General features: G+C 41.4%; 6 protein-coding genes and 2 non-coding genes across 11 annotated transcripts; 5 read left to right on the forward strand and 3 right to left on the reverse strand.

Annotated features, from left to right (window-relative positions):
- The first annotated feature begins 3,271 nt into the window (after positions 1 to 3,271).
- On the forward strand, positions 3,272 to 8,844 carry LOC147857313 (receptor-like serine/threonine-protein kinase ALE2). Of its 2 annotated transcripts, none has more exons than XM_087328093.1 (8): positions 3,272 to 3,692; positions 4,647 to 5,123; positions 5,524 to 5,628; positions 5,814 to 6,191; positions 6,317 to 6,598; positions 6,774 to 7,157; positions 7,255 to 7,498; positions 7,642 to 8,844. In XM_087328093.1, exons 1-8 carry the CDS (start codon positions 3,608 to 3,610, stop codon positions 8,402 to 8,404), a joined length of 2,718 nt encoding a protein of 905 aa, XP_087184219.1. In that variant the 5' UTR covers positions 3,272 to 3,607; the 3' UTR covers positions 8,405 to 8,844. The 2 variants fall into 2 exon arrangements, with proteins under 2 accessions (XP_087184219.1, XP_087184220.1); XM_087328094.1 differs by having other exon boundaries at positions 3,274 to 3,692; positions 5,820 to 6,191.
- Positions 8,845 to 11,156: 2,312 nt separating this feature from the next.
- On the forward strand, positions 11,157 to 11,229 carry TRNAK-CUU (transfer RNA lysine (anticodon CUU)). Its single transcript has one exon. It is a non-coding gene; the product is annotated as a tRNA-Lys (tRNA).
- A 951-nt stretch (positions 11,230 to 12,180) lies between these two features.
- LOC147857315 (uncharacterized) lies at positions 12,181 to 15,122 on the reverse strand. The gene is made up of 3 exons (XM_087328489.1): positions 14,694 to 15,122; positions 13,295 to 13,636; positions 12,181 to 12,779 (listed from the first exon to the last, which is right to left on the reverse strand). Exons 1-3 carry the CDS (start codon positions 15,066 to 15,068, stop codon positions 12,279 to 12,281), a joined length of 1,218 nt encoding a protein of 405 aa, XP_087184615.1. The 5' UTR covers positions 15,069 to 15,122; the 3' UTR covers positions 12,181 to 12,278.
- Positions 15,123 to 22,531: 7,409 nt separating this feature from the next.
- TRNAK-CUU (transfer RNA lysine (anticodon CUU)) lies at positions 22,532 to 22,604 on the forward strand. The gene has a single exon. It is a non-coding gene; the product is annotated as a tRNA-Lys (tRNA).
- A 4,622-nt stretch (positions 22,605 to 27,226) lies between these two features.
- LOC147857317 (Myb domain protein) lies at positions 27,227 to 31,770 on the reverse strand. The gene is made up of 4 exons (XM_087328908.1): positions 31,515 to 31,770; positions 29,329 to 29,436; positions 27,613 to 27,677; positions 27,227 to 27,517 (listed from the first exon to the last, which is right to left on the reverse strand). Exons 1-4 carry the CDS (start codon positions 31,692 to 31,694, stop codon positions 27,370 to 27,372), a joined length of 501 nt encoding a protein of 166 aa, XP_087185034.1. The 5' UTR covers positions 31,695 to 31,770; the 3' UTR covers positions 27,227 to 27,369.
- Positions 31,771 to 45,075: 13,305 nt separating this feature from the next.
- LOC147857318 (uncharacterized) lies at positions 45,076 to 51,236 on the forward strand. Of its 2 annotated transcripts, XR_015530615.1 has the most exons (15): positions 45,076 to 45,483; positions 46,557 to 46,621; positions 46,732 to 46,773; positions 47,205 to 47,273; positions 47,387 to 47,471; positions 47,546 to 47,613; positions 47,704 to 47,753; positions 48,064 to 48,214; positions 48,339 to 48,488; positions 48,628 to 48,852; positions 48,938 to 48,991; positions 50,158 to 50,205; positions 50,653 to 50,709; positions 50,873 to 51,001; positions 51,108 to 51,236. XR_015530615.1 is itself a non-coding variant. In XM_087328617.1 (14 exons), exons 1-14 carry the CDS (start codon positions 45,165 to 45,167, stop codon positions 50,939 to 50,941), a joined length of 1,452 nt encoding a protein of 483 aa, XP_087184743.1. In that variant the 5' UTR covers positions 45,076 to 45,164; the 3' UTR covers positions 50,942 to 51,181. The 2 variants fall into 2 exon arrangements, 1 of the variants encoding a protein (XP_087184743.1); XM_087328617.1 differs by having other exon boundaries at positions 50,873 to 51,181.
- A 16,839-nt stretch (positions 51,237 to 68,075) lies between these two features.
- On the reverse strand, positions 68,076 to 83,866 carry LOC147857319 (uncharacterized). Of its 2 annotated transcripts, XM_087328761.1 has the most exons (15): positions 83,683 to 83,866; positions 81,390 to 81,460; positions 80,176 to 80,501; positions 79,568 to 79,755; positions 71,977 to 72,133; positions 71,711 to 71,796; positions 71,365 to 71,455; positions 71,147 to 71,266; positions 70,440 to 70,541; positions 70,245 to 70,352; positions 70,089 to 70,153; positions 69,875 to 69,992; positions 69,608 to 69,760; positions 69,439 to 69,506; positions 68,076 to 69,351 (listed from the first exon to the last, which is right to left on the reverse strand). In XM_087328761.1, exons 3-15 carry the CDS (start codon positions 80,338 to 80,340, stop codon positions 68,265 to 68,267), a joined length of 2,508 nt encoding a protein of 835 aa, XP_087184887.1. In that variant the 5' UTR covers positions 80,341 to 80,501; positions 81,390 to 81,460; positions 83,683 to 83,866; the 3' UTR covers positions 68,076 to 68,264. The 2 variants fall into 2 exon arrangements, with proteins under 2 accessions (XP_087184887.1, XP_087184888.1); XM_087328762.1 differs by lacking the exon at positions 81,390 to 81,460.
- Positions 83,867 to 113,447: 29,581 nt separating this feature from the next.
- LOC147857320 (actin-depolymerizing factor 7-like) lies at positions 113,448 to 116,233 on the forward strand. The gene is made up of 3 exons (XM_087328915.1): positions 113,448 to 113,554; positions 114,658 to 114,923; positions 115,889 to 116,233. The coding sequence occupies exons 1-3, from the start codon at positions 113,552 to 113,554 to the stop codon at positions 116,034 to 116,036; spliced, it is 417 nt and encodes a 138-aa protein (XP_087185041.1). The 5' UTR covers positions 113,448 to 113,551; the 3' UTR covers positions 116,037 to 116,233.
- Positions 116,234 to 144,179: the final 27,946 nt, after the last annotated feature.

Raw genomic sequence — 144,179 nt, forward strand, 5'->3', positions numbered from 1 at the left:
CTCTGACAAAGCATAACATTCGAACATCTTTGCTTGCACCATTTTAGAAATTGGAAATGGACATTCTCGGCTAAATGGTATTTGGAATTGATGCATACATATATATCGTAATTGGTCGCATGGATGTCTTAGTCATGCATGCGGTCGTAAAAGAATGATCGGCATTAGAAAGTAATAAAACTAAATGTATAGAGTGTGGGATAAAGTGAACATTGTGATCCAAAGAGAAACTTTATAGGAGTGCAAATCAAAACCATGATAACATGGACAACTTTGGATGTCTCTTTTGAAGCTTGCATATAGACTCTCTCTCTTTTTACCTGTGAATGTAAGACAACATTCTCCTGTTTGACTAAATTAGAAATTGATTGGTTTATCTCCTTTGGCATCTAAGGTGTGAGGGTGCCCAAATGTGATTGCATTATTTGTATTTTGATTGATCTACTCATAAAACTTCACTCCACATTTTTTGGAAAAAAAGAAAATAAACTTCACTTCAACCCTTAAGTGCACATGTAGAACATATGCTTTAAGTGTCATCTCACTCACTACACATAGCTAAATTATAAGTATTTATGCATATAGTTATTAAGTGACATTATGTTTATGATAGTAGTTGCTTATGTTAAGTAAAATTCTAGTTGGAAGCAGATTTTTGCAAAAAAAATAAAAAATCATTGCACATGTTTGCATCATATTTCTTATATTTTTGTTATTCCTTTATATTTGTTCTTCAATTCACTACTCCAGCTTGTGATAAGGGTAGACATATATCCTTAAGCTCCTTTTCGATCACTTGGCTATGTGAATTGAATTTTCTAAACATTTATTCATGTAGCTATAAAGTATTGGGATTCTTACTTATGGTGCCATAGCGTAAAATCATCATGACGTACTTTGACAATGGTAAAAGTAAAACAAAAATTAAAATAGGAATTCTTGTACGATGTTTAAGAAGGAAGAGTTGGACGGAAGTTTAGGAAGAGATCTCGAACACTTTAGGCCAAGTATGCAAAAAAACTTGAACCGTCATCATTGTAAAAAAATGCGGTCATGGAAATTGGAAATACAGGTGGGCACTGAGGAAGTTAGGATGTAGGATCATTGAATAGTGAAAACAAAAAAATATCGCCACAATGTGGGTGCGTCTGGTTCAAACAAACAATAATGTAAAAGGTATGTGGCATTAACACATGCAATCTCTAGCCCTTTTCTCGGTGGAATAAACACGTTAACAATAACAAAAGGCGTAATAATGTTCCTAGTGATCCCTTCAGACTATCCAATATTGCTTTTGTTATATAACTAATTTAAGCTTGTATAAAATGTACAAAGACATCAACTCACACAAGTTTACAAATTTACAATCCTAACACAACACACACATTCTTGTTTAGCAATGCATCGTATTAATGGTGGGGAAACTCAAAGTGAGTTGAAAACCCATGACACGCAAACATACAATTTTGTTTTAACAATACTTGATATTATTGGCAGAAACCTCAATCGAAGTGAGATGAAAGATTGCGACTTGTAGATGATCGCACGAACAGTTCACATGCATGAAGATGCAACATTTGTGTGAGGCGTTTCTCTCTTCATCTCGAGCTTTGAAGATAGTGGAAGACCTCAACTAAAGCAAGGTGAAAACCCACGCACCGCAAACACATAAACATGTGCACACAAACATAGACACAAACATTCACACACACACACACACACACACACAATGTTTTGGTATGCCATCTCTCTCCATCTCTCTCTCTCTAGCTTTGAAGGTTGGCTCAATTCTCACATAAAAGTGCAAGTGGGTAGTTGTTGCTTTAAAGGAGGTGGTAATAATTACATTATGCTACTAGTGTTACCACTTATTTATTCTCAAAGGAAATGCTCAACCTTTTCGTTTCACTATATGTACACACACACACACACACACACACTACTAGTTCATTCATTCTCTTCATATATGGGGGGCGTTCAACATGTTGTTGTGTCCCTCATAAAAGCCCTCCTACCGCCAAACCCGATGGCTAGGCTGTCACCAGCTTCTATCATCGCTTCGAATTGCACACACACACACACACACGCACATTTATTCGCTTGACAACCATAAGCACACATATCATCGTATATTTTCCGCTATTGGTTCACTCACTATTACCCATCTCAATAATCGAGCTGCCACGCGAGAGTCAAATCATGACATCCTTCATTTCAATGGGTGCGGCGTGTTGTGTGTCCTTCATCACCAGAGCCGACCACTACGCGGTCGTTCGATTGGGGTGCAATTTCCCCAAAGGTCTTTTCTTAAAAAAAAAAGTAGACGAATGAATGAACCGAATGTGTGTCATTCGCTTGACCACGGAACAAGACATATAGAAAGTAACTTCCCCTGCATTGAGATCGTATTGAAATAATATGATCGAAAGTTTTGAGTGTGTGTGTGTGTGTGTGTGTGTGAGGAGGTTTCGACAACACCGTGTGGGCCGATGGTATTTGCTCCCTCCCCTGTGCTCTCATGTGGTGATTACAGAGGCCATATGTAAGAAGAGAGGCCATGTGGTGATTACAGAGGCCATATGTAAGAAGAGAGGCCATATGTAAGAAGAGCCCAGAGCCCAGAGCCCATCCTTCATCTTCATCTGCCACTTTGGAGCCCAAAAAAAGACAAGAGAAAACAGAAAAAACAACAGAAAACAGAGTAAGTTGAAAAAGAAGAAGAAGAAGAAGAAGAAGAAAGAAGAAGAAGAAGAAGAAGAAGAAGAAGATTGGAGTAATTATGACAAAAGTGTGTCCTTCATCTACTCATTTAATACCTCCCCCCCCCCCCCCCCCCTCATCTATCTCTCTATCTCTCTCTAGACTCTCTCTCATACTCTGTTCCTCTCTCTCTCTCTCTCTCTCTCTCTCTCTCTCATACTCTGTTCCTCTCTATCTCATACTCTGTTCTTCTCTCTCATACTCTGTTCCTCTCTCTCTCTCTCTCTCTCTCTCTCATGCTCTGTTCCTCTGCCCTGTTCTAAGCTCAAAAATGCCCAAATTTTGTTGCAGGTTCCTGGAGCTAAATGCTTCGTGACACACATTATTATCGTTGTTCTCAGAGCTTCAACCATGAAGTGATGATTCCGCCCCCCCCCCCCCCCCCCCCCCCTGTATTCTCACACCTGCTGCTTCGTTTCAGCAGAGAAAAAAAGGAAAAGAAGAAGAAAACCTAGGAGTTCCAGGAAGTAGAGAGAGACAGAAAGGAATTCAGGCTGTGCATAAGTAGAAGAAGACGACCCAGAAGAAGAAGGATACATTTCGACAAACATTGAGCCCTTGCGTTCGCATACAGATTATAGTTTTTTTTTTATGGTTTTAGTTGGCAAAAAGTATGAAGAATTGAAATAACAGGGGAGGAACAGAGAGAGTTATGGCTCCAAGTTTAAAATCCTCTGTTCCTGTTCCTGTTCCTGTATCCTCATCCTCATCCTCTTCATCTAAACAATCATTATCATCAGAACTATTTGTTAGTAGGAATACAAGGAGAGGGTGGAGTAATGGAGATCTGCATTTTGCTCTGTCCTTTCAACACAAGTACCCAGAAGAGCCTTTATCATAAAAAGGAATGAATACTCTCAGGATGCTTCATTTTGTGCTCTTATTATACCTTTCCCTTGTGTTTTTACACAGCCCACAAGTTGTTGCACAAGGTATGTCGTCTATCTATACAGTCTTTTTAAGAAGTTCTCTCTCTGTCTCTCTCTTTTGATGCTGAAAAACGTTTGTGTTTAACGCCATTGTTAGTTTATAAGAAAATGTATATGAACTCATGACCTTCTTGGAAGTTAAGGAGGAAGAAGACACCATTTTAAAAATGAAATCATCACCCGTATACATTTTATGATGGCCTTATTGGCAAAGAAATTACCAATTGAGGGATACAAGAAGTCCAATCATGTAAATTTTGCAGAAAAGAGAAGACAAACTTGGACATGTTTTTACATCCCATTCCCTCTTTAGTGAAGAAGAATCATGTCTTACGGGGCATACCAATATTCAGTTTTGCCCCTTTTTCTTTGAAAGGGCGATCAATGCCGGGGAACAGTGCTTTACTAATTGGTCTAGTTTCCTTTTCACAAATGACGGAATTGGAAATCACAAAAAAATGCTGCAATGTCATAGGGGTTTAGTAAATGAATTCTTCATAATTTGTTTCAAGAATTTCCTCCCATCATCAATGTTTCCAACTTTTGATTGATATTTTAGTGAATAAGAGAACCTAATTTCCCGATGGGTATGGAAATATGGTGCTTTACGTTTTATGACACAAAAACTTGTTCCATTCTTAGTTAACGTAGCGTGAAGTTATCTTCATGTATATGGAGCTTGAAAGTATATGCATTTTTATAATGAAGACCATACTTTAACAATGTATATCCTAAAGAAGCAAAATCAATTAGCTGGAGCTCCACTTGATATTGTTGATAACATGTGCAGCTTTCTTTGAAAAATTACATGAAATTCCATTGAAGCTTGGTTCAAATCTGTGTGTGAAGCCATCTCTATGAAGTTCATTTTACAATGGAAAGATCATGACAGTATTTATTGTAGCCATTATGTGAATACAAGGAGCTTACATATCTGAGTTGTATGTTGTTATTCAGATGAGAAACATGATATTCTGAAAGAAATAGCCAAGAATGTAACGAAATCCAGTGAAAAAAGTCAACTACTTCAAGCTACTAAACATCAGCATGTTTCAAGATTCTCTCCACTTTCTCCATGTGTACCACACATAGTTCAACCTCCGACTATAACAGAATCTTCAGCTCTATCTCAAGTTATGCAATCAGTCCCAGCACCGAAAGCATCAAGCACGAGAAGTCATCGCAAGCATCACAGTCATCATCATCATCACCATCATCCGGTGGCATCACCATCAAGATCTAAAGTGATTCACACTCTGCCACCACCACCACCACATCATCCATTGAGATTTTCACCGCCTCCTCCCTCAAAGCAATCACCATCACCATTATCCCCTCCTCCATCGGATAATCGGTCTCCTCCACCTCCAGCTCTGAGAAGATTGCCACCTCCTCCACCGTCCAGATATGCAAATACTCCTACTCCAGCCCCAGGTTATCTATCTCCTAGAAAAGAGAAAATGTTGTGTCACAGTTTTCGTTTTTCTTCTTAACGTATACAACAATGTTGCATCGTAGTTGCTCTTTCCCGTCCTAACATAAGTAATAACTTTATGTCATAGATTTTTTACCTCTGAAAATGGTATGCCATTGTTTTCTTCTTGTTCGTTGAGTAGATAGCAGTGACATTTTGTATTTTCTTTCCCCTTCCTATAACATAGGTAACAATTTTGTGCCACAGTTATTTGTTCCCTTCTTATAACATTGGCAACCGTGCTACATACATTAAGTGCATATGTTCTATACAAACTTCTTGGCTATCTGTATGAGTATGATATGAACCTTATAGTTTTGTCTTTTGGAATTTTGAATCCATGTATGGTTCTCAATGCAGGGTTTTCAGTTGGTGCTTCACCACCACATCCACCACCACCAACACCACCACCACTGCTGTCGCCACCACCGCCCATAACATCATATCCACCTCCACCAAAAGAAGGTAAATTAATTATCTTTGTGCTCTATCAACAAAAAAATCTCTCCATACTGTAATTATCTTAATTAAGTACAGTTCTCTGAGTTTTTATCTATTAGTAGCAAGCCTATGGATTTTGAGTACATGAAAAAAAAGCATAGTAGGCTGTCATTTTAATAATAGGTGAGGTTCTGATGAGTGTGTTTTAGTGGCAGATTGTGATGAGATTGTGTGTTTACCACCACTAACGAAGACACCATTCATGTCACCATGTGGATGTGTGCGGCCAATTGAAGTCAAGATTGACCTAAGCGTGCCACTCTACTCTCTCTTCCCATTGATATCTGTTCTTGCAACCAACATTGCCGAGGCTACAGTGCTCTCTCCAAACCAAGTTGAAATCTCAGGAGCGAATGCAGATAGTCAAAATCCAGATACATCTATTGTAGATGTTAATTTAGTGCCTTTGGATCAAGCATTTGACAATCTTACTGCTCTTCTCATCTTTCAAAAGTTCTGGAGTCATGAACTGCTCTTGAATTCGAGCCTTTTCGGCAACTATAGTGTTATATATGTCCATTACCCAGGTACTTGCTTCACTTGGTACCTCTATTAAGATAAATACTGGGGTCTGTTTCTTTTCTCTATATGTGCTTTGGAACCCTTTGCATTCGGGAGCTTATTTCTTTTTTCTGATTAATGTGCTTAAAAGGTCTTCCTTCTTCACCCCCTAGTAACAGTGAGGTTGGTGCCCAAGGAGCACCTGGATCAAATGGAAATTTAAAGCAGAATCCTATTGGTGTCAATGTTCCCAAGCAAAGACATAGGATGAATATTTGGATCATAGCTGTGATTGCATTAACCTCAGCTATAGGTTTGGTAGGATGCATTGGATGTTTCTGGATTCTGCTTCTTAAATTTTGTCGCCGCCCTGAAGATGTCAAAATTCCTCCCCCTGAGGCTGGGCTGATATCTTCCAGGACTAAAAGATCAGGTATTACCCTAATTTGATTACCTCTTATTTTTCTTTGTGTGAAAGGAAATAAAGTGAAACTCATGTCTGCGAAAAGCCCAAAATGACATAAATGACAAAGTTACTTGTGTATGAAAGAGAGAGGGAGAGGAGAATGTGTGTGAGAGTGGTACAGAGAGAAAGTTTGAATGGATAGGTGGACGATCAGCTTTATCTAGTGATCTTGGGAGTTCAACTTCAATGTCATTTTCATCGAGTATGGCAACATATACAAGTACAGCAAAAACATTCTCACTTGCAGAGATTGAAAGGGCTACTGACAAGTTTAGACCAGAGAATGTGATAGGAGAGGGTGGTTTTGGGAGAGTATATTATGGCATTTTGGATGATGGATTAAAAGTGGCCGTTAAATTGCTCACAAGGGATGAAGGAGGCAAAGAATTCATTGCAGAAGTGGAGATGTTGAGTCGTCTCCATCACCGCAACTTAGTGAAGCTTATTGGTATCTGCACAGAAGATCATAGCCGGTGTCTGGTATATGAGTTGATCCCTAATGGAAGTGTAGAATCTCATCTGCATGGTAAGTAAGATTCAGTTCTGCATTTAAAATATACTTTCTCTCAAACAAGTATGTATAAGAAGATTGTCCAAACTTGTTTATTTATATTTATTTTCAGGTGTGGATAAAGAGACATCTCCTCTGGATTGGAAAGCTCGCATGAAAATAGCTCTTGGTTCTGCCCGAGGGCTAGCTTATCTCCACGAAGATTCAAATCCCCGTGTCATCCATCGCGATTTCAAGGCAAGCAACATTTTGCTAGAGAATGACTTCAACCCAAAGGTGTCAGATTTTGGATTGGCAAAAGCTGCCCCAGATGAGGGCAGAGGACATCTTTCTACAAGAGTCATGGGAACATTCGGGTAACTGCAGTATTGTTTTAATTTTCTCCTAGCTTCCATAAGCTCATTTGGTTGCCCACTTCCATAACTATGGCCCAATTCCAGAACTAGCACTATGTAGTACATCTTCTTGCTAATGAATATTTTTTCATATGCTAACACAGATATGTTGCTCCTGAGTATGCAATGACCGGACATTTGCTGGTGAAGAGTGATGTATACAGCTATGGAGTTGTGCTACTAGAGCTTCTAACAGGGAGAAAACCCGTGGATATGTCACAACCTCCGGGACAAGAGAATCTTGTGACTTGGGCGAGACCTCTCCTTACAAGCAAAGAAGGCTTAGGTCTACTAGTCGACCCTTCTCTAGGAAACAACTTCCCTCCCGACAACCTTGCTCGAGTTGCCGCCATAGCATCCATGTGTGTTCAACCTGAAGTTTCGCATCGTCCGTTCATGGGTGAAGTTGTACAAGCACTGAAACTTGTCTATAATGAGTGTGATGCTGCACAAAATGGGACTAATGGACACTCTAGCAACGCTAGCCAAGGAGGTGAATCCTACGCCGATAGTGAAACAAGGGGGGGTATCGAACACCCCCCACATTGGCTCAACAAGAGATCATCACAATACATTCCAGATAGTACGAATTCCTTCGTCTCAGTGGACTATGATTCGGGTCTCAGCCAGCCAGATGAATCTGATGTTGCTAGGCCATTATCAATGTCTGGAATATTTCCTAATCCAAGGTTCAATGACCGCGATTCATCACTATTAACGAGTCATAGCATGTCGGGGCCATTGAGACCGAGTCGAAGTAAACGAGCTGCAAACAATGTAAGAGATGCTAGCAAAAGGGGAAGTGTTAGTGAACATGCTACGACGACTGTATCTCGAGATAGGGATTTCTCACAGATTTTGTCATGAAAGAAGCTAAAAAAATGGATTCTTTTGTGTGGAATTGTTGGTATACATATGACGAGTCTCGTTGTGGATATGGATATACTCAAGAGTCAGAGGTTTTCAAAGATGTCATTCATGTTTCAATCTTATAGGAGGGAAAAACAACATTCTTGTTTGACTCTGCCATCGAGTGCAATTATGTGGACAGAAGAGCGCACAATGAACTGAAGCATTACTATTAAGGCAGAAAATGGTATACTTTTCAGCAATTTTGGTGTGCAGAAAAACGTTGTCTTGTGTCAAGTAATTTGTAAGGATAGAAGAGAAGACAAGACTTGGGGCTCTTTTTTTAACCTTTTTCCATTGCTGACAATAGATTATGAAGAAGAAGAAAAACGCCCAATTGTAAAATGATAATTTGTAAAATCAATCGGATAATTCAATCTTCACCAAGGATTTATGCATATATATCTCAAGATGAATGTTTTTTTGTACAATACATTGAATCCATTCATTATATTCATAGCATTTGTTTGTTATGAAACAACAATTCCTTTTTTACACACCAAAACTTGAATGCCTTTTCTTGTAATGAATTATATTGTCCTACCTTGGATTGCTTTTCTTGTAACAAATTCTATTGCTCGACACCTCATTGCTTTATAAAACTAATGATAAGACTATCAAAATAAAGTTTACCACAACAATATCATCATTGCATGTATATACATCACACATGTATGTGGATGTCTGATTTACCATAAAACATATGCTCCATTGGTATTAATAAAAAGCCCGGAGGCAGTATACAAATAGTACATAATATTGTTTCATCTCCACCAATATATCTGAACTGATTCTAGCATTTGTAAAAACTGTTGGGAAAAAAAACAGCTATAAAACACAGCATTGATTCCAGTGATCTGCTGCATTGATTTCTTATGGATATACAAAGACAATGTTGTGTGCCACTTGTGATTTCACATGGAATACCTTGTTTGGATTGTTTTTTGGTTATGATTAGGACTGCATTCCATGTATTATGTTGGAATCACAGCCCTGGACACATTGTGCTACCTCAATGGACAACATTTCAAAGTACATGATAATCTACTAAATCATGCACTTGACACTGATATTGTGTCTTCTTTTAGGCTCTTGTTTTTTTTCTTCTAAACAACATATCCTTCCATTAGTTTTAAAAAGGCATATAAACTTACAGAATACAAAAAAGGACGGAAAGGAAGCGACTACCCTTCCCAAGCCCCTCTTGTGTACAACAATGGCTAGCCATGGATCTTTCTCCATTTAAAATTGCCCATATTGCCAATATGGGTCCACAGATCACATCATTACAACACGTAAGACCAAAACTGTTGAGCCCACTTATTTTACCAAAATGAGAGATGATTGGGAGATATATAGCCTCCAATCTGTGACTTTTAGCATACTACATGCTTGACATCAGTGCATATCCTGCTATTGTATCAGGATCCAATTTGATAGCTTCATTCAAGCTCAATTTCCCCATATTTATATTACCAAAGCATCTACATGCTATCAATAAGGTCAACCAAATACACACATCTGCTGCAATTGTCATTGTTCGAAGCATCAACTCAGCCTCTTTAAGACAACCAGATTGCCCAAGTAGTTATACCATGCAATTATAATGCTCAATACAATCATACCCTTCTTCAATGTTTTCTGCATGATTGCAAGCTGACAAAATACTAGTAAATGCAGCATCAACTGGAATTAATCCCTGTTGTTCCATCTCTTTCAGGCAATGAATGCCTTGCTACTGTGTGCATACCATGTAGAGAGACGTCCATGAAACCCCGTCATGAAATGGCAGTATATTGAACATTCGGTGAGACTCTTCCAACTTTCTACATGCTGCATACATATTAATGAGAAAATTGCCTATGGCAACATATGAATCAAATCCATGCACAAGCTTTTTTAGGCTCTTGTTTCATTACCATTCTTGTTGTTAGAGGCATCAGCATTGTTTATACATGATGCACATATTCAGCTTGTAACTCTAATTTCTTATGTACATACAGTGGTGATGTTGCATCACACTGAGCTGCAACATTTGATGCTTTGTTTAACTCTTTTTGCTCTAGCAGGTGGGGATCACGACTCCAAATACAATTGCAATTATGTGATTCTGTCCATTGTGTTTTCTTACCATTTGATTGATCAAGATTCATCGCCATTAGCTTGCATGTTTAGAATTCAAGACACGTTGATTGCATTAGCTTAAAGAAAATCACTGACAAGTGTATGATTATCTAATAAAACATATGCTTGGTAATGACATCTCATGAATGTGACTTAAGAATTGTGTTATATCCTTACTCGTGACTCTCATTGCATGTGACATGGTATATATCAACAAAGGAGTACATGACTCTCTAATAATTTGATGAAAACCGCGGAAGGTAATATGCCATTCTATGGATTTACCACAATAGAGAATGCCCGAAAGATTTGAGCATCCATGGAGTAAGCAAGCATCATATCTTATTTAACAAACCTAATGTGTCATTAATGAAGTTCTAACAAGCTAGAAAGTGCATTCGATCGGTCTATCCGGACAATGAAATAGTTAGAACCACCCTAATTAAATGTGACTGAATTACACGGTCGAAATTTTGTTTCAGAAATTGCAACTTACATTATAGAGAGCTACATTTGAAGCAAGAGATAAGTAAGGCGGGAATTATAATATATATATATATATATAATGAATTAAGTATAACAATAAGCCGGCCTAGCTCAGTTGGTAGAGCGCAAGGCTCTTAACCTTGTGGTCATGGGTTCGAGCCCCATGGCCGGCGTTTTCTCGAAATAAAAGCTCTTTAAGTCTTTAATCATAAGGCAATTTCTTTGACAAATCTTCAACCATAAGGAAATTTCTTTGACAAATCTTTTAACCATAGAGCCCCAAGTAAGTCAATCAATCCTTTACTGCTCTCTCCAACTTTACATTATATTGTAACCCCTAGAAGGAGAGTTTCTACTTACAACTTACAAGGCCATTGTGGCCTCATATGCCATTTGTTTATAACACAAATATGTTCTCGGGCCAACGTTGTTTTATCTCCAAAGTATGGGGATCTACTTGTCCATGTATCCATTTATTGGCCAAACCAAGGGGAATTTTGAGGCCTCTTCGTATAACTCAATGAGGTAACTCATATATACTCACTATTTAGAGCCAACGCTTGCTATCGTGATTGCCTTTTTTTATCTTTTCAACACAATATGGTGCTATTTTTGACATCCATCCTTTTTATGTGTTTGCTTTTCACTTTTCTTTCACATTCAAAGAGAGAATTCAGCCCCTGTATAATTGTTTTCCTCGTAACACAACATGGCATGCAAAGACAGGACTTTGGTACGAAGTATCAAGCTCTTCTTATGCTTTTTTATTTTTCAAAAGAAATGTTGATAGCCCTTCAAATTTTGGTAAGGTAAAATACTTGGCTTAATAAACAATTACAAAAGCTATCTAGCAAAGAAAGCTTCACTAAGATGAGGAAATGTTGTATGTTAACTAAGGAGAACACTTGCTAGAAGATGTACTTAAACCAAACTCTTTTGGGTTCCTTAAATGCTAGCAAATCAACTCTACATATAGAAAAAAACTTGCCTAAACCCCACCTAAACATTCCTTGGAATTTTTAGCATAAAAATAAAAATAAAAATAAAAATGCAAAGCCATAGTTGTCTGAGTTTTGTATATGGTTTGTGTATATGATGGGGAAAGTATGCCCCTAATATGTATGTTACTTTCCAAGCTTTTCATTGTTTGATATATTTCTACAAATAAAGAAATAACCCATTTACATGTTCTTGTTTTGTGACAATAACAACTAGTAGTACTTCATTGGTCTAGGATCGAGATCTCTTTCCCAACTTCGGATGGGGGTAAAAAGTAGTCCATGGAAAGGCCCTCCACATTGAATGCAACTTCCTCTATGCTCCACATTTCCTCCATCTTTGTCTTCGTGTGGCTCATGGGCTCTTCGCCAAATTTGTAAAGTGTGACGATCGAGTGCCCCGAGTGTGCAATGTTGACACCATCGATTTTCTTGTAGTCTTGTACATACGAGGCAATTGTGGTCTCCCAATAGACTGCTTCTGCACCAGTCGATTGGATTCGTGTTAAATGTGTGTCCTCGATGAAAACAAGAAGTCCGGTCTTCTGACTAAAGTATCCGTATAATACATGCCTTATGATCTCGGCTGGCCCGTCATTTCTTGTGCCGGGTGTTGCTGGATCGATTGATAGTTTGAGTACGAAGCAATCTTCATCGCCGATCTTTTTCTCGCCAGTACATTGGGCATGGATGAACATGTTCGCGGTAGCTATGGGGTCTAGTCCCTGATATCAAGACAAAATACCGAAAAAGAAGCATGTTATTCAACATCATTAGGTGGCATTGTTGATCTAGAATGCATGACATTAAAAGAATGGGAGAGAACCCCAAAAGAAATACCCTAACTTTTCGGATATGTACCCCAAAAGAAATACCCCCCCGACATCTTCAAAAATTACCGAAATACCCTTGATGTGTTAAACACTACCCAAGAATTCTCGAGTTCCAAACATACACAAGAATACTCATACATGTTATTCAACATCATTAGGTGGCACTGTTGATCTAGAATGCATAACATTAAAAGAATGGGAGAGAACCCCAAAAGAAATAACCCTAACTTTTTGGATATGTACCCTAAATACCCCCCCCACGCCTTCAAAAAAGTACTTGGGTAGTTTTTGACCCTTAATGTGTCAAAAACTACCCAAGTACTCCTGGGTCCAAACATAACACAAGAATACTCATACATAATACAAAAAACCGACTACAAAATTGATTGAATGACTAGTTTGCAAACCTGGATGGCTCGACGTAATGGCCGGACAGGCCCATGGGTGGCATGGGCACCCAACCATGGTGTGTATCTCCACACAACCTTGCCATTGCTTCCGGCTTGAACCGAACTCCCCTCGATCTCGAGCTCGAGGTGCCATTTGTCGGGCATCATTTGCCATAGCACAAACCATCCATTCTCGGCCGCCTTAATGGGATGCTTGGCGATCCGGGTGGCCGTCTCGAATTCGGTCGTGAGCATCCTCACTTTGCCACGCGTGTAAGATGTTCGAATCGCGCGTAAGAGGTGGAGCCCCCCCGAGGCCGCGAGATACTGGTGGATGATGTATTGGGCACATGATGTTTCCTACATGAATCCAAATCCAAAGATCACACCACATTATGTTACATACATCCACACATTCATCTATACATACATACATCCACATATACATATACATATACCATACATACATACCATACCGTACCGTACCATACATACATCCACATATACATATACATATACCATACATACATACCGTACCGTACCGTACCATACATACATACATATCATACATATCATGCATATCATACCGTACCATACATACACACATTCATCTATACATACATACATCCACACATACTTATACTGTATACATATATACCCATACTACATAGTACACACGTTCATCTATACATGCATACACCCATACATACACAAATTCATCTATACATACATACATAAACCCATACATACACACAATCATCTATACATACATACATCCACACATACATAAATACATACATACATACACACATTCATCTATACATACACACACACACACATTAATCCACACATACATACATACACACACACACACACACACATTAATCTACACGTACATACATACATACATACATACATACATACATACATACATACATACACACACACACATTGATCTACACATACATACATACATACATACTGATACATACACACACACACACACACACACACACATACTGATACATACACACGCATACACACATTAATCTACATATAGTACATATACATACACACACACACATTGATCTACACATACATACACACCCACACATTGATCTACACATACATACACACCCACACATTAATCTACACATACATACATACATACATACATACATACATACACATACACACACACACACACATATTAATCTACACATACATACACATACACATTACACACATTAATCTACACATACATACATACATACACATACACACACACACACACACACACACATATTAATCTACACATACATACACATACACATTACACACATTAATCTACACATACATACATACATTTGGATAACATGAAGAGGATTGGGGGGGGGGGATAAAAGAAGAAAGTTACCATGGGAGAGGTTTTGGTGGGAGGATGATGAGGAAGGCCATGAAGAGATGCAGCTAAAGGTGCGAGGGGACATCCAAGGACACTAAGAAGGAGCTGTGGGTCTGAAGACCTCTTGTAATGTGAAACCAAGCTTCTCTCAACATGCCCTTTCACCCACAGCACCATGTTCTCCCAAGGCCTCTCCTTCTCTTCCATCTCTTTGTTCTTGTTCTTCATCTTCTTCTTCATCATCTTCTTCTTCTTCTTCTGGTAGGAGTGCTTGTTTACATCATGGTATGACTCAGGTGTGGGTCCTTCTGATACAGGTCCTAAGATCAATTCTCCCCCAATTGGGTTTATTGCACAAAATGAACTCCTCCTCTTGGATATTATCATTATTGCACCAAAAGCCAGAGTATCTATATCTGTCTACTATGTCTATGCATGTATGTATGTGTATCTTTATGTTGTGATTACTAGCCTTACATGTATGTGAGTGCATTACTCACTTGCTCTGTTTTCATCTTCATCTTCATCTTCATCTTCATCCTCTCCTCTCTCTCTCTCTCTCTTTCTCTCTGCTTCACACAACATATGCATTCTTATTCTTCATTCTTATTCAATGACATTGAGGTAAAAGCTACCAAAATATTCCTCTGTTCTTCCATGGAGAATTGGAAGACATTATATAAGGTGGGCTTCATTAAGAAGAAAAAGAAGAAGAAGAGGGAGAGGAAGAAGTAGGAGGGGGAGGAGAAGAAAAGTTATGGTATATCTCCCCACTAATGCTGGACTGCTGGCAAAAAGGAGAGAGAGAGAAAGAGAGAGAGTGACACAGACATGAGACCAAATTTATGATCAGAAAAAGCTGACAAAACTTGTATGCATACCATGATATATACATATATACATATATACAATTTTACAAATATACAAAAGATATATATACACACACACACACACATCCATACATATGTATACAAAAGAGATATATACAATATACACATACATATATGTATAAGTTAATGTATATACATATGCAAAAGATATATATATATATATGTATACACATATACAATACATACACAAAAGATATATATACATACATATATGAGAGAGAGAAATGTCTTCCTTTATCTTTCTCTCTTATCTTATCATTTGCATGTTCCGCGGTTCGAACCCTTGCATAGTGGCATCGAAGCTCTCCCTCCACTAGAGTGACACTCATAGAAATAGTGTCCCCCATGATTCGGTGTCGGGTCCCATGTATACCTTGTACCATCCAACTCCAATTTGTCGCCACACCATAACAACACCTAGTAGAGTAGACCTTCTTAGTTTCGTCCCTGCGGAATCCTTGAGCTCAGCGCCACCATATCGAAGATATCTTTGCTTGCCCAAACCTTCGTGGTACAAGTAGGGGTACGAGTATGATGGAGATGGATTTGATTATAATTGATCTTATGTCATCATCGAATGGCAACTAATTTAGTTAGGCCTCGAGGCATTTTGTCTTATGTTACGAAGGAACTAACACAATGGAGAAAGTCTTGAATAATTAATCGCATGTCATCAACACGTGCTTCAACAAATTATCTATCATGTTTACAATCTTATGTCATCGAGATAGCAACACCATTAAATCGATCCAAGTTACAATCAATATTAAGCCATCAATGCTTCTTGACGAAAACTTGAGAAGCTTTCTCAACCTTATGTCATGAAGGTAGTCGGTATTTGATATGCATTTCTAATCCAACGATATTTTGGATTCAATTTATATAATGGTATAAGATATTATAGGAACAATATTAACGTCATTACACGTAATCTCACATTTGTTTCCAAGATTACATCGCTCCACATTTAATCTTTTCTATTGCACAATATTTGGCCATGTGTAAAAGTGAAATTTACCAAGTTAAGGGGGTTGTTAAGCACAATCACCTAGGAAGGAAGTATGTACTCTAGCAAGTTGCTTACACTTACTATATTTGAAGAAAAACAACGTTAGACTTTATATATTTGCATCACAACATTCAAAGTATCAATCTCAAATTTTACAAAGATTAGACATATAAAAAAGATTTCTATGTACATTGATAGCTCTATTTTAATTGCATTGTTTCTATGGTAGGTGGAGTTGCTCAATTCTTCTAGCAACATTTTTAGTTCACAATGAGTGTTAGACAAATGTTGTGTTGCTTGTGCCCAAGGTGTGAGCCTATAGAATAACAATGCCATATCTTCAACTTTGCTTTTTAGCCCCATATATATAAGTTTATGGGAAACCTAAATACCATATACCTCCTTTTCTTTGGGATGGACGCTTTACAAATTGTTTTCTTTTTCTTTTTATTAGCTTCGAAAGGTCAAAGAGGGAAAACTTCGTATAGATGAATTCAATAGTCTTGGAGCCTTTTTACATGGGGATTCCCGCCACCTAATGAAAATGACCACTAAGAGGTTAGATACCCGACGCAACTGGTCTTAGAAAGGAACAAACGCATAGGCTCATGTGTAAACTTCTCGGGTAAAGGCACTAGACATTTTTATGGATGGATAAAGCTTCAGAATGTTGGTGTGGACTCTCGAGCTATTAGATGTTATGAGTCATGACTTTAAGGTATGTCACGAAATAAAGCAAGATCAAAGAAAACGAGGAACATAAATGTAAATGCAAGAAATCCAAATAAATATCTACCTATGTGAAAGGCACAACGGTAAAAAGAAGAAGATAATTTCCACCTATCCTAAAATACAAATTACAATTGACATTCCGACAATTCTTTATCAGATGTTCGACACTCATGGTGGTTATGGTTGTTTAAGGTAAGATAAGTCTATTAAAGAAATGGATTTCCATATTCAAGGATAACAATTTGCCCATTTGAATAACTTGGGTGTATCGATAATCTCAATGACGTTATGTACTAAGAATTAATTATCTAGTTGCACTTTCATAAACTTTCTCGGATTAAAGTTGAATCTATGAAAGTTACCTATCCAAGTGCAAGTGCAAGTTCAAACCTCAATCGTCACTATCATAACCAACACTCTACTATATCTAACCTAGTATACCATATCATTTTATCAACTTTTCACACATGCTCTAGTGTGACTACTATAACTTTATGCTTTTGGAGGTTTCATTCACATGGGCTTCATGACTTCCATGCCACCCAATATCTTGAACTTTGAGTTTTTTACTAGTCTTATTGGCCTACTTTCCCTTTTTCAGGTTCACATTAGAATATTTAGAAATGACTTGACTCCTTCCTTTTTGTTTTCCCAATGCCACATGCCCCTTACAGTCTCAACTCTTTGTCCCTAAACATTTGTCAGCTACCACATTGTTCGTAAGCCAATTGGCCAACAATGAACAAGTCCATATATGTGAGAATGTATAGTTCAATATTCAAGCAAGTTTACAGACATGAAGTGTCCACCCAAAAATTCGAGATGTTTATTCACACTTGGAAATTACATACTTTTTAGTGAGGTTATGATGATTGCCATGCTGAAAGCACCCACATGCACTTTCTAGGAGTAAAAGAAAAGAAGATTATCTTGTTGATTTCTCGGGAGCATATCTATATATCGTTTCCAAGGATATGGAAAGCACGATTGACTTGCCTTTACATGATGAGATTGAATCATTGGATAAAATTGTTGGATGATTCTTTTCCATCCAACGTAATCATGCATGTTTTGAGCAAATAACATGTTCCCACCAGTTCAATTCATTGTTTTGTTAACAAGAGTGTAGTGCACCTCAAAAACATAATTAAGAAAATTTCACATTGTGTGGGTCCTTTTATTGCAATTCGAGTTACATACGCATGCAATCTGACTACAATTTCTACAGAATCATTGCCTCATTTCACATAGACATGCACACTCACACACACACACACACACACACACACACACACACACACACACACACACACACACACACAAACAAACAAACACAAGCAAACAAATGAAACAAGTGTTGTCGTGCGTGTATGCATTTAAAATTAGGCTTAACTAATAAATACATAAGGCACATTAAAGTGGGGGAATGTATGTTGGTTACCAAGATAGGCCCCAATTCACATATATGAACATCAAGAGGAGGGGATGACGTCGGTGATAAAGGGACAAGAAATCTCGTTTTCCACCACAGACAATGTTTACTCAACCCCCCCATCAATGCCAAAGATCAAGTCGTGTTGGAATTGGTCAGCCCAATAACACTATGGACTCTCTGGAATGTTGGCGGGTCTTCTCCAATCAAACCGTGAACCTAACAACGTTATTGCAAGAGATATGGAGTGAAGTTGTAGCCATGCTAAAGAGCTAATACAATGACATCATGTGCGGATCCAATGGAGTTGAAAGACAACGATTAACCTTCATCCAACAATGGTCTTCCTCTCCCTTTCTTGAGTCAGTGGTCCTACACACAAGATGGAACTACCAAATCCTTTATGGGGTTTGCATATGCCATTCACAACTGTAAAATTTTATTACTAATTGAAGGAGTTTTGTTTTTAGAAAAAAGAAAAGGAAAGTTAATGCCATGTTCGAAAAAATACAAGATAAAATAGTTGCATGATTCGAAGGGGCCACAACATCAACTTACATGGAGACCTAGGGGAACTCATCTAAGTGTTTAAAATTAATTCCTCATTTTGAATTCCTCCCTGTTTCAACTAATATGAAATTTTAGATTCTAGAAATGTAAAAGATAAGCTACATCAAGAAGACATCCCATGTTCAAGTTCAAAACAATACAAAAGATAACTAGATGTTTGAACGGCCCCCATGATAAGAAAGTATCATTCCATGGAAAACTAATTGAAAGTCATTAGTGTTTGAGGATCACCGTCAAATCTTACCTATGTTGCGATTTCAAATAATATGTTATTTAGATTCTAATAATGTGAATACAAGTTATAGCCCACAAGAAGCAGCCATTCTCTTGGAGCCACATGATGTCTTTTGGAAGTCATATTCACTTCGACATTTCCAAAGAAACTATCCTAGACAATTCACATCTCCATCTCATGGAAACTTTTGTGGAAAGTCCCCATAAAATATGTTTGAGGACAACCCCAAAATTTACCAGTTCTCCTTTTTTGAGACCACACATGATATTTTGATTCTAATCGTGTCAGTAGAACCCACATGAAGCGCATATATAAATTTGTTGATATATGTTACATTTCAAAACTCGTGTCTCAACTAAGGGAAAACATAGAATATAACTAGATCTTTCAAAGGCTCCACAATAACCATTTATCCTCATTTGTTAGACTAAGTGGAAATCCTCGTCAACATGTATGAAGCTTGAATGTATTCTGACCGAATTTTCTATTTCAAGCAATTTGATATTTAGATTGTAGTAGAGTGGACACAACCCATATGAATCATATACACTTTTTGGGTAATTCCTAGAACGTAATACTACTAGACATCACAATTAGTTTCTTCAATGAGAAAAAAATGAACGATTTCCATTATTTATTAGATTATTGCTTCTCACATGTCCTAAAACAAATTCCACAATTTATTCATTTGTTCTATCTAATGACTTCTATCATTTACAAATGTTTGTCCCTCAACTCTACTGACTTCTATCTAAGTAATTGTTATTCTGAACCTCAATTCTGTGATTATTTCTATCCTTAAATGATGTGATAATTTCTCGGCTTCATCAATATACTTAAAAATAATTTATAGTTTTTTTGTATCTTTATCTCCTATACTCTTGCTAATCTTTCCTCACATGAACAAGGAATTGTGATTGGTATGATATTTCCTTCATACAATAATTACCCTTTTAAATGTTGACACTCATGGTAATTAGTATCAATCTACTTCTTTGCCTGGCTTGTTATGAAACTTATAACATCTTTTTTGGAAAAAAGAAAGAAAAAGAAACTTATAACATCATCATAATCTTTGAGTGAGTTTTTTTTCCTTTTCTTTTGAAGATTCACCTTGGTATTAATGGAAAGATGCCCAAAGGCTACAAAGAACTCATACATGAAAACACCACCACCATACCCATGCATTAACCAACATCTCAAATAGCAAAAGCCCTCACGTAATCTTTGAGTGAGTTTGATGATAAAATTTCAGGAGAAAAATGTTATCAAGCATAACATTAGGACAATTATGATCATGTTAGAAAATAACATATATAACCACTCATATATGGTGCAACACCAATTGTGTCCTAGATCAAACAAATTGATTGGTTTAATTTAACTAGGTTCCCAATTGTCTCACTTTAATAGTTTCAACAATTCACCTTACCTTTTCCCTTTTAAATTAGGTTCGAGGTTTAAGAAAAGTATCCCTTTGTCTTTTTACTACAAATATGATTGATTGTAGTGCCACATACGAGGGGTATTTATGGTAAATTTCAGTTAATGCCAACATAACATTATTACTCATTGCGCAATGTTTGAACCCACAACATGATGATATGAGCCTTACACTTACACTTATCGTTGTTCATAAGATAATACTTTTGGGGTTTTGTAGGAAATCTTAGGGGTATTTGGGTAAAAGTCCAATTGTTTAATAAGTTTTCTTTTAGATATTGGGAAAAGCCAAAAATTCGATCTAATACTTTTAACCTCATAAAAATAGAAATCCCTTGATCTGTCATCTACTTTTTTTGTACTTTTAAGATCATGACTACGAGAATATTATCCCTACTTTTGAAAAGGACAACATGTGTGTGTGTGTGTGTGCCTGCACTCGTGTGTATCATGCCGAAAACTATTATTACATACTTGGGTTTGAGCTCGACATGTCATGATTCGAGAGTAAATTGGCTATGTTGATATTTCTTCACCTTGTAGTCCTTGAAAGAGAAATGACAAGTTTCACATTCTTGTAGCCAATAAGGTTTTGCCTATGATATCTTCTAAAACCATAACATTAACAAAATGTTAGTAGATAAAAATAATAATAAAACAAGAAGGTAAATTTAGGATTTTGATGTTGGATTCACACTCATCCGCCAATCGAATGAATGCAATATGTGACAACAAACAATTGGAGAAGAAAATATGATTTTATTGTTGGGTCACAAAAGGCATCGTGTTGCCATTAGCTCAAATAGTTTGCCAACATTACCTTTTCAAGCACAATTTTATGGTTTTCAATCTTTGTATAGTGGAAATCTGACAATGTCAATGTCTTAAAGACATGTTTCTTGGAGCAAATTGATAGTGTGCATGGTGTTAAAGTGAATTCTCGCAGACTTCCGATAATGAATGCAACATCAAACTTATTGTTCAGTAATGTTGAAAAGCTCAAGATTTACAAGCACACCTCTATGTCCATATAGTTAAAAGTCCAAAATTTCAATGCACTAACATGGCAAGCCTAAGGAGACTTTTTTGGTGGAACTATTGTATCAACGTATAAAGGCAAAAGACTTTTCGTATTGGGGTTTACCATGTAATGCCTTGTTATTTAGTCCTCTAAGCGAGTGGTTGGACATTTCCTGATTCCCTACACATTTACCTGACATATGACCTTTATTCTCATCGTCTAGTCGTAAGAGGAGTTATTGCTACTTATGTCTTGAGGATGGGGCGTGTGATGTGGTGGGTTGTAAAGACTTTTTTACATACTCCATTTGAATTACCTTGTGAAAAGATGAGATATTTTGTTTTTAGGTGACTTTTTTTTTTACTTCATTGAAGATATATTTTTGCACTTCAATATGGTATTTGGACCACTCACCCACTTGACAATAGAGACCATGTACAGAGGATACTAGATAATGGTTGGGAAATATAGTATTAATGCTAGAATTAAATTTTCTTGTATGGATATTGCACCAACTGGCCGGCCTAGCTCAGCTGGTAGAGCGCAAGGCTCTTAACCTTGTGGTCATGGGTTCGAGCCCCATGGCCGGCGTTTATCTCATTTGGGTGTTCAAATTCCTACACCTAAAAGGTTTTGCTTGTCGATCAACATTTAACATACCCTTGAGCTTTGCCTTTTTTTGTTTAATGTGCATTACTTCTCCTTGGACCCTAACTCTGGAGATATTTAACATGTCACCCCACACTTTGCGGTTTGATGTCAATATTGATGCCCGATCTCCTTAACATGGCATTGAGCCCCATGGCTTACATTTCTCTTTCAATGGGCATGCTCACTACTTGTTGACCTTGTCCATCAACATTTTAACATATGTTCAATATTTTCCATTTTAATTTTAAGACTTGTTAATCAACATTAAATGTATACCCTTTTAAGTTTTGGCGTTCTCTCTATATTTCACTTCTCGCTCATTAGGGAGATGTTTAGCATGGCACCCATCTCGTGCTTCATGTTGATGCTGATGTTCAATTCATTTAACATGGCATCGAGTTCATATTGAAGTTTGCGTTTATGTTGATTTCTAGATACAAATAGATTTTATCACTCTCCAACTTGTTTTGATGTGTTTAATGTGTCATCAAGGTCGTGCTGATGTTGAAGTTCGTGGTTATGTTGATGTCAAGAGATGGATAGATTTTATTATCATTCAACATGTGCTTGATGTGTGTAATGACATCAAGGTCGTGTCAATGTCAAGAGATAGATTTTCTTACCATGCAACCCATGTTTGATGTGTATAACATGGCAACCAGGTCATGTCGATGTTGATGTCAATTGATGCATTTTATTATTGTTCTCAAAGGCCAATTATTGACCTATATGAGAGAGAGGAGCACAATGTGCAAGCATTAGTTTATTTTTATACATAAGTTAAGAAAGAAGCTTTCGACATCCACATTTACTTGATCTGATAGTAAATACACACTACAACAAATCATGTTTCATATTTCCCAAATGTGTAACAAAGTAGTTAAATGTTAGGATTAAGTGATTAAACATTATATGAAAGTAACGAATCATAAGACCAAATCAAATCAAGGATCATGATGATGTTAGCATGACTAATATGTCACAAATTGATGTTGGCAAGAGTTTTAATCATTACGATGAAGCAATCAAAGATTCAAATTAATCTACTAGGTTTTGACACAAGTACTTAAATACAACGTAAAAGTTTCAATTTTACTAGCATTCTATGTATATCATTCCATATAAACTCTTACATCGTGAATCCTCTTACATATAAGATTTCTCATGAAAAAAGTGCACCTTTATGGACTATGGACTATCTACGCTCATTTAAAATTTACCTTCACGTATAAAAATTATGTGTAAGCATTGCTTACAATTTTCTCTTGTGATGAAACATGTTATAGGCAACACATTTATTTATTTATTTATTTTTCCAAAAAATTCTACTTCCATTAGTTAAGAAAAAGTACATAGAATAATATACAACTCATATGTTACAAGCCACTTTGCAATGGCTATAAGAAAACATCATGTATAAATGAAGCAACAAAGCCTCGTCACATAATTACTCGACAGACTCCCATCAACATGAGCCTCACACAACCCACATTCAGCAAAGACACCCTCCAATCACTTCACAATTCAGCACCTACCTCTATGTTTGGTACCCTAGGAGGGAACAACCATCAGGGTGGTTGATATATCCACTTTGTTGATATAGGCAACACATTTATGCTTAATCCCTTGGGGTGAAATAGTTTTTAGCTTTGTACCACCTTAAGTTACATGTTCTTTTAGGGCATCTAACTACTTTCTTCAACATATTGGATGCAACCAATTTAACTATTGTCCCACAAGTACACACACACACACCCATGAAACTCTTCCACTTTCCATTATCACTTTCATGGAGCCAATGTCTTTTGTAGATGGAAATACATAAAGCTAGAGGTTCATGGCCCCAGTGGCCATGGTTGAATGATAGGATCTCCTTAAACTAGCAACCATGAAAGCAAAGAAAAGAAAAAAAGCATGGGAATTAAATTGATGGATATACACATAAGTGAAGTGATAAAGGAGCCAATAGTGACAACACCGACATGAGCAAGCATCAGTAAAGAGAGCACAAGTACTAGCATGCAAAGTAGAGTGTGTCCTTGGTGATATAGAGGGTTTAAAGACCTATAAAAAGGCAAGAATGGTGGAATAAAGAATAGAAATGGACTCAAAACCATGCAATCTATTGATTGCATCTTCCATAACTAAATTAAGAATGTACACACAATGAATTGTATATGTTGTTTAGTCTAATAATTACAAAACAAACCTTAATTAAGAGTGCACATTTCTAAGGGCATGACACAAGGCCTAGAACATGGAAGGTTCTCTCACTCTTATGACTTTGATGACATAGTGCAAACCACCAAGGCCGAGGATCGAACTTGGGTTGTCTCCACATAAACGGAGAGTAATGGTTGGAGCTTTACCTTCGGGGATGCATAAAACAAAAGAAACATTGTTAGAAGAATGTGTTTATCTTGTTCATGAACGTAGTACGCATCAATTTCTTTCATGCCTAATGGCTAGAATGCTTTGGAGGTGTATGAATTTTGTGTGGATGTATTTGACTAGAGCAAAACTATCTTCATTCAATTGGGGTTTTGCACATATGGAGAACAAATAGAGGTATGCCTTGTTTCCTAATTATTTTTGAGTTGTTGAGGTATTGGGGGCTTTGATTCAATTGGAATATGTAGAATGTCTTCACAAGTTGGGGTGAGAAAATATGTTTTAAAGTTAAAAGGAATTCTTTTGTGGCAATTAATGTTAGAGAAGTCATGGAACCTCAACTATGAAGAAAACCAACTCTGCAAGGTCACATGTTATTACTTTGACATCTAAATTGGTGTGTAGGGTGGGATTGAGTTCATAGTAGTATTTAGATCCCTAAAGTTCTATACTTTGTTGTAAGTTACTCATGGTGGTGTTTTTTCTTTCGTAATGAAAGGCATTATTTATGGACACACACAAAGAGAGAGAGAAAGAGAATGGAGACCAGGTGGTCATGGGTTCAACCCCTACATTCCACAGTGGCATCTAGTGAAATAGAGATATATATGAAGTATATAATAGAGAGGTGAGGAAATTGGATTTCGAACCCAAGACATAGTGCTTGTAGTGTTATCGACTTACCACTAGGGTAAGCTAATTACAATAAGAGAGAGAGAGAGAGAGAGAGAGAGAGAGAGAGAGAGAGAGAGAGAGAGAGATAGATTGATTTTTAAAGAAGATATTCTGTCATTAGTATAAAACATTTTACAAGATTTTAAACCTTTGTGATCGATGGGGGAAACAAAAAGCCAACCACTAAGCAACGCTCTTTCAATGCTTTACGTTCGTTTTCCGGGCGAAGTCTGGTTTGATCTTACAACCTTCTAAGCTAAGCATTAGATTTTACTAGCCTCTGTTCGGTCTGTAAGGTCAACTTGTGCCTGTAGCTCGAGCACCAAACTTCGAATCCGGGATAGTTCGAATCTCTCCAGGCATGGACCTATCGATGAGTCATCGAAGTCTCAAGTCAATAGTTCCAAAGGAACCGCAATGAAGACTTCATTGTGGTTCATGGCATTTCACAGTCACATTGATCACCCAAAATTTTCTTGAATCCATCAATACAATGCAATCTTGTTTTGACACACGCCTCCTACATCAAAATCAGAGAAGTCAAAATAGAGGAGAGTCCAAGACAGGACTCGCCCTCAAGCATAAGATGGTGAGGGAAATTTAATCGGAATCGTGATTGAAAGCGAGGTCGACAACTTCAAAGCTCTTGTCCAAAAGGAAGTTACAGCATTATATGCAGCAATGTTGGATGATGTGCAAGTGGAGGTGAATGATGTAGTCCAATAACAGAAACAACATGTACACAATGAGAAATGAGAAAGATGCGACTATGGTCAACCAACTGGATCCCCTGAAAAAGAAGACGGATTTATGTATGGCTGCAAAGAACAAGGAAATTGCTAATCTGAGAGCTCAGCTAGATGCACGTAATCAGGAATTCATTATATATGCATTGCTACACAACGACCCATGCATGATTATACAAAGGGAAATGGAATGCCTGAAGAAAAGGTCAAAGAGGCTAAACACAATGTGGAATCTATCAAACATGTGATGAAGGATAATGCAGAATCAATCGAGATACTCAAGAAACGTAAGGGGTTGCCCTCCATAAACAAGTAGGATTGTAAAAATGTGTCATTCATGTATTAATTACTTTTACACAGCCATTAACCAAAGGGCCCACATTGCAAAAACAAATCTACAACATCGTCCAGACAACAAAATAATCAATACGACATATCTAAGGCAAACTTAATTGTACACAACTACAAATACCTCATTACAAATAAGCACAGCAATCTTCACATTGCTGTGATGATAAACAGGCACCGATATAAAGGCATAAACACATGATGGCTCTCTTTGCATAATTACCAAGTCATTACCCTCCATAGTCGCAAAAGTGTACTTTCTGTCTGTGCTTGGAAGCTTGTGTGGCATGGTATCGCTTGTATGATGGACTCATATATATAATATAAGAATAAATATTTTTTTTAAAAGATCTAGATTGGCTGGCAACAATCCAAATGCTAATTCGATTTGTACAGTGTCAATGGATTAAAATAGAATCTAATTATTTTGATTCATACAGTGTCATCAGATTTGTATCGTTAGTCATGTTGGGATTAAATGGAATGCTACTACTCACCTGTTCATGATCAGCATTTTGTGATGCTTCTAATCAAAGGAAAGAAATTCAATTCCTCTGTGGAGGGGACCTGCTCAGATTGTGTCTTTTCAACATAGATAGGTACTGCCTCATCAATGAAAATTTGTTTGTCCCCAAATGGTAGAGATAGTCCCAAGAATAGATGCCAGTATTGTGCAGGTCATCAAATGATACCCTGAAGAATAAAATCTATAAAATCAGATACCTTTAAAACAGGCACGGATTGAGAGATTAGGAAGTAACACAAATACAGGGTCCAAACAGCATCACCTTACACCATAATTACCAATTTGTTCTACAGCCATGATACCCACATTTCTCCTTCCAGCTATAACCTTCATTTCAGTTTGAAAATGTAAGAGTGAGTATTTCTCAAGGCATATCTGCTATACTCAAAATCAGAATCCTTTTGTAGATAAAATCCTCTGGTGTTATTATAATTGGCATGTCTTACATCTCTTGCAATAGTTTGTGCTGAATCTCTTCAATGACTTTTTTTACTGTATCATGATAATGATTTGCATAACAGCTAGCTATATATGTAATAAACATCAACAGATCACCATCTTTGCCCTTTAAACTATCAAATTTATGACAAGGAAACTACATTAACAGATACAAGAGGCCCCTTTGAGGACTTCTACACATCCATATGCAATACTAAGTCATCTGACTCTAAACACGCTTGCTTGTCATGCAAGTATTGATAGAATATTGGTTTCTAGGTAGTTCGAATGATTACATGACTAGATATTCTCTCTAGGAGGATCATATACATATGTAGTGAAAAACTTGAATGTCAAGATATGGGAACTAGAAAAATTCATGCATGGGAGAATTCATAGAAAGAAGAAAGAAAGAAAGAAATGGTAATGTCTTTTGAGAGGCCCAAATGGCCGATAAGATCAAAAAAGAGATTACATCTTAAAATGTTGTCTCATCTTTGAGAGCACGAAGTAGAAAAGTGAATAGAAATAGAAGTACCACGTGACTCAAGAATTTCGTCATCTATACATGTAAGATTCTCAAGTCAGATATATTGTACTTTTCGTCTTAGCACGATCTGTAGCACAGGTCAATCCAGAATGGAGAGGCCTCCAAAGTGAGGGAAGCACCAACAAAGGCAGGAGATAATGGCCTTTATCATGAAATAAATGCAGTTCAACACCATTTATCATGAATTAAATTCCCGACCATGCTTTTTCAATAACAAACATCCCTACTCTAATGAGGTACTTTTTAGAGATTCTATACTCTATGACATCAAAGAGCAATGCACAAAACAAGAAGGTTCTTCTCAAGGTATTGATAGTTGGTCATCTCAACAAACACCCACAATTAGCAAAGAAGAGAAAACATGTCAAACATTTCAAATTTTTCAGTTTGATTGAAGAGATTAGACCAAATCTTGAGAAAGTTAAAGCTATCTTAAATGGCAGGCCACAAGAAAGCTTCAGCTGAATCGGCACAACTACCCTTTCTATGCAATGTTAACCTTCGTTATCCATATCCCCAGAGACCTGCCAAATTGGATGTTTAATTCACAGTAATCATGGTTCAGAAAGAGCAAGAAAAATTATAGGCTAACAAATCAGAACACAATTTTTAAAGGGCTCAATTTGTACAAGACAATGATTGATAACACTAGTTAGAAAGATAGGAATGGCAATACGTATTAGCTATTCTTAAGTAACTAGTCTACTCATATGTGCCAAATATCTAGACATTACTTATTTCTAAAGACATTGTGATATATATAAACATGCAGATCACATTCCACATGATAAATTTCTTGCATATAATGTTTTCAGAAAACTGGTCATAAATGTTTGAAAACTTGAGTGTACGTATGTCATTTTATGCAATGGGAGTGTGGATCATTAATCAAGATAGAAATAACAGCATTTGCACCCAATGCATATTCAAACAGCGTTTAAACAAACACAACCATGATTCTACTAGGAAAAATAAGGGCAGAAACTATGCCTTTTCCCCTGAAATCATCCTGCGTTTGCTATCAGCGGCAGGAGATTGCACCCTGAGAAACTCAGCAGAGAGGTGAAAGACTTCACCATTGTCAAATTCTACTTCAACCTACACACAGAAAACATGTCAATATTGAAAGAGCTTCAAAACATTATGCATGCAAAGCTTAACAGGTTAAGACAGTGAAGCTATATTGAAAAGAAGTGCAACCAAAATAAGCTCATTGGAGTAGAGAAAAAATCTTGATTCAACACTTTCTTAACTCTGACCAGTCACAATTATCTTTCGAGATTTAATGGACCATTGTTATTTTAACAAACTCACCCACATCAAGCAATTTCTTAAAGGAATGGCCAAGTCATTTCACATTACCTTTTCAGGTGCTTAGAATTGAATTAGATCAATTAGCCTAAGGTGACCAGAATGAGATGTACCAAATACAAGACGATAGTAGCACAAGAACCCCAATTACGAATCTCCAGTCACAAGGCTGCTAAAAAAGTTGAGGGACAAGGATTCCAATTGCAACTGAAAGAAACTGATGGGATAGAGCATAAATCTTGATTTATGCGTTTTGATAACTTTGTCAAGTTACAGATGTCTTTTGAAATTTAATGAGGTCATTGTTATTACGAACCTGAATCAAGTTGTTTCCTGAAGGGAAAGGTCAACTCATTGGCCATTCCCTCCCTTCAGATGCTTAGAATAGAATTCACTGAATTGGCCTCAGATGCCAGAACCAGGTGTACCAAACACAAGAGGGTAGAAGAATAAAGACACTTATTACAAATCTCCAATCACAAGGCTGCTCATACTCTGGCAAGGCTTGTTTTGGAAAACCTACAAAGCTCCAAACCATCCCTGAACGGGTATCTTGTGGAACTGCCTAATCATGATTCATGAGGCGTGCAGTGCAGAACCAATTCTCTAGACAGATCAAAGCACTGTGACCCAACTGCAATGTTACTTCTCTTTCAGGAACATTTGTGGAATCTTAAAAGGCTTATATCAATATTTCATGTGTATGCCAATCCATGCTAGTCTAGAAGTTGGTTGTTGGTTTCATCATTCTGGCCATGATTTCCCCCATTTTGGGGACAAAAGAATCCCATAAGCATCACTTGTTTGTGCCATAAGAGTTACATGGAATGTATTATTATGGTAGTCTATCAGCTTTGATGATAAAATGGTCACCCAGGGTTCTGTTTTATTGGCTGGCATGGACATCATGTCCAGTTTGAGCATGTTCATTTTGCTTACAAAGAGAAGTTATTTTCGAGGTTCCTTTGATATGCTACACTTCTATAATTAGCCTAGTTTGAATCTACATGTTTGTGTTCACAAATTAAAGATTGGTTCCAAGCACATAGCATCTATATGGATACAATCCCACCTTTTCAGAATGCCTGATCACTTTCGATATGACTTAAAAAAGAAATAAAATGGTGAGACAAATATCATTGAAAAGAACATAGAATAAACTTGAATCAACCCAAAAGTGCAACTAGGTGTAAAGATGGTCAATTATAAGTCCCTCTTCTTAGATATCTCCCACCATGGTTTCATTATTCAAGCTATGTATATGGAAACACAGATGTCAGATGCCCTTTGCACATTGACTGACAGAGTAGGTGGAGACATCAGTACATCAATTGTGAATAGAGACTGGATGATGCACATATGTCACTTTAGAGGACCCCATCTGCCAGCTTTGTAATTAGAAGTTGAATATGAGAAGCATTATGTATGCCATTGCCCAGTCTATTGTGAGATCAGACGAAGATATTCTTGTCTCTTAAAAGAAGGATTTAGTCCTATCTATAAAGCGATCGAGTACAACACTCAAAGATTTAGTTCTGTCATCAACACTCTTGTGGAGAGGTCAACACCCACCGATCCACCTTCGCCGAGAATTTTTTGACATAGTTATTCCACATGTATCGATGTGTTTTCACAGGATCAAACGTCATCATTGTACAGCATCCGAAACGCCATCATCATCATCATCCAATCAATATTTCCAAACAGAATCATCTCATGATAGACATTTTCAGAGGGCAGCAATTTCACGTCCAACGAAAAAAGGAGCATGTAGCATGTTTCCAAGTAAAATTTTGTGCAAGGTGCTTTTCGTTCATTCTACGATCTCAAACAAAGCAGAACAGGGGAAGATGATCGAAACATACCATTTTGGGGGATGCGAGGGAGAGCTTGGTGAGGGCAGGGTTGTTGCTCCTCGTTGTGGAGCTTGTGCATAAAACCCTCACGCTGCACCTTGTCAGAAAATTCCTGCTCATCTTCACAGACACACAAACACACAAGGCAGAAGGCAGAAGGCAGAAAGCAGCTCCTGTCACAGAACTCATGCCATGTTTTCTCTTTCACATCGCACCACACCATGCATAGACAGAGATGGACATGGAGAGCATGCTCTGCAGCTTACAGGAGCTGAACTAAAAACTGCTTATAAGATTTTCATCGTCTCTTCTTCACATTTTCGCTGTATAACAATCGGCAACGGTTCGAACCGAACCGTGAAACCGCGGTTTAACCGGTTTGAACTCGGTTTGCCAAGGCTCAAGACGAACTGAACCCGTTCCAAACCCGTTTAAGGCTTAATCGGTTTGTCCAAACCGGTTTGGCACATTATTTGCTCTTGAGTTGTGGCTACGGCCGAGCCTGACCACACACTTCTGAACCGACATGTTGATTATGCAGATTACCTTGATGAATATCTATACCTATAGATGGAGGCCGCCTTGCAAGGTTAGATAAGATATTTTGTAGCGTCCGTAGATAAGAAAGACAATGCGGCACCCAACCCCTCCCTCGTGAGAAGACCTTGGCCAACTACATTTCTTACATGGCTGCGTGGGGATGGTCTTTGAAGGCCCCGATGGATGCTTGTTCGTGACTCTCGGTGGTGTGGTCAGAAGCCCACATTGTTATCCGGCTCCTCCCACACCCCCACGAGTTTTTTTGTTTTCCAACCTCATGGGTGTCAGCGCATGTGTTCGTTAAATTCCGTAGAATGCTCATAACTTGTAGCGGTTGCTACAACCCAACGGTTGTCCCTATGGACTATATGTGCAACCATGATGCATCTAATGAAACACTAAAGAAGGCCTTTTTGAGTAATGTTCTACTACCTACAAGTCGTGTTGTCACCTCTTGTGCATGCTCCTTACTTACTTGCCTCTATACACTACGTATATCACATTGCACTACTACCCCAAACGACTATGACTTATACACTTTGTTGATTTCAGTGTAACGAGGGTAGGAAACAATTATTCGTCCATCTCGTCAATGCCATTACCATCACCATCACCATGCCATGGCCATGGCCATGGCCATCATTATCATTATCACCATGTTATGGTCATGGCTATGGCTTGTGTCTATCTGCTGCCAAATCATAAAGAGGCTTGTTGAGGGGATTGTGGCCACTGACGGTGCAAGGCACGTTGCTGAGGGTGCATACAATCTGCACTGTTTGATCTTTATATGAAAAAACGCACCATCAAAAAGTTGACAACCTTTATCGCCAAGATCCTAAAGAAGTTCTTTGTTAAAACTTTATGAAATTTCATCAACGATCATCATGAATATTCCAACCCTGCAAGAAGTTCATTCAAATGCTTAATAATTTCTAATTAGAATACTTCCAATGAACTGAAAGAGCTTTAAGTGTATCTAAAACAACATTATTCACCAAAATTATGGTGATATATAAATACATCTACATTCTTAGACATATTCAAACAATGGTTAGTTAATAGTGTCCATGACGAAAATGGTATACAACACTAGACCCTCAAGTATTGAACATCGAAGCTATCATATCGTGTTTCAATCTATTTGTCACATCACAACATTATTTACAAAGAATATGATGATATATATTGTTGACAACTACATTCCTAGACATAGTGTTGGTGATCACTATCATATGTGGCACTTGGCCTTCAATAATATAAACACAAACATCAAAATGGAGGCTATAGTATTGTATATTAACGTATTGCCCCTAGCCCCATTAATGAGGAAGATATTAATATATAATTGATTCAACATGCGAAAGTTAAGTTGCACTCTATTGCACCCCAAAAATCATTCAAAAATTTGAGGGAGTTAGCTATTGTGTTGACTAGAATGATTAAGAATCATGAAGAGAAGTCCAAATAGAAAAAAACTCATCAAGGTTTTGTAATACCATATATGATGTAATTCATTATTCAACGAAAATATGTTACATGCATGGAGATTAGAGAAGAAGTAAATCTTGTATATGATCTATGATTCTCAATCATACAAATTCTATGATTGCATTAGTAGTCGTTCATGCAAGGGCCCATCATGTTATCAGTTTGCATTTCTTTACATATGGCATATAAAAAGCTTTGGTAAGAAAATCAATATTGTTGAATGTTCATTCACAAACAAAAATCTAGTGGCATAAAGCAAGTTGGCTAACAACTATCCATCCATGTCTGCATCAATATCAACATCAATGCTATTTATTTTGGCCAATTTCATCTTTGTCGGCATAAAAGCCGCCATTTCTGCAACTCGAACTTTATAGTGATCTTTATCTGTGTTTTCTCAAGCTCTAAATACTGCTTTTGCTTTGCAATTTCTACCTTCTCATACGTTTCTACCAACACTTCGACAGGTTACCCTAGGGCTAACAAGGGAGCTTTATAACGCATCCACTCGATGGACTTATTGACAAGCTTCCCATTTGCAATTTTTATTGCATTACCATCATTCACATTCTTGATCACATCATCGCCACCGTAGGTAGGGCTTGTTTTTTGAATATGATTTTGGGTTATATCCGACATTTTCCCGACTCCCTCGGCATCCTTGACCCCACCATCATTGCCATATCCACGACATGTTCTTTGAATGCTAGTTGGCACTCTATCCAACATTGTTGCATAAGAAAGAACTTCTTCACATTAGAAACCACATTCTCTTCCAAGTCCAAGGTTTGAAGGAACTTACATTTCCATCGAGGAAGAAACCACATTCCACTAGAGATCCTCAACCACTACAAATAAAAATAACTGAGATAACATACAGTAGGAGTTGGAATCATTAAACATGTCACACTTCACGTTTGTATTCCTAAATATTATCGGGTTCCCGAAAATATTCATCATTCATAATCATGATTCATGATTTCATTCATCATTCATCGTTCATTCATCATTCATCATTCATCATCCATCATGCTTCATGATTTATGATTCATGATTCATGATTCATCATGCATCATGCATCATGCATCATGCTTCATGATTGAATTGAAGCATGAAGCATGAAGCATGATGCATGATGAATGATGAAGCATGAAGCATGATGCATGAAGCATGAAGCATGATGCATGATGCATGATGCATGATGGATGATGGATGATGGATGATGAATGATGAATGATGAATGAAGCATGAAGCATGATGAATGATGAATGAAGCATGAAGCATGAAGCATGCATCATTCATCATGCATCATGCATCATGCATCATGCTTCATGCTTCATGATTGAATTGAAGCATGAAGCATGATACATGATGAATGATGAATGATGAAGCATGAAGCATGATGAATGATGAATGATGGATGATGGATGATGAATGATGAATGATGAATGATGAATGATGGATGAAGCATCGACGTGTCTATTATGACACAAATCATAAAGAGGGCTGGTGAGGGAATCGCGGCCACAGACGGTGCAGGTTGCTCAGAGAAGGCGCGTGCAATCTGCATCGTCGAATTTCGGTAAGGAAGAACGCGCGAAAAAAAAAGTTGTGCAGAGGTCGCCCAACCTTGTTAGAGGTCGCCCAACTGTTGGGTGACCAGTTTAAGCAGGTTGCCCAACTGCTTTAGGGCTTATATTGAGTTGGTCACCCAACCAACTCAATAAAAGATGCAGGTCGCCCAACCGTTTATTTTTAAAGCGGTTGGGTGACTTGCAAAAGTAGGTTGCCCAACTGCTTTAGGGTTTATATTGAGTTGGTCACCCAACCAACCCAATAAAAGATGTAGGTCGCCCAACCGTTTATTTTTAAAGCGGTTGGGTCACCAGTTGAAGCAGGTTGCCCAACTGCTTTAGGGTTTATATTGAGTTGGTCACCCAGCCAACCCAATAAAAGATGTAGGTCGCCCAACCGATGACTATAAAAGCCTAAAACCTGTCATTATCTCTCATTTTTTCAAACGAGATTGACAGGTTTCTTTTGCCGGGAAAGAGTTGGGCGTTAGGTGGCCTGCAATCAACATACACAACAATCAATCTCCTTCATCACTATTCCCAAGTATGTACTAAACCCTATCGCATCACTTTTTCTATTTTTTTTACATGTGGTAGGAATAGTTGAGGGATTAGGGTTTGGAGTAGTTGAGGGATTTTGTTTCTTGTTGAGGGATTACAAGGATAAGGATTCATTACTAAAATCATGTAGAAGGCTCTACCTCAGACATGAAATCTATGCATTGAATAAGGTAGCAGTATTCGATATTGCATCCTGAGTCTTTTAACTGCATAGTTAAGGTACAAAACATGGATATGCCATCACTATTATCCCCCCAAAACAAATGGAAAAAATAGTAATAATAATCACGAAGTTGCATTTGAATTGTCTCAATCCTTGGTTTGATTGATTCAAAAAGGGGTATTTCAATCTTCCCCCTAAGATCATCCACATCAATTACCACATTTTTTTAATCTTCTTCGAGAATGTGAAACACTTTTCGTTGAGCGGCATGCAAGCAACCTCTACATAACGAAAGGAAAACTATCTTATGTTCTATCAATTACACATTCACTCATCATCATAATCATGGTTCCATACCATCATCAATAGCCCTACCCCCTCTTCATAAACCTTCTTACTTCTTTAATCCTGTACTCTCTCTAGTTTACCAACACCAGAGACTCTGGCTTTGATTCAATTAACTCTCTTTTATTGTCAATCCCTAGAGACAACTCTGTGCCATGTTTAAACTGTCTCAATCCTTGTTTGATTCAGAATGGCATTGATTTAACCCTGAAGTCATTCATATCATTATCGTCAAATTTTTTTTGTCATCAACAATGTGTAACAATCTCATTGTCATCTTTTCTTTTCTTCATTTTTTTAGTCATCAATAATGTGTAACAATGGCACTAAAGCATTGCCATTGTTCCATCCTCATCTTTTTTTCTTAGAGGTCACATCAACCACATTCACTGCAACACATGACTTTTCCTTTTAGGACAAACCACATTTACTAAATCATTTAACCTTCATCTGTTGTTTTGCACACAATCCTTACATACAGGGATGGTCACCACCATCATCATTATATTCCTCCTCCTCTAATTAGGGATTTGGAACATGATAAGTAGGATATAACATATGGGGAGATTTGGAAGTGAGGGATTAGGGTTTCGGGTTTAGGGTTTAATGATTTGCTTGCTTAAACTTAATATTGTGTGTGTTTGAGTATTAAATTCAAAAAATGTTTGATTACTTGAATGGTGGTAGATGGCTTCCAAGTCCAAGTACAAAGATTGGTGGGATTTCGATAACAGTGACATATATCCAACTCAAGAGAGGTATGTCACGAACCAATCTCCCCTAATACTGGTTTAGGGTTTGATGCATGTATGTTGACTCGTGATTTGTTAAAGGGTCTTCGTTAGAAGACATTGGCGAAGTTCGTCAGCCGACATGTGTACGAGTGGGGACAAAATGGATCAAACACATACGCCTCAGATCGAGCCCATACAGGCCATGGCAACATTTGACCAAGATGCTCCTCCAAATGGTATGTGGATTTGGTGTCGTTCCAATATGTCAATCTTTATGCCAATCTTTATGTCAATCTTAAATATGTAACACATACAGAAGGAACAGATGCTCCTCGCCCAGACTCGTTGTATAAGGTTGGAAGAGATGCAAATAGGAACAAGGCCCGTGCGTGTATCTATATTGAGTATTGCCGCCTCTCGCCAAGGTGGTATCGCAAAAAAAGTGACATGGAATCACATTTACGCAGGGAACATGGAATAGACATAGTCCTACCACGAGGGATGCGTATAGAGGAGGAGGAGGGTATTCCGGGGGTATGCTTTAATAACTATGAGCGTCAGAGATCACTCAGAAGATTCATGGACCCCAAAATCAAGTACAACAGAAATTGGCAAACATATATCCGGAAGTTGAAGGTTAGGGCTGATTCGAGGTACCACTCTATTCCGTCTGAACTCCGTCTTGACACAAAGGCAGAGTTCGTGGCGCAATTTATGGACAATGAGATGGCCATATACGACTCCAAAAAGGATGAGCGTTTGGAAATGTTGGCGAAGAAGATATCATCCGGTTTGGATTCTTATGTAAGTATGAGCGAGGATTTCATTTCATATATGTGTTGGAGGGTTTATTGGTAGAATTCAAATAATAACATGTGTCTTATTGTGGTGAAACAGTGTAAAAAGGCGGGGATATCCACCCAACCACAGGGTGTGTACACGGATGTGGATGAGGCTCTAAACCCATCTGAGGGTGGTGTGTCCACTCCACCGAGACGGAGACGACAAAAGATGCCAGTCCGACGGAAGGAGGTCGAGTCACACACTGATATTTATTCCCTAACATCAGATTCAGATGACGCTGCACCGGATGTGGCCATAGTTCAAATTCAGCATGGCAAGGGCATAAGGTTATGGATCCAAACACCAAATAAACACTTTTCCAGGTAGGGTTTATGTGAAATATAAACTAGTATCCTACTAACTGACATGGGGTGTGATGTACCTACTCAAACTACATATTTCTATGCATTCAGGTACCAACTGACCTGCCAACGTCTCAATTTGGCCCTTGACGTTACCGAGTCAGATCTTGAGACCATGTGCAAGTGTCGTGAAATGGCATCGACGTGGACTATGACCTTATTCACGTTGTGGATGGAGTATTTGTTGCCACTCGAGGTGACAGAACGCTTCACTGTCGTCGACCCACTCTGGGTGACGCTACACCAACAGACGATGAAGGGGCAAGCCATCCTTAGGAAGGTGGCTGAATGTGATTATATGTTCATTCCGATCGTGCTTGATGGGCATTGGGTGTTGTGGACGAAGATGTGACAGAAAGTTTCTAAGCTAACTAGCAAAGTAGTCTTCTACGATCCATTGAACAACGCAGCGACTGACAACATGCGGAGAATGGCAGAGTTGGCGATTCGGGAAATTTCATCTGAACCGTTAGACCACACCATTGTGCCTGAGGGTCAACATCACGTATTGCACATCCCAACTCAGCCAAATTGTTGGGATTGTGGCTTTTACGTCATGAAGACTATCCAAATGTTGGTGGGGGAGTTCTTACAAGGATGGATATCTCCGATTTTTGTAAGTGTAATTGCAATGCCTTATTCATGTGGATTGTGTATAGATGTGTTCTTATACATATTTGGTGATAGGGCACAAAGATGTGGTTCACCAAACACGAAGTGGATTCACTTCGGAATCATATGGACGAGTGGGCACGAAGGGTACTAGGATTTGCACCTGCGACCGGTGGCTCCATATTGTAAATTTTGTGAATGTTGTTTTCAGCACAAATTTTGCTATAGAGCTGATGTTATAACTATATTTTGGAATCCACACAAATTTTGTATAGCGAGAATCGACTCATTGTATATCGCGATTACTTATTAATGGAAATGTTGTTTACAACAAGTGTTTATCTCAAGTTGATTTGTTGTTTTAAACCAATCACAAGTTGTGATCTAAAGGTGATTTGTTGTTTTCAACCAATCTAAGTTGTGATCTAAAGTTGATTTGTTGTTTTAAAAGTTTCTCAAGTTGTGATCTCCAATAGATTTGACGTTTTAACCAATCATCTACTTAATCCTTTCTCTATCTTATTGGTAAATTCTAATTTCACACAGCTCCTAGTTCCTAAAAGACTTTCAATTGACTTTAGCAACGTTCCTAGAACCTTCCTCGCGTATGTCTAAAAAAAGGACTTTTTTTATTTCTTTAATGAACTACGATTTTTCATTCAACGGAGAAACCAAGTTGCCCAAACATCTTTAAATTAATTCTCTTTTGATATGGTCACCCAACCAGGTTGCCCAAACCTCTTAAAATTTATTCTCTTTTGATATGGTCACCCAACCAGGTTGCCCAAACCTCTTAAAATTAATTCTCTTTTAATATGGTAACCCAACAAGGTTGCCCAAACCTCTTAAAATTTATTCTATGTTGATATGGTCACCCAACCAGGTTGCCCAAACCTCTTACAATTAATTCTCTTTTGATATGGTCACCCAACCAGGTTGCCCAAACCTCTTAAAATTAATTCTCTTTTGATATGGTCACCCAACCAGGTTGCCCAAACCTCTTACAATTAATTCTCTTTTGATATGGTCACCCAACCAGGTTGCCCAAACCTCTTAAAATTAATTCTCTTTTAATATGGTAACCCAACTAGGTTGCCCAAACCTCTTAAAATTTATTCTATGTTGATATGATCACCCAACCAGGTTGCCCAAACCTCATAATCCAGGTCGCCCAACCTGTTACCTAAACGGCCAAAAAAACGGTCACATTTTAAGTCATATTAAACCCTTCACCGTCATTTTAATCAGAGCTGACTCCATCTCCAGTTAATTACCTTTTAAGATCAGATTCAATTAATCACATTCTCTATCTTAATCCGAAGCAATTAATCACATTCTCTGTCTTAATCAAGTTCTTATAATCACATTCTCTGCCTTAATCACATTCTCTATCTTAATCACGTTCTTATAATTCCATTCTCTGTTGGTAGACAGGTCCCTCCGGATGGGAAGGGAGAAGAACAGTGCCGACGAACAAACTCGGTCGAGGCCGAAACGGTATGAACCGGATGGGGAGAACCCGACTTCGGAGAGTCGGATGGTGTAGGCCCGGTATGAACCGGATGAGGAGTACCCGACTGCAGAGAGTCGGATGGTGTAGGCCCGGTATGAACCGGATGAGGAGTACCCGACTTCAGAGAGTCGGATAGAGCCCATCGAGGCTACATTTGTAAATAGCCGAAGAGTCATATTAGTATAAATATGACTTAGGGCAAACTTTTAGTTTTTTTGTAGTAGTTGTCGTTTTGTGATTATTCTTCCTTGTTGGTGCAAGAAGAAATCAGAGCGCGTAACTGTACACAGAGAGAGAGAGAGAGAGAGAGAGAGAGAGAGAGAGAGAGAGAGAGAGAGAGAGAGAGAGAGAGAGAGGAGGTCGTAGCCTCTGTTGTAACCGCCGCCTGTGGCGAAGATCTGAGAGCACGAGGTCGTTGCCTTAGTGATCTCACTGTTGTCGTGGTTTTTTCCCCTATTTTGGGGTTTTCCACGTATACCTCCTGTGTACCATTTCTCCTCTTTTGTGTCGCGTTTCATTACCTGTTTTTCTGTGTGTGAAAAGAATCTCGGTTGTGGCCGAGCGTCGGACATAAAGAACGTGGAGTTCTCAACATTCTCTATCTTAATTAGGTTCAATTAATTACATTCTCTAGCTTAATCAGATTCTTGTAATCACCGTCTCTATCTTAATCATAATCTCTGTCTTAATCAAATTCACTTAATCACATTCTCTAGCTTAATCATGTTCAATTAATCATATTCTTATAATCGTCGTCTCTATCTTAATCATAATCATAATCAGATTCTCTATCTTTATCATAATCTCTGTCTTAATCAAATTTACTTTATCACATTCTCTAGCTTAAATTACCTTTGATTAATCACATTCTTATAAACCAAGTTGTCGAGATGAATCAAAATGAAATAGATTTCATCACGTCCTTGTATGATTCTGAGGATGGTTATGCATCACCATACTCCGCAACCATCGATGAAGACTTGGATTCGTCTACATCCGAAGACTATGAGTCGGCTTCATCTGAAGAAGAGGCGGAGGAGGTTGATCCCTTCATGTATTGTTCGGCGAGGTATTTTGCGTTCACTAGAGGTATGTATGATTTAATGCTTAAAGATTTATTGGGTCAAGTTAAGGTAACATTTGAAATATTAAGCACACTCGCAAGGGGTGCACCTCTTAATTTACATGCATGGAGGCGCATGAAGAGTCGTCTCACGCTTAGAAATGAGAATGCAATACACCTTAAGGCATCGCCTCATCTTCAGATTACGCACGTAGAGAAATGGAGGGAGATAGTATTGGCGTCACATTGTGGCGCATCGCACCGTTCTTTGACAAGTACTCTGTTAGAGTTAAAGAGACTTTGGTCCAATGACCTTCGTGACCATGGGATCCCTAGTGCGTATGTGAAAGCAGTGATTGAGCAATGTGGTTGTCAAGTTGTGTCGAGGTTAACTCCATCTGACATGGAGGGGACAAGTGTCGTGAAATATAAAAAGTCTAGACCCATAGAAGTGATCAAGATAGAGGCACATAGGGTTGATGATACGCTCATAGATGTTCAATTGAGGTATCACACACGCTTCCGTACAGGGATCACAAGGGGTGCACATGTGACTAGGTATAATTGTCACCGATGCGGTGTGGCCAACAAGCAATATCCATGCACTCGATGTAGAAAGCATTCATCTCGATGTGGGTGTACTTTTCATGTGAACGCTCGAATGAATGGCGGGGTTGACCATGGGACAGTGACCGTTTCAATATATGGACCTCATACGGGTCATGTACCGGGAAGTAGACCAGATGCGTACTATTTGCCAGTGACCCCAAATGTTATAAGTTGTTGTAGAGATGACCTTTTTGATGTTGGTTGCGCACGACATGTGGCACGAATGAGCATGCGTAAGGAAGCATATCATAAGTCCAAGGCTAGTCCATTAGACCTTGTGAGTTATAGGTTCTTTATGATACCAAAGGAGGTCAATAACATGGCCAACAAGTTAAAAATTGGGAGTGCCATGTCAGGGGTTGATTGGTCTTTGATGATGCAAGATGCCTATGCCCTCCGAGATCATGGGAAGGTGGCTCATGTCCAACCCTACTTGCCTGGTGAATATGGATCTCCCGCAAGGCAACCGTTCATCTTGGTGCTCCAAGATGAATGGATGTTAGAGATGTGTGAGCGATTGTCAATAAACAACTCTTGGGCAATCGACTCCACGTTTAAAACAAACCAATTTGGCTTGCCATTATATGCAGCTGTGGCCCCAAATGCCATGGGAGTTGGTATCCCATTATGGTACATGATATGTAGTTCTGATAAGGGGTCTAACCATGAGCAAGTAGCTTTAGAAACTTGCTTGAGAGTCATATTTGCACGGATGCCCAATGTGAGGCCAAATGCCATAGTCATCGATAAAAGTTGGACATCATATAATGCCATAAGTAATGTGATTGCAACAGACCGATTATCTTGGATAGTTACAAATGGGCAAAGGTCGCAAACACATTGTCAACTTTTGTTGTGTCACTTCCACGCAAAAAAAGCATGGTTGGACAATTTGTTGCCAAAGGTAAGTGTAACTGAGAGAAACCATCTTTATAATTGGATGTGCCAACTCATGCAATGCATTACGGAATCCACATTCAATGCCCAATGTGAGGAGTTAAAGGTAGAATATGCAAACAAGCCAGGTGTTTGGCAATATATAGAAGGAGGATGGTGTGGCTTGACATGTGTGTGGAGGAAACTGTGGCCCAAATTTGGTAGAATGTTCAACTACGGACATGTTGACACTACCAATCTCGTGGAGAGACATTGGCAGTTTATCAAATATACTGCCTTAAGAGGGAGGATAAACCGATCAATTACCGATCTTGTGCATGTTTTAATCGGGGACAGTCAAACTGGCACTTGCATCGGGGGTACTGTTATTGAATGGTACAAGCAACGACAAGAAATATGTAAGAGTGGTAGATTTGCACCACATGCAAATTGTAGGGATCAAACAACAAGACTTAAAGAGGCCGAAAGGCTACTAGAGAGGTATGAAACTAATGATGCGACAATGCATATTGTGGACGAGCCCCGATATTGGTTTAAAATATTGAGCTTGACAAAACCGAATGTATGGTATAATGTATCGCTCCAATGTTCATATTGTGATTGCCAAGACCCTACGAGTAAATGTAAGCATATACTCGGCATCAGGATGATTATTGAGAGGCACATGCCACATCTATGTGGGTCATTGCCTTTTATAGATCATGCAACCCATATGCGCAATGACCATTTCACAGAGACGGAAGTGGAGACAGAAGTAGAACCAGTCGAGGAGACAAACCCTATAACATCACAAATGGAGGAATGGGAGTCGAAAATACAAACGGTTGAGGGGGCTATTCAATGTCTTAGGCAAGGGTTATGATCCCTCGACCGTGCAACAATTTTGGCATGTATGGAGTCCATTGAAGAAATAGGTCAGACGCTGGTGTATCACCTAGGTGCATCGAAACCAACCAATGAAGAAGACCGTGGATCCATAGGGCGTAGGCAAGCAATTGGTGCAAAAAGGGGAGCATCAATCAACATTTCACAAGATCTTATTGGCAGCTCCCCAAACACTTGCAAGGCACACACAGGAAAAATGCAAAGAGGCGCAAGTCGAGCTAGGAGGCGATTGCCAATATGTGCAACAGAGAAGATGCGATGCTTGCATTGCGATGCCTTGACCTTTAGATCAAGGGACTCAAATGTTGATTGTTGCAAGAACTGTGGTCGCATCTTGCCATCATCTCTGGATGAGCCATAAACATAGCTTGGGTGGTTTTGCGGACCGGTGCATTTGGGTTTACAATGTTTCAAGTGGATTTATGTTGATTTATGAGTGCATTTGGGAGTATGTCATATGTTGATTTATGTTTTAAGTTTCCTTATTCTAGTATGTCATCCTTTGATTTGGGTTTACGGTGTTTAAAGTGGATTTACGTTCTCTGTTTTAAGTTTTATGTTTTTTAACTTTTAACTTTTATGTTTTAATATGATTATTTGTTTTAACATAAGTATGGTAAAGATCGTCGATTTTGAATAATTTAAGGTTGGATTTTGTGACTGTTTGATATGTTATTGTAAGTTTTAAGGGTAATGAACAAGCTTATTTGAAGATTTTGGTCGAAATGATACATTTGGTTGGGCGACCTGCAACGGTTGGGCGACCAATCGGTTGGGCAACTTGCAAATGTCAGGGTTGGGTGACCTAAAACGGTTGGGCGACTTGCAACAGTCAGAATTGTAACAGTCAGAGTTGGGCGACCAACGACTCAGAGTTGGGCGACCTCTGACAGGGTTGGGCGACCATCGACTCAGAGTTGGGCGACCTCTGACAACTTTTTTTTTTCGCGCGTTCTTCCTTATCGAAATCTGACGGTGCAGATCGCACGCGCGTTCCTCTAAGCGACCTACACCGTCTGTGGCCGCGATTCCCTCACCAGCCCTCTTTATGATTTGATGCAGAATAGACACGAGCATGAAGCATGAAGCATGATGAATGATGAATGAAGAATGAAGCATGATGAATGATGAATGAAGAATGAAGCATGAAGCATGATGAATGATGAATGATGGATGATGAATGATGAATGATGAATGATGAATGACATGCTTCATTCATCATCCATCATTCATCATTCATCATGCTTCATGCTTCAATGACATGCTTCATTCATCATCCATCATTCATCATTCATCATCCATCATTCATCATCCATCATCCATCATCCATCATTCATCATTCATCATTCATCATCGATATGGCCATGGCCCACCATCATCACCACCACCACCACCATCATCGTCATCATCATCTATCATCATTCATGATCGATACCTGTAGGCCGTTTTCTCTGATCTCTGTATGTCATGCTGCATACCGTTGCATCAAATCTCTGCAAGGATATGGAAGCAGCAGCAGCTGCAGGAGGAGGAGGAGGAGGAGGGCCTCATCTCCGCCATTCCATGATCACATTCCCGCACAGCATTGCCGTCCATCCACCATTTCGGAGCATCGCTTCTAGTCTCCACCTCTCACCACTCCGATCTCCTTCTCATCTCACCATCGCTTCTGCTTCTGCTTCGTCTGTTTCTTCTTCCTCTTCTGTTTTGCCTTCTCCTGTGCGATTCCATCCCCTTCTCCTCACCAGCTCTATCAACGCCTCTTTCAACCTCGTCGCTCTCTGTGGTGAGTAATTTACACACATGGTCTCATTTTTTTTGGTTTTCTCCTTCCACTCTATGGTCTCCTTTGCACACATTTCTGCATATATGTGTATGTGCTGGATGTACACACACGCATTTATCTACTATCATTTTCCATTATTCCGTATTGAAGAACCACGTACCTGCTCTGACAAAAAGAAAAATATTGTTTTCGTTCAGAACCGTATCCTTAGGTTTATGGTTAGCTCTCTGTATATGATGGAAGTAGAAGAAGCATCTAGTAACTGACTGCAATATATTCTCCAAGGTTTGCTTCGTGAATTTCTTGTATTTGAAGAAGCGTTCCAGCTGCTTTGGTTCTGAGAATCAATCTTTTAACCCTGGATTCTAGGTATTCCGATTGTCTCCTTGGACGCTAGAATGATTTCTTTTAATACTCGATTGCTTGTCTTATTGTATGCAAGTAAGGATTTCTTGCTAGGATTATATTCATTTGATATAGAAACTGTAACATTTACATCGATTCTGAAGACGTGCTTCACTAATTGTATCTGATAAAGTCTTCTCTTAGATCTGGAGTCTGGGTTTTCTAGACTTGGATGCACTGAAACAGGAATTGCTTTCCAAGCTACAAAGATAATGTATATATATTAGTACTGGAATAATAATGCCTAGCTGAGCACATTTATTTTCTAGGTTTGCATCACTGCTTGTATGTGAGGCAGTATTATTTACCAACTGAACTCTGTCTTTTGTTGTCTTGACATAGCAAAGACTTTCTTAATCTCCAAGTATATATAAAATATATTCATTTGCTAGATTTACATCACTTACATACTGGATACAAGAAATTTCAAGTTTTTCTATACTACTTCTATCTGCGATTATATTTTCTTACATCTTGCCTCTAGGTTTTCGTCTCTGATGCAAAAAAATGACGTTCTTTGCTGGCTATATACATGAAACTCAATGATATCATTTTTTATCTGAGTAAAAGGCTTCAAGATTTGCTTCTCATCATTTGGTCTGATGAAAAGCATTAACACTTGTTCTGAGAAAGTATTATCTGTATATATTAACTGATCCATTCTTTAGGTTTTGTCATCTTGATGCAAAAGAGTGGAAATCTTCCTTCCAATACAGCATCAGTGTTAAGCCAGGTGTGCTGCGACCTGTTATGTTGATCAAGAGCACTCACCAGTTGGAAAACACTTCGTGATTCATATGGTAGTTGGTTTCTTATAACAATGTCGGTTTTTTACATGGCTAGGTCTCTTTCAATTTGGTTATTCCATGCTTTCTGATGTCCAAGGTAACATTGTATATTGCTTTCTGACATTAAAATATGATTGATTTATGCAAACCTAATCCTACATATCATGTTATGAATTGTCCAAAGCAATGTCATATGTTGTAATGCAAAACAACTGTTAAAAGATTACTGGTTTTCTGACGAGTATGAACGGGCCAAACATAACCAGGCAAAAATTGAGATAGAGTGCAGTTTGTAGTACAAAAAGAACGTATGTCAAAAATATTCTGGTCTGTAAAATGAGTCTCTCATCAGGTTTGTGCTTCTATATCATCACATTGTGAATGGAGCATTTTCAGCTTCATTCACAATGTGATGACATACGAACTGGTTAACATAAACCATGCAAAAATTGAGATAGGGTGCTGTTTATAGTACAAAAAGAATGTCTGTCAAAAATATTCTGGTCTTTAGAGTGAGTCTCTCATCAGGTTTGTGCGACTATATCATCACATTGTGAATGGAGCGTTTTCAGCTTCCCCTTGATTGCAGTAGTCCAGGTATTTCTACTTTGTTTTTCTTTTCTTCTGGCATTTCCATGTCTATCCAGATGGTTTTCTTTAGTTTGTTTAACCAAATGATAGTTGATGATTCAGTATTTTATCTTTATCAGATTATGGTGGGAGGTATATTAGGAAGATTAGCATGCCTTTTCCTTTTCAGAGAGGTTTATAATGCCAACAAATCCAAAGACAGAGGTAATGTGACTGTAGCTACAATGTTCCCTCTCAAACAAGTTGAATCATAACATGAACAAGAATAATTTCACCAGGTACAGTCATTAAGGAGGCATTGGTAACGGTTTCATGTGCATTCGGGAATTCAGTTACTATTCCTTTGGTACGTTTCTCATAAGAAAATACTCATTGAATGAACATATGTTCATCGTTCTTTAACTGATTGCATTTGTTGGGTTTGAATAATTTGAAGGTCTTCCTTAATGGCATGCTGTCACAGACTGATTATGGTCGTGCTGCTGGGTGTGATTTCTTGCCTTGTTATCGATACATTCATAGCTGAACATATTTTTCAATGTTGTTCAAATATGTATGAAATGATTCTGAGAATGTATTTTTTTATTTTGCATCCATTTTTTCTTTCCTTGTTAAAAAGACAGTTGTATATGGATGCAGTGTTTCATGTTGTTGAAGAAGATATATGGAGTGACTCTGAAAATGTTTTTCTGCATTTGATCTTTCTTTTCTTGTTTAAAATGCATTCGCATATGAATATGTTTTTTCATGTTGTTCGAAGATGTATTGAGTGATTCTGACATAAAACAGCTTACAGATATCTGGCTCTTCAACTGATTGGATGGTCCCCTTGCCTATGGACCTTAGGATATCAGATCATCAGCTCAACAACTACATCGGCCAGCACCTGCGAAAATGCTAAAAGTGGTTCTTGGTGGAAGAAATTAATGAATCCTCCTCTTTATGGGGTAATTACAATCAATTGAAGAAAGTGGAGGGCCCCAATTGGATACAAATCATCAGCAAATTGTGTGTCCTCCTATGTTTTGATACTGTGTTCTACTAACAATTCTTTCCGCTTTGTCAAAATAGATTCTATTTGGAGTCCTTATCGGGGCCACCCCATTATCAAACATTTTCTTTTCTGCAAAGCATGTAGCATTGAACGTTAGTTCCAACAGAATGGAAACTATGTTTTCACTAAGTTCTTTCATGGCAATAATCTTGCAACCAATCTTGGAGGTCAGTTTTTGATGTAGTTATTGGTTTATAGATTACCTGTAGGTATTTGTTTTTTCAAGCGTTTTCAATGTTGATGTTTTGTGTGTTATAGTCATCGTTTTTTTCTCCTTTAACATGGAAGTTCTTTGATTTTTCTCAGGCAGCAAAATTACTAGGATCTGCTGCAGTGCCGTTACAAGCCATTATCCTTGCTTCTACTCTCGCCACTTCCAGTAATCAAGAAACTAATGGTATTGAAGACAAACAATCAAATGGGACAACAATTATCAATGCCAATGACATCAATTTAGAAGGCAAAGCTTTCTGGGTAATAACTGTTATTCGCCTTCTAGTCATGCCCCTCATAAACTTGGGATTTTTGACTGTAAGCTTCTTGTCCTTTTTTATGCACACTATTGTTATGTTCACGTAATAAGATTGTATTTTAAAGGGGTTTGAAATACGAACAGGTAATACCACGCAAATGGCTACCAGCTGATCCTATAAGTAGTCTTACAACTCTGGTATGGGATGTCTGCATCATGACTGCTTTATCCACATATATTGCGCATCTCTGGTATCTATGTAAAGTATCATGAGTGTTCTGTGTACATCATAATCATACTTCTTAAAAGTAAACATGCAAGTTCCATAATCATATTTATCCCACATCAGTTGAAGACCAGTCTTGAGCTGACTAGGTAGGAAACATCTAAAAACAATGAAAACTACCTCTGACTAGGCGATATCAATTATATTTATAGTTATTAGTTGACGTATCAACTAATGGTTTATTGATGATGAAAGCCTGAAAAGTAAAGTAGGAATATAATGTAGGACTGTTAAACATGGTCAAGGGTGAACATTACATCATCCCATGCACACAGTTTGGTCCAATCTTATCCAGAGCAAGAACCAAATCATTACAAAAATGTGTTTATTTCTGCGTTCAGAATGTTAGAGCTGGAAATGGTCAAAAAGTACAGTAACGGATGTTGTATGGCTATATTTTGAATCTATAGTGACTCCTTCACATAAGTTGTTTTGCAGATAAAATGGAGAAATGGTTTGACATTTGTTTCTGCTTTGTGAATACTTGAACATGACGTAATATGGTTAATAATAATAATCAGTATCATTAAGACGAATGGTAGAAAGCAGTCTTCAAAGGTCAAATTATATGGTATAGATTTAAAAGATTCATCACTGAAAATGTGATAGTATACCCCAACCCCATGAAGGTACCCTAATTCTGTTATGTTAATCCAGGAAAACCCTATTCATCCATGCCTGAGTCACAGTGACACTTTGAGGTCTATATTTAATTGAAAACTCGTTAACCAAAGGTTTCACTCTCATGTGTAACTTATTGGTGGGAGACACTACCATTCGCGAGGGAAACTTGTGTGTAAATCTTGGTTGATAAAAGTAGCTAGCATTGTTATTTTGTTTTAGAATATCCGGAGCAAGCCTTGCTTGATTGAAGTATGCAGCATTGTAATTTTCTCTTTAATAGTAGACTCACACATTTGAATACCTGGAGCTGATGTGAACGATTTAATCATGTAAATTCATTTATTATTGCGTCAAATCTCAATATCTTTGAGTCAGTCAGTTGAAGCAGATCTCCATGCCTTGATGACTGTTTATTTGCAATTTGAAATTTGGATTTTGAGTGATATTGTTTTAGGTGATATCTGCAATGCCAACAGCTCAGAATCTGGTAGTCTTGACTCAGGTGATTCAATGTTCAACACTACTTCTTTGTCAAGTACAGTGATATGTTGTAGCTTTGAATATTGGGGTACATGAAGGATTATACTTCAACAACTTTCTTTGACATTGAATCTGTGCAATTCTGTAAATAATTAATATATGTATGTCTTGTACAGTCATTGATGGTTCACACCACCTAATGTATAGCAAATGTCTTTTGAAGATGAGGACAAAATTGCTGTAGGTTATGGAATTGATAGTTCTTTCGTAGATGGTGAAATAGGTGCATCAATTTATAGATTGTGAAATAGGTTCTCTAGAATTGGTTCTGAATCTTGAAAGAGTAGATACAGAAATTTGCACACATGCAGTACACCAACAGAGATGGTAACTGTCAACAAACAATCCCATATTGAGCTCAAATTTAGTTTAAAGATTTTTTCTTTCCTTTGTTTTTATTGGATTCCAGTTGCACCCTGATACACGACCTTTTGCCGGAGCACTTGGCAGCATCCTTGTAAAGCAGGTAATTTGTATGTTTTATTCGTTTTGTGTAAATTTGTAATGATAAATCTTCTACTCCAATTTGGCAGTATTAGGTACAGAAAAATTTGCAACACTCTTTGTGTGTATGTAGTATAATAATAAAGCTTGTGCTTGAACACCTCAACTATATTTGCTTTGTGCAGTATGCCATCTCAGTAATCACTATAACTGTCTGGATGCCAATATTCTTCTCATATCTATCCATTAGCTGACGACTAGTCAGGGTCAGCCAAAATCAGAGACGCAAACAAGACATTAGCTAACCAGCAAAGGTTCGACACGATTATTCTTTAGCATTCTTTTTATCGCAAAATTCTTCAATTTTCGTTTTCTTTCTGCTTGTAATGTCTTTTCTAAACCTTGGTTGAATTGTATTAGCTGTCTCCTGTCCCCAAACTTACTGGAAAGAATTTCAACAAGCTATGTGATAATGCAATGTAATCCATGTAGGGAACAACATTGAACCTTTTCAATAACTTTGTAAATTGTTATTACTCCAATCTACTTCTCTTATTCAATGCGATATAATGATTATTACTGTAACTGGATTACTTATTTTGCTGGCAACTACAGTCATGCAAACCCTCGTGTAAGTTTTGAGGTCTATAAAAATTTAATTACGATAGTAGGAAGCAAGCAACAAATCAAAGTTTCAAAATCCACATACAAAACCAAAATTCTCACAAATTCGAGAGTTTTGTTTCAATCCTAATAATCTAGAAGATATTCAGGCATATAGTTGGGGTGTATGGTAATGGGTTGTCAATCGCCATGTCATTTGTGACTGATTGAGAACAATCTATGTAGGTGCTCTTTAACCCTTTCAAATGTTGTTGTAACAAGCTCGTAAATATGCATGGCGGACATATAATGTACCAACAAATTCAAGAAGCTATGAGTAGACAACCCATACCACCCAATAACACTAACCATAGATGGATTGGGGTTTTTTCAAGATTGGAAGTACTCTTGGCTGTTAAGGGTTATTCAAATGATAAGACATACCGGTTGTTTGAGGTGGATGAAACAAATCAATTGTCTCAGTCCGGGGAAATGGTGATAGATTACCCCTATGCCATTGAGCACAAGATAAGGATAATTGGATATGCCGATCGTAAATGGTATATTGATCCAATGATAGAGGAAATAAGGACACATTGGAAGCTGTGGGTGTTAGCTAAAAGACCGGTATTCAGATTAGATTGGGACCCAATTGACTATCATTGGACAGATCCTTACACGGGTAACAAGTTCAATTTCTTCCAATATTCTGTACAGTTGGGAAGACATGTACTTTCAGATACACGTGATGTGGTACCAGCTGCATCTCAATATTGGAATCAACAAGGTATTACTCCCCAATTCCTTGCAAAATTCTGGGCTATCTTATGGGCAAGAAAACAGAAACACAAAATATTACATGTACAGTGGTTAGTTGTACACAAGGCGTTGCCGGTTGGCACATGGTTGCATAGGATGGGAGTGTCTTCATGTTGTACTCGATGTCATTTACAAACGGAAACTCAAAAACATTGTTTATGGGAATGCATTGATTCTCAACAGATATGGCAACGGCTCCTTAGAATTTTCGCTAATTATTTTCCCCCGTTGGTTCTCACTTGGGGCATGGTCGTTTGGACATCACTTGCCCGTGATGTGTTCCATTATGACATCGAATCTATGGACCATGGGTTTTACACTAAAAATGGAAGTGTTCGTACATTATCACTGATGTCATTACAGTTTTCAGGAGTAAGGAAGGAAGTTCAGCCAATATGGGAGATATTGAGTAGTACCACTGTCTATCACATTTGGAAAGCTCGGTGTTCTCTCGTTTTCCATAATCTGAAAACACCACCTGCTGAAGTGATTTCAAATATTTGGTTAGAGATAGTTCATGCTTTGAAGGGTCAATGGGATGGTATAGTGGGAGATTCTGATGCTAAAATTGCTCAACGGCATGAGTTTCTTATTATCTGGACAGCAACTCCATTTGTGACATCCAGGTACACTACTCCTTATTGGCATTTTCAGCCACCGAAATGGTTGTTTCCCCCGCCGATTACATAGAGGTTTAAAATCTTGTAATTTGTTTATACTAATGACAGGATATCTTCTTTAAAAAAAATAAAAATAAAAAAAAAAAAAATAATAATAATAATAAAATGGCAATTGTTTTGATAAGAACTAAAAGCGAAAAATCCTTACCAACGAAAGTGCAAACGTTGAAAAGAAGTATAGGCGGAAAGAGGTGTTTTAATGTTTTTCAAATCTATGTAGGTGCTCTTTAACCCTTTCAAATGTTGTTGTAACAAGCTCGTAAATAATAATAAAAAAATGGCCAATTGTTTTGATAAGAGCTAAAAGCGAGAAATCCTTACCAACGAAAGTGCAAACGTTGAAAAGAAGTATAGGCGGAAAGAGGTGTTTTAATGTTTTTCAAATCTGTTCTTACACCATGTAATCAAAACCAACAGCATACAAATATAACTAGTGCCTCTAGGACCCAAAACTAAACAACTACAACTTACATTTTATTTTGGGTTCCATCTATGCAAATGTACCTCATGGGTTTCAGGATTCAAAGCCATACAAATGCACCTATGGATTTTCCATCAGGCAAATTGTTTTATGCAAAAATAACTTGCGTTCCTGGGATTCAAATCCAGCAAATACAACTTGTAGTTCCTTTGGAAGTAATTGTGTGAATGAAACCTCAATTGGTGTCTTGTCCTAAATTTCATTAAACCCATGGCCCTTACATGGAGCCAAGCATCCCCAAACCAACGTGTGAAAGGGGGCTTATTTTGGGAGGATTCTTGATCCATCTATATGTGGTCCCTTTTAAGAAGCCATTAGAGAGAAATTAGTAATGACTGAGAGTGAGAGAGTGTTCATACATCTAAGACAGACAAGCAAACTCTCTCATGCTCTTCAGGCCAGAATGGCATCAAAGGATGGATGTCTAATCTGTCCCAATAATAAGAAGCTCCTCCTCCTCCTCCTCCACCACAAGGCTCCATGCCAATACACCCCTTGGATTGTGATACATCTCCTTCCATTAATTCACAAAGCAAATCTTCTTCCTCCTCACTCCACAGTTCGGCTCCAGCATCCCATGTCGGACCGGAAATCAGGTTTGTCTCTTCGGAATGCAACCCTTGTACACCATTTGATACTAGGGTTCCTACGCTATGCCGCGAGAGGAGAGTTTCTCCATGCCTTACTTCATTGTTGGTAGGAGGAGGCAAAGCTTGGCACTCATGGATAGTAGGGATTAGGGTTCTCCATTCATTGCCATGGTCGGCATTGGAGCAGGATGATGCTATGGGATCTTGCATGGTTCCTATGGCTTTCTCCAAGCTCTGCATTATCTCGGCGAGGCGGAGACGATACCGATGATCATCGAGGAGATGAGGGGATTCCGGCGAATTCTCGAGGTAGTCATTGAGGAAGTGGAAGGAAGATGAGATATGGAGCTTGTGAGGGGGGGAGAAGGGGAGGTCTTCTGAGATGCTGAAGCTCCGTTTCCTATTAGAGAGAGAGGATGGAAGGTCAGAGGGAGCCATGGTGTATGATCCAGAAACCAGAGAGAGAGAGAAAGAGAGAGAGAGAGGAGAATTGGGAGGGGGTCCTTCACAAAATGCTCTTTTGTTGGAGAAAAGGCTTCACTTATGTCCATGTTTATATACTTGCTTGTATATTTGAAGAACAAACATGTCATCAATGACAAGGTTGTGACAAGGTAAACAAAACAGAGCTTTGCGTGAGACACGTGTATTATTTGACGTACTCGCGTGAGGCCTACTAGAGAATGATAGATCTACGTTGGAGATCGAAACATAGAACTCTCAAATTCAATTACATGGGGCGCGCACACACACACACACATAGAGAGAAGAGAGAGAAGAGAGAGTGAGAGAGAGATCGATAGAAAGAGACATGTATTCGGCTTTTGAAACCAAAACATGTCATCTATGACAACACATGTTGGCCCATTTGTTGTTTTCTTTTTAGACTTTTGGAAGGGATCAACCACTTGTAAACACTTCCATGAAGACTCTGGAATGATGCTAACCCTCCTTTTTCTGACAAGTTTGTACATGGGCTCCATGTACAACTCGGATTAAGCGCTCTTATTATTTCGGTCATCGGGTCATCGATAGCATGCTCTATCCCTCTATGTATTATTATTTTTCTTTTAACAAAGATTTCAGAACAAATTGATGTTTGCTACTCAAGGCCAATGTGTAATTTATGCATACACGAGGGAAAATATGAAGATGATATGTGACCATATGGATGCTAGCATTATCGTTTAAAGAAATTCCATCAACTCTTTCTAGGTTCACATTATCATGTTGCACGAGGGTATCCATCTCTGAATGAGCACGTTTATTAGAGATATCATCTATACATCATGTAGTCCTTGGTTAAGTACATATTAGATGATTCCAATTGTAACGAGATGGAAATTAACAATCGGCAACGATTCGGTTCAGTTTGAGAGGGTCAAAACCGAACCGATTTGGAACTGAATTGTTAAATTATTTTGAAACGTGAACCGAACCGAATTGAACCACTAAACCGTTAAACTGAACCATGAAAAAAATTCAAAACCATTAAACCGTTAAAACTGCGGTTTCGTGGTTCGGTTTCAGTTTTCAACTTAGGTCAAATTTTAAACTTTTAAATTTTAAAATTTCCATTATTTTAAAATTTTAAAATTTTAAAGATGTTCCTAAAATGTGAGAAGGTCTAAAATGAAACGATTGTTTAAAAACAATTTTTTAATTAAAAAAAAAAAAACATACAAAACCGTTACTGTTAAAACCACGGTTTCAGACTCTTGAAACCGAACCGAACAGTTAAAAAAACCCTAAACCGTTAAGCCGTTGTTTCACAGTTCGGTTCAAACCAAACCGTTGCTGATTGTTAATGGAAATTGAGAGTTGGAAAGTATGTGGTTATTGATTCCTTGTAAGAGAAATGACATCATAAGGTGTTATTGTTTCTTAGAACATCCCAACCCTAAACAAACTTTACAGTTATGTGATACACTAACCAAAGAAGTTGCATAATATTTTTGATGAGCCATTTGCTTAGGTTTTTCATACATTAACTTGCATACTTTTGCATTTTCAATTATATTTAACATCTTTGATGTCTTGTTTGGCCAAAATCAACAAATGAAGATACACAGAAAAATCATTTGTACTGCTTCATATACTTTCCAACTTTCTTTGTTATGTCCTTTTGCTGGTCTTTTAAGAGTTGATTTTAAACCACATGATACGTCTTTAATTGAAGGAACTCCTAAAAGTGTATATAAAGCAGGTTAGGATAGTATTTTGCTATAAAAAAAATAGTACAACTGTTAGATAAAGAATGAGCATCTATGTTGTGAAAAGAATTTTCATGGAATGCAAAAAACTCGAGCCATAAAAAGAAACCAATTAAAAATTAGAATGATGGTTTGTTAAGTACCCATCACACACAACATGATTCAAGATGACATCAATACCAACGTAGGCGCTGAACTCAATGGAATATTAGAGAAAAGGGGAATAGAACAAACTCCTTTTAAAACCTAGGCCAAAGAGCCACCCAAGGCGAAAGGGGCCCAACCTCATCATAAAAAGCTATAATAGTCACCTTTGATGACTTTCATAACTCTTCCTCTTCCACTTGAGTTTTAGACCTTCGTATATCTTGAGCTTAAGCTCTCTCCTTCCCTTAATCTTTCACTTAAGTAAGTTGAATAATTAAGGCTAAGAGTTACTTAGCTATACCTTAATAACTCCTCTTTTTATGTGTTTTGTAAGCTCTTATGTGAATATCGAGACGTAGTTGGCACTATTATACATATTGAGTGTCTTTGTCTTCATATATGTGTATATTTGTTCCTTAAATTAGTCCTAATACTACCTAATCTCTTGATCAAGAGTTAATGCAAGAAGTGCAAGTGAAATAATTCACGAAGTTAGGGTTCTGGAACTAGCACCTCAAGAGTGATTGACAACCACTCTTACTCCGTTCGCTACTAGTAGGGTATATGAGTCACGACGATCTAAATCCCTTGGCTCATGACATTAACATGGAGGAAGAACTTTACAAATTAATGGGCATGCTCTCGGTGGTGTACATCTTGCGATAACACATGGTCAAACTCATCATCACCAAACTATGAGAAGTCACTTTTGTCTCACTTTCAAGATCCTTTATCAAAAGAATTTCTTATTCTTTTTGGGTTTATAGTAAAACTTGTGCCAAACTATACAATCTCACTCTAATGGTCACCTTCTTTACATTTTATCCTTAAAACACAATACAAAGGCATAAAAAAGGTAGGATTGTATGAAAACAAAAATATACAATTTCACAATAATTATCATTGTAGTGGTCTTTATTAAGTTTATTGTTGCTCTAACCTACTTTACCTATAATAGGAGTTTACCTTGTCAGCTAGTTGTTACATGGATCAAATGGGGTAGCACCTTATAGTTGGTTAGACTTGTGAGAAAAGGTGTCAAATTCTTTATTGATAGAGTGAGTGAGTGTGTGCATATGTAAGAGAGATTGAGTGTGTGTTGGTCTAACCTACACCTACAATAGGAATTTACCTAGTGAACAAGTTGTTACATGGATCAAATGGGGTAACACCTTATCATTGGTGAGACTAGCAAGAAAATGTGTCAATTACTTTATTGAAAGAGTGAGTGAATATGCATGCGTGTGTGCGCGTAAGAAAACTTCTTTTGTGGCAATTGATAGTGCTAGAGAAGTCACAAAATCTTAACCATGCAGAGGGAGAACTTTGCAAGGTCACATATCATCATATTCAACATTTGAATTGGTATGGATTGAGTTTGTAGTCGAGTAGTATTTAGATCTCTAAAGGGTTCTATACTTTGTTGTAAACTAGTGGTGGTGGTGTGTTTTTTCTTTTGAGGGCGAACTTTGCAAGGTCACATATCATCATATTCAACATTTGAATTGGTATGGATTGAGTTAGTAGTCGAGTAGTATTTAGATCTCTAAAGGGTTCTATACTTTGTTGTAAACTAGTTGTGGTGGTGTGTTTTTTGAAAACCATTATTTACGGGGAGAGAGAGAGAGAGAGAGAGAGAGAGAGAGAGAGAAAATGCAAAGTTCGGAGATGTTGGAGAAGGGCAAACACTAATTTTGATGTATCTTCTTGCTACGGTGTCCGTTTCCTTTGTTCTTTAGCTCTTTTCGAAGCCTGCACATAGAGCTTTCTAAAGAGTATCTGCACGTATCATTTGGAGGTCTTGGTAGAACGTTACGAGTAAAAATTCCATTCGACTGCATGCATCTCATGATCGCTTGCTTTGATTCCTTCTCCAACACAATTACTTGTAAGTGAACTCTCTCCTATTTCTTGTCATATGGATAGTAGTGTTTTCATGAATATGGATGGTAGTCTCCAAATTCTTCAAAGGATGCGTGCATGGTTGAGTCAGTATCAAGCCCAAGAGGGGATGGTAAAAGAAAACGATGTATTGGAGATAATAGTAATGACATGTCTTATGCTGATGCAATGCGACAAGATGATATTGAGAAAGATGATAGTCATTGGGAACATTTAAGATGCATGGCAAATATATTAATGGAAGATTGTATAAGGGAGAATGTGAAAGTTGCTGAGGAGTTTGTTGACAATGAAGTAGCTAAGGTAGAAATAGACAATAAGGAGTTTTTGGGCTCATTTGCTAATTTTTGTGATAAAGGGGTCATATTGTTTTTCACGGGAAAGATACCTTTCCTTTGGAGGGTCAAACAATGGTTACGTGGGATTTTACAAGCTGATTGTGTTCAGGATGTTTATGCTGGTCCTCGTGGATTTTATGAGGTTGTTTTGGTATCACAAGAGTATAAAGAGAAATTACTCAATAAATTGCCAGTTTTTTATGAGAAAAGTTTGGTTCATATTGTTCCGTGGAGACCATTAGTGGAATATCAAGATATATTAACGCAAGAGTGTCTCGTATGGGTTGAGGTAGAGTGCACATATTCAGTGGTTTGGCCAATATTACGGTCATCGATGGAAAAGTTGGGAAAGATCTTGGTGCCTCCTAATGCTAATGCTCAAAATCGATATTGGATGTGTATTCTTTGGAATACTGCTATAAAGAGGCCAAGTTGTTTACATATTGCATGTTCTGGTATGCCACCTATGTATTTTCAGCTTAAATGGGGTACATTTGCAGGACATTGTTTCCATTGTGGTGTGTTGGGGCATTTTATGGCTGAATGTCCTCAAAAAAGAAATAATGTAGTGGAAGTGGTACATGAAGAGCCTACAACTCATGATCAGATTCAAGATTTGACAATTTTAGAGCAAACAAAGGAACCACAATTTGTGAATGAGAAGGATGGAAAGACTCTAGAGGATGAAGGACAATGGTCAATAGTTTCTGGAAAGATGAAGAAGTCTAATAAAAATGTTGGGCATAATGTATCTATGGAGAAGGTCACACAGACGCATCCCATGCGGAATAAACCATGGGCTCGTCAAGAGGACTATCCAAAGAAATTATCTTTTGATAATAAAGGTAATTTGTATGTTCCTTGGAATAAACGGAAATCGGTGCCTCGTTCACATGAGGAGCCATCGGGGTCTAGAGTTTTGCATTCCCATAGTAATTCATATGCAATCTTAGGGGATTTATTTTAGGATATGGCAGAAACATTAGCAGTGAAGGAGAAGGAGTTTTCTCGAATAAAAGGAAAAAATAAAGTATGAAGATCACCACATGGAATGTGAGGGGATTGTGTTCTAGATTTAGAATGCATGAGGTTTGGAGGATTGTGTTAAGTGAGCAATGGGATGTTTTATGTGTAGTAGAGCATAAAGATCATCGGAATGCTGGTTTAATTAGTTATTCTAAGGGTTATACATTATGTTATGTTGGCAAGGTTCATGGGGATTATTCTGGGATTGTCATGTTTATAAGAGATAAATTTCACCCAAAAGTAATTGTTTCAGATGAATTTGGAAGATTTATTGTGGTAGAGATATGTTATGAATGGCAAGCTATTTGGTTAGTTGGTGTGTATGCATCAAATGTTTCACAAGAACGAAAGTTGTTATGGAGATCTCTAAACTCAGTGCTTCATAATGGTAGATCGGGTTTATTGATGGGAGATTTTAATGTTTGTTGTGAGACAGATCAATCAACATCTATCCACTCTATTATGGATGGACCAGAGGCTCAAGAATGGGGAGATTTTGAGACTGAAGTCATGTTAAGGGGATGTATGGAAATGGATCAAGGGAGATGAACCTGGTTATACCTTTCAATCGGCTCAATATAAGGATACTTGGAGTAGGTTGGATCGAATGTATGTAATGCATACCGAAGGTTTTTTACCAGAGATTTTGGATATTTCAGTGTCTTATGGGTCAATTATATCAGATCATTTCCCAATAATTTTTGAGTTCAATCACCACTCAATTAGAGGTTTTCATGAGTTTTTAGGAAAACCACCGTTGATTTTTAATTCATCATTTTTGGATCATGAGGTCTTCCATGCCTATATGTGTCAATTGATTGATGCATTTGCCTATCGTGTTCAATTTGATGGGTATGAAGCGTGGGAAGTATTTGTTGCAAATGTTCAGAGGTTAACTAGATATTATGGAATTCACCATGCTTTTAAAAGGAGAAAGAAATTAAGTCTCCTAGTTAATTTGCTTGATAAATGCAACTCATTGTTAACTTATTGGCCAACGGATGTAGAGTTGATGGGATATCAAGAGGTATTAATTTCTGCGATGCATGACCTAACGGCAAAAAATTATCAACATGCTAGACTACATCGTCTAAGACAAGAAGTGGATGATGCTAATTGTCAATCACATAAGTTTTTCCATGACCTTCATGAATCACATGCACGACATAATGTGGTAAGGTTAGAGGAAAATGGTATCATGTGTTCCGATCCTCAAGAAATTGTGAAGAAATGCATAGAATATTATACACAATTGTTGGATGTACAAGTGTGTATCGATGATAATGTTAAAAAGGATAGAGATGTATTTTTTAATGGAGTGAAAAATCATGTATCGCATGATGTGGCACAATCATTAGATGCTAATATTTCAGAGGATGAGGTGGAACATGTCATGTCACATCTTGCTAATGATAAGAGTCCTAGGTGGGATGGATTAACACATGAACTCTTTAAGAAATATGTGATTAAGTTAAAGGGGCCTTTTACGATTTTATTTCAAAAGGTGTGGACATCAAGGGAAATGCCTCATTCTTGGAAGATTGGTTTGATCAAGCTTTTGCCGAAGGTGCCTTCTCCATCTTCCTTTGCTCAATGGAGGCCTATTTCATTGATGGGGGGAATGTACAAGATTTTTGCAAAAGTGATGGCCAATAGGTTGCATAAGGTTTTACCTTCTATTATTCATAATGCTCAATATGGGTTTTTAGCAAAAAGAGACATTTTACATAATATTTTAAATGTTCAAATGGCAATTGACTATGCAAAGGAGTCTAAACAAGAATTAGTGTTGCTACAATTGGATATCGAGAAAGCCTATGATAATGTGGATTGGTCATTTATAAATCAATTGATGTCTCATATGGGTTTTGGTGATCGTATGTCTAAGTTGATATACACATTAGGGGAGGGTTCGGTTTCACATGTGATGTTTAATGGAGGAGTAACCCAACCGATTTCTATTCGGAGGTCAGTTAGACAAGGATGCCCGGTAAGTCCTTTACTATTCACTATTGTGACACATCCTATTCTTGTTAAGTTACACAATATGGCTATGGGAGAAGAATTGCTTGGACTAAGGTTGCCATCAGGGAAGCCATGTATTGTTCAAGCTCTCGCAGATGACCATATTATGTTTTTGGCACCTAATCGGGAAAATATTAGTAAGACAAGAGATGTGTGGGAATTGTTTTCAAATGCTTCAGGGTTGAGAATTAATATACATAAATCTGTCCTCATTTCATGTACAGAACAAGATGTGTTAGGGTTGGGGTGGTTAGGAAGGATAGTACATCATGGTATGATTTATTGTCATCTTGGATATCCAATTGGGGTGGAAGTTTCTCATGTGAAACTTATTGAGTGGGTATCCAAAAGGTTGGAGGATAAGTTTATGTATTGGAGGTCTCAATTTTGGCCTTTTCATGTACGACTTAAGGTGGTCCAATCGATTATGGTCTCTATGGTATCTTATTATCTTCCTTTGCTCCCATGGTCAAAGAAAGCTCTTGAAATGTTGTCACGCTCGATGCGAATGTTGTTATGGAAAAGAAAAGGGAAAAGTGCCTTGTCATGGTTGGCATGGGATCATGTTTGTACTCCGAAGCGTCTTGGTGGGGCATCAATATTAAATCTATATGAGCATATGGTCGCTTGTTGATTTACTTTCATTCGATTCATGTTTGAAGGTGTACAACCTTGGACAGAAATGGTGGCATACTTTATAGAGAAGAACGGAATAAAGCTTGGAAACATGAAGGTTGAAGCGAATTGGTGGAATTTAATTAATTCTGACAGGGATGTCAAATGTATAGGGTCTATGATAGTTAATCATTTGTTGACATCTTGGCAAAGTATGTTGGATTTTGTGGAATGGCATCCCCCACAAGAAAGGGGATGTGCCAATTCATTACAAATGGAGGTTTTGGCAACATCAAGGTTGTTGAGGTGGGAAGGTAAACAAATTCTTAACCTTCAATTTAATTGGATGGCTAGATTGGGTTTGGTAAGAGTTAAGGATGCTATGTTGGTTTCACAAAGAAGATTAATGGCTTTTCGAACAATAAGATCAACATTTCGTATTCCAAAAGGTTATAACTTTATTTGGGATAAGTTGCAACAAATACTATCTTCGCATGAGCCAATTCCTGATTTAGATGGGCGATCTCAAGAGCTTGATTGGAGGTTTGTTGGAAATAAGAGATTGACAATGATCTCAACGAATGTTGCTTATCACAAGTTGATTGACAAACATAAATGGTTGGAAGGAAGGGTTATAAAGATATGGGGTTTTCATAAGCCCATTACTTGGTGGTTTCATGTGATCAAGGCAGGTTGGTGTTCTCGATTGATGCTACGAGCCAAGGTATTTATTTGGAGAGTTATGGTTGGAGCTTTACCATTAGGGGATGCATTAAAAAGAAGAAACATTACTAAAGGATTGTGTTTCTTTTGTTCGGTGGAATTGGAACATAGTAGGCATCGATTTATTTCATGCCCGATGGCAAGGATGGTTTGGAGGTGTATCAGTTTAGTGTGGATGTCTCTAACAAGAGTAAGTCTATCTTCCTTCAGTTGGGTTTTTGCACATATGGAGAACAATGAACCGATGCCTCATTTTCAAATTATTTTTGAGTTCTTGAGTTCTTGAGGTATTGGGGGCTATGGTTCAATTGGAATATGCGGAATGCCTTCATTTTTTATTCACAAGTTGGGGTGAGAAAATATGTTCTTAAGTTAAAAGGACTTCTTTTGTGGCAATTGACAGTGCTAGAGAAGTCACAAAATCTCAACCAAGAAGAGAGAGAACTCTGCAAGGTCACATATCATCATATTCGCCATTTGAATTGGTGTGTAGGGTGGCATTGAGTTTGGTGTCATAGTTTTCTTTAGATCCCTAGATAGAAGGGGTTCTATAGTTTGTTGTAAGTTAGTCATGGTGGTGTTTTCTCTTTTGTAATGAAAGCCATTGTTTACGAAGAGAGAGAGAGAGAGAGAGAGAGAGATGTATGAAGTATGTAATAGAGAGGGGTGATAATTGGGTTTCAAACCCAAGACATAATGCTTGTAGTGTAACAACTTACCACTAGGGTAAGATACTTACATTTTAAAAAAAAGATAGATAGATAGAGCCATATGTATGAAGTATGTAATAGTTTCAAACCCAAGACATAGTGCTTGTAGTGTAACAACTTACAACTAAGTTAAGGTACTTACAATAATAAAAAAAGAGATAGATAGATAGATAGATAGATTATATTATCGTCTTCGGGGGTCAAATATGACCTATGAGACAAAAAAAATTACATTTCATGTGATACTTGTGAAAGTGAGTAGTGACTCTCGATGTTCAAGAACTTTACCAATGAATGTTGCAATCGAGAGTGCACACTTTGCTTGTGAGAGAAATTCGTGCAAGGATTGGGCTTGGTCGAAGATGTGTGGAAAGCATGGTTGAATATGATCAAAGGTAGAGCATTGTATCAAAGTGTGATACTCAGACTTTGGAACTTGTTTAGAGCAAAGTGTGCATAGTCAACCACTCTCATCACTTGTGCCCCAATGCCCCGTCTCACATTGCAATGCATGTGAGCTAAGTCGCATGGAAGCAATGGTTCGAATAGAAGCCAACGGAATGGGCTCTAACATGTATCGATGTGTACAGTTTCCCTGTTCCGTGAAGAATATGGTTTTGTAATTAGGTGCAACATGTGTAATATAATGTATAGAGTGTGAGCCTCCACAAATTTCCCATGTCATGATACATTGGCGTTGCAAAAAGGCCTCACTTACAAAGGAATCTAGTGATGCATCATGAAGCAAATGTGTTGCGTCCCATCTACTGAACCACTTTTTCATATCTTGCATCCAATCGGAAAACAAAATTTTGCTTTTATGCGTCTTTTGGATCTTTTTGCTTGCTTCCCATGCGATTCTAGGAAGTTGATGTCATGGACTTTTTTGAACCTTAAGCATGTATTCAACAACCCTTTCCATGGCCAAGATCTCAACGGGAAGTGATCCCATCTCAAGGAGGAGGATATATGACATTTGTTTCTTAACTTGTAGAAACTTTGTAAGAAAATTCCATACATCCACAATAGCATCTAGTGAAATAAGAGAGAGAGAGAGATAGATAGAGAGAGAGAGAGATCTAGTAAGAAACACTTTCAAAGTAACTCCGCCATTAAGCATCACAGGTGAGGTTGCATTTTGCCCTAACAAAAAGATAAGTTGACACATACGAGGACCAAACCCCATATTATACATCACACCTGAGAGGAAAGACCAATTGACATGATCATATGCTTTCTCCAAATCTAATTGCACTATAACCATTTCTTGATGTGTATGTGGACGTCCCTCTCCCGACATATGCACATATGATAAGTAGAGGAGACTAAGAAGTGTTGTAACCAAATGGATTTTACATACAGTTAATATAATTGTGTGCTTTTACCAAAAAAAAAGAGAGAGAGACAGAGACAGAGACAGAGAGGGGGGGGGGGGGGGGGGGGAAATTGTATGTAAAATCCACTTAGTTACAACACTTCTTAGTCTCCTCTACCTATCATACAATTAATATAATTGTGTGCTTTTACCAAAAAAAAAAGAGAGAGAGAGGGGAAAAAAGCTCAGATGGATGTAGCTCAATTGGTAAGGTTGTCCGATGGAGACCAAGTGGTCATGGGTTCAACCCCTACATTCCACAGTGGCATCTAGTGAAATAAGAGGTATCTATGGAGTAATAGAGTGGTGCGAAAATTGGGTTTCGAATCTCCTGATCGAGACCAAGTGGTCATGGGTTCAACCCCTACATTCCACAATGGCATCTAGTGAAATAAGAGGTATCTATGGAGTATAGAGAGGTGTGAAAATTGGGTTTCGAATTGCCCGATGGAAACCAAGTGGTCATGGGTTCAACCCCTACATTCCAAAGTGGCATCTAGTGAAATAAGAGGTATCTATGGAGTAATAGAGAGGTGCGAAAATTGGGTTTCGAACCCAAGATGTAGTGTAAATGATTTACCACTAGGGTAAGCTAATTACGATAAAATAAAAAGAAGAAGAAGACGATATTCCAATAATAGTGTTGAGAACTCTGTTTTCTGTTATTATTGGTTCTTTGCGGAGCTTGTTTAAAGAGCTTTCCAACAATTATTTAAATGTTAAGTTTCATGGTCACTACAAAAAGTTACAAGCAAAATTGTCATTGTCTGAGGTTTATTCTCTCAATCTCTATTATGATGCCTGACACAACAACATGAACTGAGTTGATGATTGTCGATGGATGTGGTAGTAACGATGGTTGTGAAAATTACAAATGGCAAAAATGTATCGATTCTATAGATAATGAGAAAACATCATATGTTGCAATTCTCAATGGGAAAGATGTTATTGGGGATGACTATGATGTTAACGGTCGTTGTGATTTTGTTAATGCTTTGCTTTCTAGTTTTATGAAAAAAATGACAAAAATGCTAAGGATTGTGTAGAAGAGGATTGTTAAGTTGGATAACCCTCGCTCAGTTTAGATATCCTTATTCAAAATGCAAAATATCATTTGGCAACAAGTTGCATGGAAGCTCAACCCAAACCCAATTGCCAAATCCACCAGAGTTAGTTCAAATAGCATTGGTCCAATGACAAGCGTGAATATGTATTATTAGTGCCCGGGGGTTTTTAGTGTTAAACAAGGTGCATAGAAAGGCTCAATTATTGCCCAAAAATAGTCTCAATTGCCATCAATACATAAACTCAAGCATTTTCATGATACTTATTCTATGAGATCCAACTCTTTGTAGCTTCAAAGTCCTAATAACACAATGTTAGTTCGTAAATTTTAAGTCCCCAAAACCTTCCAAAACACGAGTCTCAAAATATACCTATATTATCTAAGATAATGTTTTGCTTCCATTAGTTGTGACCTCATTTTTGTATGCCACGTTTCCTAACATCTACACTTCAAGAAATATATTATTTTTATTCATAACATTTTCACGTGGACATTACATGAGACAAGAATTGTTAAACCCTTGTCGATTAGGGCTAGCTTTAATCGTTCTTGTAGCAGATCCGCTACATAGCAAGACACATGAGTTGCGAAGACACCGACACCAGCAAGGACATTGAAGAATAAAGAAAGGACTAGGAAGAAAGGGGAATAGCACAAACCTTGCACTAGAGTTTTAGCCCAAATGATACACCAATGTGAAAGGGGACAAACCCTTTGGAAAAGAGTGATAAAAAATACATTTTTGTGACTTTTTCTTTTTGACAAACAGATACGCTCTGGTATTATAAAATCATAACAAATACAAAAGTTGTGTGTTGGATATACCAACCGATTCCCTTGTACATTTTTGTGACTTTATAGCTTCTTTGTGATCCTTGAATTTTATCACCCTTTCTAACCTAAGCTCGAGCTCTCCCCCTTCTTTCTTTGGTATATAATGCTAGTGAGTTCAATTATTAGGGTTAAGTCCTACTTAAAACTCTTATCACTCCTTTTGTATGCGGTGTGGATGCTTCTATTAATTGAGGTGTGATTAGTGTTACCATGTATAATGTTTGTCTTTTATATATGTGTATGCTTGACATTTAAACCTTTATAAGGACGTAATTAGCTTCTTAATTAGGATTATCACAAGGAAGTGCAAGTGAGAGTTCATGAGGTTAGAGTTTACAAGGCTACTTGCTTGACAGGAATTGACACATGCTATCACTAGGTTCGCCACTAATAAGGTGTGGACGGTTTGAACCCCTTGACCAACGAATCTGACAAGGAGAAAGAACTCATGTTGGAGCAAAGGCATGTGCTCTGCGTGAACTCCTAGAGCCGACACAACAATTCCAACACCTCAAAAGATATCCATGTTTATCTAAGATAGTGTTTACCTTTTTTTCAGTTGTTGTGACCTCAATTTTGTATGTCACATTTGGACATGACAATGTCTCATGAACATGATAACATGAGCTTAGAACTGAATATCTTTTTTTAACCTTAACATGATGTCACTCAGATGGTTCTAAAAATCCTAAAAGAGCCAAAGGCCATTATCTCACAACTTTCTTGAAAATTTGATAGTGGATGACAATAAATAGATTTTTATCTTCTTAAAATTATGAGGTTTCTATCTGTTCTATCTTATAAACATTGAACTTTATTTTATAGACATGATACTTGCACCATGAGTTCAATATGATTGGATTCACAAGGCTCTTCCACGCATTCTAGATAAGTGAGTGGCTACTGATCTACATTTTCCATCATGTTTAGCCTCTTCCATTTGTCCAAACACACCATTCCATATTTATCATGAATACAATACATGAATGAATGGTGACAACTTTCATTTACAACCTAAATATTACTTTTTCTTGACACCAAGATTTAGAATGCTAGACTTATCTTTTGCATTTAACACCTAAATGAATATTGTCTTTTTCATAACACCTGAAAATTTCTTTTTCCAGATTACATTTAAGCACAATATCTAAGATTGTGCTCATTAAGTCAATCATCAAATAATGCTTTGCCTTCCGATCCAAGAACAAAAAAAAACTCATCAAATAGACCGCCAAAACAGCTTTGATTGTAAGGAAAATTGAGTATCACTAACAATACTGGATTATTATTATGATTATACAAGTATTGAACTTGGGATCTGACATTCACATTCATCAGTTTGTGGTGTTCAATGACCACATCAGCAAATGATGAAAACGTTACTTACACTTCTTGGAGTCGCCAATTTATTGGCTCAATTTGCAGCTTTATCAGTGAGCTGATGTTTCATCTTCAGCCCCGGGAGAGTCATGACTTTCAATATTGTTAATATTGTTCAATCCAATCTTCTCGTTGTTCAATTCAATATTTTTGTCCTGGCCACATGAAGTTTTATACTTCCCTGTCCATTTATGTAGTTCAGATCTTGCTTCCACAAACGACAATGGAGGCCGTGGTAAAAGGGTCCAACTAGAGTTCTCATCCTTTGGAAGAGCCAACTCTTCTGGTTCTGCAATACTAGAATTCAGCTGATTGTCCACTAGACCAAATACTGATTTGTTAGTTACGCATGGCACCGGAAATTGATCAGAATTTGTTGTATTATGACCCATTGGTTTCATATTCAGCGTTGTCGCTATCACAGAAGCTGCTCGCAAGGGTGATGTGTCATTTCTCAGTGGCCTTGTGGAGTTGATTAGTGGTAATATCGAGGATGACATGTTATTCCCATTACTTACACTACTGCTTCCAATATTAGCCTTCATAGAATCACGGATTGCTAGCCGATCAAAACTAGGAGGAGAACTTGCCGATTGCAGCATATTTTTGTATGTTGGATTATATGAAACGGGACCCATATTCAAGCTAGCTGATGCTGAGAAAGAGGGTCCACCAACACGATTAGAAGTTGCTCTGGTCATGGTATCACTAGAATTAGAGAGGAAAGGTAAGTTGGGTGCTTGATATGATGTTGTTCTTGTCATAGGATCACTAGAGTTAGTGAGGAACGATAAGTTTGAAGCATTTGATATTGTTGTTTTTGTCATTGGATCATTAGAGTTGCCAAGGAATGAGAAATTAGGCTGATTTGTTGATGGTGTTCGCATCATAGAATCATTAGAGCTAGAAAGGAGTGATAAGTTGGGTTGATTCGATATTGCTGCTCTCATCGTAGAATCACCAGAGCTAGTGAGGAAGGATAAGTTGGGTTGATTTGATAATGTTCCTCTAGTGATGGTATCACTAGAGTTAGCAAGGAAAGATAAGTTGGGCCTAGTCGGGTTATAGCAGCGGGAAGGTGCTTTAATTGTGCCTAGTTTACCAAGCTGAGCATCAGTTAACTGTTGATTGAGCCACCTACAAGAGATATAAGTTTTATTTTATTTTATTTGAATTCGTTTGAAGTTTGTTTATCTGAAATACTCATATGCTCTTTTCACTTACTGAATCATCTGCTGGCTGGACTGTTGGAGTTCTTGAGTCTCGTCTACCTTGCATTGCAGCCCTTCAACCTGAATGAGCGAGCATGAGCCTTTATGAGTGTTTATTTAACTAGTGAAATAAGGTAAGATTTTTTATTGAGAAATCTAGAACGACATTAATGGACTTTGACCTTTTTCCTGAGGGAGTCATTCTCATCCTTCATCACTGCCATTTCTTGTTTCAAGTTGTTGTTTTCTTGTGTCATTCTATCTATGGCTGTTTGACGCTCAAGGAGGAGATTGTCTTGCTGAGATGACATTTTCCCTTTCAGTTTCACTTTCGCCTTGAAGTGCACAGCTCAACAAATTAGTAATTACTTAAATGGCCAATACAGTATTTATTCTGGCTTTGCATAAAAAGGTTTTAAATGAAGTATCAAATTTTGGCATCGCCATACCTGTAGTTTCTCAATTGATTGCCGACATTTGTTGAGTTCTGCCTCATTTATCTTATTTTTGTCTTCAGAACGATTAAGTGCAATTTGAGAATCCTTAAAGGAAATTTCAAGCGTAGATCTGTAAATTTAAAAATAGTATATTTGTCATTGGTAAAAAAGAAATCTTTAATTACAAGGAGTGAATACGCGTTAATAAATTGTGTTTATATTTTACCTCTGAAGAGTTTGTTCCTCAAGTTGCTTTTGCAAGCTTGTGATCAACTCAGTTTTGTCTTGAACCTGGTGTTTATAGCACAATTGTAGGCATGGTTGAATATAAAAAAGAAAATATAACTTTCTTTATATTTGAAGAGAAGAGATCTGAACTTACTTCTTGATCTAGAGCCCCAAGTCGTACAAGATGTTGGTTGAGTGTGGTAAGAGCAGCTTGTCTCTCAGCATCAAAGTTATGATTCTCTGTACGCAACCTTTCACATTGCTAGAGAAATCCGACAATATAAAGATTAGAACCATAAGGCGTGTCAGCAATATAAATCTATATAATAACCTTGTTCGCCCTAATTACCTGATTTTTTTCATCCAGCTCCTTCTCCAAAATTGTAATGTGTGTATTCACCTCTCCTATCCTGACTTCTAAAGCATGTTTGCTTTCCAACAATGTTCTAACCTGCAGTATGTACAATGTCCACATAATATGTGATATAGGAACTTGTTGCAACACTAAAAACCCATTGTATCAAACAGATGTTCCAGAAAAAACAAAAAGTAAAACTAGGGCAGCAATGGTCTGATCTCATCTGATGTATTATAGTTTCTGTGGATGCACAGGTATCACACGGTTAACTTACAAACTCCTTGTTTAATGGGAATATAATTAAAGATATTTAGCAGTATCCTAATGTTTTTCATTTTAGAACATTTTGATGATGTACCAAAACATGAATATGAAGTTATCAATTTCTTGTATCCAAGCAGAGAGATTGGCATTCAATCTTGTAGTGCTAAGGCTCAGTTCAGAGGATAAATAACAAGAATTCATATCTGGTTCACAAGATGGACACCTCTTTGCCTAAAAGTAGCAAATAACATGGCCATTGTTATGATTACGCTCTTTTATGTCCTTAGTTTGTTAATTCAAAGAGATGTCTGCTGATTGTGTCAAACACAAGGGTATAATGATAATATATACACAAAAGGAGGTCCAAACAAGCTCATTAACCAATAAAATGTGGCTTAATTTGGCATGGTTCAGGAAGCAAAAGCTGATCCGACCTGCTTTTCTAGTTCTAGAACTTGTTCTTGGTGAGTTTCAGCTTGTTGTCTGAGATTACTCTCGAGGTCTGATCGCTCTTTTACAAATTTCTCTTTAGCATTGGTATATTCCTGAATAGCCTGAAAACATTTTAAACTCACAATGTCATCATCTACCAACAAAGGCCATGCATAATGATCAAGTATTCCATAAACAAAATCATCTCATAGTACCACACCTTCTCTTTTTCATGTGCCAACACCACAGCATACTCTGCCTTCAGTTGGTTCATCGCAGTTGAGTTATTTTCTCTGAGGTCGGAAAGTTCACTGCAATGACGATGAATTTCCAATTCCTTAAAAGGTGCTGCTCTGTTATATCCTTAAAGAACTGACTATAGATATTTCAAGTCAAATCCTATATATTGATGGTTACTACTATATTCTTGCATGTATTTTTCTCCAAATAGACATACATCTTGTACGTTCTCCTAACGCAGAGGAAAACTACATTTAAAAAAAATCTAATGGTGCCAAAAATTTCAGATGAGCACAAAAACACATAATTGTTAATATGGCAACTACCTACTCAGGTTGCCATTGTCTCGAAGAGCTGTTTCTAAGGATGCAAGTGTTCTCCGAAGTTTCTCATGCATATCCGCATTAGCATTCTGCACAAAACAAATTGATTTGAACGTAAATGGTCCTACTATTCACAGTGCAGACATTCAGAATAATTGAAGCAAATTCATTTTATTGTGAATGGATCCTGCTATTCACAGTACTGACATTTGTACTTGTCAATATGAATGTAAAGCAGATTGAACTTCTATGAAGGAAAATGGACTCACCTTAAACTCTGCAAGCCTTCCAGCAAGATATGTTTTAATGGTTGAGTCATTTCCTTGCCTAAAGCAGAGAGATAGGTGGCATAGGTTCTTGAACTGATTAGCCTCTACAATACTAAAGGTGGAGTCACCGGTCCGCACGTGTAGGATTGCCTTGAATCTGCAAATTTCGTTATCAAGCTTCTTGTCAGTTACAAATTGTATATATTTTTCAGTTTTTCATATCAGCCATTGAAATTAAACTAGACTAACTGTGAAAGAGGAATGTTCATATTGATATTGCTCTAAACATTTATAACAGTGTTTATAAGAAATTTGTGATATTATATCTAGTACTACTTCAAGTATCAGATGCAGAGATGTTATATTGCAGAGATACAGAGGTAATAGCAATTATAAGCAGTTGCTATAACGAGTTTTTCTCAACATATGTTTGTAATATGAAGAAACTTCATGGTTGAAATATTAAGAGGAGAAATAATCTAGTGAAAGAAACTTGCATAGTATGAACCATACGTGCATTCGCGTAAGAAAAACACCATCAAAGAATGATAAATACCATACTTTTGGAATAACTATTTATTATGAAGTAAATAAGCCCTAAAAAATGGGAAAAAAACAAAAAAAAAACACAAGAATGTTTGAATAACATTCGCATTCGTTTTCCAACGTAGGAAAACGAATGTTATGCTAGACGAACACGAATTTTACGTACTATGAAAGAAAGAACAAAGAAGAAGAAGAAATAAAGATATATTCATGTCTATTAAGAGGCTAAAATGGCATATAAGACCAAACAAGAGATGACATCATTAAATGTTGCCATGTCCTTTGAAAATAGATATAATCAAGTACAAAGGTAAATAAAAATAAAAGTGATTAAAAAACCCCATTATCTATACTTTTGTCAAATAGATCAATCCAAAATGGAGAGACCTCTCACGAATGAACTTTATTTGTTTATGACAATGGTGATGAGATCATGGTCCACGAGGCCTAGGCCTATGGGCATCACAAACTGCTATTGCCCAATCTATTGTAACCCCTTTGCAATGTCCTGGTTGGAAGACCACTTGTGTGGCCTTTGATTGGCTTGTAGCATGAGTGGGAGTGATGGGGATAAACAAAGTTGTGCTTGTTCTTTGTTAATGAGGTTGCAATTGTATTGTTGTTCACCAACAACTTCTCCAAATTGACTCTTGAGTTCGACCAAGAACAATCTCAAGCATTGGGGGTTCTCATATCCCATTACCTTGCATATGAAAGGATCAGAAATTGTCAATAGGGCTGAGGAACACTTAGGGCTTTAGGTGTAGCAATAGATCAATGGTTGAAAAGATAGAGAGAGAGAGAGAGAGATTTGGAGGAGCTCACGTTTCTAAGTGAGATCCAAAAGTTTTTAACTTATGTTTTATATGACCCATTTAGGGTTGGCCAAGTTCATACTGAACTTGGCCCAAAAATAACGAAAAGTGATAAGTGACTTTTGGCCTTTATAAATAGGCCTATACACATGTACACATTATAAGGGTTTGGTTACTATTGGGGTTGCTCTAATGTCCAGATTAAATAATGGGATATTGATGATTTATAATCACCTAGATTAAGTCTTCAAGTTCTCCTACCAAGTGAGAGAACATCACTTCGATAGGCGAGAGGTGAAAGCGCCGCGAGGACAATGGGCTTCCTCGTACCAATCTATTTCCAACATATCCGATGTTGTGCTTTGGGTAAACACTTGGTGAGTACATCCGCAGGGTTCTATGATGTGTGGACCTTTATCAAGGTGATAAGGCCATCATCAAAAACTTCTCGAATGAAGTGATATCGCACATCAATATGTTTTGTGCGTGCATGAAACATAGCATTCTTTGCCAAACAGATGGCCCTCTGGCTATCACAACTAAGCATAGGTGCCTTTTCAAGCAAACCAAACTCACTACAAAGACATGCTAACCATATCGCTTCCTTGGAAGCCTCAGTGACCGAAATATATTCAGCCTCAGTAGTGGACAAAGCAACAACCTTTTGCAGCCTACTACACCATGATACAACACCACCTGCAAGTGTGAATGCATAGCCACTTGTGGATTTCCGTGTATCCATATCACCTGCCATGTCAGAGTCACAGAAACCCTTCAGTTCTAATGGATCTTTTCCATAACAGAGGCATTTATTTTTAGTCCCTTTTAAGTACCCCATAATGGACTTTACTACATTCCAATGTGCCTTGCCCAGATTAGCCATGAATCGGCTTACAATTCCCACAGCATAGGCAATATCAGGTCTAGTAGCACCCATAGCATACAAAAGTGAACCACAAGCTGAAGCATAAGGTACACCTTGCATGTCATTGATTGCTTCTTGTGTCTTAGGACAATCTTCCTTAGAGATTTTATCATATGGATGTAATGGCACTCCAAGAGGCTTTGCATCAGCCATACAAAATCTGTCCAACATCTTGTTAATGTATTTTTCCTGAGATAAATACAATGTGTGCTGTTCCCTTTGTCTCCTAATTCTTAGTCCAAGTACATGTTCAGCTCCCCCAAGGTCTTTCATTAAAAATGCAGATTTCAGCTGCTTTTTAAGGACATCAATAGTGCTCTTTTTCTTGGCAGCAATGAGCATATCATCTACATATAGTACAAGAATGATTGGGCTGCCATTTTCATCTCTTTTAGTATACAAACAGTGATCAGTATGGTTCCTTTTGATGACAAGCTCCGAGCCATTTTCTTGCTTGTGACACTACCAGACTCATGGGAGACATTGGTAGTCTCATTGTCTAATAACCCCAACTTGGCTTTGATGGTGTTAGGGGTTCCATGCTCAATGAAGAGATTAGGAGAAAAGCAAGTGGAGAAGGTGGTGGCCCAGCCAACATGGTTAGAGGTGGGATAGATAAGAGAAGTAACTATGTACACAAGAACAAAAGTAGAAGCAAGGAAAGGGGAAATAGCAGCAAAGGTAAAAGCAATGATATAACATGCTACTGGTGTGGCAGGAAAGGCCACAAGAAACCTAATTGCCGCTATTACAAAGCAAAACTTGAAAGAAAGACGAATTCTAGAGATAAGAAAAATGACAAGATTAATGCACATGACAGCCAAAAGGACAAAGAGAAGGCCAATTTGGCCTCTAGGTAAAAGAAAAGGCTTTGATACCAATTGAAAGGGTCAGAAATTGTCAAAAGGGCCGAGGAACACTCAGGGCTTTAGGTGTAGCAGTAGATCAATGGCTGAAAACATAGAGAAAGAAATAAATATGTATTAACGTCTTTTAAGAGGCCAAAATGGCCTATAAGACCGAATAAGAGATTACATCTTGAGTGTTTTCTCGTCTTTGAGAACAAATCAAAATAAAATAAATATTACACAATAAATATAAAAGTAAATAAGATGAAAAGAGAAGAAATGAGGGAATCTGGTTTTTAGCACATGTGAGATTCTCAAGTTAGGTATATTGTAGCTTTTGTCTTCGAAAGATCTCTAGCATAGGTCAATCCAGAATGGAAATGTCTCTGAAGCAAGGGAAGCACCTACGATGGTGGGAGATAATGGCTTTTATTTGTCGATGACAAGGGTGTCGAGGTGGTGGTCCATGGGGCCAGGGCCTACGTGCATGGCAAATTGCTATTGCCCGATCAATTGTAACCCCTTTGTTATGTCCTGGTCTGGGGCTCATTTGTGTATCCCGTGATGGACTTGTATCATTAGTAGGAGTGATGGGGCTAAAGAAAGTTGTGATTGTTCTAAGTGGATGAGCTTGTGTGGTTGTATTCTTCAACAACTTTTCCCGATGTCTCTTGAGCTCTAGCAAGAAAAGCCCTAGGCATCGTTGGTCCTCATATTCCATTACCTTGGGTAGTGGGCCAAAGCCTTGTTTAAAGAGGCAATGGTATGTCCCTCTGATCTCATAAAAGACACTACAATGACAAACATAGTGTTCCTCAGATTCCACTCCTTGATGACACAATTGGCAAATTCTCTCTTCTAGAGGTAGTCGTGTGATGAAGTTCGCAGCTGGCCTATCACACTACGCAACGCATAGGATAGATGTATGTCCATATAAGGTGGCCTGATGACAAATCCATCCTCCGATGTATGTAAGAAGTGTCTTATAGTGGACCATCTTTGTACCAAGTGGTATTTTGGGGTTGATCTATGTTATCTTGTTTTCCAAGTTAATAATATCAGTTTGGATCACTTTGTTCTTTTCCACTTTGGTCATATTTAGATGGGGACATTCCAAGCTATATTGGAACGGGAGTAGTGCATTTATACTCATGCCATGTGACTCGAACCATTGCTGCATTTCAGCATACCAACAATGAGCGTCTCTATTTTTAGCCAGTTGTTTTGATGACATAAGTGCCAACCTTGGGTACCTTCGTTTAGGGAGCTCCCAAAGACGTTGGATAAATGTCACTGATCGGAACAATGCCTCGGTTATTATAGGTGTTGCTCCCATCTCTGCCCGGATTATATCGTGGGGCACTGATGCTTTGCTCCCTATCATTCAAGCAGTCGTTGACACTAAAGGTCTCTCTAAATCTTTCCAATGATTTGCCTTGTTAAGACTTGGTCCCTATGTTTCTACTCCATAGAGAAGAGTTGGTGTGACAAGTGTAACAAATAACCATAACTTCGTCTGTGGCTCTTGGAACTGCAAATGTGCACATTGTCTCTCGAGAGCACCAAGGGCTGCATATCCACGAGAAAGTCGGGCACAAGCGGCCTCCTGTAAGGAGAACCTAGGTCCTGTAAATATTACTCCTAGGTATGTGTAGGAGCGTGTGTATTCCACCTTTTCCTCTCCCAAGAAGAATTCTGGTTCTGATCTTGTTACCATGCTTGAGTGGTGTTAAACACCGTCGCTTTAGTTTTGTTCATGTTGATTGACAAACCTTTGTCCGTACAAAATAGTTTTAAGGCATTTAGATGTCTTTGTAGTCCCTCCGGAGAGTCAGAAATCAGCACAATGTCATCAGCATATAGTAATATTTGTATAGCTATACTGTTAGGCGTGCTCCAGAACCCCCAAATCTCTCTATGTTTTAACGTATGGAGTTAATTGGAGGAGCTCACCTTTTGAAGTGATATCCAAAACTTTTTAACTTATGTTTTATATGACCCATTTAGGGTTGGCCAAGTTCACACTGAACTTGGCCCAAAAATAACAAAAAGTGATAAGTGACTTTTGGCCTTTATAAATAGGCCTATACAAATGTACATACTATAAGGGGGTCATTTAGGGCCTTTACCCCAACAGCATAGTGGGCCAAAGTCTTGGTTAACAGGCGTTGGTATCTCCCTCTTATCTCATAAAAAAAGGTACAATGGCAAACATAGTGTTCTTCAAATTCCACTCCCTAGTGACATAATTGGTGAATTCTTTCCAAGGGTGTATATGCATATTTGCCAACCTAAATTGGTAACTGATGTGAAGAGGTTCGCAATTGCCCTATGACACATGAGATAGATGTATGACCATATAATAGGGCTTGATGATGAATCCATCCTCCAATGTGTGTAAAAAGTGTACCTTATAGTGGGACATCTTTCTACCAAGATATGCTAGGGGGCTGATCTATGTTCTTCCATTATCCAATTTGATAATATCAATCTGATCCTATTCTTTTCTACTTTTGCATGTTTACATGGAAGCAAAATAAATATTGAGATGAGGGTAGTGCATTTATGCTTATGCCATATGATTCAAACCATTGTTGTGTTTCCGCATATGAACAATGATTATATTCTTGTTCACCGAGTTGTTTTGATGACATAAGTGCCTACCTTGAGAACCTCGTTTAGGAAGCTCCCAAAGCTGTTGGATACCAATCACTAATTAGAATAGTGTCTAGGTGACTATTGCAATTGCTCCTATCTCCGGCCGAATTATATTATAGGGCACCAATGCTTTGCTCCTTATAATGCAGGCAATGATTAAGACTAAAGGTCACTCTAATCTTTCCAGTTAATTTACTAGTGAAGACTTGGTCCCAAGGTTTCTACTTTGTTGAGAAGAGTTGGTGTGACAAGTATAGCCATTGTCTTTGAAGAGCACCAAGGGGCCATATAGTTTAGCCAAATAATGGCTAATCATGGCTGTCCTATAATTGGCACAAAGAGAGAAAGAAATATATACTAAAGCCTTTTAGGAGGCTAAAATAACCTATAAGACTGAACAAGAGATTACATCTTGTAATGTTGTCTCATCATTGAGAAGAACAAACCAAAATAGATATAGCTAGTACTAGGGCATCTAGTCATCAAATGATTAAGCTTCTGAACTTAGATATACTGAAACTTCTCCCTTGGACCACTCCAACCTGGAGAGACCTCTGAATCAAGGTAAGCACCTTCAATGCTGGGTGTCAATGGTCTTGCTTTGGCGGTGACAAGGGTGACAACGCCATGGTCAAGATGGCCACAACACCTTGCTATTCCCCAATCTATTGAAAACCCTTTCGAGTATTTTGGTCCAAAACCCCACTTGTAACCCTTGATGCACTTGTAGCATGGTGAGTATTGGAGCTAAAAATAAGTCGTGATAGTTCTTTTTGGTGAGATGTTGTGGTTGTATTGTTGTCCTTCAACAACTTCCCTTTGTATCTCTTGAATTCTAGCAAGAACAGTGCCAAGCACTGTTGTTCTAGAATACAAAGTTGAATAAACAGTCCTTGACTATAGTCTTAAAGAAGCTTGATAAATCAGAAAGAAAGAAAGGAAAATATATTAATACCTTTTAAGAGGTCGAAATGGCCTATAAGGCCAAACAAGAGATTACATCTTAAAATTGTCTTATATTTGAGAACAGAAAACCAAAATAAATGTTACCAAGTAAAAAAAGTAAATAGAATTAGAATTACGACATTACTAAAGAATCTCGTCATCTACGCATGTAAGATTCTCAAGTCAAATATATTGAATTTTTTGTCTTTGAAAGATCTCTAGGATGGACTGATCCAGAATGGAAAGGTTTCCGAAGCGAGGGAAGCACCTGCAATGCTGGGATATAATGGCCTTTATCTGTTGATGACAAGGGTAGTGAGATCATGGTCCACGTGGCTGGGTCTATATGCACCACAAATTTCTATTGCCCAATTTATTGTAACCCCTTTGCACTGTCCTGGTTGGGAGCCCAATTGTGTAGCCTTTGATTGACTTGTAGCATGACTAGTGACGGGGCTAAAGAAAGCTGTAACTGTTCTTTGTTGATAAGCTTTTGTCAATAATATTTACATGAAAATTGACCAAGGAGTAGAGTTTTAAAGAAACAATGACAATGTTTGAAGAGAAATCGACATCAAAGCATTATGTTATCATATCATGAAAGACAAACATTACATTTATATTCATATTCCACCCAAAAAGGCTAAAGTTTATGTACTGATATCATGTTCCCAAGTTGCAACAACAGATGCACCTATACATACTCGCATAATTCTAAATAAAAGCACAAGGAGCATCAACCATAAAAGAGAGTCACAGTAACTGAGTTTAATATGTTGTTAACTCTTTAAAAGCAAACTGTAAAGCAATGAAGAATTAAAAGTTTTCTAGTCAGACTAGGGCACGTGAAATACCGGGGTGTATCATGGCTGCCAGCATCGTTAATGCAATGTTCTAGTAGCTCAATGAACTTGTAAGGAAATGTTGTAAAATCCACAAGTATGCATTGCTCCACCTTCAAGGTTTGGAAGTCCTCTTCACTCACTTCCAAGAAATATAGGAAAAATGGATCTGCTTCATTTGTGAGTTGCACTCTTAGAAGCTACAAAACATATAACATCGTTAAATTAAAACAACAAATCCACCCTAAAGTAACAAATCCAACCTAATTTCGAAAAGATAAAAGGCATAATGCCCATCATAGGAATCGTTTTCCATGCTATTGTAACCCTTTTGATCAGGAATATCCAATGAGGGACATAGGAAACACCTTATTTTAGTTTTTAACCTGTTTGTAGATTTATCATCATATTTACAATCAGAAACCAATTATGGCCACTTATACATTTGAAAAAATGATTTGGACTCACAGGCCATTTTGGCATTTGATAGACGATAATATTACTTTAGATATGAAATAGATTCAAACTTGTTATATCTATATTGTTATTAAAAAAGCATACAAACTCTAGATGTGAAACAGATGTCCCTAAAATTCAAATACTTGTGCTGATCATTCTACCTTGCTGGACCTATGAGGCTTGCTGATCCCCATTACGATTCTGACTGTTAGCTCCATGAGTCGATCGTCAGATCCAGGCAACTTCATAACCCTGACTGGGATTGTCTTTTCAAATAATGTGGAGCTGCTATCCATAATATCCAGCTTCACAATGTCATCCATCATAAAATGGTTCCCAAATAACTTGCATGAAATGAGTATAAGTCTTTGTAACAAGCGAAGGCAAAATCGCCACCATGGAAGTCCTCTCTAGGACTCGCATGTACTGAAGCTACACCATACAGGTTTTTACACACACTTTTCAGTCGACTGCAAATACAGTGAACCTGTGATACATAGAACTATGTAATCACTTTTTGCATCTGAAAATTAATAGATATAGAGAAAGAAGTATTATGAAAAATCGACATGTTTTGATTCATCCTTTTCAGTCGACTGTGAATACAGTGAATCTGTGATACATAGGACTAGGTAATCACTTTTTTCATCTGAAAATTAATACATATAGAGAAAGAAGTATTATGAAAAATAAGATGTTTTGATTCATTCTTTTCTTGATCTAAACTGTTAATCAATGAAATAATAGAGAAAAAAAATATCAAGTTCATCTAAAACATGCATACATAGTTTTAATGATTAGTTAAGAAGGTTTGTGGTTCAAAATGATTTAGGAATTGCAGCTTCAAAATTAATGTTTACCTCTCTCACAAAAGAAATAACAAATCAGTTGAGTATATAAATATACCTTCATAAAAACGTACTAGTTATAGCTGACAAATTAAGTACATTCTAGTAAATGAATGAAAAATAAGACGAAGATTCGTATATCAACATTCATATTAAGTAGTCTTAAATACAAACATGTTCACATTGAGTTTCTATCAGTTCCTGGTGAAAAAACGATATATTAATGTCTTTTAAGACACAGTCAGAAAAAAGTTCCACCCCTGAGAAAGAAAAAGATCTAACACAACAAAAAGTAAATTGCTAATATTAACAGAGATTTATTTGAAGGCTGTTTATAAAACGTTCATTCACAAGGTATTCTTACAATATAAGAAGTAGTTTTTAAGATTGCTAAGCAAAACTGCTCACATCTTTGAGTATGCATACTAATGCTCATATATATGAATGAAAATAAAGGATTTCAATTTTTGTTTAAGTAATCTTCTATATTATTGCAATTATAAAAACGGATGAAGTCAAAATATTACATGTCTTAGCTAAAATAAACGGTTGATCACTCTTCTTTTCCTTACTGCTCATAGAATGTATGACACACAATCTGTAGCAAAATGTAGTGGATCTCTTTCATTAGTAAAAAGCTTCATATCTCTCAAGAAATTACTGCAAAATATATGAGAGAAAACTGATATAATATCATGGAAATTACTTCTGCCAATTATGAGATTAATTAATCTTTGATCCTTTTCAAATGCATAGGTTAGAATGGCTTAATTGTGAGCAATTACATTTAAATGCAAGCATGCAAATAATAGGAGTAAGGACATATTTAAATGTAAATGAATAACTGGATACAATCTCTCCTTGAATGAAAAGCTACAATAAAATATGAACATTGCTTTAAATGGAACTTTATGAGAGAATCGAGAAAGAGTTGAAATAATAGAATAATAATGTCCTCAATGTTTGTCACTAATATACAAACATCTTCTAAATTCTAATTGGAAATAATTGAACGAAGGTACTGTGAAATGGATCAGAAAACTGCAAAACAATGTCTAGGATTTTTTAAGCTACAAATAGAAATGAGGATTTGTACCAAGAGTAGCAACTCGTTTTTAATTTGTTAATTTATATCCAGATTCCTTATTCTCTACTGCATTTAACTCATATAGAAAACATTCATACTTTTCAACAGCACATTCTGCATATCCGTTGTACCATGATCGTTTTTACTTTACCTTATTTCCAAGATTTCTACAACAGATTTTTGTTGTTGAAAACACCAAACATTTCGCTCAGTTTTGTAAGTCACTTTCTTTTAATGACATGATACATCCCATCAACTATGTTACAGGATTACAAAGTGGAATGTAATGGTGTATCACTATATTGACAATGGTTTCATGACTTCATGAGATGCATAAGAAAAAAAGACGGTGAGAAAACACACAGCATTTTCCTTAAAATAGTATCAGCCAAGAAGGGAAACGAGATTTATGTGGAGTATTGTCAAAAGGAATGTCAAGATGAGCATCAAACGTGAACTCTCGCAGACTATGCTTTATAGAATATGAAAGTACCATAGCATTAACATATTACAATAATGACCATAATTCTTTAACATATACAAGAACATGAAAAACATAACATTTTCATGGAAATGTACCATATGAACAGGAAGGGAGATTGTTGTGCATTCAATAAGTTACTGTGGAAGAAAGTTCAAGGTCATGTATCGATCACCATTCTGCTTTGGAATCTCATAAATTTAGAGTAGCATGACTAATAAAGTGCCAACATTTCGAAGCAAAGGTCTGGCAACTAGTCAAGGTGCCAATCTCTGACATTTGGAAGCAGAGAGTTCAACGCTCGTGTCTAAAGATGGTAAAGAACAAATATCTCTGATCAATTAGTGTGCTCAAAAAGAAAGGACTGAAAAGAGACCTTATTGCATATTTGAGAAGATCTGCAATGGAGGAGAAATCAAATGTTGGGTTCTCAAGAAATACTTCATTGACACCTTGGTGATACTAGTACATCTCTATCAATGTTGAGGTATAGAGTGGCTGTCAATGTTCTTCAATAGAAAGATTCAAATGTCATACATGCTCCTACATCTTGAGACTGAGTCATTTCCCATTGAGATTATGGGCATTCAGAGGGTTGTGGATTATACACTTGGGTTAGGATACGAAAAAAAAAACCTCAAATCGACTTCCTAAGGCTTACTCCAAATCTCAAGAAATAAGGACAAAACATTGATAGGTTCAAAACATGTTTGGGGATCATATCCAAGAGAATATTGACACATTGATTGCGTTTTCCGTTCAGATATGAAATTCTTTACAGCATTACATCAACGAGATTATTAACAAAAAAAATGGGTTTTTTACTTGGGAATTGATCTCTTCACACTGTTATGCAATGCGAGATTATTAACATGAGAATGAGGCTTTTTTGTTCAGAAATCAGTTTCGCTGCACCGTTATATACAGGAGGTTATTACATGAATCAGGTATTTGTCCTGTCAGAATACATCTGTTTGCATTCCCAATACATGTGCATCTCTGCCATGGATCGCAACTCAAAGAGGGAGTAGTACTGTAACTCATTTTATGAGAGCCAGAAATTGATTTAAAATGGAAGGATAAGAGCATTTCGGTTTTTTTGAAAGCATTTAGGCGAAACATCCAAAGAGCACATAGACTAGAGGAATCATCTAAAACAAAAAACAGGCAGGGAGTGAAAAGAACAAAACAAAAACCCAAAAAAAAAGAAAAAAGACGGAGAGAGCGATGGAGGGAGAGAAAGAAGACTTACACAGGTGGGGTTTGCAGGAGAAAGATTGGTCTATCTGTGAGCGCCCATCAAGAAATCATGGCAGAAGGAGAGGTATTCAAGAGAAAACAATTGGAGAAGGAGGAGGAGGGTTAGGGTTAGGGATTGAGGGAACACACATAACAAGAATAACGACATTTCTGAGATTGCCGCCCATCAATCACTACCACCACCAATTCACATCTGCTAGTGCTAACTACTACTAACTACTATGTAGTATGTATGTACTACCACTAACTACCACTAACTACTACTAACTACTACCAACTACTGTGTACTACTAGAGAAATAGAGAGAGAGAGAGAGAGAGAGAGAGATGCCTTCCAAAGGCTCATTCTGTTGAAGATGTTTCATGCTAGTAGTCCTTGTGGGTGGGTTCTGTGAGCTTGTTCTCGTATCGCGAGAGCGGAGAGAACTTCCATTCGACCAGTTCTCGGTTTCCTCTGGAAAAACTGTCTGCTTCATTTATACATCTGTTCCTTCGGAGGCCACTAGTAGAATAGCAGGATAGTATTGAAGCAAAGAGTGTCCTGTCTTGTATGGGTAGAGGTAATAGCCCCACGTGTCCGATGGCCCACCCACGATTCTTACGATCAACAATGGAAAAGCTGGGAAAGATATCGATACCTCCCAATGCTAATGCGACAAAATCGATATCGAATGTGTATGCTTTGGAATACAATTGTCACGAGACCACCAGGTTGTTTGCAATTTACATGCCTCTAGTATGCCTCCTATGTATTCTAGGTTTAAATGGGGTACATTTGCAGGTCATTGTTTCCGTTGTAGTGTGATAAGGCATGTTACGACAGAGCGTCCTCATAAAAGAATATAAATGCAATGTGAGTCGTATATGTCGAAGAGCTTATAGACCATCGTCAGATTCAAGATTTAACCATCTCAGAGCAAATAAAAGAACAGTGTGTTGTGAATGATAAGGATGGAAAAACTCTAAAGGATGAGGGCAATGCAATTGTCAATAGTTGCTAGAAAGATAATTTAATTTAATAAGAAGGTATATACTCCTTTAAATAAAGAGAAACAAGTGAGGAGTCATCCGGATTTAGAGTTTTGCATTCCCATAATAATTCCTATGCAATCTTAGGGGATTTAGTTGAAGATATGGTAGAAACATTAGCAATAAAGGAGGAGGAGATTTCTAGGATTAAAGGAAAAAAATAAAGTATGAAGATCACAACATTGACTATGAGGGGATTATGTTCTAGATGTAGAATCCATCAGGTTTAGAGGGTTGTGTTAAGTATAAGGATGCTTGGAATAGGTTTGATCAAATGTATATAATGCATACTTAAGGATTTTCTCCAAAGCTCTTGGATTTTTCACTATCTGATGAGTTAATTATATCACATCATTTCCCATTAATTTTTGAATTCACACACCACTTAGTTACCGCTTTTCACGAGTTCTTAGGAAAACCATTATTGATTTTCAATTCATCATTTTTTTTATTGTGAGTTATACCATGCCTATATGTGTTGATTGATGCATGGATGTGTCTATTAATAGTGTTCAATTTGATGGGTATGAAGCACAATAAGTGTTTGTTGTAAATGTTCAAAAGTTAACTAGATATCATGGAATTCATCATGCGTTTAGAAGGAGAAAGAACTTAAGTCTCCTAATTAATTTGCCCGAAAAATGTAACTTGTTATTAACTTATAGGTCAATGGGTGTAGAGTTGATGAGACATCAAGAGATATTTAAAGAAAAATGAGAAGGCACAACTGTTTAGTAATATACATTGATATATCACAACTGGAGGGAGAAAATACAGAGATCGCACATTTTACATGAGGAGAAAGTTCCTCTTTATAAAGGCCAAGATATGGCCGTTGGGCCAACTAGCTGCTGGAAATAACTAGCTATTGGGCTAGCCATTATAACTTTTAAACATTCTCAACACTCCCCCTCAAGATGGGCAAAAAATATCCACTAAGCCCATCTTGTCACACAATCTAGTAAGACTTACTGGCCCAAATCCCTTTGTAAGAAAATCTGCTACTTGATGTTCAGTAGAAACATGACTCAATTTTAATATTCTATTATCAAGCTTTTCCTTGATAAAGAATCTGTCGATTTCGATGTGCTTGGTCCTATTGTGTTGTACCGGATTGTTGCTGCTGGAAATAACTAGCTATTGGGCTAGCCATTATAACTTTTAAACATTCTCAACACTCCCCCTCAAGATGGGCAAAAAATATCCACTAAGCCCATCTTGTCACACAATCTAGTAAGACTTACTGGCCCAAATCCCTTTGTAAGAAAATCTGCTACTTGATGTTCAGTAGAAACATGACTCAATTTTAATATTCTATTATCAAGCTTTTCCTTGATAAAGAATCTGTCGATTTCGATGTGCTTGGTCCTATTGTGTTGTACCGGATTGTTGGCAAATATGATTGCTGACTTATTGTCACACCACAACATCATCTAATTTTCTTGATTCACCTTTAGTTCTACTAGGAAAGTTCTCAGCCATAACATCTCCACAACTCCTATAGCAATAGCTCTATACTCTGAAAAAGTATGCAGGTTAATGTATGAAAAACCTAAGCAAATGGCTAATCAAAAATATTATGCAACTTCTTTGGTTAGTGTATCACATAATTGTAAAGTTTGTTTTGGGTTGGGATGTTCTAAGAAACAATAACACCTTATGATGTCATTTCTCTTACAAGGAATCAATAACCACATACTTTCCAACTCTCAATTTCATTAACAATCGACAACGGTTTGGTTTGAACCGAACCGTGAAACAACGACTTAACGGTTTAGGTTTTTTTAACAGTTCGGTTCAGTTTCAACAGTCCGAAACCGCAGTTTAAACGGTAACGGTTTTGTATTTTATTTTTAAAATTTTTTTAAAATTTGCTTTTAAACCATCATTTCATTTTAGACCTTCTCACATTTTAGGAACATCTTTAAATTTTTAAAATTTTAAAGTTTAAAATTTGACCTAAGTTGAAACCGAAACCGAACCACGAAACCACAGTTTTAACGGTTTAATAGTTTCAAATTTTTTTCATGGTTCGGTTTAACGGTTTAGTGGTTCAATTCGGTTCGGTTCAGGTTTCAAAAAAATTTAATAGTTCAATTCCAAACCGGTTCAATTGAACCGAACCGTTGCCGATTGTTAATTTCCATCTCGTTACAATTGGAATCATCTAATATGTACTTAACCAAGGACTACATGATGCATATATGATATCTCTAATAAACGTGCTCATTCAGAGATGGATACCCTCGTGTGACATGATAATGTGAACCTAGAAAGAGGGGAGAAAGAGTTGATGGAATTTCTTAAAACGATAATGCTAGCATCCATATGGTCACATATCATCTTCATATTTTCCCTCGTGTATGCATAAATTACACATTGGCCTTGAGTAGCAGACATCAACTTGTCCTGAAATCTTTGTTAAAAGAAAAATAATAATACATAGAGGGATAGAGCATGCTATCAATGACCCGATGACCGAAAAAATAAGAGCGCTTAATCCAAGTTGTCCATGGAGCCCGTGTATGAACTTGTCAGAAAAAGGAGGGTTGGCATCATTCTAGAGTCTTCATGGAAGTGTTTGCAAGTGGTTGATCCCTTCCAAAAGTCTAAAAAGAAAACAACAATAGGGCCAACATCTGTTGTCATAGATGACATGTTCTGGTTTCAAAAGCCGAATACATCATCATTTTGAAAGCTTCTCTTATCCAAGGCCGAATACATGTCTCTTTCTATCGATCTCTCTTTCACTCTCTCTTCTCTCTCTATGTGTGTGTGTGTGCACCCCATGTAATTGAATTTGAGAGTTCTATGTTTCGATCTTCAACGTAGATCTATCGTTCTCTAGTGGGCCTCACACGAGTACATCAAATAATATGCGTGTCTCACACAAAGCTCTCTTTTGTTTACCTTGTCACAACCTTGTCATTGATGACATGTTTGTTCTTCAAATATACAAGCAAGTATATAAACATGGACATAAGTGAAGCATTTTCTCCAACATAAGAGCATTTTGTGAAGGACCCCCTCCCAATTCTCCTCTCTCTCTCTCTCTCTCTCTCTCTCTCGTTTTTGGATCATACCCCATGGCTCCCTCTAACCTTCCATCCTCTCTCTCTAATAGGAAACGGAGCTTCAATATCTCAGAAGACCTCCCCTTCTCCCCCCCTCACAAGCTCCATATCTTATCTTCCTTCCACTTCCTCAATGACTACCTCGAGAATTTGCCGGAATCCCCTCATCTCCTCGATGATCATCGATATCGTCTCCACCTCGCCGAGATAATGTAGAGCTTGGAGAAAGCCATAGGAACCATGCAAGATCCCATATCATCATCTTGCTCCAATGCCGACCACAACAATGAATGGAGAACCCTAATCCCTAGTATCCATGAATGCCGACCACGGCATGAGAACTCCTATGACCTGAACTAGCATATGAGCTTTTAGTGAGCTTACCAAATTCACATGCATCACAAACAAGTTTTGTTTTATCGGCCTTTTCAAAAAGGTGCGGATACACCTGACTCAAAATGCCATAAGAGGTATGTCCCATACGTTGGTGGTAAAGTATCAACAACTCCTCATAACTCATTTTAGATCCCCTTACATCTGTTCCCTCTACCATAGATGCTAATGTTGAATCCAGCCCTTCACGATCCAAATACCATAGTCCACTATGCCATTTCCTAGTCCCAAGTCTCCGATTTGTCCCTTTCTCCTAGAATATCACTTTGGGAATATCAAAAGAAATAACACAATTTAGTTGGTGTATGATAGAACTTATGGATAATAAGTTTGCTGGGAATGAAGGAGCATCCAACACATTAGACAATGTCACAGAGTCAATACATTTTATTGTACTATACCCACTACAGGTTGTTTTGTACCGTCAACAATCTGAATGCTTTCTAGCATTGATAAGTCGGTATACGAGGAGAATTCACTAGTATTACCTATGACATGCCTAGATGCACCATAATCAATTATCCATTTTGATGTAGAGGCAAGAGTATTTGTGTTGCTAGTACTTGTGGCTGAATAAGCATAGGTGGCAACGTTACCTCTTGACATGAATGAAGTATCATCTACGGCTCTTTGCTTCCTCCTAAGTATTTCTAAGAGTGCTTGATCATGTTCGGTGAACACCACCTTAGTTCCTTCCTCTTCTTTTGTTACCATCAAGTTTGCTTGGTGACCTTCTCTTGCACCTCTTTGGCCCCCTCGACCACGACCTCTAGTTTGTCCACGTCCTCCATATTGTTACCGGCTGGCAAAGGAGTCCAGAGTGGGAAACGGAGAGTTATTTAAGTAGTAGGAATGTGGTTGTAATTAAGCTACGAGTGTGGACGAACGGACCGGAATCGGTATGCCGTTCCAGATTCGGACCGATCCCGAACAGGTGCGGATGGCACCATTTTGTAATACAGACCGGAAACCTATTTAAAAGGCCGGATACAATGTAATCAATAGCGGTTAATTAATAAAGCTTAGCGTTGTTATCTCTTTGTGTTAATTGCTGTTTTGTCTTAATTGTTATATCTTACGCGTGTGATTATGAAAGACGATCATGCTAAGTAACTTAATAAAGTCGGATTAAGCGTTGAGTCTAATCTGGTTGCCGTAACACCCTTTGGTGAAGTGTCTTCCGTAGACACCCTGTGTTAGGCCATTGTCCGGCCCTAAGAGTTAACACAGTTTTTGGCGACCACGATTCCTGTTTTTGCAGCGAATGACGGCACGGATGGATGTCTAGATCAACGCACGACTTGGTTACAGATCGAACTCGACGCCTTTGCCGAAAGGCAAAGGAGACGCGAGGCCTTCTAGCAAGCGGCGCAGGAAATTAGAGCGGATCGCTCGTTTTCCAACGTAATCTGGAGAGTAGCGGAGGAGTCCCTCTGGTTACAGCAAACATCACACCCGGACGACGGCAGCAACCTAAGCAGCCTCCGGGAAACCGAATCCCTTCTCCACGTGTTGGCAAACGGAGAAGGCGAAGCAGAAGCCTTTTCAGCATATGAATCGGACTCCGAAGGGGAATACAGCGTGCACACGAACTACCGTAGCAGCAACAAAACCCTGGGCGGACCGGAGGACGAAGGATCAGATACCTTACCAACACCGGAACCGGAAGTGCTAACGCTGGAACCCCCGGAACCAGCAGAAGAAGAGCGACCTCCGACACCGGAAGTCGAAGAGGAGAGGCTTCCGTCACCAAAAGAAGAGGAAAAACCACCGACGCCGTAAACAAATCAGGAAAGACCACCGACGCCGGAGAAAATTCCGGAACGAGCACCAACATTGCCAACTCGCGCACCGATACCGGACGATGACATGCCGTTCCAGTACTCCAAGTATAGAGATGATCCGGATGCGGAAGCTCATGTGCACGCCTTTGAACAGACATGGGAAGCCAACCATGTGTCCCAACGATTGACCCCAAAGGAAGAAGAACGCTCTAAGATAGCGGAATTTGGCGTCACATTAGAGGGACCGGCAGCAAGATGGCGTCGGACGCAGGATCCGTCTACTATCAACACCTTTGCAGATTTAAAAGCTAAATTCTTGCATTTTTTCCAAAAGGAGGTGGACCAGACCGTAATGGTAGGCTTATTTTATACCATCCGACAGGAGGCAGGGGAGAGCATTCCCCAATATGTCATCTGGTTTCAACGGATGCATAGTCAGCTTGCCCGCGCACCCCCGGAGGAGGAATTACGGACTATATTCCTAAACGCGCTCCGGGAACCCCTACGCACGGTTTGCACGGTAATTGACTTCCGCACAAGTACCATCAACCAGGTCATTGACCGGGTAAGAGAGATGGAAAAGACAAGCTCCTGGCTCGCACTGGGAGCACTCCAACCGGCGTTACCGTTCGATGAAGACCTCCGGTTTCGGCTGTCATGAACACATGACCATTATGGCGTCACCCGGACTTGAACCTTGAACCTTGTAATTCATACTTGAAAACCTCAACCATTAAGATAGCTTATTGTTATATGAACGATAAAAGCTACTTCTTGTATTACATTGATTATTGTAAAAACTCTAGATTATTTTAGAATGTTCTAGAATGTCCTAGAGCATTCTAGGTCTAGAACATTCTAGAAATCTCTAAGCTATTCTATAGGAACCTATAAATAAGCGCATACATGTATTCTCAAATCAATTCGAATCAACACCAGTTTTTAGCTCTCATTACATATCTTGTATCCATTCTCTTTCTTTCTCTATCTTATACATCCATTCTTCTCTATCCTTCTTCCATCACTCTATCTTTTATCCTTGGTTCTGACAGTTTGATTCGAATTCTCTCTCTCTCTCTCCCATTCTAACCATTGCTTCCATGCGACTTAGCTCACATGCATTGCGATGTGAAACAGGGCGTTGGGGTACAAGTGATGAGAGTGGTCGGTTATGCGCACTTTGCCCTAAACAAGTTCGCGAGTCTGAGTATCACACTTTGATACAATGCTCTGCCTTTGATCATATTCGACCATGCTTTACACATCTCTTCGATCGAGCCCAATCTTTGCATGAATTCCTCTCACAACCACAATGTGCACTCTCGATTGCAACATTCATTGGTAAAGTTCTTGAACATCGAGAGTCACTACTCACTTTCACACATATCACGTGAAATGTAATATTTTTGGTCTCATAGGTCATATTTGACCTCCGAAGACGATAATATAATCTATCTATCTATCTATCTCTCTCTCTTATCCTCCTTTGTAACCATCCTGAAACCATGGCTGCCATTAACTCAGAAGAATATCTCACCCTTGTTGCAGAAATGGAGAACCTTAAATCCAAGTTCGCATCTCTTGAAGTAGAGAATCAACGTCTACTTGGGGATCTACAAAAGGTTACTATAGAGAAGCAACAACAACAGGAGGAGTTCACGCGACGAGTGCAACAGTTAGAGTCGACAATCGTCGTGTTACAACAACAAAGGGTTGAAGGTCAGGGACTTATCAAGGAGCCCAAAATTAGCCTCCCAACTAAATTTGATGGGTCGAGGGCGCATTTCCGCGGTTTTTTGAATCAAGTACGGTTGGTGATTCAAATGCATCACGCACGTTATCCAACAGATGCATCACGAGTTGGGCTAGTGGGCACTTTATTGATTGGCATAGCGTTGTCGTGGTTTGCTCCATTGCTAGAGACCAATTCTCCTCTATTGAATAATTTCGAGGAATTTATCAAGGAATTTAAGGCTTGTTTCGGAGATACTGATGGGGCGAGAACAGCTATCAACAAGATTCGTACACTTCGTCAAGGTGATCAACCAGCTTCAACATATGCTGCCAATTTCCGTCTCATCGCAAGCGATATTCCTTGGGATGAACAAGCCCTAATGGAGCAATTCCGTTCAGGCCTTCGTAGTGATGTCAAAGACTTACTTCTTACCTTCCCCGAGGATCCAAGGTCACTTACAGAAGCTATTAGTCGAGCAATACGGTGTGATAATCTCTTTTTTGAGCGTCGATGTGAGCGACAACAACAAATAACAAGATCTAGATTCACACCAACTTATGCATCAGTAACGGCGCAATCATCCCCAAGGCAAATGTATAGCCTTGCTCCAACTCCAAGGCAAACACGTAGTCCAGTCCCAATGGATAGTCCTACACCCATGGAGATCGATATGACTCAACGGAGAGGACCGTTGTCAGACGAAGAGAAGCAACGTTGTTGAGCAAACCATCTGTGCTTATATTGTGGAGGTCCAGGACATATAGCCATTCATTGCTCCCGTAGGCCGAGACGTCAGGTAAATCAAATTCACTATGACAATAAAAATGAGTCCAACATTTTAGAAGTAGTTAGTGAATCTAATATTATGAATAATCCACCCTTGTCCAATAAATTTGAAGTCCTAAGCCAATTAGAAGAGGAGTCAAACGAATAAGTCCGGCCAAAATAGGAGCCATTTGGTTGGACAACCCTAGATATGTACAACCTAGTGTGGGTTCCATTTCTTCCAAGCATGTTAGTAGAGTCTTCTCAACCCTAGTACAAGTTAGGACACCCAGTTGTCAACTTCAAGTCCAAGCCCTCTTAGATACTGGAGCCAATTCTTGTTTCATGGATAGAGATTTTGCCCAAAAACACCAAATATCCTTGCATACACTTCCTTGTCCAGTTTCCGTAGTAGTGATTGATGGACGCCCCATAGCTTCCGGGAAGATATTTGAAGAGTCTGAGCCAATACACATACTCTTGGGTGATTTAGGATGTGTAGTTTCGGCCAGGAGATGAGTGGAAAACAACATTTCGTACTCGGTATGGTCATTTCGAGTATACAGTCATGCCTTTCGGGCTCACAAATGCACCTGCCGTATTCCAACATATGGCAAATGACATCTTCCGGGATTTCTTGGATATTTTTCTAATCATCTACCTAGATGATCTATTGATTTACTCTAAAACACAGGGGGAGCATGATATACATGTGCGGCAAGTACTTGAACGCCTAAAGAAGTATGGTCTTTACGCCAAACTTGAGAAATGCAGTTTTGATTGCAAACAAGTCGAATTTTTGGGATACACTATTTCATCCCATGGTGTTTTCATGGACCCGGCAAAAGTCCAAACAATATTGGAATGGAAACCCCCATGCTCAATTCGGGATGTCCAGTGTTTCCTCGGAAATTCATACATAATTATTCAAGCATTGTGTTGCCCCTTACTCAACTCACCCAGAAAAATCAAGCATTTTTTTGGAGTATCGAAGCGGACAAGGCTTTTACGCAGCTAAAAGAGGCATTCACATCAGCACCCATCCTAGCACATATTGATCTTGAAAAGCCATTTACTATTGAGGCGGATGCATCAGACTTTGCATTGGGGAGTATCCTATCGCAACCAGGCGAGGACGGGCAGATACATCCAGTCGCGTTTCACTCGAGAAAGTTTACTATTTCGGAGATAAACTATGAGGTGCATGACAAGGAGTTACTAGCTGTGGTCGACTCATTCGAGCAATGGCGTCATTTTCTAGAAGGATCACCTCATCAGATTATCATTTATAGTGATCACAAAAATCTCACATATTTTCAAACAGCTCGAGTATTAAATAGACGACAAGCTCGATGGGCCCAATTTCTAACGCGTTTCGATTTCAAGATCATTTTTCGCCCCGGAAAACAACAAGGGAAAGCAGATGCTCTGTCTCGGCGTTCGTATCTAGCACTTCGACCTGGAGATCCGGCCTTTGACAATCAAAAGCAAACTCTCCTCGGGTCATCAAAGCTACAGGTAACAACAATTTATGCTACACCACTTGATTCTACCCTTCTTGACACTATTGGGCAACAACTTCATTCGGATGATTTTGCTAAGGATGTCTTAGCCCACTGTGGTTCAAGTCGTCCATCTTGCTCCACATTGCCAGGGTCATCTCAACATTATAAGGACTTCAAGTGGCAAGATGGTTTACTCTTCTACAAGAATCTCCTTTACGTCCCCGACGGATCACCCTGACTTCAAGTGTTGGAACATTGTCATGATGCCCCCATGGCTGGACATTTTGGTATTTCCAAGACCATTGAGCTGGTGAAACGTTCGTTTTGGTGGCCTCACTTGCAAAAATTTGTCGGAGATTATGTTTGCACTTGTGACACCTGCTGTCGCGCCAAAATACCCCGACATCACCCTTATGGCTTACTACAACCATTACCCCCTCCCAACAAGCCATGGCAGTCTATTTCTACGGATTTCATTACGGATCTGCCACCTTCCAAAGGCTTTGATACTATTTTAACGGTAGTGGATCGGTTCACCAAGATGACACATTTTGTACCATGTGTAAAGACCATCAATAGTGAAGAAACTGCAGATCTCATTATGCGTGAAGTGTTTCGCCATCATGGTCTCCCGAATGATATTATTAGCGATCGAGGTCCTCAATTTATCTCACACTTTTGGAAGCACCTATGGGCAGGCCTCAAAATTTCTTGCAAACTCTCTTCGGCTTATCATCCACAAACTGACGGACAAACAGAGCGCACAAATCAAACGCTCGAGCAATATCTTCGATGTTTCATTAGTTATCAACAAGATGATTGGAGTAAAATTTTACATCTTGCTAAATTTGCATACAACAACACGGTCCACTCTTCTACCAAAGTTACACCTTTCTTTGCCTACACCGGCAACCACCCTCGATGGTGTATACTGGATCTTCCCGAGGTGTCACGAAACCCTAGTGCGGCGCATCACCTCCACCGACTACAACAAATCCAGTTCGAGTTATCGTCACATCTTCAGAAAGCGCAAGCACACCATAAGACCAATGCCGATCAACATCGTCTTAAGTCTCCGTTTAAGGTTGGTGACCGTGTATGGTTGCTTCGTCGTCACATCAAGACTACCCGACCGTGTGCTAAGCTTGACTATCAACGCTTAGGTCCTTTTGTCATCACGACGCAGATTAATGATGCAACATTTCGTCTTAACCTTCCTGCACATATGCGGCTTCACCCTGTCTTTCATAGCTCTCTTTTGGAACCTTGCCACACCTCTTTAATTCCTGATCGTGTCGTGCCACCACCGCCTTCTGTACAACTTGTGGACGGCCCCGAATACGAGGTAGCTGCTATTCTCGATTCTAAGATTGTGCGCAATAAGCTTTATTATCTAGTTGATTGGCTTGGTTATCCTCCGAGTGATCGCACTTGGGAACCCATCGATAACGTTTGTAATGCTGAAGCTCTGGTCAACGACCGTTGACCATCGTCACTATCCAAACAAGCCCGACCCAACAATGTTAACGCCGACTTCCACTCGGCGTTCTCGAAGGAGGGATAGTGTCATGAACACATGACCATTATGGCGTCACCCGGACTTGAACCTTGAACCTTGTAATTCATACTTGAAAACCTCAACCATTAAGATAGCTTATTGTTATATGAAACAATAAAAGCTACTTCTTGTATTACATTGATTATTGTAAAAACTCTAGATTATTTTAGAATGTTCTAGAATGTCCTAGAGCATTCTAGGTCTAGAACATTCTAGAAATCTCTAAGCTATTCTATAGGAACCTATAAATAAGCGCATACATGTATTCTCAAATCAATTCGAATCAACACCAGTCTTTAGCTCTCATTACATATCTTGTATCCATTCTCTTTCTTTCTCTATCTTATACATCCATTCTTCTCTATCCTTCTTCCATCACTCTATCTTTTATCCTTGGTTCTGACATCGGCAAGCAATACAGTGCACAACCTGCTTGAATTCCGGACACTCGGCTCTAGAATGCACTATGAGGACGCAATGTGTAATCTGTCAATCCAAGAGCCATACAACGGATAGGTGTGAATATAATCTGTTGAACCGGCAAGCACCGCCCGTTCGACAAATTGAGCCACGCAGCAGCCGGGATGAAGAAGACGAACGCTGGCGGCGAATTGACCGCGACCGACCGGCACAGGATGTCCGGTATGGCGATTGACGGGAAAATGATGTCCGGTACGGTGATCGGCGGGATAACTATGACCGGCATGATCGGTACCGGGATTACAATAGACGGTACGAACATTACGACCGGGAGCACTCCCCCGGGTATCGTCAGCAACGGGAGGAATACGGCAGATATAATGGGCAACCCCGTCAAGAGCACCGTAATAAGAAGAGCTATAACAAAAAACGGCATTTTAAAAAAGGCGGCTACCCCCGGGATCCGGAACAAGGAGCTCCAAGCAGCCAACCGGTATAAAACCCCGCGCGTACCGCAGGACCTGCCCCGGGTACAACAACCAATGCCGAATCTAGCAATACCCGGGAATCCTACTGCTACTATTGCCGACAGGAAGGCCATTATAGTAACCAATGCCCGGTGAAGAGCTATGAAAAACGACCGGCGGTAAATATGGTAGTCCCTGAGGTGGCAGATCTACAGCAGGTGACCACAAGGTCGAAGGGCATGGCCAAAGAATGGGAGATGCAGGAGACCATCCGGAAACAAGCAACAGAATGGGTAAAGAAAGCAAACGAGCAGAATGTCATAGACTTACAACAGCAAAAGGAGAACACCGTAGGGCTTGCCGGCGGTAGTCACTCCGAGAACGGGACATGGCAGGCGTTGCAAGAATGCCAGATTACGTTGCCACTAGGAAGACTCCTACAACTCGTGCCAAGATTCACGGAAGGACTGAAGACGACCATGACGGCAGGAGCACCATCACCGGCACCGGTACTCTTCTCGAATCCGGAGGAGGGACCAACGGTGGTGGACACCAGCAGTCCGGTAATCACTGCCATCGTAAAAGGGAAAGAACTCCCCGACACAGTTATAGAAGGAGGCTCTAGGGTGAATGTAATAAGCCTCCGGACGTGTGATGCCCTAGGAATCCACGAGTGGGAGCCGTGTCCGTTCTGGTTGCGGATGGCCGATACAAGCTCAGTGCGGCCGACAGGATTAATACGGAAATTAGAAGTCACCGTCGGCGGTCATACATTTCACATCTCGGCCGTAGTGCTACAATTACAGGCACAAGGCGCATACCCGCTATTGTTGGGGCGGCCATGGTTGAAAACGGCACATATCAAATAGAATTGGCAGAAAAATATAATTACCTTCCGGCAAGGAAAAGCCAAGGTACGGGTACTAACACAGCCAAGGATGAGCACTGGCAAGGAATGTACACCGTTGTATGCGGAATGCATCAACATGCAAGAAGGGTTAGCGGACGAAGAAGAAGCTTAGTACCTGCAGGAAAACCTGAAGATCATACCCCTCTTCGAAATTGACATTGCCGAGGCAGTAGCACCATACTTACCGCAACCGGAAGAGGCTGAAGCAAAACCGGATAAAGACGCAATCCGGGAGTTATGGCAAGCGCAGGAAGCGTTGGAATGGGAAATGGCCGTTTCACAGCGCGTAAAAGCGTCGCAACTGGAAGAGGTGAACCTAGGGACCACAGACGAAGCAAAACCAGTGCACATCGCCAAGGAGATGAAGTCCGAGGACAAAACGGCGATGATCACACTTCTCACGGAATTTCGCGATGTGTTCACCTAGTCATACGAAGACATGCGAGGACTCGACCCTCAGTTATACCAGCATCAGGTGCACGTGAGCAAGGACGCAAAACCAGTGGCACAAAGACGGTACCGGATAAATCCCAATTATGCCGCCAAACTCAAAGTTGAAATCGACAAACTGCTAAGAGTTGGCTTTATCCGTCTGGTAAAGAAAGCAACATGGCTGAGCCCGATCGTAGTTGTACCGAAGAAGAACGGAAAAATTCGAGTTTGTGTAGACTACCGGAAACTCAATGCAGCTACGGTAACGGATGCGTTTCCACTTCCGTTCACAGATAGAGTATTGGATGCCGTCGCCGGCCATGAGGTTTATAGCTTCCTAGACGGATTCAGCGGGTATAATCAGATCCGGATGAACCCCGACGACCAAGAGAAAACGGCTTTTGTCACCGAATGGGGGGTGTTTGTGGCCGTGGTGATGATGTTCGGACTCAAAACGGCACCGGCAACATTTCAACGAATCATCATGGAAATCTTTGGTGAATATATTCCAGCTTTTATGCAGGTTTTCCTTGACGATTTCGCTGTCTATAGCCGGGAGGAGGACCATTTTCAGCACCTCCGCCTTTGTCTTGAAAAGTGTAGAGCGTACCGGCTAAGCTTGAATCCGGCAAAGTGTGTATTTGGCGTATCCAGTGGAACGCTATTAGGACATATTGTGAGCCAGGAAGGTATTGCAGTCGACCCGGACAAAGTGAAAGCCATACTAGAAGTACCGGCGCCGGCAACGGCAAAGGCATTGAACCGGTTCTTAGGCCAGATCCGGTGGCACAGCCGAATGCTCCGATACTTGGCGGACCTGGCTACACCGTTGCATGCTGCCGTACATCGGACACCATTCCAATGGACCGACACCGAGGATAGGGCGTATAGGGCCCTCAAGGTACTATTGTCGCAAGCACCGGTAGTGTAGCCTCCGGATTGGAGTAAAGAATTTCACGTGTTCGTGGACGCCTCCGACATCACAATTGGAAGCGTACTTATGCAGCTTACAGAACCAAAGTGGTACCGGCCAATGTACTATGCCAGCCGAAAGTTATCCCAAGCAGAACAGAACTACTCTACCACGGAACGAGAAGCTCTAGGGATGATCTACAGTGTGACAAAGTTTCGGCATTATTTATTGGGAAGGAAGTTTTCCTTCCATGTAGATCATTCGGCACTCCTTTACCTGGTGTCCAAAGCGTCACTCACCGGTAAATTGGCCCAGTGGACCTTACTGTTACAGGAATTCGAGTTTGAAATATTCCACCGACTCGGTATACAGCATGCCGTGGCGGATTACTTAAGCCGATTAGAGTCCGGAGAGACGGGTGACGGAGTAGCGGAGGAGTTTCCGGATGCGGAGCTGTTTCGAGTCACTACGGAGACGGCAACAGATGAGACGGTGGCCCAGGAAGACAAGTGGGTCACAAACATGCACCAGTTTCTAAGCACAGGACTGCCTCCGGAAGAGATGAACTGGGATGAACGGAAACGCCTGGCGGTGCAAAGCCGACATTTTTGCTTACTAGAAGACACACTTTACCACAAGGGCGCGGACGGCATATGGAGACGGGCGGTGCGCAACGATGAAAAGGAACTGATACTGAGGGAAGCCCACTGCGGAGTTGCCGGAGGTCACTATGCCGGAGATGCGACGGCCAGGAAAATATGGCAAAGTGGCCTATGGTGGCCAACGACATTAAGAGATGCGGTACGGTACGCAAAAGAATGTGACCTATGCCAGAGAATGGACCAGCCAATGGAGCAGGTTCGTATGCCACACCAGTCGGTGCTACCACTCGAGCCATTCCAGAAGTGGGGGCTGGACTTTGTGGGACCGTTCAAACCACCAGCAATGAGAACGGGTAATCGGTACGTCATCGTCGCGACGGATTACTGCACGAAATGGGTGGAGGCCAAAGCTTTAAGGGACAACACCGCTGCGTCAACGGCGAAATTTCTATACGAGTACATCTGGTGCCGTTACGGATGCCCAAGTAGTGGAAAGCCTGACGACATTCTGTGTCGTTGTCCACAAACGGAGCACACCTTACTATCCACAAGAGAACGGTTTAGCGGAATCAACGAACAAGACGCTCCAGAATATCCTCCGGAAGATCGTCAACGAAAACCGAACGTATTGGGATACAAAGCTACATAGCGCGATTTGGGCATACCGGACAACATACAAAACGAGCATCCGAACAACACCGTTCCGGTTAGCGTTCGGACTACAGGCGGTAATGCTGGTGGAATTCCAAGTACCCAGCTTACGGATCCAGCTACGGGAACGGCTGAACAAGAAGGAGTCGGAGGCAATACGGTTGACAGTGTTGTGTGAACTCGAGGAACAACGACTGGCTAGCATCCTGCACTTAGAATTGGAGCAACGGCGACGGAAAGCATTTGTCGACTGGCACAGGAAAGGAAACGAAAAAATGTTCACAATCGGCAAACCGGTGTTAGTATTTCAGACCCGGATGGGCAAGATGCTGGGTAAACTACGGTTTAGATGGACCGGACCGTATTGGCTAACACGGGAGTATAATGGGTCCTACCAGTTAGGGACACTTGCCGGCGAAGTGCTAGGCAAATGGGTCAACGGATTCCGATTGAAGCCATATAGAGGACCAATGCCTACGAACCCATTTGAGCAAAGGACCGACACCAGTGAGGGAAACGGCAACCACCAAGACGGCGGAGACGGCGAGCCGGTAACTGGGGAGAATGAGGCCGGTAAGGGGCCGAGAGGACCAACGGACAAGTAACATCACACTAATAATAATAATAACCAAAAAAAAAAAAACAATCATGCAAAAGCGAGGAGTGAATGGATGAAAGAGCGAGGAGCGAAAAGGTACGTAGTGGGCATTTAAAGCGCCACCACAAGACATAATGTTATTTTAGTGCACGACATGCACACACTCGAAAAAGGCGCCAGAATGCACAGACAAAAACCACTGCACGTAGAGACCCTTTACTTTCGCGAACCCAGGAGCACAGAAGCACCAAGACGCTGCATGATCATCAGACGAGAACCTGCGCACAGAGAACCCCCGCCTTCTGAACTCTCTCTCTCTCTCAATCTCACTCTCATCACCATCCAACCTCGCCACCGCAATCCGACCTCGACACAAACATGGACCCGCAAACACTGTCGGAAGCCGCCAAGACATGGCTAAAGCAACACGGGCTCGAGGGCTTCTTGATGATGATGGAAGTACCGCCACACAAAGAAGCCGACAAAGTGATCAAAGAAATCGACACGACTCCTTCCTTACGCACTATGGGCGGACCAAACTACACACAGTTCGGTGATAGGGTTTATGCCGGCAGAGCTGATGTACGGACAGAAGCCGATCATGCCGGTGGAACGGACGGTTTCTTCATGGGCGGCAGTAGATTGGAAGGACGAAATGAGCCGGGAGGAGTTGCTGGCAGCGTGGATTCGGCAACTCGAGCGGAGGCCGGAGGACGTGATACAGGCGAAGGAAAAGCTGCGAGCGGCAAGGGAGCGGAACAAGACCCGGTTCAACCGAACGCACCGGTTGCGACAAAAGAAGATCAAGGAAGGCGACTGGGTCTTGGTATACGACAACAACCTTGACAATCAGCACAAGGCGGTGCGAAAGTTCGCTAGGAGATGGTTCGGGCCCTACACGGTGACGAACGCGAACGACAACGGCGTGTACCACCTTGCGGAACTCAACTGGACACGGTTAGCGGTGTCGGTGGCTAGAAAGCGGATCAAAGCGTTCAAAAAGCGGTTCGAAGATGAGCCGGAGCCTGCGAGTGGGAGCGACAACGACGATCAGTTCGGGTCCGGCGGAGAATCGGAGAGCAACGAGTGAGGCCGGGTTTCTTCGGTATCTACCCGTCTCTGGCGCATACCGGTGGATGCGCGGTTTGGTGGGGGTGGATGTCGTGAAGAAAACCGGCCATAGGCGGAATCGGAGAGAAAGAGCATAAACCGGCTCTTACACGGATGGACACGTGACTTGATATTTTGTACACGGATCGATGGATGTAAATACTAAGCAACACACATTTATTAGGGGATTGTGCATATCTCTGTCAGGGGGGGACAGGTAATAAAACGAATTGACAGGAGGATGGGGATAAAAAAGAGAAGAGAGAGGGGAGAAAGGGTATCGCGCGCTAGGGAGGACGAAGTGCTGCTGCAGATCTGAGTGCCGAGCTCTCTCTTCTCCTCCGGTCGTCGGTCTCTATGGGTTGGGAGTTCGTCGCCTCTGCTTCGTGGACAACCCGTGCGCTTCCAGTAGAGGCTCTCCCCCTTTGTTTTGTTTCTAGGAGTCGAGCGTGTGTTGTTTGTGTGTGTGAGTAGGATCCCCGTGTTGGGTCCATCGCCGCCTTGTCGGTTGTAATTGTCAGAGTCGTATTCTCTTGTTATTGTAATCTCTTGTTACTGAAATCAAGTGATACGTTCCATATCTACAAATCTCTCTCTCTCTCTCTCTCTCTCTCTCTCTCTCTCTCTCTCGCTCCTCGGTTCAAGACCCCCGTGGTCCCGCCCCTTTCTCCACGCACGCGCGTAACAACGCGACATCGTGCTCCTTGCCCAGTTCGATTCTACACACATCGACTCATCTACTCATAAGGCCCATCTCAACTCCTTTGTTGTTGTGACTCTGTCACGTCTTGATGCGTCGGTTCCTCCATGTCAGTGTCAACTTCCGCTGCCTCCTTGTCCGTTTGACCTTCAGTTGATCCGGCTCCTCCGAATCAAACACCTCTTCCGAATCGGGCGCCTTCGATTCATTCTAGCTCTTGTTTGAATTGGTTGTCTCCAATTCTTCCTCAATCTTCAAGACCTTTACCACATCAAACCATGTCCAAGTCCTGGCCTTCTTCCTCTGATCGGCTCCGTCCTTCTTGACTCTACCGTCGATGCTTGTTCTGACTTTATCGAATGTGTTGACATCTTCAATCGACTCGGCTTTCTTTTTCTTCTTCTTGTCTCCCCCTGTTTCTCTGTCTCTTTGTTTGATGCCATTACATGTTTTCCCAGTTCCCGTTCTAGTTTCCTCCTTTCTCCCCCTCAAGTGCGACATGTCGAGATGCTAAAGACCAAGCATCACCGAAAAATGTTGCAACTTGTCTAGGGCAAGAGGTTGGGTGAAGATATCGATAGTCTGTCGATCCATCGGAACATACACAAGTTCGACTTCACTAGAGAGGACATGCTCACAGACAAAATGGTAGTGCACCTCAATGTGCTTGCTCCGGGCATGAAAAACGGGGTTCTTCGCCAGTTGGATGCTACTGAGGTTGTCGCGGTAGATCGTTGTCGGATCGGACACCTCCAACTGCAAATCCTTTAGAAGCCTCTTGAGCCATATGGCTTCGCATGTCGCGACAACCGCTCCTCGGTACTCGGCCTCGGTGCTTGACAGTGCCACCGTCGGTTACTTCTTACTACTCTAGGCACCCGGAAGGAGTTAACCATGTGGGTAGCTTCAGGGTGTCCTATTAGGTAATCAAATGTGCTTTCCCCTCCTCCATGTGGGAAAAATGTGAGCTCTTCCGAGCCCAGCCACTTGGCTAACCCATTATATATGATCATTTGGTGTCGACCTCCAAGTTCAAGCAGATGATGGCCAAAGCTTGTAGCGTCCGCACCTTGATCTTTTGATGTACGTGTTATGCCTATCGCTAAAGGGTCAACATTCACCATTTCTAGGTTTTTATCCATATGAAATATTGTGCATTGTCGAGATTGGGTTCTTGCATTGAAATGTCCTACGAGGAAGACTTCCCCTTGAGAATAATATTGGATTATGTCATCTGATAAAGGTTCGTATGGCGAAGGCCCACGGGGCGCTTCGTCATCAACTATACTCGCCTCTCCCGCCATATTATACCGAGATCCTTTTGGGGGGGAGTAACAAACGGTGATAAATATTGCTTGATCCTTGCAAGTGAGGACTTTCACCTACATAAAACGGGCTTCTGGAATTGTCTTTAGTATTTCTATCCTATTATGTGTCTCCGTTAAGCGTTGGGATAACAACACCACCAGTCACGAATAAGAACGCATCAACAAGGACATAGTACGAAGAGGAAACGGCAAGAGGAAAGGAAAGCAAAGAGACGGCCAAATGTGAAAGGCCCATACCCTAAACGTGAAAGCTATATATAAACCACACAGTAGTGGCTTTGTGAGGGTTCTCCCATTTGTAAAGATCTCCTATTGATTAGAGCTAGAGCTTCCTCTCCTCCTTCTCGTAACCTTTGAGCTTAAGAGAGATTAGTGAAGTGTTGAGTTAGAGAACACTAATCTCTCTCCTTGTTGGTGCTAGACCGCTTAGCAAAGAGGGTTAATAATAGACATACTCTTTCTTCTTATTGTCTATATCTATTAATCTATTGTCTATGAGAGAGAGCTTGAGAGAGTGAGAGAGATATCATGCGTAATCATTTACTAATCGTTGAGAGAGTGTGAGGCTCGAAGGTATCCGACAACCATCTCCGCCCGATTCACCATCAAGAGGGTATACGACGGTCCGAATCCCACTACGACATTGAGGAGCTTACTCCATCGATACATAGATCCTTAACATCTATTTGACGTCGCTGCCGGGGATATGACCGACGCTTGAAGCCCATTTTCGAGTAGTCAAAAACTCGGAGGCAAACCACTCAACGAAGGAAGAAATCAAAAGAGAACCACCATTTTCTGTTTTTTCATCATTTCATAGTTTAATTAAGTTCCATTTTCTGTTTTTTTCATCATTTCATAGTTTAATTAAGTTCCATTTTCTGTTTTTTTTATGATCACTCCACGGGTCATGAAGCGACTGTTGGCGCCAAAAAGTTTGAATTTCCCACGCAAAGCTCGTCGAAGATTCAACCTTCGATGCGACGAAGGTTCACCCTACGACGAACATTCATCCTTAGACGAACGTTCACCCTTCGACGAAGCTTCACCCTTCGACGAAGATTCGTCCTTCGACAAAGGTTCGTCCTTCGACGAAGGTTCACCCTTCGACGAACATTCATCCTGCGACGAACATTCACCCTTCGACGAATGTTCACCCTGCGACGAATCTTCATCCTTCGACGAAGATTCATCCTTCGACGAAGATTCACCCTTCGACGAAGATTCACCCTTCGACGAACTTATAAAAAAGCTTGACTAGAAAACATGGTCGGATCCTCATGGACAGAAATGTTCTAAACCCGACCCGCACGCCTGGAAGAGTCCACGCAAACCGACCAAACCCACGATGCTGGCCGGCCTAACCCGACTCAGTACCACGGAGGGTGGCTAACTCCGGGGATACTACCAAACATGAACCTCCCATCGAGCCCAGGAACTAAAGCACTTCTCAACACACCCCCACTACAGGAGAGCCCAATGGTAGACCCACTCAGCAGTGGGGTATATTGAGGCGGAAGAAAGAGCGCAAAGCGAACGGTTGCTCGTCACAACCGAACAACTAGAGATGGCCCGGTCTAGAATCCGGTGCCTTGAAAAAGACTTGGATCAGGTCACGACAGAGATGGCCAAAATGGCCTTAACGGCAACACAGATCCAACCACCGATGACTCTGGTAAGTGTACAGAATAAAGAAACGGATTGACCTATACATACCAATAAGACCCTGGCAACGGAAACCGTTCCGGCGAGAGATGCGGCGCAAGCCCAGGAGCTTGCGGAATTGAGAGATGAACTGGCCGCACAAGAAGCGCTAAGGAGCCGTGAACGGGAATTGAAGACAGCGGCCGAAGCCGAATTAAAGAAGACTGTTGAGAACCTCCGCCGGGCAGAGGAGAGCCTCCGGAAAGGCCATCAAGCGTACGACTGGCTAAAGGAGGAGAAAGACAAAGTGCTGCAGTAAAAGGACAAGCTGCGGAAAACGGCGGAAACGGAGATTGAACGGCTAAAGGAAGAGCTCCGCCAGCAAAAGGACCGCGAGGACCGGGCACGTCGACAGATCAACGCACGGCTCAAGCAAAAGACAGATGATTTTGAGCACCTGCACCGGGACTACAAACGGCTGGAAACGGAGCATAAGGAACGGATGGCCGAGCTTCAGCAGGAGGTTGATCGGGCTACGACGGCGATCGCCAACGAACGTGCGGAAAATACAAGACGCTTGGACGAGGCGGAGAAGGTCCGGATGGAGCTCCAGAGGCAGCACCAGGAAGATAAAGAGAGAGCGTCAACAGTATTGCAGAAATTACAAAGTACATATCAAAGGCAATTGACGCATTACAAGGAGCAAGCGGAAGACAACGTCAAAATCATCAAGCAACTGAAGGAGGAACGGCAAGCGGCGGAAACCAAATCACGATTGGGAACGAGCCAGATTCAGTCCATCCTCCGGGCATGGCTGAATCAGACAAAACACTTGATTGATGAAAGCTCCGTAAAATGGTGGACAAAGTGGGCACAAAACGCGGCGGAACTCCAGTTGTTAGGGGCAGATGTGGCAAACCGGCGGAAGGAAGGAGATGATTGTTATACGTTGACTTCCGAGGACTTCACCGCCATACGGGATGAGCTGGCCGACGACTTCCAAGTCCTGGCGGATGAACAGCTGGCACAGGTCAGGTAGCTCGTAGCTCAGCTAAACGATAATAGGCTGGACGCTCAAATCCAGTTTGAAAGTTACGAGCGGTCCCGGGTTCGGGAAGAAAAAGCACGGGAAGCGGCAACGGTTAACCTTAGTGATGAGGAACCATCGCCGGCTGAGGGCCAGCCCGGAACCAGTCAACCGGAGACCACTACGACGCAGGGAGCAACGACGGAGACGCCGGTGTCAGAGCAACAAACGGAGGAGCAGCCGCAGCAGCCATCAACGGACCCGTCGCAGCAGACATCAACAGAGCAACAACAACAACAACAACAACAACAAAAACAACAACCAATTCCAGATGAACCATTGGAGACTCTCGAACAAAGCATTCTGGATATTTTGGACGAACAATAGCAAGGGTCGGTTGTGGATTCGACGTACAAGGTACTGTCCCACGGGCGTGCCATGTGTTACCGGCCGGCAAAGGAGTCCAGAGTGGGAAACAGAGAGTTATTTAAGTAGTAGGAATGTGGTTGTAATTAAGGTACGAGTGTGGACGGACAGACCGGAATCGGTATGCCGTTCCGGATTCGGACCGATCCCGAACAGGTGCGGATGGCACCGTTTTGTAATACAGACCGGAAACCTATTTAAAAGGCCGGATACAATGTAATCAATAGCGGTTAATTAAGAAAGCTTAGCGTTGTTATCTCTCTGTGTTAATTTCCGTTCTGTCTTAATTGTTATATCTTACGCGTGTGATTATGAAAGACGATCATGCTAAGTAACTTAATAAAGTCGGATTAAGTGTTGAGTCTAATCTGGTTGCCGTAACACCCTTTGGTGAAGTGTCTTCCGTAGACACCCTGTGTTAGGCCATTGTCCAGCCCTAAGAGTTAACACATATTCTCTCTCCTTCGATGGTTTAGGGCAAGCATTCTTTAAATGACAAGTTTCACCACAATTGTAACATTTTTTATTTTCACTTCCGCTTGAATTTGACACCATTAGTGTTGTTCGTACCCTTGGAAGTCCGATAGTGTTAGAGAGCAGCTTCATTCTACTCTCCTCTTGTATCATAGTCGAAATTGCCTCATCAAGTGTGGGAATTTCAGCCTTGGCTAGAAGAACTACCCTTCTTTGATCAAACGACGGGTTGAGATGTTTCAAAAATTGCATGGTTCTTCTTTGAGCAGAAATTTCCTTGCTCTTACATTGAGGATCATTGCACACTGTCACAGGCGAGAAATGATCGTATTCTGCCCATAAACGCTCCAGCTCTATGGTATATTCGTGAATCATTCTATCTCCCTGCCAAACGACATCTATCTCTTGCTCGATTTGAAATACTCTCATGTTGTTTCCCCTCCCAACATATGTTTTTTGCAATTTCTCCCATATCTCCTTCACACTTAAAATTCCATCAACTGTTGTGGCGATTGATGGAATCATGGAGTTGAGAAGCCACGTGTACAAAGACATGTGGGTAGCTCTCTATGCTTTCCATTCATTGCCTGTTATGACAAGAGGTTCTTTCTCTTCTCCCGTTAGGTAGCCGTCAAGACTTCTCCCTGCCAAGGCACCTATAATTCGACGCGACCAACTCAAGTATGTGGTTGGTCCATCGAGTTTGAACTCAATCGGGAGGAGTTCAAGTCGGGGTGGTGGTTGTGTTCCTGTCACACCTCCAGATGCTACAATCTCAGCCTGCTTCATGTATTTCACCAATGTTTTCACCTCATCCTCGTTCAATTTTGAGAACACCTCATCCATCTTCTCAACTTGGCCTATCTTTGCTCTCCTCTTCTGACTTCTTTTCTCAAGTCACCTCTCAATCACATAGCAATGTCATCCCAAATGGAAAAAAAATCCCCCTTTCCTCTCTTGGATGCTAGGACAATATTGTTCCAATCGTTGTCATACCAACAAAAGGGTGGATCTAGGGTTTTGCAGAGGGGCGGATCTACGCTCTGATACCATAAAGAAAAATGAGAAGGCACATTTGTTTAGTAATATACATTGGTATATCACAACTGGAGGGAGAAAATACAGAGATCGCACATTTTACATGAGGAGAAAGTTCCTCTTTATAAAAGCCAAGATATGACCCTTGGGCTAACTAGCTATTGGAAATAACTAGCCGTTATAACTTTTAAACATTCTCAACAATTGAGACAATAAGTTGAGGATGATAACTATCAATCACATTAATCTTAGCGGAGAGTACTTACCCTTGTGTTATTTATGCCAAGTAATTTAGTTAGAGAGATAATCATTCTTTAAAAAATGTGCCCATTTTAAAACTAGGCTATATTAGTGAGTCATTACAACCAAGTGATAGTACACGTGTCTCATAATGTTGGGTGTGTGTTAATGGTGTTGTCTTGGCCACCCTTGCCATTTCTCAAGTGTCACAGCTTGCCATCCTTAAGAGAGTTATGCTCAATATGTAAAATCAATATCCTCATCACGTTTCAATGGTTGCACATAAAGAAAACTCGCTAAGTTGTTAGCATTCCATATAAGCCAAAGTTACTTCTTGTTGATGTTCTAACATAAACAAACCAAGTGCCTTAGTCCCAATTGACAATTCTATTTACAAGACGAGTATATACTAAGCAATGAACAAATGTCAATTCGTACTTTGAAATAAATCATCAACATATATCAACTTGAACCAAGGTTTTCAAGGCAATGATCATTGATTGATATAATGACCAAAATATGATCCCAAGAAAACAACGGTGAGATTCAAATGCAAATATGAGTGATTGACCCATGAAAATGGTCTACACTAGGCTGTGTGAAATTTGCATTACGTATGTTTATACTATAGGTGTAGTGTTATAGATAGGTAAGTTGTTACACTACTAGGACTATGTCTTGGGTTTGAAACCCAATATCTCACCTCTTTGTTACTCCATATATATATCTCTTAATTTACTAGATGCCACTGTGGAATGTAGGGGTTGAACCCATGATCTCTCTCTCTCTCTCTTGCTCTTTTTGGTAAAAGCACACAATTATATTAATTGTATGTAAAATCCACTTAGTTACAACACTTCTTAGTCTCCTCTACCTATCATATGCCTATGTAGGGAGAGGGACATTCTGTAATGCTATTAGAAAACCTGAATATGCATTTGAGGAAATGATCCCCACATGTTGTAACATCCAAAAATTTCACCTAAAGCCAAAGCAAATTGATCCCAAACTTGCATACTCCTTTCAAGATTTTGTTTTGAGGCTTGTTAAAACATAAAAGAATCATTAGCCAATGCTTGTGCCACTAATTGTCCACCAGAAGGAATAGCAATGGTTCATGTTAGATTTCCTATGCTCCGTGAAGACCACCTCAACCAAATATGAAGATAGCAAAGATGGAATGATCAACCATTGATGGTTATCCATGCCTTTAGTTAAGATGATGATTATACAGCCTTTGAGGCAAGCATACAACACTTTTTGTGCAAGAGAACCATGCTTGTGCGACATGCCCTTGTGCCAATTTGAGGTTTGTTCAAACTTTAAGCCAATCATATGATCATACCCTTTGTGTAAAGGGAACATTTGGCACCAATGAGACTCATATAAGGTGGTAATAAGTTTTGAGGTTGGTTCGTGTTGGAGCCCAAGGATCCTTTACCCTTGAGTTTTAGGGTACAGATGGTTGCTAAATTGGAAACAGTTGTGAAGCACACAAGCATAGAAAGTAATACAATAGAGTAACATCCCTCAATGAGTCATTCCTTCTCGGTACCAACATTTGGGGAATAGTTGTTAAAAAAATGTGTACACTGTTTAGAGTATGAAGTATTCTATATTTTAGAATTGCCATTTTATAATATTTCATGTATTCTAGTTTCTAAGTATTCGACATGTCTACGCATTCTACGTATTTAACACGTCTTTATCGTTTCCAAAAGGCTAAAAACTTTAATTTGTCAAAAGTATTTAACATTGTCGCGAAAATCCACATGTGCGTGTCAGATAGGACGGGACCACGGGGGTCTTGGACTAGAGAGTGAGATAAAGGGAAAGAATAAGGTTAGGGAGGTTAAGATTAGAGACAAGACAAGACAAGATTCATCGAATGGTTATATTACGAAAACACCACATGAATTACAACCATGGCTGCGTAGGCCGAACCAACCCACTATAAGAAACCCTAACCGAATAGAAGAAGAAGAATAGTAAAACCCTAAAACCCGAAACCCTAATGGTCTACCCCGAAACAACAAAATGGCGACCCCTTCAAAAGTGACCCCTCACTCCCTTTTATAGTACTAAGGGGTGAGGCACATTACAAAAGGAGTGGTCAAATCCCCTTTCTTTCAAAGGAGAATATTTGACCTCGATCTTAGGAGGTGAGATTGATGGGTCTTAACTCCCTCTCCTCTCACCGACATACTCAATGCCCAATACTCCCTACACTCATACTTCATGTGCCTCCCTCTAGTCTACAAAGTGCACATCACCTTTATACCTTTACATCTTACTTTTCCTCTTACATTTGTCTTTTATTCTTATGTTACAATTTTCCTAAGTTTATGTGCAATGTTGCACATCTTGTTAAATTCCTCCCGCTCGGGTTTTCTCACCATGGCCGAAAATCCTCACGACAACATATTCTACACATACCTACATATTTAACAAAATTGAACCGAATCAAACCAATCCTTAAACTAGTTAAGGCCTGGCCGTTTTGGGAACTAGTTTGGCCCAAACCTATTAAGATCTAGATAGCTTGAAATCGATGCAATTTTGGGACTTTTCACCCAATCAAATCACTTGTGTCAATACATTGGGAGCATCTAGTAATGTAATAGCTTGTGCTTAAGAAGCATGCTCAACAAAAGGCATGTTTGACACAAGGAGGTGATCGATTGTAGCTGCTCATATAAAAATTTAAATGACCTAACTAATTTTAGCCCATTTGGCAAGGCTCATACCGAATTGAACTAATCTCAAACTCATTAAGGAAGCTCAAGCCTAAACCAAGTGGAGCCAAACCGCCAAACCATTTAAATGAGTTTAACTGCTCGATTTTAGCTTGAGCCGAGTCATTGCCAAGTCATACCTTGAATTATGTAATGCCATTGTATCTATTTGTCCTAGACCAAAATGTAAGTGGAAAAGATAGGAAAAAAGAGATTCCCTACCTTTTACCTCGATTTGGTACCGCTCTCGCAACCCGCACCGGAACAGTGCTTTACCCCTAGATGGTCCAGTCAACTACTGCGCCTCAATGCATTTTAGGGAGAACCAACTAGCCAAAGAAAAAGAGTAGAGCAAATGTGGTGTGACCGAAAGTAAACCACCGTGGTTGGAGAGCTGGAAATCTCCATGCTCTCCGCCCACGAATGACAAAAGCATCTCTCAATACTGCTAGTTTTTCATCAGAGGCGAGTCTTCCACTTGGCTACTGAGGAAAAAGTAGGGATTGAACGTTTCTTATCGCAACCCTTCTTCGTAGCAGAAGTACCACCCTTTAATCAAAGCCTTACAACAAACAAAAATAGTGATATCCTATTTTCTATACTAAGAATAACAACACGTCTATATGGCATTGACAACTAGGTAAGCTTGATAATCACGAGCGTTTTCCACACAAAACATTGATTGGTTGTTCTTAATAAGCAAACTTGTAATTGAATGTTTTTATATCCAAAAATATATATGCATATGAGTTTTCGCACAATAAGTTGCGAAACTGAGAGGTAATAAATAATATTAACAACAAGATATTACCCAACCACAATGCATTGTGTCTTAGTCCAAATATTTTATATCCACATTGCCTTCCAATGAGGCAACCTTTCATCTAGGATGCTTTAGTTTGAAATGTCTTAAAATTAGGAGAAAAGAAGCTACTTGGAACTACCACAATCTACCCTGTCGGCTTTTAGTGTACACCCAAAGGAAAATTTGTTCGTTAGAAGCTATGAATTCAAGAAAAAACAAAAATGCATTGCAAAGAAAGAATAGGTTGGTTTCTTTGTTCCTTAGTATCTTAATCTTCCATTGCCCACCATCCTACTTAGATATATAAAATGACGAATTCAATCAATCGACCATTTATGGACATCTCGTGCTTGAATATTTAAAGTATATTGTTTGTTTCTAAAGGAATATATTCATGGGTATTTTGGTACAAAGCACATTGTGCTTTTGTGCATAATAATGTCAACCATTGTGGTCTACATGTGTTCGTAAAACCATTTGAGTTGTTATGTTACAAATTTATACATAATTAAATGATATTTTTCTTGTCAACCCCCTCCCCATTTCAATTTATTCTACTCAAGGATTTTAAGCTTTAGAATCTCCATTGGTATAACGTGATGTTTGACCACTTATAGGTAGTCGGGGATGATATTTTACAATTGGAGTATGTGAATCTTACTCCAATAACAATAATTTTACTAAAACACAATTCGAAAACTATTAAAAAATGATCTATTGACCATCATTCTTGCTTCAATTACCACCAAATCAAACATGTTTAACCAATAATGAACGTGATGGTGCTCTTGGAAAGACAATCTGATAACAACATGTTGTAGTTAAGCTCTCATTCAAATTAAAATGGGTGATTCGGGAAAAACTTGGAAATACTACAAAGTAGTTCTTCCTTTATTGCTACGCAGAACAACCCTAAGGTTTTGTCGATTGTCAAAGGCTTGCTTCGGTCTTGACTCCTCACTACCAACAACACTTAAGGCAATTACAATTACACTCGCCCCTTTCAAGCAGCAATCGAGACATACGTTCAAGCTAACGGTTCTCCTTATTTCTAACAGACTTCGCAATCGATGCATATGGTCAAGCGAAGGGTTCTCCTTATTTCGAACAGATTCATTCATCCCGAACTATCATTTCATTCTCTGAATGCCTTCGATCAGAATAACGCAGATTAAACTTTTTTTGTTTGTTTTTCTTTCATTCTTCATATTCTCGGTGAGGCCACCACACCCGCCTAAGGGTTACAATTTAATTCTTGGGCGAGTCAAGCCCAAGATGTATCTTAGGGGTATTCTGGGAAATAAAGGAAAGATATTCAATAAAGGAAGATAGAGGGGTATTTCCGTAATTACAGAAAACCACTTACACACAGAAGAAAACTCTGTAAGTCGAGTCTTCAGAAGATCCGCCCATCGCCATCGCCATCGCCAATCAGAGATCCTCATCTCATCACACCATTTCCCCTTCCTCTGTCTTTTTCAGCACCACAAATTTTCTCCATGGTTTCTCTCTCTCTCTCTCTCTCTCTCAGATTTCTTTCCCCGTCTGATGTTTTCTTCGCTTTATTTTATGAATCTCTTGTTTTCTTTCTTTTCATGCTCTCTAATCCGTCAATCTCTTCCGCATGAGAGACGAATGAGACCTTTACCGATTGGATCCTGTCATCCATCCTTTCTAACGCACATTCTGATTATATCGAGCCAATATTGGGCTATGATTTCTAGACTTTTTAGCTCGCTAGCCTTGCAAAATCTATCCCAATTTATGCAATTTGGATGGCTCACTTCAGTTTTTCTCTACCTTCAATCCTGCCTACATCTTGGCATTTTAATTATTTGTTTCTTCTGCAAAATCTAGGCAATTTAGTTAGCGTTTCGTGCAAAACCTGGTCAACAATTGATCTGGCAACATCCATCCATTGTATTGTCTCAGATGTTCCTACTTCTTGCTACCCCAATAGGTTTTTCTTCTATCTATGGATCCGATTAATTCCAAATACTGTCCAAACATTCGTTTCTGTAAAATAGGAAATCGAGTGTATTGCTGTAATGTTTCTAGATCAATATTATTGCTGAGACGCTAGGCATTTTGGGTAGATAATCTTGCAGAATTAAGCCAAGTTTAGGCATTCTCATTGGTTGATCATGTCAACAAATATATGCAATATAATATTGCCTTTCTGTGAAGTTGTTTCTGTTCTTCTTGTGTCTGTGGATCTGATTACTTCCATCAGTAGTAGCAAAAGAAGATGCCATCAATCGCCAAAATTCCATTTGATTTCTTGGTATTTTCTGAATCGAAATTTTCTATAAAGAGAGAAGAATCCAACAGAAATCGTGGAACTTTTGCCCGATTTTGTAATGAAATCCGAATATGAACACTATTTAGCCTACTTCATGTAACAAAATCGTGGAACTTTTGCCCGATTTTTGTAGAGTTAAAATTCCTGGAACATTGGTTTCTGCTTTCTGATGATTGTTTTGTTATGTAAAAATCTTTCTGACATTTAAAGCTTTTGGTTCTTAAGGTCCATTGCCATGCAAAATGTGAATCAAAATGATATGTGGCCTTTTTTTTTTTTAATTATATGAAATTATATTGACAGGCCAATGCAGCCTCTGGCGTGGCTGTAGACGATGACTGCAAGATCAAGTTTCTCGACCTAAAGAGCAAGAGATGTTATCGCTACATTATCTACAAGATCGATCCCAAGGCTCAAAAGGTTGTGATCGAGAAGTTGGGAGGTCCTGCAGAAACTTATGATGCTTTCACGGGGTCTTTGCCGGAGAATGATTGCCGATATGCCATCTATGACTATGAATTTGTCACTTCAGACAATTGCCAAAAGAGCAAGATCTTCTTTTTCGCCTGGTGCATTCAAAAACCTTCCCATCTCTTGTTAAATGCAAGTCTTCTAAAAAATTCGATAATATGTGGTTTTACTTGTAAATTTCGATCGAGAGAGTATGGCGTTTAAATTACAAAAGTTGAGCTGTATGGGTCCATTTTGCATGTAAAAATCATTCAAGGATACACCATCACATGATTGAGATTGATGTTGGCTGAAGGAAGTGCGGAATTTGAACCATTCCATGAATAAGTTTTACATTATGCGTAATCCGAGTGGCCCACATTTATTGAGTACAAACAGGTTTCTTGTATGTTGTAATTGAATGTCTCTGCAAACCCAAGTCAATATCTAGTACACCTTCATTGTCTAGTAGTAAATCAGCCCCATATATGTCAGCCAGACTTCATGTCTTATCATATGAAACTGATTTAGATGTGGTCCATTGTTTTGATTAAAGACTTCACCTCCTTCCTAAACCTGTCATTCACCTGAAATAGACTTTGGCATTGGGGGATGGAATGCCCATGCTATCTATCCTTTGGAAACCATATGGGAATTTTAATGCGACTGTTGTAGCTTGATCCAAAGGCAGCATTTCTGTACTTACATCGGAATTCAAATATTTCTCGCAGCAAATGACTACTCCACAAACCTTCAAACTTCAACTCTTTTTTCTTTTTGATTGGGTGATAAATGAATGGAGACATGATCCATTCCAGATGTGTCTCAAAAACTTTCTAATATATCTGTCCTGTTTAGAATATGCAGCATATGTAATCCATATATATTGGTTGCTCTGCTTCTTGTTTATAATACTCCCTTATGTGAACTTATGATCATTGTCCTTAAACTCAACTCTCTCTCTCTCTCTCCCACACTTCTATTGGGAAGAATCTCATCGATCCAAATGAATTGATCTTTTTTTGTCTCATGGTTTATATGGGTTCTTTCTAGCAGCAGCTTATTTTCCCTATATTTTCCACAGGTCTCCTGATGTCGCACCTGTGAGGGCTAAGATGTTGTATGCAAGCTCCAAGGATCGCTTCAAGCGCGAACTCGATGTCACATATGAAATTCAAGCGACCGATCCCACCGAAATTGAAATAAAAAACATCCAAGATCGGGCTCGTTGACTCCTCATGAAATTGTCCAACATAACGGCATTATCTGATCAACGTATTTATGTATAATTGTTTGATGGCAAACAACTTTTTCATGTTCTCTATTGTTCTACTTAAATGCTTGTCTGGGGTTACAATTATCTGATGTATTTATGTAGAATTGTTTGATGACATACAACTTTATTATGTTCCAGATTGTTCTACTTAAATGCTTGTCTGGGGTTACAATTGTGGTCATCAGGTTTTTTGGTTTTTGTTTGGGATCTGTGTTTTATATGTAACTTCTTCTAGAGCATGTCTTGATGTAGGGTCAAAGGCTTTGCATGTCTTGATGTAATTGAGCATTCTTTAAGACCGAACAAGGTAGACCAATGTGAGAGGTTTTGGCACAAATGTTCTATTCTATTAGAACTTTGATCTAAGTGTAGGAGAAATGATTGTTAAAAGCATTCAAATGTTCAATGGGAGCAATATCACACTAAGGAAATGGTTCTATTAGAACTTTCATCTTAGTGCAAGACAAATGACTATTAAAGCATTGAAATGATCAATGGGAGCAATATCAAACTAAGGAAATGGTTTGAAAAAGGATGTCTCATTTAGAGAACCTCGGTTAAGGTGAAAGTTTGATGTGTAACAAGGTCATTTAGTTTTCATTGGAAATGTTGAATCGGGTAGTCTTTTGGTCATCTAGCATCAATATGATAGAAACGAGCTTTTGAAGTTCATTTAGCATTCACAAATATGCTAGAACAAAGCTACGATAAGTCAATGCCTATCCTTTGATAGTTGTGCTTAAACCAAAGTCCTTCGGGACTAACCTCCTTGCAATAAATTATAACGAAATACGTTGTTATGCGCATGCGTTGCAATATCGCAAGATTCCAAAAGAAGGATGTGAACGAGACCAAAACAAAGGAAGATGGATTTCGTGGTGTTGTCGATGAAGGTTTAGATTTGAACAAGTATTTGGCTTGTGTCATGGTTCTCATGATCTCTTATTTTTAGTACGTGTGAATACACTTGCATATGTGCATTCTATGTATTTGACACGATGGGTTGTATGTGTGCATCTCTATGTGTAATGTGAGTATTTGTAAATTGTAATATATTGAAGTTCTTACAAGCATGTGTGTAAATTGCACATACACTAGTGTATGATTTGATGAATATATGAATGAGTATGTGGTTGTGTGTGTGTGAATGTGTGTGTTGTATTTGTGTGTATGTGTATCATTTGGTGTGAATGTGTATGTACATCTGTTCTTGTATACCTTTATAAGTATTTATGTGTATGTGTGTGTAAGTATTTACATGTATGTAAAAAGACAACGTTAAACTTTAGAACTTTTGGTGGATAAGTGCAGTTGAAATATGTAAAAAATAAAATTGTTTGGCTAAAGGGAGGGGAATGTTGGTATGAGTAGGGTCTTTATGGATAGATAGGAACTAGTGTGAAACCTAAGCTTGGGCTCTAACCTAGGTTCAATTAGCAACGTGCAAGACTTGGTGTCAAGATTGAACACACATATGCCTAGCACCAATTGTTGTTGATGTTGTCTTGGTGGGCAACATGCCCATATCCTACTCCTTCATGGCTTCTCCCTTTACTTCTTCAACCAGACTACCTAACTACCTAACATGCCCATATCCTTTACTTCATGGCTTCTCCCTTTACTTAACTACCTAGACTACTAGGAGGTTAAGTCTCATAGTTAGTGTCAAACGCTTGTGTGAGCATTGAAGTACCCCATACTTCTGTCAGTCCGTATGGACTTGTACAAAAGTGTTCACTGAACACATACGTTGTACAGAGTTTCAGAGTTAATTTTTCGAATAGAGTTTATGTTTTGCTCTCTCTCTCTCTCTCTCTCTCTCTCTCTCTCTCTCTCTCTCTCTCTCTCTCTTTGTCTCTCCCGCGTACTGCGTATATTCAAGCTCTCCATTAAACCTGCGTTTTTGTGTTTCGGTTTTCTATTGCTCCTGCACACTATTCTTTTTCATGGTATTAGAGCGCGAGGGTTGAGAACCTCTGCAACCGACATCAACATCTGAAGACAAACCCTAAGAACAGAAAGAGAAGTAATGGATAGAGGAATGGCTAGCTCGCTCCCAACGGAGAAGCTCGACAGAAACAACTATGCATCTTGGTCCTACAAGATGCACCAATACCTGCTCGGGCACGGTTACTAGAGTTATGTCAACGGAGCAAATGACACAACACCCAAATTGACACACAAAGATTTCCCGGTGTGGGAACAGTCGGCGAGCAGAGTATTGTACTACTTCACGTCTTGTGTGGGCGAACAACTCCTAAGCTACATTCGGGATGCAAAAACGCCAAAAGATTCTTAGGGAAATCTGAAGAAGATTTTCGCCACAAGCACTACAACCAAGAAGCTTCAACTCCGACAGGAGCTGAGCAACCTACGACAACGCGACTTGTCGGTGGCAGACTACACCTCAAAAATCAAAGACATCTACGACTCTTTGGCCTCCATCGATGTGAATATCGAAGAAGCCGATATGGTGCAAATCTGTCTCGGAGGTTTGGCGTCAAAGTTCGGAGCGTTCCGAACTGCTGTGTGTACAAGGGAGAATACGCCGTCATTTTTCAACTTATAGTTGATGCTCCTTGTAGAGGAGAACCACGCCGATGCGTCAACAAGTACACCCACCGACAACCGGATGTTGTACACGGAGGTAGTTCGGCCCCGTGGGCTTGGTGGATGAGGCGGGTCGGCTCGCAATGGTAGCGTCCGGCAAGAGCAGGACCGAAGGCACAGAGAACGTGCCAACACTAGTTCCGGACCCTCCACAAGCAGGGGGAGTCAAGGCGGCGCCGGAGGCTGGCAAGCAAAGGCCGACACAGAATGTTGGTACTGTGGTAAAAAGGGCCATAGAGAAAGCGAGTGCTAGAAGAAGCGTCCTGATTCGGACAGATCCGGATTCGGTAAGGCCGGCAGAGAGAACCGGCAATACTCGCACTACGCAGAAGGATCGGGAGGATCCAAAACCGGAAAAGCCGGTAAAGAGCCAGCCTTGGTGGTGAAACACAAGGCTAACTCGATGAAGAAGACCACTTCCAAATCGGAGGAAGTGTGGTATGTTGATTCCAGTGTGTCGAATCACATGACGAGCCACAAAGAGTGGTTCTCCTTCTTGAAGAAACCGAAACAACCGGTGTCGTAGTGTAATTCCTCCGGATGGGACAAGGAGGACTCGGTAAGGAGACCCGGGAAGAACTGGATCAAGCAGAACCAGCAAGAACCGGATAAAGAAGGCCGGTGAGACTCTCTCACCGGATGAAGAGACAAATTTATAAATAGGAAAAAAAAGATTGTTACATGCATAGGGCATGATTGATCAATCTAATATATTTGTGGGATTCACGAGTTTATCATCAAAATTCTCTTTCTTACAATCCAAATATTGATTAAATACACTAAAAACGTGGGATTCACAAGTTTTATTTCTTACTTCTCTTTCTACTTATTCATAACTAGCCTTATATTGTATTCTTCTTTCTCCTAGTCCAAAACCTCAGTGGTTCCCACCCGACTCACGCAACGATCCAGAGCCGAAAGGCACGACAAAAGTGGTGAACCCGACGTGAAACCGGGTGGCAAGGAGGTGGAAAATCAATTGGGGGCTAACAACATGATGGCGATGTTTGAGCGGATGCTACAAGAACAACGCGCGATGTCGGAGATTGCGGCCGCAGTAGAGCGGCTCGTGCAACGGAACGGGCAATTCAACGGGAAAGACGTGTCGCGATATTTGCGAGATTACAAGGCGGAAATGCTACGGTGCGGGATTTCAGAAGGACTGCAAGTGACATCCTTCAACTGGGTGGTGACCGACGGGCTTCAAGGGAGTATCCACGGGATACGGCAGCAAAATCTGACGTGGGAGGCATTTGAAGAGGCGTTAAAGACCATGTTCACCATCGAGGACTCCTCCAAGGCAACGAGGAGGGGAATCGAAGATTGGGTGGAAACACCAGATAAGGGGATGAAGGTCCTCGATGTGTTTTCATCATTCGAAATTTGGTTCGGGAGGTTGTCTGCGAGAGATCAAGCTATCCTCACACAAGACAAAGTGATCATGTTCCTACGAGCCGTGGACATCCGGGACCGAAAAGATCTTGGAGTGCTTTTGGAGGACACGACCACTAAGAGTGGCCTCACCGAAACATGGGAAAGCGTGTGGGATATCGTCGCACGATACATGAAGAGGGGGCAATGGCTTGGTAGCGAAGAAAAGAGGGTTTCAGAACCGATTCCGAAACCGAGATCCGGATTGGAAGACCATCGACCGAGGGCTCGGGAGACTACGACCGAGAAGGGAATCGATGCAACCACGGTGGAGCAGTTGCTGAAAGAAATGGAGAATCTGAAAATCACGATGGTAAAGAAGTCGGATGACCGTCCCACAAGCTCCAAGTATATGGACCGTCGGTGCATATGGTGTGATAGCACCGAACATGATCGGAGGGATTGCGACAAGCACAAGGAGGCGTTACGACGGGTTCTTATCTACTACGACGGAAATCGGATCCATTCGATGGACTCTCGGAATCCACTCCGACCGAACTTCTGGAAAGGCGGCATGAAGAAGGTCCTTGAGGAGGAAATAGTGGCGAAAAGCAATTATGCGACAACTAAGGAAATACGTGTCGGGGAGTCATTAGGAGCAAAGGCATCTTTTTGGCCGGAAGTGCTAGGAAACCCTGAGAAAACCGATTCCAATGATATTTGAAGCACCGCGAAAGGCATCCGAGAAGCTATGGGATGGGAGTGTCCCATTGATAAGAATAGTGTACACACCACCCTATGCCAATTGCATGAAGTGTATGTAGACGAGAAACGACGACGCACGGATGATGCAGTCAAACCATCAAAGACACCGGAAAGCTGGAACTCCAGAGGGAAGGGAAAAGAAAAGACGATTCCGGCATTCCCACACAGGAAGAAAACTTTCAGAGCAAAACAAGTACGAATTGGTCCGGATGGGGCATCTACGTAAACGGCTGTAACCGGAGGAAAGAAGAAAGAATACCGAAAAGTAGAGGATAAGTTACGGTCGGCATCAATAATAAAAGAAGATGAAGAAATCGTGGGGGTAATCGAAGAAGTGTTCTCTGGGAGCACGTTACAATGGCTTGAAGAGCTTGTGGAGGATAAAAGCCAAGGAGACTGTCATGAACAATACTGAGATAGAGAAGGAATTAGTACTAAACGAAGGATTAGTACTATGAGAGGTGTGGAACTTCTTCGAGAGAAGGAAGAAGTGAGCGAGATAGAGAGAAAGAGAGAGATTGAGAGAGAGAGAGAGAGAGAGAGAGAGAGAGAGAGTGATGATAAGAAAGATATGTATTATATGAAGAGAATATACAATGGTGGCTAAAAGGCTTAAGACTGGTGTTGAACCAATTTGGTTCAACATAATGCCTAGTGCCCTCTTTTATAGTGTTTTCAGGAGTAATCCTGAAGCTTCTAGAATGTTCCAGAGAAATCTGGAATATACACTAATTTCCTATAATAAAATGTAAATGAAAATAATATCCTACGTGTTACAATAGATGATCTAATGGTCAAGAGCTCGACTCATATAACCTAAGGTCATGGGTTCGAGTCTCGCCATATCATGACACTATCCCCCCTTTAAAACGACGAGTGTCAAGAGTCGTCTTGGATTGAGGACCTGGTTTGTGTGGATATTGACGATGGAAGTCTTCAAGAAAAGCACGAGCATTGGTCACATTCTCGATCGGTTCCCAAGTACGTTCGCTGGGGCTATAGCCTAGCCAATCGACTAGATAATAGAGCTTGTTGCGAACAATCTTGGAATCAAGGATGGCGGCAACCTCGTACTCCGGCCCATCTTCAAGCTCGGTCGGGGGTGGAGGTTGGATAAGACGTCCTGGGATGGTGCTCTCGTGGTAGAGTTCGAGGAGAGAACTATGAAACACCAGATGTATCCGAAGTTGAGGAGGTAGATCGAGACGAAAAGCGACATCATTAATCTGTCCAATAATACGGAAAGGACCTAATTGCCGATAATCTAACTTCTCACATGGACGAGTAGTCTTGATGTGTCGTCATAGCAGCCACACCCGATCTCCAATATTAAAACTGGATGGAAGTCGATGACGATCCGCGTAGACCTTGTGTGTTTGTTAAGCTTGCTGGAGATGAGTAGATAAATCCGCTTGTATCTTGCGTAACTGCTCCAAACGATCCTCCGCGCACGGATTTGTGGACACCTCTGGGGTTTCAAGTAATCTCCACCAGGGGTGACATCCCGTATAAGCATAAAATGGCGTGACTTTAGTGGATGCGTGGATAGAGTTGTTATAGGAAAATTCGGCGAAGTGGAGAATATCTGCCCAGTCATCTTGATGATAGCTGAGAAAGCACCGCAGATATTGCTCCAACGTTTGATTTGTTCGTTCAGCTTGGACGTCGGTTTGTGGGTGGTAGCCAGAGGAGAGGTTACAAGTGACCTTGAGCATGTTAAAAAGGTGCTTCCAGAATTTTGACACGAACTGGGGTCCACAGTCACTGATGATACTATCGGGAAGTCCATGATGCCGACATACTTCACGCATAACAATTTCGGCAGTGTCTTCACTAGAGATCTCCTTAGTACATGGCAAGAAATGAGCCATCTTCGTATATCGATCGACCACCGTTAGAATCGCATTGAACCCCTTAGAGATTGGAAGATTTGTGATGAAGTCTAGGGCAATGGATTGCCACGGCTTGCTTGGAATTGGTAATGGTTCTAATAAACCATATGGATGATGCCTTGGCATTTTCGCTCTGCAACATGTATCACAAGTCCGAACAAAATCCTTGACAAATTGTCGGATACAGGGCCACCAGAATGTTCGTTGTACTAAATGTAATGTTTTAGTACTATCAAAATGCCCAGCTATATATGTGTCATGACAGTTTTGTACTACTTGAAGGCGGCAAGAACCATTAGGAACATACAAAAGTTCTTTAAAGAAGAGCAATCCATCATGGTATTTGAATTGCCGATAGTCTGTACCTGGTGGTTGCGACTGTGAACACGACGCTCGAGAGGGATCAATTTGTGCTAGTATAGCTTGGGCGAACGCATCTGTCTTCAAGTCTTCACGTATGGTATCGATAACGCGTGAATCCATAGGCATGTCAAAGATCTGTGTTGCTTGTAGTAGTGCCGGTCCCAAGATGACTTGTTTTTGGTTATCGAAAGCTGGCTCGCCGAGACAGGGTGCTAGATACGAACGCCGTGATAATGCATCTGCCTTCCCTTGGTGCCTCCCCGGACGATATGTAATTCTGAAGTCAAAACGCGTGAGGAAGTGGGCCCACCGAGCTTGACGTCGATTCAACACACGAGCATCCTGAAAGTAGGCAAGATTCTTGTGGTCACTAAATACGGTGACTGGATGAGAGGATCCCTCCAGAAAATGCCTCCATTGCATAAAAGAATCCACTATTGCCAATAGCTCCTTATCATCAATTTCGTAGTTGATTTCGGCGGCGTCAAACTTGCGTGAGTGAAAAGCCACAGGATGTAGCTTCTCATCATTCCCCTGTTGTGATAGAATGCTCCCTAATGCAAAATCCGATGCGTCAGCTTCGATAATGAATGGTTTTTCCGGATTGACATGAGCTAGTATTGGAGCCGATGTAAATGCCTTTTTAAGACTCTCGAAAGCCATGTCCGTTTCTTCAGACCAGATGAACGGTTGTCCCTTCCTGGTAAGTTGTGTGAGAGGTAGAACGATCTTTGAGTAATCTTGTATGAACTTCCGGTAAAAATTGGCAAAGCCTAAGAAGCATTGCACATCCCGCACCGAACGCGGAGTCTGCCATTCTACCACCGTTTTGACCTTAGCTGGGTCAGTGGAGATGCCTTCTGATGAAATGATGTAGCCGAGAAATTCCACTTGGTTGCACCCGAAACTACATTTTTCCAGCTTTGCATACAGACCATGTTCTTGAAGTCGTTTTAGTACTAATAGTACATGAGAATCATGTTCTTCTTGGGTCTTTGAATAAACCAGTAGATCATCCAAATAGATGATCAAACAATCATCCAATAGATCTCGGAATATATCATTAGCCATGTGTTGGAAGACTGTCGGCGCATTAGTGAGGCCGAACGGCATGACCGTATACTCGAAGTGCCCATATCTGGTGCGAAACGCAGTCTTCCATTAGTCTCCTGGTCGGATCCGTACGAGGTTATATGCTCCCCGTAAGTCGATCTTCGTGAAGAACGTGGCACCATTGATCCGTTCTAAAAGACTTGAGATAAGGGGAAGAGCATACCTATTCCTGATTGTAACCTTATTCAAGCCACGGTAATCTACAACGAGACGAAGCGATCCATCTTTTTATTTGACGAAGAAAATGGGCGCGCCGGCTGGAGATTTCGAATGCCGAATGAAACCCTTTTCCAAATTCTCCTCTATATAGGCCTGAAGGACTTCCAGCTCGGTTGGTGACAAATTGTAGATCGGTCCCCATGGCGGCTCTTTTCCCAGTTGTAAATCGATGGGGCAATCGTACGGTCGATGATGAGGAAGTGTGTTGGCTTGTACTTTATCGAACACGTCAGCGTAATGACGATACTTCTCGGGAAGTTGAACGGTGGATTCTTCTTTAGTGGTGCTGGAGGGGTTTACTGATATTGCAAAGAGGAACATTTCCTCCTTGCGCCCTTCTTTACACAACTGACGTAGCGAAATGGTTGCCATCTTCTGAGTTGACCCTTGGGTTTGTCGACACCGGATTTCTCTTGTTCTCTAATCTATGTCTGGGTTATGTAACTCGAACCATGGTAATCCTAAAACTATAGGATGTTCTGGGATACTAATAATATTAAATGATACTACACATGCTAAGTTATCTAGGACAATATTAATGGGCTCTAACTCTTCTATGATATTTCCGGAAGCAATGGGACGTCCATCAATGACTACTACAGAGGCTGGACACTGGAGTTTTCTTAGGGATATCTTATGAGCTTGAGCAAATTTCTTATCCATAAAGCAAGAGTTAGCTCCAGAATCTAGGAGTGCTAGGACATGTACTGGAGGGGTACTTTTAGTACTAACTATTACTTGGGCTACGAACACATCACTAACTTGCTTAGAGGGAATGGAACCACTAATGGGCTGCACAGATCTAGGGCTGTCCAACCAAACGGCTCCTATTTTGGCTGGACTTAGTCGTTTAACTCTTCTTCTAACTGACTAAGGACATCAAATTTGTTTGCTAGATCTGGGATATTAGTACTATTAGTACTATTAGGACTATCAGATATCCCTACTGAAATAGGCTCGGATTTAGTACAATTAGAACTAGCGACTATTTGGTTTACTTGTCTTCTTGGCCTATGGGGGCAATTTATTGCGATATGTCCTGGTCCACCGCAGTAAAGACATAGTCGATTTGTACGACGTCGCTTCTTTTCTTCTTCGGATAATGGCCCTCAACGACGTGTAGTGTCAATCTCCATCGGAGTCGGAGTATTCGCTGGAGGCGCATTATATGACTCCCTCGGAAAAGGTCTTGCTACCACTGAGGCGTAGGTGGGCTCTGATCTTGCCCTCGGCATCTGTAGTTGTCGTTCCGAACGTCGCTCAAAGAGGCGGTTGTCACATCTCACCGCGCGACTGATTGCTTCTGTTAAGGACTTTGGCTCTTCGGGGAAGGTCAATAGTAAATCCTTGACGTCGTTGCGTAAACCATAACGGAATTGCTCCATCAACGCTTGATCATCCCAAGGGATATCGGCGGCGAGTAGGCGAAAATCTGCAGCGTATGCGGAGGCTGGACGGTCACCTTGGCGTAATCGCCGGATTTTGTTGATTGCGGTCCTGATGCTGTCAGTATCTCCGAAACATGCTTTAAACTCACCTAGAAACTCTTCAAAATTGTTGAGTAACGGAGATTCCTTTTCTAATAGTGGAGCGAACCATGACAACGTTGAGCCACTTAACAAAGTGCCTACTAAACCCACTTGTGATGCATCGGTGGGATATCGGGAAGGATGCATTTGAATAACTAATCGTACCTGGTTAAGGAACCCTCTAAACTGCGATCGCGTTCCATCGAACTTCGTGGGAAGGCCAATCTTGGGTTCTTTATGAATCCCTTGTGTTCCGGGCCCTTGTTGTTGCATCGCTACGATGGTTGCTTCGAGTTGTTGCACGCGTAACGCAAGTTCCCCATGTTGTTGTTGCGTTTGTTGCTTTTCTAAGGAGATTTGCTGAAGATCCCCCAGCAACCGTTGGTTTTCTTGTTCCAAAGCATGGAACTTCTCCTTCAAGCATTGAAATTCCGAGAAAACAGATTGATATTCTTCAGTCTTAAGCCTTTTAGCCACCATTGTATATTCTCTTCATATAATACATATCTTTCTTATCATCACTCTCTCTCTCTCTCTCTCTCTCTCTCTCTCTCAATCTCTCTCTTTCTCTCTGTCTCGCTCACTTCTTCCTTCTCTCGAAGAAGTTCCACACCTCTCATAGTACTAATCCTTCGTTTAGTACTAATTCCTTCTCTGTCTCAGTACTGTTCATGACAGTTTCAACCAATTTGGTTCAACATAATGCCTAGTGCCCTCTTTTATAGTGTTTTCAGGAGTAATCCTAAAGCTTCTAGAATGTTCCAGAGAAATCTGGAATATACACTAATTTCCTATAATAAAATGTAAATGAAAATAATATCCTACGTGTTACAATAGATGATCAAATGGTCAAGAGCTCGACCCATATAACCTAAGGTCATGGGTTCGAGTCTCGCCATATCATGACAGAGACCGAGTAGTCCCGGTGGAATCGGTCGAGATGTACGAGATCATTGCGAAAATGCGGCCGGATGCGCTCTGCAAAAAAGAAGCAATGGTAAGGACGAAATACAAGACCATGGAGAAGAAAGTGAAACCGGCCGCAGGACCGTTACCACCGATAGCGAGCAAAAGAGGAAAGAAGTCTCGGGACATCTGACACTTCGGAAGTCCGTGGATATCGGACATGCCTTCACGGATGAGACCTGGAAGAAACTTCAAATCGATGGAGGTGGTTTCCTTTTACAAAATGAAGAAGAAAGATTCCATGGGATGTTGGAACAACATGGAAAAGCATTTGCATTCACATTAAAGGAGATAGGGTGCGTTGATTCGAAGATAGTGGAGCCAATGGTGATCTTCACAATTGACCATGTGCCGTGGAACCTGAAGCCGATTCTGGTGCCGTGGGCGCATATTCCCAAAATCATCGACTTGCTCAAGGAGAAGGTGGTGACGGGGATTCTAGAGTCATCAAACGCTCTGTACTCAAATCGATGGTTTATGGTTCCGAAGAACAATGGGTCACTCCGATTTATCCAAGACTTGCAACCGGTGAACAAGGTCACGATCTGGAACTCCGGAGTCGGTCCGATAATGGACGAATTTGTGGAAGCATTTGCCGGTCATGCGATATACTCCATCGGAGACCTATACTCAGGGTATGACCAATTCCAACTAGTAGTGGAGAGTCGAGACATCACTACCATGCGGACACCGATAGGATTAGTCCGAATGTGCACACTACCACAAGGAGCGACAAACTCGGTTGCACATATGATGAACACGATGAACAAGGTGCTTCGAGATTGCATTCCGGAGATAACGATGCCGTTCCTAGATGACATTTCGATGAAAGGATGCGCGGTAGAAGAAAAAGATGAAACTATGGATGATCGGGGATGCCGAAAGTTCGTAGTCAACCATGTTCGTGATTGCAAGAAAGTGCTTCGAAAATTGGAAGATGTACACCTAACACTTTCCGGGGAGAAATCAACATTCGGGCAAGAAGAGATATTGGTAGTCGGGCATCTATGTGGGCCCTACGGCCGAAGACCGTCACCAACCAAGATTGATGCGATTCAAGCTATGAGAGAAGTATGTGAGTCACAATCCGAAGTCCAAAGGTTTCTTGGAGCGTGTGCATTCTATCTTGTATGGATTTGGCGTAGGACCAAACTTGAATTCTAGCCTCTAAAAATTCCATTTGGATTGTCATAGGAGTGGCTCGGTAGTAATAACCCTAGAACTTCTTGGTGGATGGGGAAATGGGATTTTTATAGTTACTACTCAACTAATGTGGTCCATATGTTACTTAAAATTGCACCAACACACATTTGACAATTCCCAAAACAAGTAAATTTTAGAGAAATAACTTAAACTAAATATTGACAACACTTATAACTCATGTGGATTACAATGGGGTTTTGGGAAAACAGACGAATTTTACATTGGATTTTCCGTAATTAACCCTTCACATAGGGTGAGAAGAGATTTGATAAGGAAGAGCATAGGGGGGATATCCTTGAGTTTCAACTTTACGAGTCTACGATTGACGACTTCGTTGTAGCCCTTGTGGTTTACTAACCCACGAAACTTTGTTTGTTGACAAAGATTGGCGTTTAAATCCCCAAAACCAATGAGCCCCAATTTGAGCTCTCTTGTACATTATATAGATGCTATAGAGCTCTCTTGCCAAATAAAAATAGTATTATCTCTTTCTAAGTCAATCACGGTTGATTTCTCTCTCTTTTTTTCTTCTTTTTTTATTTATTTATCAAAACTATCATCCATTGGTTTTTTTTTTTTCCAAAATGAAGCTACTTTCCCATTAGTTAGGAAGGATTATTACATAGAGAGTCTACAAGGAGACTTATACACACATCGGGGAGTCTACCTCCGATCAAGTAAAAGAAGATCAGCCTACTTACAATGCCTTGCGGCCTAACTTAATGTAAGAAGCTACCTATATCTAAGGCGATGGCCTTCAATGTTGCCTAGTACGAGTCGGCTCTTGGGTCCTACAACGAAGAGAGGGTGGCAGGTGAGTAGGAAACAACCAGCATGGGAGCCGGTAATTCCACCTCAGGCCACTCTCGCCTTGCATCACCATAGGTGTGTTCCTCCATTTCTGCCAAAAGCGCAACCGGGCAGAGATCACGTCGTTGGAGTGGCTGCAAATCTCTTCCAGTTGCCCTCGTAGGCAGCTGATAATCGTGAACCATATGTCCATGATCACTTCCTCCGGGGGCCGTACCGTACCTTGGAAAACCTTGAGGCAACGCGCTTTCCATATGTACCACAAGGTGAAACCTGCAATCAGCATCCAGATTTCTGGAAACCTAGGGGATGCGGGCTGCAAGCCTCTTTCGAAATGGATCTTGACGATTTTGCCTCTCGTGCATACATAGCACCAACTATCCGCATTGACGGTGTCCGTCCACCCTCCGACCGAGTGACCAATCCATGCCGCAGCGCTCCACGAGGCTGTTCCTTCAACTTCACATGCCGCAAGGAGGCGAGTCACTCTATCCCAGATCTTTTGAGCTTGAGGGCAATCCCACAGACAATGTCTCAGAGTCTCAATAGGTCGAGAGCACAGTGGGCAGCCTAACGGGCCGCCGCATTTACCTAGCCATTCACCAATGGGCACCACATTGTGACCGATCTACCACCAAAAGAGCTTGATCTTTTCAGGCATGTGGAGGCACCAGAGACCTTTCCAAAAGGTAATGAGCGCCTCATCGGGGATGCCCAATGTTCGCCAACCATTGCGAAGGGGGTTGCCCAGTTGCAGCTGCAAAGTCCGACCCAATTTAGTGGTGTAATCGAAGAAGTGATGGAGTCTATCATCATGTTTCCATTTGAAATCCCCTAGGTCCCAATCCAGATCGACAAGGGGGCGACAGCCATATACCCTTAACCTCCAATGGGGTTCCACCTTAGCTACATCCGGGTCTGTCTTCCAGATGTTGTCAACCCGTGCCACCACTCGGATTGGGTGCCAAGAGCCCCTGCTCTGACTGTCCCCAAAAACTGTATCTCTCCCCGATCCTCTCACACCCTTTAGCGACTTGACCATTCCAACCTCGTCAAAGAGACCGAACCATGTAGGTTCTCTCGCCTCCCCCATCGGAACCCTGTCAACTGCCTCAGCTATCAGTCTCCGCATTTTCGTAGCTCCCTTGAGGGGAGGGAAAAGGTCCTCTTGGGCTCTTCCTAAAACAGCCATACGTCTCCAATCGTCTATAGATAGGAGGCATGTTTGTGCCAACTTTCCCCATGCTAGGCCCTTAAGTTGCGCTAGCATCGTGTCGTCACTTGTTCGCACGTGAGGATTCCAGAATAGTGGTTGTCTAGTCCATTCAGTCAATGTCTCCGGGGTGTGTTTGACCAAATGTTGTCGTAGATGGCACCATGCCCGCAAGATGGAGTTCGCGACCCTGTCCTCCGGATGGCAAGCTAGCTTGGGTGGGACTCCGCTCGTGCAGCACCAATTCAAGGAGTCGGGCCAAGGCCTACCATACTTGGGAGTCCCTGCTTGCAGCCTGTTGCGAAGAAGTACCTTCCAGCACCCCTTACCTGGCAAGAGGCAGCGAACCACCATTTTAGCCATCAATGAACGACTTTGCATTAAGGGGTCTATGAGGCCAAGCCCCCCTTTGGCCCGCGGTTGCGTTAACCAACACCATGACACTCTGGCAGCAGCCCTTGGGTTGTCCTTACCTGACCATATAAACCCCCTGATGGCAGCCTTAATCGCGTGCAGACCTGTAGGGTCCATAATCCAGCAGGAGACTGAGTGCCACATGGTAGCAAGCAACACTTGGTTCGCAACAAGGACCCTACCAGCGAAGGATAGTTTAGATCTACTCCATTGGGTCAACTTCCTGTTTATTTTGGCTTGTACGTGGGCCAATTGCGCTCCCTTGGGGATTGACCTCCCCATCGTAAATCCAAGGTACTTGAACGTCGTCCCATTAGGGACCCACATAAAATCGGCATGGGGTTGCCATCTTGGTTTCTCTTGTTCGCTGAACCATAGGCCTTGGGTTTTATTCCAATTGATCTTGGCACCAGCCGCCTGACAAAAGTCCTCAACAAGATGTTCAGCCCGCTGCAGATTCTCCTCATCACCTTGCAAGAAAAGAACTGTATCGTCGGCATATTCAGATAACAACAAATCTTCAGTCGCATTGGGGATGGGCAATCCCCGCAGCCCGCTGGTTGGTGCTTGTAAGTAGGCGGAGAAAGCCTCGGTTACAAAGAGATAGAGATATGGGGCTAGGGGACAACCTTGCCTCACTGAGCGTTGTAGTTGGAAGGCGGGTCCCCTAGAACCAGCCAACAGCACGCTACTCGTAGCTATCCGGTAGAGTGCAGAAGTGCAATTCCTCCATTTTTGAGGTAGGCCCAAAGCTCGCATCACATTTTCCAAAAAGGGCCATAACAACTGGTCGTAGGCCTTCTCGAAGTCTAACATCAGAATAGCCGAGCTCGATACGGAGCGGCCGGCCAATGCCATAGCTTCCCAAAGAAGCACCACATTATCAAAAATACACCTGTTCTTGGCAAATCCAGTTTGATTGTCATGTATGATGTCTGGTAAGAAGCTTGCTAACCGTTGAGCTAGGACTTTAGCGAGTATCTTGAGCAAGGATCGTGATTGGACGCCACTGGCGCAACTCTAGGCTTCGCTCTGACACTTTGGGGATGAGATATATCAGCCCCTCAGCCAAACCAATTGGCATCTTTCCTGAGGACCAAATCTCTTGAACTCCGGCTTCCAAAGACGGGATGACACATTCCCAATGAATCTCGAAGAAATCTCGTGAGAGACCATCGGGGCCGGGGCATGCACCCCTTCGCAATCCCCTAAGCGCCTCCGAGAGTTCTAAACAAGAGATGGGGCTATCGAGCACAACTTCCATCGCCTGGGTTACCTTGGGGTGAATGCAAGACATCACTCGATCAGCCAGCTCCGTGTGTTGCCTCACTTGCATAGGTGCGAGGAGGTCACGATAGTATTGTGTTGCCATTTCCAGAATCTCAGTCTTGTCCTCCGTTATCGAGCCGTCTGGTTTTCGCAACCCTTGTATACGTCCACCACCACCCTTGGGTGCCTTGTAGTGAAAGAAATGTTGGTTGACCTTGTCGTCTTTTCTAGCCCACCATGCTGCATTTCTTCGAAACAACATTCGGTTCTTCTCCAAAGTCCTTTCCTGTACCTTCATCTTTGCTTCCTCCAACTTAGCTCTAGACCAAGTGCAACCAGGGTCTACCTGTAGCAGCCGTTGCACTGCCGCAACGGCCTTCCTTAATTTTGTTTCAATGGCTCTAACCTGTTGGAGGGCGCGCTTGGTCTCCTGTTGTAAGAAGGAGGAGGAGAGGGCCAATTTTTTTTGCAAATCTTCGCTGGCTGATTCACTGCCCGTGGTGTCCTGCCATATACTTTGTAAACCGGCCTTCACCTCTTCACTCTTCATGATCTTTGTGGGGATCTTCACATTGAGACTGCCCTTGCTATCGTTGGGTGGGTAAAGGTCTAGTCTCACCGGTTGATGATCTGAAAAGGTAAGACCTGCCAAGATAGCAAAGGCGCCCCCAAGCTCTTCGAGGGATGAGCTGATGTATATGCGATCAAGTCGTGCAAGACTACCGCCCCTAGCATTCCCGGCGGCTCTGGAAAAATGCAGTGAATGTGAGCTTCTCCTAAGGGAAGATCCCCATGTATCCTTCACCCCGATTTTGCCAATTAGGAAAGCCCATGAATCCAGCTCCGCACCATAAATAGGCCTCTGGGTCCCTCCTTTCCTATCTCCCAGGTGTTCAGTCATGTTGAAATCACCTACCATTACCCAAGCCTCGACATCAGGTAATGTTATCGCTAGCATCCTCCAAAAGATTGCTCTCTCGGGGGCTGAGTTAGGGGCATAAATGTTTAGCACCCCAACCTGTAGGTGATTCCATTTCAGAAGCACGTATAAGGCCCGACCCTCCACCAATGTGCCAGATTATGTTACTTCGTATCGGGCCTTATCGCTGATCGAGATGCAGACCCCTCCTCTTCGGTGGAGGTCACCTTGTGCAGCTGACCACCATATGGTCCACCCACCCGACAGGGGGTTTACTAAGCTCTGAGTTCGCTCTTGCGAGAGGTGGTGTTCCTGCAAAAGCAATATGTCAATATGCCCCCCTATATTAAGGGGATTCAGCTCCTCCTGAAGTCTTCGGCACTCTTGGTGTTGTCGGCCTCCACCAAGGCCCTGTACATTCCACGTTAGGATCCTCATCCGAAAGCGGTGACGTTGACGCCCATGTTCGGGCTGATCCCCATGTTAAGGGGCAACCTAACACCTATTTCAAGGGGTATGGTCTCCACAGCAGGCTTCAAATCCCCTACGAGATTCTCAGCCGGTCATTCCCGACCCGCTTCAAATAGATCCCGCGATACATTTGTGCTCCGAAGCGGTGGCACCTCTTGCATCCCTCTATCTAAGAGAGGCGTCGCCAAACCAGGTGTTGGTCGGCCTATCTTACCCTTTCCCTTGTACTTGAGCTTGCCCGTCCGGATCCACGATTTCACTAATCTGAGGCCACTACCACCTTCACGTTCCAACGGGAGGGGGGGGTTTGCCAACTTCTCATCCGGGGTGGATGGTACGAGTTGGGGTTGCATCTCCATCGGGGTAGAGAACACAAGTTCAAGCTCTCGTGGGGCAAGGCATGAGGAGTCGCATGGGGACAACATTGCTGCCAGCGCTTCTAGGTCGCCATCCCCTAACCCTTGAAGAGGTGTAAATTTGTTGGTAGCTCTCACCTGTAGGTCGGGTGCATCAACACTCCCGGAGAGGATCTTTACCCGTTTCAAGGGTTGCTCATCCGCGCTTTCTGGTGACAAGGTAGAGGGACTTCTTTCAAAGGGGTGGTCACGAAAAAGGGTGGAAGAGGATGCACCTAGGCCTCCAAGTTTCCCCTTCTTCTTAACGGGTATCCAAGGAGCCTCGTCACCCTTGGTTGGCCCGACTTTGCCCGAGGGTCGAGGTCCCGAGCTTCCCTTTCCAATCTTGCGAGGACACACCTTAGCTAGGTGTCTTGTCTGTTTGCAAATGAAACACTGCCCCGGAAGTCCCTCGTAAACCACTTTCACCACTGTGAGACCTAGCTCCTCAGAGTAGAGTCTAATCCTTGATGGAAGTCCTTGGAGGGAAGGCACCAAGATGCGCAACTTGGGCACCTCCGCAACTGTGTCTGCCATTGACACTTTTTGAGGACATATCATCCCTATTTCTTCGCCAAAAAGAGGGAGCAGATGGCACAAATGAGGAGGGAGGCCGGGAAATGTTGCGTTGATCACCATAGGGTTGTTGAGTTTCCGTAACTCTTTGTTGAGAGACAAGCTCAACATCGGCCGGATCGGCTGAAGAAGCCGAGGACCGGATCGGTTGGACCAATCGGTTAGGCCGAGTGCGTAAACCGGGAGGCCGTTAGGAAAGATATTCCGTGAGGAATATATTTGGGAGTTAGTGTAGGAGCTCTTAATGAGCATTGAAGTACTGTCAGTACTTTTGTCGGTCCTTCTAGGACTTGTATAAAAGTGTTCATTGAACACACATATGTATAGAGTGTGGTGAATAGAGATTGTTGTTGTTGAATATAGTTCGTGTGTTTTCTCTCTCTCTCTCTCTCACTCTCTCTGTCTCTCCCGCATATACTGCGTAAGCTCAAGCTCTCCATTGACCCTGAGTTTTCTTCCTCCTGTTCGGTCTTCACACTTGCTTCCGCACGTTACTTTTCACATGGTATCAGAGCGCGAGGGTTGAGAACCTCTCTGCAGCCGACACAGCTTGACGAAGAAGAACAAGAAGAACGATGGATAGAAGCATGGCGAGCTCGCTTCCAACAGAGAAGCTCAACAGAACCAACTATGCGTCTTGGTCCTACAAGATGCACCAGTACCTGCTCGGGCACGGCTACTGGAGTTATGTCGAAGGAGCTAATGACGCGGCACCCGAATCGACACACAAAGACTTCCTGTCGTGGGAGCAATCGGCAAGCAGGGTATTATACTGCTTCGCGTCGTATGTGGGCGAACAACTATTGAGCTATGTTCGGGATGCAAAGACGCCGAAGGGTGCGTGGGAAAATCTGAAGAAGATTTTTGTCGTGAGCACCACAGCCAAGAAGCTTTAGCTCCGACAGGAGTTGAGCAACCTACGACAACGCGACTTGTCGGTGGCGGACTATACCTTGAAGATCAAGGATATCTGCGACTCCCTCGCCTCCATAGAGGTGAACATCGAGGAGAGCGAGATGGTCCAGATCTGTCTTGGAGGTTTGGCGTCGAAGTTCGGAGCGTTCCGAACGGCTGTGTGTACCCGGGAGAATACGTTGTCCTTTTTCGACTTACAGTCAATGCTCCTGGTAGAGGAGAACCACGCGAGTGCGTCTACAAGCACGCACACCGACAGCAAAATGTTGTACACAGAGGGAGATAGGCCCCGTGGACGTGGAGGACGAGGCGAGTCGGCGCGCAATGGAGGTGGCCGACGAGATCAAAGAAGAAGGCACCTAAGTGATGCCGATAGCAACTCCGGACCCTCCGGAAACAGGGGGAGTCAAAGCGATGAGAACCGGCAAGGGAAGGCCATCGCGGAGTGCTGGTACTGTGGCAAGAAAGGCCACAAGGAAAGTGAGTGCTGGAAGAAGCGCGCCGATTCGGAGAGAACCGGTTCCGGAAACGGCTCCAGACATACCGACAAGGGAAATCGGCAGCGATCGCACTACGCCGAAGACTCCGGGAGAGCCGGAGAAGGGTCTGCCTTCGTGACGAGACACGAAGCAAACTCAATAAAACAGACCACCCCGAGATCGAACGAGGTGTGGTACGTAGACTCCAGAGCGTCAAACCACATGACGAGCCATAAGGAGTGGTTCTCGTACCTTGAAAAACCAATACAACCTGGAGTAGTCGCAACTGGAGACGACACTCCGCATCCAATCGCGAATGTCGGAGAAGTTCCCCTTAGCCATGTTGGGCAGAAAGGGAAACTCATGAACGTGTTGCACGTTCTGACAATCACGAAGAACTTGGTCTCGGTCGGACAGATCGTCAACCAAGGGATGGAGGTTCGGTTTACACACCTCGGGTGCTTCATTGAGGAAGAAGGCCATGTGATTGCGCAAGGGCACAGAGACGGGAGGATGTTCATCCTCGACTCCACTGACGGCGGCACCGCAATGTTCGCGAAGGGACAAAAATCCGAGTCGAACATCGACTTGTGGCACAAGCGGATAGGCCACGTCAACTACCAGCGGCTTCAAGATCTGCAAACGAAACAGGTAGTGTTCGGATTGCCCAAATTTAGTGGCCGAAAGGAAAAAATTTGTGAAGCCTGTCAGCTCGGGAAGCAACACCGACTTCCCTTCCCCAACGAGCGAAAGCGGAGCCGGAACAAGCTCGACCTTATACACTCCGATGTATGGGGGCCGGCACAAAACGTTAGTCTTGGCGGGAGCCGATTTTCGTCTCCTTCATTGACGACCACACGCAGCACACGTGGATCTACCTCATTGAGAGGAAGAGCGAAGTCTTCGACTGTTTCCGGGACCTCAAAGGGTTCGTGGAAACGGAAACGGGACGAAAGATCAAGTGCATGCGGTTGGATGGCGGGAAAGAGTACTTTTCTGGTCAATTCAACGGTTATCTACAACAAATGGGAATTCGGCACGAATTCAGTTGTAGATACACGCCAGAGCAGAATGGCGTGGCCGAGAGGAAGAATCGGTCAATTGTGGAAGCGGCACGGGCAATGTTGGAGGAGAAGAGCTTGCCCAAGTTCTATTGGGCCGAGGCGGTAAGGACCGCGGTATACATCCAGAACCGGATTGAAGACAAAGTGTCGGCGCACGAGCTATATTTCGGAACGAAGCCGAACTTGCGACACTTGAGGGTGTTTGGTAGCATTGCGTATGTGCATGTACCGAAGGAGAAAAGGAGGAAGCTGGACGCAAAGGCCGAGAAATGCATCTTGGTCGGTTACTCGGACGAGCAGAAGGGTTATAAGTGCTGTAACCCTCGCACCAAACAAGCGCGTGTTAGCCGCGACGTTGTGGTTGACGAGCCCGCGTCCTGGTACCAGCCCCCGACTCCGAACCCCGACTCCAATCCGTGTTCTGACGATGAGGTCAGCGAGGCCGAGATGCCTCCGGATGAGCCCGAAATCGAGACCTGCGAAGAGAGTCTGATTTCACTCCACTTAAGTGGACCGATTGGACGACTGAGTCGGTACGATCAGTCCGATGAAGAGCCGGCGAGTAGTGGAGACTCGGCCGTGCATTCCCCGCGTAGGAAGCCGAGGAGACGGCTTACGCGCAAAGAGAAAGGGAAGAAGAAGGTGTCGAATTCCGGCACGGATAAGAACAAGTCAAACCGACGTGAGTCCGACTCCGAGGGAACCGGTGACGGGTCTTTAAAGATGAAGACCGCATCGACCGAGAAGGCCTCGACATCGGCTAATGTGAGACTACACCGATCTACCCGCCAGAAGAATCCAGTTTTGCGGTGTCGTGAAGATTTTCGTCCATAGGCGGAAAACCGAGCGAAGCAAGCAAACCCGCGATGTGCAACGTTGCACATCAACATGTTGTATTTCTATTTATCGATAGTGATAAGTGTGGTGCTAGAAATGCACCTTAGGATTTGTAAAGTGTAAAGGTGATGTGCTTTTGCGCGCACATCCACGTGAGAAAGAGAGATAGGTACATAGTAGTTCGTGTAGAGGTGGGAGTTAAGACCCATCCTTCCCACCTCCCCTAAAATCAAGGGAAATATCCCCATTGATTGAAAGGGGATATTTTGTAGCACCTTTATGTAACGGTCTTCCCTCCTTGTGCTATAAAGGGAGAGGAAGAGCACCATTGTGGGGGTTGCCTATTTTGAGTGCGAAAGGTATACCACATAGGACGAGCGTTAGGTTTAGGGTTTCTTTCTTCTTCGTCGGATTAGGGTTTCGGGTTTATCATAGTCGTTCGGTGCGGCCTACGCGGCCGCCATTTTGTAATCGGTTTTCGGTTCTAATATATCTTGTTAGCATTTTGCCTCCATCTTCCTCTTGTTCATTCTTTCTCTTCTTGTGCTAAGCTCCATTCCGAAGTCCTACTCCTTCCCCCCTTCTCCTTAGTCCAAGACCCCCGTGGTTCCGCCCTTCTCCACGCACGCGCGTAACAACGCGACATCTTTGGTGAACCCGACGTGAAAGGCGGCAAGGGAGAAAGAGATGGAAGAAGGCTTCGACTCCGAGGAGATGTTGGCAAAGATCTTGATGGACGCCGGACGGAAGAGGGCGAGGCGAGAGGCGGCTCAACAAGCGGTCGAAAGGGTGGTCCGTCTAGTCGGCCGGTTCGATGGGAAGGAGGTCCCAAAATTTTTGAGAGCCTACGATGCGGAAATGACGGGGATGGGCGTGGACGAAGCGACGAGGCCAGAGTTCTTTCGTCGAGCGGCGGCCGCATCAAAGTACGAGGAGGTCAAGGAGCTCCAAGAAGCTCACGAATCGTGGGAGTCCTTTGAAGGGGCTCTAATGGAGGCATACGGGTGCGCGGAATCGGAGGTAAGAGGTCGGCGAGAATTCGATCGGTGGGTGGCGTCGGCGAGGCGCCATCGGAGCGCAATAAAGGCATTCCGAGAGTTCGAGCGTCGTTTCTCTCAACTCTCGGAGTGGGAACGAAGATCGGTGGGGGCGGACAAAGTCCTCCTATTTTTGAAGACGGTCCATCATGAGGAGAGGATGGACATCATGATCGAGCTTCAAGACGATTATGGGGCGCATGGTCTCACCGAGGAGTGGCCCGAAGTAGAACGGGTGTGCCGACAACATGATAAGAGGTGGTCGGCCACAACACGACCCGCGAGCGGCGGAGAAGAGAGGGCGGTGGGCGGCTACACACCACCGCCGGAAGAGAGCTCGATGCACGACCAACCGGAGGAGTACGACTTCGAGGCGTTGGTATGGGAGGCGTGCGGGCTCGTAATGGCGAAAATCGAAGCCGAAGAATGGCTTATTGCGGGGTCGGGCCCGAGCGGATCGGAGGACGCGGAGGAAGGAGCTTCCTCACACATGGAGGACGGGGCCTATGCGGAGGCCGAAAGAGAATGGTACATCGGTACCACGGGAGAGGGTGCGGAGCGAGCCGCCCTCTCGACATGGGGGAAAAGAACGACCGAGGACGAGGTCGGGGACGGTGAGGCGGCGATCGCCGATTCGAGCGGACATGGCGGATTCGGGACATGGTGGCCCGAATCATCGAGTACGGAGGAGACAAGCGGCGGTACCGCAACCTTCCACGCACCGGTTCAAGAGACCCCGGCGGCCGGCCCGAGCGCCCACGTGAGACCGAGGGAAAAGAACGGTGGCGGCAGCAAGGCGGGCAACCGAGACAACGGTAAGGAGACCGCGGAAGAGGCGGCGGCGAGCATAACCGATGCTTGCATATATGGAGGCGGGGTAGCCACGGACAACGACGTTCGAGCGGAGGTGGCTACGGACATTACATCGACGAGCGGCGGTCACGCGACCTTACACGCGTCATTCCTAGAGATCACGGCGGCCGGCCCGAGTGCCCGCGTAAGACCTATGGTGAAAGGCGGTGGCGGTGGCAAGGCGGGCGACCACGGTGTCGACACGAGAGAAGGTGCGGGGCAAGCGACCGTCTCATCTCGGGGAAAAAGAACGGCCATGGACGAGGCCGATATCTACGGAGCGATGGACGCCACTTCGAGAGTGGGCGGAAGTTTCGGGACGCGGTTGCCCGAAACGTTCTACGAGGATTTCGCGAGCATACTCGAGGCTTGCGAAATGGAGGAGGAAGAGGAGACGAGCGTCGGTGTCGCGACCTTCCACACACCGGCCCTAGAGGCTTCGGCGGTCGGCCCGAGTGCCGGCACGAGACCTAGAGCTACGGACGGTGGCGGCGGCAAGGCGGACAACCGAGATAAGGACGAGTCCGGCGAAGAAGAGGCGGCGGCAAGCATACTCGATGCTTGCGAAACCGAAGACGGGGTAGCCACGGACGACGATGTCCGAATGGAGGTGGCTACGGACGAGAGGAGTGGTGGTGTCGCAACCTTCCACACACCGGTCCTAGAGACTCCGGCACCCGGCCCGAGTGCCGGCACGAGACCTAGAACGACGGGCGGTGGCGGCGGCAAGGCGGGCAAACAAAATGATGCGGAGAACGGCGAAGAAGAGGTGGTGGCAAGCATACTAGAGGCTTACGGAATCGGAGATGGGGGAGCCGCGGACAACGACGTCCGAACGAAAGCGGCTACGGAGACAACAAGCGGCGGTGCCGGGTCCTTACCCACACCAATCCTAGAGGCTCCAATGGCCGGCCCGAGTGCCGGCATGAGGCTTAGTGCGACGGGAGGTGACGGCGGCAAGGTGGGCAACGAAAACGAGAAGGAAGATTGGAGCGGACGGAGGCAAGACCCCTTGACACCGGGGCCGGAGACTTCGGCGGTTGTGCTCGAATGCCAACGTGAGACCGGAGAGATGGGCGGTGACCGTGAGGAGGTGAGGCCCGGAGAGAGCGCATACGAAGACGAGTATGCGGGGCCCGGAATGGGCGTATACGGTGGGTCCGGCGGAGAGGACCGGAGCGGAAACGAGGAGAGAGTCGGGAACCGACCCGACCGGAATACGGCACGGAAGAAGAAGAGAGTAAGGGCCGGCGAACCGGGCCCAAACCGAAGGAAGCCGGCGAGACCGATTGGCCGGTTACGGTTACGGTTACGGTTACGTTGGGAGCCGGTAAGCGCGAGATGGAGGCTAACCGGGCACGACGACCATGGTTCGGGGGAAAAACGGAAACAAACGAGACCCTCCATACCCACTCTAGAGACTACGGCGGTTGCGGATCAACATAAGACCGGAGAAACGGCGGGTGGCGGCGAGGAGTCGGAGGCCGGAGCGTACGAGGTTGCCGGAACGGATATCCGGTACGAGATGGTGGACGGGTGGGTCCAAGACGGCGAGCCCGTGTCGGAACGGGCTACGGCGACAAAGGAGGAGAAGACCGACACGGAGGTCGGGTCTACGACGGAAGAGCGAGACGAGATGCATGCAATACGGCCGATGGAGGGCCAAGACACATGCATGCCTACGAAGGAGCCACATCGTGCGACCGAAGGTGACGGTCGGATCACGCCTTCGAGAGGCGAATACGAGGAGGAAGGCGACGACGACGAGACCTGGCACGATGCTAGGGAAGATTGGTGGGAAGAGGTGGCCTACGGAGAGGCTAAGACCGGCGGCCACGAAGATAAGGCCCGAGAGGGATCCTCTACACCGGCTATAGAGACTCCGGCGGTCGGCGCGAGTGCCGACGTGAGACCAAGAGTGGCGGACGGTGGCGGCGAGGGGACGAAGGCCACAACGGATGAAGGCACCGAGAGAGGCATACGGGAGGTCGCGGAGAACGAAGATGTATGCCCCCAAAAGAACGAACACAACATCACGAAGGATGTGTACGGTCGAGCGGGCCAAGAGGGCCAAGAGGGTGTTCCTCCGAGCGAAACGGAGGTCGGGGAAGAAGGGTACCTTTCCGAAAGGGTACGCGAAGAGGAGCGGAATGCGAAACGTGCAATGCGGCCGCATGAGGGCCAAGCAACGAGCACGGGAACGATGGTATGCTCTACGGCGAGAGAGCACGGCAAGCAAAGGGAAGGCGAAAAATGCGTGATGGGGTCATCGAAGGACCGAAGCACGAGCACGCATTCGGAGGACGACACCGACGTACGGGGAAAGCCTACGGAAGGCAAGCGCGGAGCGAGAAGAGTCGGCACGACGAGGTGCGCGGCACGAAAAAGGCGGATCCGGAGGATATACGAGGCGGACAAAGGGTCGGCAACGGCGTTCGGGAGGACCGATCGGGGAAGAAAGCGCGGGCATCGGAAACGGCGGTCCGGATGTAGACGGTGGTTCGAGGAATCACGGTGGACGTGGCGGATCGGGTGGAGGCAACGACTCGGCGAACGTCGTCAAGTGTGGCGGATCGGATGGAGCCGACGGTTCGAGACCATTCGGCGGAGATGGTGGGCCGGAAGGCGACGGTGGTTCGTGTGGACGGGGTGGACTTGCTCGAAGTGGAAGACGAAGCCGGGCAAGCCCACGAGGTTGTCAAGGGCTCGGTTGGCCGCCTTGGCCGAAAATCTCGCGTTTTGTTCCCCTTTTGGCACATACCGGTGGATGTGCGGTTAGGTGGGGGCGGATGTCGTGAAGATTTTCGTCCATAGGCGGAAAACCGAGCGAAGCAAGCAAACCCGCGATGTGCAACGTTGCACATCAACATGTTGTATTTCTATTTATCGATAGTGATAAGTGTGGTGCTAGAAATGCACCTTAGGATTTGTAAAGTGTAAAGGTGATGTGCTTTTGCGCGCACATCCACGTGAGAGAGAGAGATAGGTACATAGTAGTTCGTGTAGAGGTGGGAGTTAAGACCCATCCTTCCCACCTCCCCTAAAATCAAGGGAAATATCCCCATTGATTGAAAGGGGATATTTTGTAGCACCTTTATGTAACGGTCTTCCCTCCTTGTGCTATAAAGGGAGAGGAAGAGCACCATTGTGGGGGTTGCCTATTTTGAGTGCGAAAGGTATACCACATAGGACGAGCGTTAGGTTTAGGGTTTCTTTCTTCTTCGTCGGATTAGGGTTTCGGGTTTATCATAGTCGTTCGGTGCGGCCTACGCGGCCGCCATTTTGTAATCGGTTTTCGGTTCTAATATATCTTGTTAGCATTTTGCCTCCATCTTCCTCTTGTTCATTCTTTCTCTTCTTGTGCTAAGCTCCATTCCGAAGTCCTACTCCTTCCCCCCTTCTCCTTAGTCCAAGACCCCCGTGGTTCCGCCCTTCTCCACGCACGCGCGTAACAACGCGACAGCGGTTCGGATACAACGAGTACATGGCGCATCATTATGCGTACATGACTCGTGTAGCGGAAGTGCGTGAGCCGGAGAGCTACGCAAAAGCGGCTAAAGACGCGAATTGGCATGCCGCGATGGAGGAAGAGATGCACGCATTGGCGGAGAACGAGACCTAGGACCTGGTTGACGCACCAACAGGGGTAAAACCGATCAGGTGTAGGTGGGTGTACAAGGTCAAGTACAACACTGATGGCTCGGTCAACCGGTACAAGGCTCGGCTAGTGGCAAAGGGCTACGCGCAGAAACACGGCATCGACTACGATGAGACATTTGCGCCGGTCGCGAAAATGACGACCGTCCGTGTTTTGCTCGCAGTAGCCGCGGCCAAGGGGTGGCACCTACATCAAATGGATGTAAAGAATGCGTTCCTGCAAGGTGACCTTGAGGAACAGGTGTACATGGTACAGCCCCCCGGATTTCATTCTGGAACGAACTCCTCGGCAATATGCCGACTGAAGAAGTCCCTTTACGGACTGAAGCAAGCCCCGCGTGCCTGGAACGCGAAGATCACGCAACAACTGCGTCGGATGGGCTTCGTCACGTCAAAATCGGACTCTTCCCTGTTCATCCAGAAAGGTCGACTTGGACCGGTTAGTATTTTACTATATGTTGATGACTTGGTCAGCACCGGCGCCGATCTACGTGAAATCGACCGCGTGAAGCTCCAACTTGCGGCATCGTTCACGGCATCGTTCGACATTTGCGCCGGTCGCGAAAATGACAACCATCCGTGTTTTGCTCGCAGTAGCCGCGGCCAAGGGGTGGCACCTACATCAAATGGATGTAAAGAATGCGTTCCTGCAAGGTGACCTTGAGGAACAGGTGTACATGGTACAGCCCCCCGGATTTCATTCTGGAACGAACTCCTCGGCAATATGCCGACCGAAGAAGTCCCTTTACGGACTGAAGCAAGCCCCGCGTGCCTGGAACGCGAAGATCACGCAACAACTGCGTTGGATGGGCTTCGTCACGTCAAAATCGGACTCTTCCCTGTTCATCCGGAAAGGTCGACTTGGACCGGTTAGTATTTTACTATATGTTGATGACTTGGTCAGCACCGGCGCCGATCTACGTGAAATCGACCGCGTGAAGCTCCAACTTGCGGCATCGTTTGACATGAAGGATCTGGGGAACCTTCATTACTTCCTCGGGATCGAAGTGATCCGTACCCCCGAAGGCATATTGATCAGCCAACGTCATTACGTGCTGGGTATGCTCTTCAAACTCGGGATGGCCGACTGTAAGTCCGTCTCAATTCCTCTAGACAGAACCGTCAAGCTTCGTCCCGATACGGGAAAGGTATGCGACCCG

This window comes from Azolla caroliniana, unplaced genomic scaffold (genome assembly GCF_043228905.1).
Source record: "Azolla caroliniana isolate FFs.n. ecotype wild unplaced genomic scaffold, voAzoCaro1.0.p SCAF_12, whole genome shotgun sequence".
Lineage (NCBI taxonomy): Eukaryota > Viridiplantae > Streptophyta > Polypodiopsida > Salviniales > Salviniaceae > Azolla > Azolla caroliniana.

Bases quoted from the DNA above. Each gene is read 5' to 3' on its own strand.
- LOC147857315 (XM_087328489.1), bottom strand. From the start codon at position 15,068: ATGATAATATCCAAGAGGAGGAGTTCATTTTGTGCAATAAACCCAATT. The intron at 13,637-14,693 runs GTAACTTTCTTC...GGATTCATGTAG, and splicing joins CCACCAAAACCTCTCCCATG to GAAACATCATGTGCCCAATA. The intron at 12,780-13,294 runs GTTTGCAAACTA...TCTTGATATCAG, and splicing joins CATTACGTCGAGCCATCCAG to GGACTAGACCCCATAGCTAC.
- LOC147857319 (XM_087328762.1), bottom strand. From the start codon at position 80,340: ATGATGGATGACATTGTGAAGCTGGATATTATGGATAGCAGCTCCACA. The intron at 79,756-80,175 runs GTAGAATGATCA...TATGTTTTGTAG, and splicing joins AGCCTCATAGGTCCAGCAAG to CTTCTAAGAGTGCAACTCAC. The intron at 71,797-71,976 runs GTGAGTCCATTT...TGTTTTGTGCAG, and splicing joins GAAGGCTTGCAGAGTTTAAG to AATGCTAATGCGGATATGCA.
- LOC147857320 (XM_087328915.1), top strand. The intron at 114,924-115,888 runs GTGCATTCAAAA...TATTTTCCACAG, and splicing joins AAGATCTTCTTTTTCGCCTG to GTCTCCTGATGTCGCACCTG.
- LOC147857317 (XM_087328908.1), bottom strand. From the start codon at position 31,694: ATGAGTTCTGTGACAGGAGCTGCTTTCTGCCTTCTGCCTTCTGCCTTG. The intron at 27,678-29,328 runs GCATAGTTTCTG...ACTGAAATGAAG, and splicing joins GGATGATTTCAGGGGAAAAG to GTTATAGCTGGAAGGAGAAA. The intron at 27,518-27,612 runs GTGATGCTGTTT...TTTATTCTTCAG, and splicing joins ATTGGTAATTATGGTGTAAG to GGTATCATTTGATGACCTGC.
- LOC147857313 (XM_087328093.1), top strand. From the start codon at position 3,608: ATGAATACTCTCAGGATGCTTCATTTTGTGCTCTTATTATACCTTTCC. The intron at 6,192-6,316 runs GTACTTGCTTCA...TGTGCTTAAAAG, and splicing joins TATATATGTCCATTACCCAG to GTCTTCCTTCTTCACCCCCT. The intron at 7,499-7,641 runs GTAACTGCAGTA...ATGCTAACACAG, and splicing joins AGAGTCATGGGAACATTCGG to ATATGTTGCTCCTGAGTATG.
- LOC147857318 (XM_087328617.1), top strand. From the start codon at position 45,165: ATGCTGCATACCGTTGCATCAAATCTCTGCAAGGATATGGAAGCAGCA. The intron at 47,754-48,063 runs GTGTGATTTCTT...AACAGCTTACAG, and splicing joins GATTATGGTCGTGCTGCTGG to ATATCTGGCTCTTCAACTGA. The intron at 48,992-50,157 runs GTATGGGATGTC...ATATTGTTTTAG, and splicing joins TAAGTAGTCTTACAACTCTG to GTGATATCTGCAATGCCAAC.